General features: G+C 43.1%; 3 protein-coding genes and 1 long non-coding RNA gene across 4 annotated transcripts; all 4 read right to left on the bottom strand.

Moving 5' to 3' along the window:
* Positions 1-12,327: 12,327 nt before the first annotated feature.
* On the bottom strand, positions 12,328-12,572 carry LOC122125207 (thymosin beta-15A-like). Its single transcript, XM_042699786.1, has one exon. The coding sequence runs from the start codon at positions 12,504-12,506 to the stop codon at positions 12,369-12,371; it is 138 nt and encodes a 45-aa protein (XP_042555720.1). The 5' UTR covers positions 12,507-12,572; the 3' UTR covers positions 12,328-12,368.
* Positions 12,573-19,598: 7,026 nt separating this feature from the next.
* Positions 19,599-25,125, bottom strand: Pole4 (DNA polymerase epsilon 4, accessory subunit). The gene is made up of 4 exons (XM_042699726.1): positions 24,873-25,125; positions 24,339-24,423; positions 23,564-23,605; positions 19,599-19,907 (listed from the first exon to the last, which is right to left on the bottom strand). Exons 1-4 carry the CDS (start codon positions 25,080-25,082, stop codon positions 19,894-19,896), a joined length of 351 nt encoding a protein of 116 aa, XP_042555660.1. The 5' UTR covers positions 25,083-25,125; the 3' UTR covers positions 19,599-19,893.
* A 15,133-nt stretch (positions 25,126-40,258) lies between these two features.
* On the bottom strand, positions 40,259-42,270 carry LOC122125187. Its single transcript, XR_006150732.1, has 3 exons — positions 42,260-42,270; positions 40,754-40,757; positions 40,259-40,427 (listed from the first exon to the last, which is right to left on the bottom strand). It is a non-coding gene; the product is annotated as an uncharacterized LOC122125187 (long non-coding RNA).
* Positions 42,271-63,797: 21,527 nt separating this feature from the next.
* On the bottom strand, positions 63,798-126,618 carry Hk2 (hexokinase 2). Its single transcript, XM_042699715.1, has 18 exons — positions 126,073-126,618; positions 105,831-105,993; positions 89,317-89,465; positions 84,324-84,443; positions 83,687-83,782; positions 82,883-82,982; positions 82,544-82,727; positions 78,865-79,020; positions 77,523-77,756; positions 75,871-76,175; positions 74,352-74,500; positions 74,054-74,173; positions 70,967-71,062; positions 70,381-70,480; positions 70,102-70,285; positions 68,440-68,595; positions 66,500-66,733; positions 63,798-64,356 (listed from the first exon to the last, which is right to left on the bottom strand). The coding sequence occupies exons 1-18, from the start codon at positions 126,133-126,135 to the stop codon at positions 64,212-64,214; spliced, it is 2,754 nt and encodes a 917-aa protein (XP_042555649.1). The 5' UTR covers positions 126,136-126,618; the 3' UTR covers positions 63,798-64,211.
* Between the last annotated feature and the right edge of the window lie 17,561 nt (positions 126,619-144,179).

The following is a 144,179-nucleotide window of genomic DNA, read 5'->3' as shown; positions in this document are numbered from 1 at the left end:
TTATTTTTCATATATTGTCTCTTTGTATTTTGCTAGCAGGAGTACTTGTTTCTATTCATATTATTGTCATTATCCCAACTGATATTTCTGCTTTATGAAATGCCAAGGTCAAGGCCAGGAAAGCCTGGGCAATCAAAGGTATACTTCAGGGCAAGTGACTTTGTCTTGAGACACTCTTCTGTTTGACGTTTTTATTTTACATGTTGCATTTGTCCAATAATCAAATACCTGAGACTTGCAATGAATAAAGAAAAGAGGTGTGTTTAGCCTACAGTTGTGGAAGTTCAAGGCTACAGAGTCATCATCTCTTTGGCTCTGGAGAAGGCCTTATGGTAGATGGCATCACAATGGTGGAGCGCATGCAAGAAGATCAACTGTAAGAAGGTCAACTGTATGGTGAGACAGAAAGTCAGAAAGAAGGAAGAGACAAGTCTTGTCCTTTTCATTATAACTCACACTCATGAAAATTGAGATCCTAATAAAAACTACTTAACTCCTAAGCTGGGCACTAGTGACTTATACCTGAAATCCTAGCTACTCAGGAAGCTAAAATCCAAGGACTATAGTTCAAAGCCAGCTTGGAAAGGAAAGTCTATGAGACTCTTATTTCCAATTAATTCCCCAAAAGCCAGAAGTGGTGGCTAGTAGTGTGCTAGCCTTGAACAAAAAAGCACCTAGGCTCTATTTTCAAGCCCCAGGACCAAAACACACACACACACACACACATACACACACACCCTACTTAGTTCCTCCAAAGGCAGTGCCCTTAATGACCCACCACCACATTTCTCCTCTTAAAAGTTCCCACCACTAGTGGCGCTGTGGCTCAAGTGGTAGAGCGCTCGCCTTGAGTTGAAGAGCTGAGGGACAACACCTAGGCCCAGAGTTCAAGCCCACGACCGACAAAAAAAAAAAAAAAAGTTCCCACCACTTTAACACCACACTGAGGGATGAATCCAACACATGAGCCCTTAGGGAAATCAAATCCAACCTATAGCATTCATTATAAAGCCCAATCTTAGGAACTGTGGAACGTCAGAGCCCTCACTACTGTCACTCCTGAGATTCCACACTGAGTGCAAGGATCACAATGACAGCACTGTCATTGTCTCCAGCAGGCCCAAGGCCACCCCTGCTGGCCTAGAGCTCCTCCTGCACAGTCCTCTGCTCTGTGAGTTACCACAGCACACCCGGGTGTTCTTACCATTAGTGTTCCTGACTGGGGGGGGGGGGGGGGGGGTGGCACTGAAGGCTCCTGCACCACTTTATGTCACCTCTTTTGGCCTACATCGTAGGGTTGTAGCACCAGTTATAGGTGCCTTGTAGGTCACTGTTGTTCCTAGGAAGACCTATGGGCTGTAGCTAGGCACAAAACACATTAGTCAGGATGCCAAAATACTAAAGTGAGATGCACACACAACTTGGGAGAATTTAAGGGCAGTTTATTTTCAAAGCTACTCACAAGTGTGAACACGGAACAGTGCAGCATCCCAGTCAGAAATGGTCTCCTTATCCCCTTAGGCAAGAAAGATTGAAGGAGTGTATAGTGAAAAGGACCCAAAGAAGGGAAAGCTAAATTCAAGATGGGGTCTCCCATGAGCCAAGATTTTAAGACAAAAGGCAGAACAGCCTATAGCTATCGCACTTCCTCAGGGAGAGAACACTGGCTTCACTCCTTCTGTCCCTCCCATCTCCTGGGGGAGGAGGGACGTCTCCAATGGCTTCACCCAGGCAGCACCTGGAGGCAGACCCTGATTTAAGGCACAGAAGGCAGATTTTCAGGCACAGAACACAGGGAAGGGGTGGAATGTGAGCAATAATCACATGGTGCCATGCCCAGCCCCATCCAGCTGAGGATCATTCACCCACTTGGTACTGGCCAAGGTTTGTCACAGTGTTGGTCATACACCCTGTCTAGAGGAGCAGAGAAACCCAAAGTAACGTGTGTCCTACAGAGTTTCAGATCCAAACAACATGACACAAATCCCAAGAAAGAAAGGAAGGGAAGAAGATTAAAAATAGAGCAAAGAAGATTTCCTGGTCATAGTCTCATACCCCAGAACTGAGTAAGGCTCCTTTCTCTCCTTCCTGCTTCATAGGTTAATGGACTGACTCCCTACTCAAAACAAAACAAAACAAAACGAGCTTACTAAACAATACATAAAGGCATAAATAGGAATTTAATAATTAAAAAAGAAATGAAAATGACTCAAAAACCTATGTAAAAAATGTTGTCTCATTTGCCAAGGTATTCTTCTTTTTAACTTTCCATACTGATAAAAGTTAAAACATTTGACAAGCTGGGTACTAGAGGCTCATGACTCTAATCTTAGATAATCAGGAAGCTGAGATCCAGATGCTTGTAGCTCAAAGTCAGCCTGGGCAGAAAAGTCAGTGAGAGTACATCTCCAAAATAACCAGTAAAAAGCAAAGCTGGAGACATGGCTCAAGTGGTAGTCCCAGCTCAGCAAGCAAGCTAAGCAAGCCCACCCTGAGTTTAAACCTTTAAACTTTGACAACATATAGGGTTTGCATGGTTGTGGGGAAAATGTTGGAGTGATTTCTTTAGTGGCTGAGCTAATTTATAAAATTAAATTTTTACACATTTGATAATTTAGCAATCTTGCCTCCAGACATTCATTTCATTTGTTGTGTTTCTGGGTCTTTCTTAAGAAATTTTCGGCCTGTGCCAAGGAGTCCTAGAGTTTCTCCTATTCTTTTCTGCAGTGTTTTCAGGGTATCTGCTTTTACTTCGAGGTCTTTGATCCATTTGGAGTTGATTCTGGTGCAGCATGATATATAAGGATCTAACTTTAGTTTTCTATAGGTGGTTAGCCAATTTTGCCAGCACCATTTACTGAAGAGGCTGTCTTTCTTCCATCCTATTTTTGGCTTCCTTATTGAAGATTAGGTGGCCATAATCCTGTGGGTTCATTTCTGGGTCTCCAGTTCTATTTGTTTATGGAGTTCTTTAAATACAAGATCACTTCATCTGTAAAGAGGCAGAATTTTATTTCATCTTTCCCTATTTGGACCCTTTCATGCTTGCATCTTGCCTTATTGCTCGAGGTAGGTATTCTAATACTATATTGAAAAGGAATGGAAAGAGCAGACATCCTTGTCTCATGTTTGAATTTAGAGGAAATAGCTTTAGCTTTTCACCTTAAGTATAATGCTAGCTGTAGGCCTGTCATACACAGCCTTTATTATATTGGGAATGTTCTATGGATTCTTAGTTGCTCCAGAGCTTTCATCATAAAGGGGTGTTAGATCTTGTCAAATGCTTTTTCCTGCATTTATTGAGATGATCATGTGGTTCTTGTCCTTGCTTCTGTTGATATGAATTAATTTACTTGCATATATGGAACCAGCTTTGCATCCCTGGAATGAAACCTGTTTGATCATAGTGATTTTTTTTTATGAATTGTTGAAGTCAATTGGCCAGAATTTTGTTGAGAAGTTTTGCAATGATGTTCATCAAAGAAATGAGTCTAGAGTTCCTGATGAGGGTCATGCTTGTTTCATAGAAAGAGTTTGGTAGTGGGCTTTCACTTTCAATTTCTTTGAAGAGTTTGAGGAGTATTGGTGTGAGATATGCTTTGAAGCCCTTGTAGACTCAGCGGTGAATCCATCAGGTCCTGGGCTTTTCTTGAATGGGAGGTCTCTTATTGCTGTTTCTATTTCAATGCTCAATATGGGTCTATTTAGTTGGTTTAAATCTTCTTGGTTTAGTTTGGGCATATCAATATTTGCTAGAAATTCTTCCATTTCTTCTAGATTCTCAAATTTGTTAGTATAAAGGTTTGAGAAGTATTCCTTTATAATGTTCTGAATCTTGGTTGTTTCTGTGATGATGTTTCTATTCTCATCTTTGATTTCATTTATTTGGGTGTATTCTCTTTTTGGTAAGATTTGCTAAAGGTCTGTCAATTTTGTTAATTTGTTTGAAGAACCAATTCTTTGTTTTATTGATTCTTTCAATGGTTTTTTACTCTAATTCATTTAATTCTGATTTGATTTTAATTATTTGTTTCCATCTATTGGATTGGAATTTGGCTTATTGCTCAAGAAACTTCAAGTGTATCATTAAATTGTTGGTTTGGAATCTCTCCAATTTGTTGAAAATTTATTTTTCATCATACAACTTCTAAAATTATTTCTATGTCATGTCTAAATGAAACTTTAGCTCTCTTCCAGCTCTCGCTCTTTCCCAGCTCTCTCTTTCCCACCTCTCTTTCCCAGGTCTTTCCCAGGCCTTTCCCAACCACGTGGAGGGCCAAGATAGCCTGGTGCCAGCCAGAACGATGAATAAACCTACTCCTTACCTGAATACCATGTGTATGGTGCTGTTCTTACTTGGCTACTTCTTTTTAAAAAACCTAACATAAATGCTGCCATGGCTCAGATAAAGGGCTTAAAGTCAGGATAGGTGGGATTCCTCTCCAGTTTTTTTTCCTCTTTTATCTTTTTTTGTTTGTTTTTTCCTTTTTGCTCTGAAGAATACCCACAGTTCTGACGGCCTTTTGCAAACCCGTCTGTCTGCTGTGGACACAGTGCATCAATACCATTGCTGCCTTCACATCCACGTCCACACCGCTTCTCTACTATGGTGAGTGAAACTACTCTCTATGGTTCTCTATTGCTCAGTCTCTGTCCAGACTTGGTGCCACACCAGAGAGTTCCTATGGCCTTTAGCTGAAAGGCTGGTCACCTCTGAAGCCAAGGATGCTTGGTTTTGGGGGCTTGGCCATTTCTCTCTAGAGGGCTCTGGAGGAAGTTGGGATGCTGCTTCTGCCTGGTCAGCTCTCCTTCACTCACCAGACTGACTCTCCTACACATTTAACAGGGTGCTGCGAATCATGCCCGAGCGGAGAAACCCCTTTGAATTGCCTCCTGCACTCCCTGGAAAGGCAGAGTGCCTCATTTTTATGCCATTCTCAGATGTAGACAGTTTTTGCCACTGCAATGGTAAATGGTCAGAAGTCTGTTTACTTTCAGGCTCTCTTTGCTCTCTCTGCCATTCATGTCCTACTTTCCCTATCTCTCCCTTTCTCTTTTCTACAACTTTTTGGCTTGTGCCCTGAAGAGTGCGACGCAGGCTGGGTCCCAGGGACCCCCCTCTAGGTTCCCTCTCAAAGGCTAGCCAATGTAGGCTTGATCTATTTGTTCAAGGTTTCTTTGCTTTTTTTTTTTCAGAAATTTGCCATCTTGAGTTCGCCATCTTGGCCACATGGTGGTTAAGGATTTGGCCCCATCTGGCCCTTAACCTTCTACCAAGCTTACCATTCCATCCATCTATTCTAAGGTGCCTTGCTAACAAGCTGCTCTTTTCACAGGCCCTGGTAAGTGAGGCCCAACCATCTGATGTGCTTTGTTAGCAAAGATGTCTACACATTGTTGTCAAAAATTTTAGGTTTTGAGTTTTGCCTTTTTTGTTTTGTATTCTACTACTGACTATGTGGTTCTAAAATACTGGACCTATCTGTGATAAAATTCTCATCACATCTAACAAGTTTTGTTATTGCAGAATATTTGTTGGTCAATTCTTGATAAGGAGCAGGTTAGCTCTACTTATTCTACTTGATCTCCTTGTTGCTTTAATTGGAAACAATAAAGGGTTTTTTGTGGCAAAGACTGCAGTTCAAAGCCAGCCCGGGCTGAAAAGTCCCTAAGATTCCAAAGAGCCAGGCTGGAAGCATGGCTCAAACCAGCAAACACTGCAAGTGGTACTATAACTCAAAGTGGTTCAGTGCTGGCCTTGAGCAGAAGTGTTCAGGGACAGTGCCCAGGTCTTGAGTTCAAACTTCCTTGAATACCAACTGGTACAAGCCATCCCAGCAACGAGCACCTAGACTCAGCCAGTCTGGGGAACAAGGGAACATGGAGAAGAGTAAGAGGAGATGATGTCACATCAGCTACTTTGTGCCTGCCCTTTCAAAATTAACCAGAGCCGGGAGATCAGGAGAAGTAAGAAGCCTGCCCATCCAATGTCTATACCTGTCTACCTATTAACTGAACAGGAATTTATATTCTTGCCTTTGTCACCTGACTTCTCTACCTAGTCGCCAGATGTCAGAAGTAGCTAGGGACATTTCTACCAACATTTTTTCAGCCCCAAGTCTTTCCTATTGCCATTTATTTGCTCTCTAGTATTTTTTTTTCCAGCTCCTCAATGCCTCATGAGACTTCTCCAGACTTCATCTGAAGACTCATGCCACCAAGGGACAGCTGCTGCTCGCTGCCTTCTCTGGGAGGGGACCAAATTCCAGCCTTTTACCCCTATTGTCGACGCCCCTTGTCAGCAGGAAGTAGCCAGCGAGAATACGCGCCCTATTTCATGATTTTTAAAGGCTGGAATGTAAGGTCCACTCCTGGATGGCGAGCAGACTCCACCCTCCTCGCAGCAAAGTGTGCACCCAGTACCTGTGTTACCTAGGCAACTGGCACGCCTGGAAGAGGTCACATCTGCGTCCGCTGAAGTCATGTCTGAATTTGATGTGGCCACACCTTTCTCCACCCATACCCTAGATAAGGCCTAGCCCAGGCCCAGACGCCCTCTTTTCTAGCTCTATCTCTTTCCCAGCTCTCTCTTTCCCAGCTCTCTCTTTCCCAGCTCTCTTTCCCAGCTCTTTCCCAGCTCTTTCCCAGGCCTTTCCCAACCGTGTGGAGGGCCAAGATAGCCTGGTGCCAGCCAGGACGATGAATAAACCTACCCCTTACCTGAACAAAAAATAAAAAATAAAAATATAAATGAAACTTCAGTTAAAACATTTTAAGATCTGAGATGGATTTGTAAACATAAAGATCAAAAGACTTCAGGGATACAATGGTAAGTGAAATGCCAAAAAGTTACAAGGTATATTAGAAAAAAATAATCTTATTTCCAATAACAGCCAAAGTAAAATCAAGACATGGGCAAAATCTACAAGATGTAAACTTTAAAATTCTACTGAGGAACATAAAAGAATATTTGAATAAATGAAAAAGCATATCTTGTTCTTGAAAGACCTGATAACTTAAGTTGTCACTTCTCTCCAAATTAAACTATAAATTTAATATGATCACAGTAATAACGCCAACAGATAGGAGGTTAGGTAAGGTGATTATAATAAATTCCATGTGAAAAACTAAAAATGAAACTTGGAAAACTCTTAGTTCCACCACAGAGCAGAATATTTCATAGTGTACTGGTAATTAAAATACAACAGCTGGAACAATGTAAAGTAATAAAAGTATAAACCAAGCTGGGTGTCAGGGGCTCACACTTATCATTCTAGCTCCTCAGGAGGCTGAGATCTGAGGATCACAGTTTGAAGCCAGCCCTTGGCTGGAAGTGGATCTATGGCTCAAGTAGAGAGTGCCAAGTTTGTACTAAAATGCTCAGAGACAGTGCCCAGGCTCTGAGTTCAAGCTCCAGTACTGGCACCAAGGGAAAAAAGTATAAACCAAAATTCCAAATAGAAGGAATAGAAGAAGCATAAACACATGCCTCAGGAAGTAGAAGTGGCTTTGTGTAGTGGTGAGGAGTGATTTTGTCACAGACCCAGAGAAACCTCTAGATACAGAGAAACAATCTGGGGAAGGTAGATTTTCCTATACATCCAACTAGCATGATCATCAAAAGAAGTCTGAGCATCTACATGTCCTCTAGTAAGTCAGATATTAAAGAGATTTGTAAACACATAAAAACTGTGTTTTCCACAAAAGATGTTGCTTAGGTTAATATTTGATAATATTTTATTGTTGTAATTTTGAAGTGAATCAATTAATATGGATAGATGTAATGATATCAATAAAAGTTCTTTGGAATCCTCAGTAATTTATAAGGGTATCATTATCCTGACACAATGTATTTGAGAACCACTATAGAAGATGCTCCAGTAAGACATTAAAGGGTCTAGAAAACAGGGACTCCAACATGTAACGGAGAATGAAACCTGTAACCACAGCAATGCTAGCTTTCTCTTGAGGCAATGGATTGCCAGAAATGTAATGACTTAAAACAACTGAAGTTTGTCAGCCCAGTTACTTCAGGTCTCAAGTAGAGCCATTACCTGCCTGTTCCTGCTTAGAATCATACAAGGATAAATAGAGATATTGGCTATATGCTTCCTTTCTGGATACTGTGGAGATGATCTGCTTCCAAAGCTCAAATTCAGGTTATTGGCAAAATTCATTAATGTGCCTGGCAGTACTTGAATTCTTCTAGCAGTAAAGCAAGAGAAATAAATAAAAGGATAAAAGGAAGAAATAAAGCCAAACCATCCCTATTTGCAGATGAAATGATCCTATATTTAAACAATCCCAAATATTCCACCAAAAAAACTCTTAGAGCTGAGAAACGCATTAGGCATAGGCCCACCCATAGTCCAATTTCTGAATAGGACTGCAACTGCTCAGGAAATAAGAACATAATTGACAAGTGTGATTGTATCAAATTAAAAAGCTTCTACATGAAACATTTCCTATAATAGTCAATCTATAAGGATATCTTTGTCAGCTATTCATGAAACAAGGGGCTAACTCCCAGAATAAGCAAATGGATCAAGATTTAAACAATTAACAGGTGAATAAGTTGAAGTTATCAAAATGAAAAGAATAAATGTCAAATAAATTTGTGAAGAAATATTCATCACCATTTGCTACAAAAGAAATACAAATCAAAACTATCTCATTCTGGTCAGAATTATTATCATCAAGAAAACAAGAAATGTTGATAAGGATGTGTAGGAAACAGGAACTCATTCACTATTAGTAGTTATGCAAACTGGTTCAGCCACGGTGGAAATCAGTATGGAGAGTCCTTTAAAAAATAAACAAATACACCCAAAAAATCTAAGAATAGAACTACCATATGACTGTACTATACCACTTTTAGGCATACACATATCTTAAGAAGTCTAAGTCATCATAACATCTGTGTATATATATATATGTACACATGTATATGCATATATATATACATATGCATGTATATATATATATATATACCCATGTTTATTAAGCTACTAATCACAAGAGCCAAACTACAGAATCACCCTAAGTATCCATCAATCAATGAACTGATAAAGAAAATATGGCATATATACACAATGGTGTTTTACTCAGCCATAAAGAATTAAATTATGATGTTTATAGCGGGAACAGTAGATCATCATAGTAAGTAATAAGCCAGTAACACGTAAGAAAAAGTAATAAGTAAGAAATAAGCCAGACTATAAAAGACAAACATCACATGTTCTCTGTTCATATATGGAATATAGACCTTAAAAACAAATGACATCAGTGTAAAAGAGGGAATGTTTGTGGCGGGGGGGGGGGGGGGGGGGGGGGGGAAGAGGAGGGGGAGGGGAGAGGGAGAATCACCAGAAGGTGGGAAGAAAGGGTTATTGTTGCCTGAATATAATTGTAGTACTTTATATGAATGTATGAAAGAAATAGAAGTTCATGTAAAAATATTAAAGGGTTGAGGAGGGATAAGAAAATAAAGAGGGGGTAAGTTTAATCAAAGTACATTATATACCTGTGTGGAAATACCCCCAAGGAAACCTCTTTATACAATTAATATATACTAAAAAAAAGATATATTGAGTCTTTTGAGAATTCACTGCTTTTACTTTATTTAAATTAAATGAGTAATTTAATTAAAAGCTTGTAGATTTAATTAAGCTGAATGTTCATCTCTGCTTCATGACACTTGGATGTGACATCCCAGAGATGAGGACAACTGTGGCTGCGCTTCAGCTTTCTCTTCAGTCTCTATTTATCTACCCTAACAAGGTAGAGATGTGTTCATTATCAGCTTGTCTGGAAAACAGCATGAGCCAACCAGCACAGATGTCTTTGTAAAAGCATGTCGCTCTTTATTGGTGATATTTGCTCTATAAGGAAATGGGGAGCACATGGGACATGATTTCTGTCTTTGGTAAAGACCTCTCCAGCTGTTTCCAAAGAAGCTCTTCATGGTAGCTTGAATAATCTTAGCAAATACGTTTCAGGCTAAGAAACCTGGAATTGTTAGCATATCAAAATGAACCTTTTTCTCAGAAATGAATGCTCATTAGCCAAGCTCAATGTCTGATGTGCAGACATATTTTCACTTAAAGTATTCCCTTATGGGTGTTCGAAATAGCCCTCATTTTCTTATTTGAAGTTTTTAATACCATAGATGACCCACATTCAGAACAAGAATCCATAGTGCTCAGTAAGCATTGCTGAAGGCCACAGAAGAGAAAAGAAAAAGAAAAAGAGGGCTGGGAATGTGGCTTAGTGGTAGAGTGCTTGCCTAGCATGCATGAAGCCCTGGGTTCAATTCCTTAGTACCACATAGACAGAAAAAGCCAGAAGTGGTACTGTGGCTCAAGTGGTAGAGTGCTAGCCTTGAGCAAAGAGAGGCTAAAATCCCTGAATTCAAGCCCCAGGACTGGCAAAAAAAGAAGAGAGGAAGGAAGGGAGGGAGGGAGAAAGGGAGGGGGAGAGAGAAAAGGAAAGGAAGGAAGGAAGGAAGGAAGGAAGGAAGGAAGAAAGAAAGAAAGGAAGGAAGGAAGGAAGGAAGAAAGAGTAACGTGTGATTAACTTTCTGTTACAATACAAATATTTGAGAAGCCACTTTCAATTGTTCTGCTATTCCTTATTCACCACTTCGTGAAGTTGATGACATTGCAATCTGCCCTATTACTTATTTCATTACTGAAGTAATATACTTTGCTCATTGACGTAACTTAGTAGGAAGGAACTGGTCATATTTTAAGTCAGGCATTAGAGAGAAGAGACTTATTAAAAGTCCTTCTAAACAATAGTATGCATTCTCACTGTCTACCAGGCATTGAGTTTTGTTTTGTTCTCTTTGATTAGCATATATTAGTTATATAAGGGACTTCATTATGGTATTTCCATATGTGCATAAAATGTATCCTGTTCAACTTCACCACCTCTGCCACTCTCCCTTATCTCTACTTCTCCCCTCATATAACAATTTCAACAGGTCTCATTGGTCTCTGTTCATATATGTATATAAAGTACTTCAATCATAGGTCCTTCACCCTCTCCTTTTGTCCATCACCAAAGAAAACCTGTAATATTTCTGTAAAATTTCTGTCATTCATTTTTTTAGTTCGTTAGTTGTGTGAAGGGGTTTCACTATGGATATATATATATATATACACTGTACATATTGTACTCTATTGCACTTTTCTCCAATCCTCCCCTTCCAGCTATTATTCAGAAGTTTCAGACCTGGAGGCAGGTCAGCTGTCTAGGAATGGCTGACCACAAAGGAAGTCCTGCTTTTCCACAGACTTAAAAGGAAATGTAAAAAAGTAAGGAATCCTCTGGAAGTTCCCTCATTTGAGTCAGCCCACTAACAGAGCTAAATGCAGCTAAAAATTATTCACAGGATTTAAATGTGTGTGTGTGTGTGTGTGTGTGTTGTAGGACTAGAAGAAAGTATATGCATATAATCACACCAAGATGCCATTAGCCATACACTGGCTCATTTGTTTAATTTTCAAAGTTAATACTAAGTGCTGATAAAGAAGAAATAACTGGCATTCTCAAATAGTGAAATATAGTACTGCTATTTTGAAAAACAATAGGGTATGTCCTTTATAAATTAAGTATATATATATATATATATATATGTGTGTATGTATGTGTGTGTATATATATATATATATATGTGTGTATGTATGTGTGTGTGTATATATATATATATATATATATATATATATATATATATATATTACTATTTTTGTCAGTCGTGGGGCCTGAACTCTGGGTCTGGGCACTGTCCCTCAGCTCTTCAGCTCAAGGCTAGTACTCTACCACTTGAGCCACAGCAACACTTCTGTTTTTCTGCTTATGTGGTACTCAGGAATCGAACCCAGGGCCTCATGCATGCAAGACAAGCACTCTACCACTGAGTCACCTTACCAGCCTTAAGTATATTTTTAACAGTAAGATTCAACTAACATCTATGTTTACCTAAGAGAAACAATGTTCACACAAAAATTGTAATGTTTTTATTTATAGATTTTATATGTATTATTTTAATGTTATAATTGAAATGAAAATCAAGAAGCTGCAAAGGCATTCAACTTTTTAATGAGTATGAAGCAATGAAGACACCTACTAGATTAAAGCGGTCTTGCTCTGTTATACACAAGGGTCATCAATGGTGAGATTACTGTGATGTGCATCTGCTGTCTGGAATTTTTTCAGTTTCAAAACAAATTTAAGGGAACTTGCTATTGCTGACTCTTAGTCAGGAAACTGGGGTAAACCATCTGCAGGTGCCTTAAATCGCTACACATAGGTTTATAGAAACAAGCCTCCCAGGTGGTGTTGCCGCTTGCTCAAACATCCCCATTTTAGGATGTTTGGATACACTCCTTCTCCTGCTGGATAGTTTCCTTTGAGGGAAGGGTTTTTTTTTCCTCAGTATTCGTTTTCTTCAATTTTGATTGGTCAAATTTCTCCACTTCGGACATGTCTGGTTTACCACTCATCTTGAGTAAGAGGCTGGAGGCCTGGTGGCTCCTGCAAGGACGCTGGCAGGGGTATAACGCTGGCTGGCTCGGAGCCGGTTGGGTCAGATTTTTATATATTTTATATATTCATATATATATAGTTAACATTTATAGTCACCAAAATCCAGAAATAAATATCCATTGTTTAAGGATGGATGGATTATTGTACATACATCCCATATAATAAAATAATGAAATTCAAATGTATTATTCTAAATTAAAGAAGTCATATTCAAAATTTTACATGACATTCTGGAGGAAAGTACTGGGACAAATAGATGAGTGGTTTCTGGGCTAGGGCTGTGGCAAGGGTTGACTACAAAAACATGCATGAGGGAATTTTTGTAGCTATCAATGATTGCAAAGATGATTACATGCATTTAATAAAACTCAGAGCTAGCCAAATGCTGGTGACTCATACCTGTAATACTAGCTATTCGGGAGGCTGAGATCTGAGATAGTGGTTCACAGCTACTCGAGGCAGGAAAACCCATGAAACCCAATTAATCTCCAATTAACCACCAAAAAGCTACAAGTAGAGCTGTGGATCAAATGGTTGAGTACTAGACTAGCACAAAAGCTCAGGATCAGTGCCCAAACTCTGAGTTCAAGCCCCAGGACCAGCACAAAAACAAAGCCTCAAGAACTACACACTGAAAGGGGTGAATTTTCCAGAAAAAAAAAATCTCATTGAAAGAATATGCTATATGGAAGAAACTTTAACTCACTCAACTCTAAAAGAAAGCTTAGGACAAATGATGCATGTGTCCTCAGAGGTAATTGGAGTAACAGGATAAGAGTTGATGCCTCCTCGCCCCTATCTAGGATTTTACAATGATTTTCCCTTAACACTCAGTAAAAAATATACCATCTAAGTTTTCTATTGTGGCCATAATAAATTACTACATTTGCATTTGAACATTCGTTTACTGTCTCACAGTTCTGTGAATCCAAAGTCTGGTATATAAAATTTAGATTTTTCTCTTTAGAGACACATGAGACCAAAGTGAAGAGGTTAGCTGACCTGGGCTCTTTCTCATCTGAAAGCTCTACAGGAAAATCATTTCCAAGACCAACTGACTAGCAGAATCAAGTTTGGAGCAATTGTGAGGCTAAGGATATTTATTTTCTTTTCTTTTCTTTTCTTGTCAGTTGTGGGGGCTGAACTCTGGGCCTGGGCGCTGTCCCTCAGCTCTTCAGCTCAAGGCTAACACTCTTACCACTTGAGCCACAGCACCACTTCCAGCTTTTTCTGCTTATGTGGTGCTGAGGAATCAAACCCAGGGCCTCATGCATGCAAGGCAAGCACTCTACCACTGAGCCACCTTCCCAGCCCGAGGCTAAGGAAATTTCTAAAGTGGCTTCTAAAGTCTGTTTTTAGTTCATGGCCTCCTACATCATCAAAGCCAGTAACAGAAAAAAAATACTTTTTTTGTTGTTGGTGGTGGTTATGGGGCTTGAACTCTGGATTTGGGTACTGTTCCTGAGCTCTTCAGCTCAAGGCTAGCACTCTACCACTTGAACCACAACACCACTTCCAGTTTTCTGGTGGTTTATTGGAGATAAGAGTCTCACAGACATTCCTGCTTGGGCTGGCTTCAAACCACAATCCTGAGATCTCAGCCTCCTGAGTAGGATTACAGGCATGAGCGATGGGCGTCGGGCTAAAAAATACTTTTTATATCCAGAATGAATTTTAAAAATCTGACCAAGTAGGCTTCATCCCACAGATGCAAGGTTGGTTTAACATACACAAATCAATAAATGTAATTCACCACCTCAACAGAGCCAAAGACAAAGAACCATGATCATCTCAACAGATGCAGAAAAAGCCTTCAATAAAATACAACATCCATTCATGTTAAAAGCTTTGGAGAAGTTAGGAATAGAAGGAACATTACTTAAAATAATAAAGGTTATATATGACAGACTAACAACCAATATCATACTGAAGGGAAAAACAAATCATTTTAAAATCAGGAGCAAGGATGCCCACTTTCTCTACTCCTCCTCAATATAGTCCTGGAATTCCTAGCTAGAGCAATCAGGCAAAAATAGGACATAAAAGGGATTAACATAGAAAAAGAAGAAATCAAACAATCCCTGTTTGCAGAGGACATGATCTTATACCTAAAGACCCAAAAGACTCCATCCCCAAAATCCTAGAGGTGATAAATTGCTTTGGCAAAGTAGCAGAACATAAAATTAACCCACAAAAAAGATTAGCCTTTCTGAATGCCAACAATGTACAAGCAGAAAGGGAAATCAGGAAAACAACTCTATTTGCAGGAGCCTAAAAAAAAAAAAAAAAAAAAGAATAAAATACTATGAATAAACCTAACCAAATATGTAAAAGATCTTTATAGTGAAAACTATAAAATCTAAAGAAATCAAAGAGGCCAGATAATGGAAAGACCTTCTATGTTCATGGATAGGTGGAATCAATATTATAAAAATGGGGCTGGGAAGGTGGCTCAAGTGGTAGAGCGCTAGCCTTGAGCTGAAAAGCTGAGGGACAGCGCCTAGGCCCAGAGTTCAGGTCCCACGACTGGACCTAAAAAAAATAAATTAATTAATTAAATAAAATAAAAATAGCTATACAGCCAAAACTAATATGCAAATTCATTGCAATCCCCATCAAAATCCCAATAATTTTTACCGAGATAAAGCAATCCAAAATTTCATATGGGACAACAAAAGAAATAGAATAGCCAAAGCAATTCTAGGCAAAAAAAGTAATGTGAGTTGTATCACACTACCAAACCTCCAGCTCTACTACAGAGCTATAATAACAAAAACATCTTTGTATTGGCACAAAAAATGGACCCAAAGATCAATGGAATAGATTAGAAGACCCAGTTATCTAATATTTGTAAGGGAGCAAAGACATAGAGTGGGAGGAGGAGGAGAAATCGTCTCTTCAATAATTGGTGTTGGGAAAACTAGGCATCCAAATGCAGAGAAAGTGAATCTGTTTGTCACCATGCACTAATCTCACTTCAAAGTGGATCAAAGACCCAAAACTTTGAAACTACTGCAAGAAAGAGGGGGAGAAACATTAGAACTTACAGATATAGGTAGAAACCTCTTGAAAAAAGTCCCAGGGGCACAACAAATAGGAGAAAGACTTGACAAGTGGGACTACCTCAAAATAAAAAATTTCTGCACAGCTAAGGACATAGTTACTAAACTAGAAAGACAGCCAATAAACTAGGAAAAGATCTTTACCAGAAGTATATCAGACAAAGGCCTAATATCCAATATCTACAAGGAGCTCAAGAAACTAACCCCTTCCAACCCTAATAAACCAATCACTAAATGGGCAAAGGAGCTAAGGAAAGACTTCTCAGAAGAGATAAGAATGGCAAAGGAACACATGAGGAAATGCTCATCATCCCTGGCCAGAAAGGAAATGCAAATCAAAACAACTGAGATTCCATCTCACCCTTGTTAGATTGGTCAACATTGTAAATTAGAACAACAAATGTTAGTGGAGGTGTGGGGAAAAAGGAACCCTACTGCACTGTTGGTGGAAACATAAACTAGTACAATTATGGACAGCAGTCATGAGGTGCCTCAAAAAACTAAATATAGATCTTCCCTATAAAACAGCCATACCACTCCTGGGCAAGCATCATGAGCCCAGATATAATAAACACATCCCCACACATCCCCCCATCCATGTACATTGCCATGCTAGTCACAATAGCCAAGAAATGGAAACAACCCAGATGCCCCACAATAGATGAATCCAAAAAATGTGGTATCTATACACAATGGAATTTTACACAGCCATTAGAAAGAATAAAATAATGTCATTTTAGGGAAAATGGATAGAATTGGAATAAATCCTTTTAAGTGAGGTAAGCCAAATTAAGAGAGACAAATGGCTCATGTTCTCTCTGATACGCAGAAAGGAAATCTAAAATATACTGATATGATAAATTATACAGGATTCTAGATACACACAGTGAGTCCAAGAGGATACTCTTAGGAAAGAAATACAAAAGTGCAATGCCTCATTGTATTTACCTAAAATCATATATATTGAAACAAACTCCAAGAAAAGAAAACAAGGTATCTTTTAGTTTTTAATTTTTTTAGTTTTTGATAGTTCTGCCTTTTCTTTATGTATGGTGTATTCAAGTACGTATCTTCGGGAGGGCAAAGGGGAAGGTACAGAATCTGAAGGAAAAAGGCTGAAGTGCAGCAGTGGAGCTCACAGGGCACTGATAAAAGTGAATTATGCAGCTTGTGGGTGGAGACAGGACCGGGAGTGAGGGAACAGAAGACACTGTACAAAAGGAAATGTACTCATTACCTGACTCATGTAATTGAAATCCCTCTGTATATGACTTTTATAACAATAAACTTTAAAAAAATAAAATAAAACTCTTTCTGTGCTCACATTCTCTTCAACCTCCAGCTAGGAGAAACTTCCGGTTTAGGGGACCATATCATTACTTGGAGACTGCCTAGCTATTCTAGGATAATTCTGTGTATGTGTTTGTGTGTGCTGGTAAGGGATCTTGGACTCAGGACCTCGGTGCTGCCCTTGAACTCTTTGCTCAAGGCTAGCCCTCTACTCTTGAGCCACAGTTTCACTTATGACATTTTGTGGCTAATTGGAGATAAAGAGTCTCACAGGGAGATGAAGAGTCTCACAGAGTTTTCCTGCCCAGGCTGGCTTTGAACCACAATCCTCAGATCTCAGCCTCCTCAGTAGCTAGGATTAAAGGCATAAGCCACTACCATCCAGCTCAGGATAATCTATTTTAAAGTCAACTGATTAGAAACCTTAATTATATTGGCAACACCTTTTTTTGCCCTAGGAATGACATCAGGTAAGAGGCACATTAGACAATGACTTAGCACACATGCAAATGAAACAAAATTTAAAATTTTACTGGAAATATATATGTGTGTGTGTGTGTGTGTGTGTGTGTGTGTGCGCACACACACACATATCATGAGATAGTTAAAGCCAGATAATTTTCAAATGCATTACCTTACATATTTCTTGGCAAGAGCAAGAGCATCTAACATCCTACATTTCATGAATACAACAGACAATAGTCTGTTGGTTATTAACAATAGTCACTTGGTTATCTTTTTAAATGCTAATGGAAACACACTACATCAATTTATGTCCCACTATTGGTCTGCAATCTATAATTTCAGTTTATCTCAAAAAAGGCCAGCCTGCCCTTTCAAATCTCCATTTTCAGTAATATGAAAGAGTTCTAGGAAAGAATTCTCAGGGTCTGTGTAACACTTATTATATGCAAAGTTAAGGAGCTAACTAATCACAAGAAAAACAGACAAACCAGTCTACACAATAGGTGGCCAGTATTAGTCAAGGCTATCAAGATAATAAATCAAAGAAAAGAAACTGTCAAAATCCAGAAACTAGGGAAACATGAAAAGTAAATGCAGTTAATAATCTTGGACTGGATCTTGGCACATAAAAATTAACAATGGGAAAATCAGTAAAATCAAAGGAAGCTAGAGCTGTTAATAGTAACCTATAAAGGTCAGTTTCTAAGTCTTGACAAATGTACCTGGGAATGTTAAGATGTCAGCAATGTTGCTACTAAGGAGTATACAGAAGACCTGAGAACCATGTGTATGACACACATCTATAATCCCAGCTAGACTAGAAGCAGAGGTAGAAATTGAGGTCTGAGGTTAACCCAGACAAAAGCACAAGACCCTATCCAAAAAATAAACTACAAGGCAAAAGAGAATGGAATATGGCTCAAGTGGTAGAGCACTCGCCTACTAGTGTATGGTCCTCAGTTCAAATCCTATTACAGCAAAGAAACAAAAAGACCTCTTTATAAATTTCCATTAATATGGTACTACACTGAAATGTTACAAGACACAGTGTCACTGCATTATTCTAGACAGTAGAGCCTGTGGAGTCTCAACAGTGATTCACAATCCAAAAATAATGAAGAACTACTCTCTAAGGCTTCCTGTGTCACTGCATTATTCTAGACAGTAGATCCTGTGGAGTATCAACAGTGATTCACAATCCAAAAATAATGAAGAACTACTAAGGTTTCCTGCTGCAAAACTTCCCAGTGCTTCCTTAACCATCACTTCCTGTTATCCACACTTCCAAATAAACAAACAAAAAAAAATAGCCTAGACTAGGAAGAGAAATTACTGTTTAGGGTATATCAAACTCCAGTATGAGAAGGTTAAAAACATTCTGGAGTCAGACCGTATACATGTAAATATACTTACTGCCAGTTATACACTTAAAATTAGCTAAAATAGTGGGAGATAACCCATTTAGAAAGCACAAAGCCTTGAGTTTAAACCTTAGTGCTGAAGAAAAGAAGTTAAAACAGAAAATTTTATATTTATGCATTTAAATGATAATTTTAATTTAAAAAGTTAAATTATAAAAAGGGTACTAGTATATGCTATAGAATGGATAAACAAAGGTTATTAAAAGCCAGACACAAAAGGCAGCATATTATATATGTCATTCTTATTCCATTGTAAAATGTTACTCATTATGACAATAGTTACACATATCTGTGATACACACTACACACATATACACAAACTAAATTGCACACTTCATTTGTTCTGACTTTTGTTTCCAAGATAGGATTACACTAGGTAGCCTAGCCTAATCTAGAACTTCATATGCAGCCAAAGCTGGAGTTAAACTTACTATCCTCCTGCCTCGGCTACCTGAGTGGTGAGATTACAGGCTTGCACCACCATGCAAACTGTACACCTGAAATTAGTGGGTCATGTGACTTTTGAGTTATACCTCAATAAAACTGTTAGAATAAAATTGTAACTGCTTTTCAACCTAAGAGTACAATTATTTGAATTCCTAAGAATAATATCCCATAAATTGTAGACCACATTCTAGTGACATGCTAGAAAAGAGAACAAAATTAATGTAATAACTGATAAGAATGGCTGACAAGCCTGGTCTAGAGGCATGGCACTGAATTTACCATAATTAGTAAAAGTCTATGCCTGGGAATAATGGCTCTCTGATCACAGTGCAAGAACAAAAGCAAAATATCAAACACAGCAGAATGAATTTGATCAAAGACCTTTATTCTGGTCTTCATCATTCATTAGGACACTTAACAAAACAGTTTCTTCATCTCTACCCCATGCTGCATCCAGGCCTGAAGTGGAAGACAGACACAAGTACTGGAAGACCTTGTGGAGAAAGCTATCCGCTGAGATCTCTGCTTATCCCAGGTTAGATAAACATAGAACAGAACACTGTATAGCTATGCAGACTCTGTTCTTCAGAGCTGAGGCCTGCAGAAAGGGATGAGCTGAAGAATGAAGTGAAGGCTCAAAAAACTGCCCAGCTCAGCAATCAATCCAAAGTACCTACAAATACAAAGTGCAATGTGTAAATCAGGTGCTCTGAGAGCTACATTACTGTAACAAACTGGGCAAAGTTAACAAAGCAGAAGTGTTGGTACTGGCAGCACTTTAGTCTTCAGAATATCTATCCAAAAGATCCCAGAGAAAAACATGTTATTACAAAAGATGGGGAGTAACAAATTAGGTAAAATAACCAAGGGTATACGAATCAGAGGCAGGAGAGAAGTTATTGTGTTAACTACTTAACATTCATGGTGAACAAACAAGAGTTGAGTAAAACAAAATAAATAAGAAATGTGCTCAAAGAAAAGGGCTTTTAATCAATCTTTTTAGAAAGTCCCAGTTTAAGATGGGACTGAGACCAGAAATTTGCATGTCCTCAAACTCAAGATTTCAATCCTCATTGTTCAAGAAGCTGAGACCTGGAATATCAAGTTTTGCCAACCAGAGCAGAAGAGTCCATGAGATTCTACCTCGAAAATAATTGGCAAAAAACTAGACTGGTGGCATAACTCAAGCTGTACAGCACCAAGCAAGCAAGCAAGGCAAGCAAAAGTAAGGTTCTGAGTTCAAACCCTGGTACTGACAAGAAAGAAAGAAGGAAAGAAAGAAAGAAAAAGAAAGAAAGAAAGAAAGAAAGAAAGATAGATAGATAGATAGATAGATGGGTATGGTCATACATGCCAGAAATTCCAGCTATCTAAGGTCAACTTGGGCAAAATTTTGACCCTCTGTATTTTTTTTAATTGAAGCAAAAAAAGCTAGGGGCATAGTTCAAGTGGTAGAGAATTTGCCAAGCAAGCATATAGCTGACTTCCTAACCCAGCACTGCCAAAAGAGTCAAATAAAATTCACAGTTCATAGAATTTCACTGGAAAATATAAAAACTAAAACTAAAAATTAACAAAAAAGGTGTAAAGAAATGAAAGAAATGGGAGCTGGGAACATGACAATGCTAGAGTGCTTGCCGAGCATGCATGAAGCCCTGGGTTCAATTCCTCAGTACCACATAATTAGAAAAAGCTGGGAGTGGCACTATGGCTCAAGTGGTAGAGTGCTAGCCTTGAGCAAAAAGAAGCTAAGGGGCAGCCCAAGCCCTGAATTCAAGCGCCAGGACTGGCAAAAAAAAAAAAAAGAAAGAAAGAAATGAAAAGAGAATAAACTAAGGTCAGAAAAAATGATATAGAATATATCATGGAGAGGCAAAATTAAGGTTGACATTTTAGATACTTCAACAGGAACCTTCGAGAGAAAGGAGAACAAAATACAGCAGTATCTGAATATATCTTCAGGTATTCTGAAGAAGCTCAAGTGCTAACTACATAAAAAGAAATCCACACTTTTATATATTAGAATGAGACCTATAGAAAATTGAACACAGGGGCTGGGAAGAGCGCTTGCCTTGCATGCCTGAGGCCCTGGGTTCAATTCCTCAGCACCACATAAGCAAAAAGAAAAAAGCTGGAAGTGGCACTGTGGCTCAAGTGGTAGAGCGCTAGCCTTGAGCTGAAGAGCTGAGGGACAGCGCCCAGGCCCAGAGTTCAGGCCCCACGACTGGACCAAAAAAAAAAAAAATTAAAAAAAAAAAGAAAATTGAACACAAAGAGAAAAAAACTGGTTTTGAGGGAGAGGGGTGCAGTTTGTTTGGATTCTGTTTTTGATAAGAGTTTTACTATGTAATCCAACTGGATTCAAACTCAACCCAGGCTGACCTCATACTTTGGGTCTTCTGCTTCAGCTTCTATTTACACTATAGGCATGTACCATTTAGCTAAAGACAAAATCTTAAAAGGGAATAAATAAGGTTCAAAATACAGAAAAAAGTTCTATCATTAAGCTTTGATAAATTACAGTAGCATGTTATAACCAATAGGTTAGCCACTAAAGGGACAGAAAAAGAATATAACTAGTAGAAGGGGGTAAAGGAATGTTAATTCAAAAGAAGGCAGAAAGTAGAGATTAAAAAAAAATAACAGGTAGAATGATTAGCAAGGATAAAATAAGGAGGGTGATGCAAACCCATGGATGCCCCAAAGACATTTAACATTAATAAATTAAATGCTCCAGTTAAAAGCACTGAGTATCTGAATTGAAAAAAAAGTTATATTCCATTTTCAAAAGATATGAAAACATAAAAACAAAACAATGAAAACAGGTACCACAAAAACACTAAAGCTAGAAAAAGAAAGGAGGGGGTAACAATGCTTGACAAGAAATGTACTCAAGACCTTATTCATGTAACTGTAACCCCTCTGTACAGCACCTTTACAATAAAATAAAATAAAAAAAAAAAAAAGAAACACTAAAGCTGGTAAACTCTGGCAACATTAGAGAAAATAGACGTTAAGGCATTTTGCCTTGGAGACACTTAACACTACTAGAAATAATAGTTAACTTATAAATATAGAGACTGAATCCCAAATAATGCATAAGAGTATCAAATTTGTATATAACTAACAAAACTTGATACTGTATCTATCTACAAAATAGCCTTTGTCTTAAAGTATACACAAAACACTGCTAAGACTTACACTGGGCTAATAAAACAAAGTAGACAATTAACTCAGATTATGAATAGGTGTAAAGAGAAGCTAACCACATAGCTAAAAATTGAAAGAATACTCAATAATCTGAGTTTGAAAACCATGGGAATGCATCTTCAAAGACGTTTAAAAAGGGCTGGAAAGTGGCTCAGTGGTAGAGTGCTTGCCTCACATGCATGAGGCCCTGGGTTCAATTCCTCAGCACCACATAAACAGAAAAAGCCAGAAGTGGCACTGTGGCGCAAGTGGTAGAGCACTAGCCGAGCTGAAGAGCTGAGAGACAGCGCCCAGAGTTCAAGCCCCACAACCAACAACAACAAAAAAAGACATTTAAAAACTAAAAGTACCACAGGTCTAGGTGGATTTGAAGATGCAGAGCAGAGGAATGTACTGAATGAAATAAATCAAGAAAGGACTTTAAAAGGCAATGAAGTTTAGAGCGGTAATGAGAAATCCTGTAGGTGGAAAAGTGAGAATGAATTGAAGACACATGATTTTCAGAAAGGTATTCAATCAGAACATATGTCTTCAACAGGAAGATTAAGGAATTAAGCAGCAGAAATTGCTTTGAGAGAAGGTAGTTAAAATGTGGTATTTCAAATATTTGCTATTTATTTCTATGACCAGATTTAGTTAGTGATCAAGTTAATTCAAACTTCTGAAGAACCAAGAGAAACTTGTTAGTACAGAATTTCCCTGCAGCATAATAATCACTTTACATACACTACTGAAGGAAAAAAAGAGAAAACCTTTAAAGGTTTTTAATTGTTTCTGATTTCTAACATTGTATTGGGGGAGGGGGGAGTTTTTATATTTAGAGATATCAACCTACACAGGTGTAAGTTGAATCTCTGTAACTCCACTAATGTTTTTCAAATCCTCTCTCTCCTCTTGATGGTTACTTTCCAACTTTCCGGTAGAAGTTCTAATTCTCCAGGTGTGAAAAATGAATTACACTAGATTTAGTAATAAGGTTTTTCTCCTCTCCTAATAGGAAGAAGAGAGAAGGAATTATTTCTCTACAAAGGGAAACAGGCATCTATTTCATAAAGACAACTCCTTTCCTTAGCATCAAAAAGACAGGTGTAAATGATTATCCACTAATAGAAAACTCACCTTCCAAAAAGGCAAATTCATCCACAGCTTCTATAGCATTATCTGAAACATACAAACAAAGGGGCATTTGAACCAGGCTGGTCATTTGCTCTTCAGCCTCTCCACACCCAAAAACACAATCCAGGTAAGAGCTGAGGATTTATGCAAATTAGGTCATTTCTGAAAATATGTCTCCTTTATATCCACTTTTTATTCCATGACTAACTTACATATGAGCTAGCTACCTCTACAAAAGAAAAGCCCAAATAACTGTTCAATGGGGAGTAGAGAAGTGGGGAGAGGAAGCCCTCCTACAATCCAGTTTTACACTTAAATTCATTTATTCTCTTTGCTCTGACAGATATCAGAAAAGTTTGGCAACAAAAAGGGAATGTGAACCAGGAACGGGTGGCTCACTCCTGTAATTCTAACTACTCAGGAGGCTGAGATCTGAGGATGGCGGTTCAAAGCCAGCCAGGGCAGGAAAAGTCCCGGAGACTCTGTCTCCAAGTAATCACCAGAAAATTGGAAGTGGAGCTGTGGCTCAAAATGTTAAGAGTTCTGCCCTTGAGCAACAGTTCAAGCCACCACTAACAAAATAAAAAGGCGGGAGGTGGGGGGAAGGGAGAGAAGTGGGGAGAGTGAGATACACAGTATGTAGGCTTACACATGTACAAGGGGTTACCGGCCACCCAAAAGTCAGACATCAAATCCTCAGTGATGCATTCTCAAAGAACAAATGCAGAACCCTTGGTGTCCCTTTTGTCTATTCCCAGTTGCCACAATGCCACTCTACCCAAATCTCTCCTCTGGAGGGTTTTCCTCTTTCCCTGTTGAGCACAGCAATAGGCATCTTTCGCGATGGTCTCCACAAACAGCTCCTGTGAAGCAAACAAGCAGGGGCAAGATCAAGGTGGAGTTCCGGCTCACTGAGTTGGGGTAAGATCCCCTTCGAGGGGTGGGGTGGTGAAGGTCGAAGGGAGGGTCGGGCACAGAGAGAGGTTTTGAAAGCTAAGGTTGCTCAGGATTTCCTGAAGGTCCTCCAGCTGTCCCTTCCCCGGAGGTCAGATCTGACACATCCCTCCCCAATTAGTTGCAAATCACTTATTCACTAGATCCCCAAATCCAGATCCCCCCAAGATCTTGACCACTCAGGATCTAGACCTCCCAGGCCGTCCGAAATCCTTCTTCCCGCCTTTCCCTCCTGGCCTCGCCCCCCGACGCTCTGGGTCCCGCCCCTGCGCACGCCCCGCCCCCTGCGCAGGCCCCACCCCCTGAGCACGCCCCTCCCACCCGCGCGACCCCGAGTGCCCTCGCGTTCCCGCCGCACCGCAGCTCGCGCCAGAATGAAGATGGCTTCCTGGCCCGCTAGCGTCACGTCGGGGTCCGCCTTCACCAAGGCCTTCACTCGCGCCAGGGGCAGCCTGGAAAGACGAGCCCCGGGCGCATTCGCTGGGGGTTGGGGCTGTGAGGCCGCTGACTCCCCTCCGGATCCCTCCTCCTCCCGGGGCGTCCCGCTCCCAGCTGCCGCCGCCGCCATGCCGCCCCGGAGCGGACTGTGTGCACACGCCTCCCAACTGAGCTCGCGCAGGCGTCGCCGGCCCCTTTCCCGCGCGGAATGGAAGCCACGCCCTCTTTGCGCGCACGCCTCCGCCCTCGCGCGGCAGGGCGCGCCGGAAGTCGGGCGGGGGCCCTGGGCCCCTCCCCCTGGCTCAGGTCCTGGTCTCCGGAGACCTTTCCCTTCCGGTCGCGCGTGGCCCACCGGGTGGCCGCCTCTAAAGCAAAACCTACCCGGGTTGTTCCCGGCTGGTGGTGCTGGTTCCGCCCGGGGCCCACAGGGGTCTCAGCACCGGGGCCTCCCCACGTCGCTGTGGGGAGGAGAGGGAGCACCTGGGGCAGGCAGAAATGGAAGACGCATGGTCCCGGCGGGGGACACCGCACGAACAAGACGAGGCTGGACACCGTGGAGCGTGGGGACCACGAGGCCCCGGTGCGCGGCAGATCAGTGGGTCTCTTACACGCCCAAACACCCTGGAGACAGGAGATCTGTTGATTCCACGGCCTAGAGCAATCTTGTATTGGGATTAAAACTCTGAACTCGTAGGTCACACACGAGTGTACATATTTTTTTTGGCAAGTCACTTTTCTTTTTTAACGTTCATCACAGGGCTTGGACTCCGTCCCTGAGCTTTTGTGCTCAAAGCTAGTGCTCTACCACCTGAGCCACACCTCCACTTCTGGCTTTGTGCCGGTTAATTGGATATAAGAGTTTCTGGGATTTACCTGGACTGGCTTTGAACGGCAACCCTAAAACCTCAGTTTGCTGAGTAGGATTATAGGAATGAACCACAGGCTCCCTGCCTGAAAAATTTTTTTAAAAAAGCAATGCAGTTCTTGCTTTTCCCTGCTATTGAACATGAGTCTAAATTGGTGCCTTTCCCAAGAACTCTGCTCTCAAACACAGTATGCCCCCCCTGTGACAGACAATCATTTGAATTGAAGATACTTGTGGTACCTTTGAAACTTAACCAATGTCTTCATCATCTTTCTCTGCTCAAGCTTACTGTAAAATCTATTCCCACAGCATGCATGCCATAACATTATTTGTTCTTTAATTGGCACCAGATGTCTTTTAGCCCTGAGGTAGAACATTTCGATTTTATTTCTTTAAAATTATCTTGAAAACTAAAAGACAAAATTTGAAGATTCTCATGGAACACTCATTCCCCAAGAATATATCTACAGACTTACTTAGAAACACAGCTTCAATAGCACACCTAAATCACAGCCAATGCATTTAAGTGGTATGTTACTTTACTAAGGTCTTGGGAGAACTCAAGGGAAACAACAACCAAAACTGTCAGCAACCTGGTTAATCTGGTTTACAGAAGCCCTGTTCATCCATCTTCAGCTTCAATCAACTTCTAGGCTGTTTTACAGCTTCTCTTCACATCAAACCTCACAAGCATGTGAAGACCCAGCAACAAAAAATTTCCTCTGGCCAGGCACCAGTGGCTCACACCTGTAATCCTAACTACTCAGGATGCTGAGAGCTGAGGTTCCCAGTTCAAAGTCAGCATGGGCAGGACAGTCCTTGAGACTCTTATCTCCAATTAACCACTAGAAAATCGGAAGTGGCATTGTGGCTCAAGTAGTAGAGCTCTCACCTTGAGCTGAAGAGCTCAGGGACAACGCCCAGGCCCAAAGTTCAAGCCCCACGACGACCAACAACCAAAACAAACAAACTTCCTCTGCTGGCTGAGGACCATTTCCTATCCCTTTATCCACAAGAGGGAATCTGATTTCCACTCAAGTATCTGGGCACGTCAAAGGACTATGTTGCCCAGGATACAGATAACCAGGATTACCCAAAGGCCTCACCTAGATGGTCTTGATAATTCTACATATAGTGGTGCAGGACTCTTACTCCATACAATCCCTTATGCTGGCTAACCCCTTTGGTTTTCATTGTTTGATTAAGAATTCACTTGCCAGCCTTAATGATAAATACATAGCTTTGCATGTACATCCACTAAATGCCGGATGTGACTGTAGGAGTCCCCCAAACTGGCCTCCCAAGACCCTGTGAATTCCCTTCTCAGCCTCCTCCCCATTACTTCCCACCACACCCCTCCCAGCCAGCAGACGAGATGCTGCAGAAAGTTCTAGTAGTTCAGATATGTCATTGGTCATTATAGATGTTATTTTCCTAGGTTCTACTTATTAGTAAAGATTTCAGTGAAAGGAAATCCAGCTTTGAACAAGTGAATCATTTAGGTTAATTAAAATGCCCTTTCAAGGAAAACATTATCTTTCTGTAGTTGGCCAAAGGCCTAATCACAATCCTCCAATTTGTGGTACCACTGACTCCTAATATCACCATGATCAAAGCCAAATGAAGTATTATGTAGAAATAAAGTTAGCCAAGGGAGCAAACCAAAAACACAAGTACACTATTGTCAAGGTAGTAGGATAAAATAGAATAAATACTAAGAATAAATCATATAAAATATGAAAGACTAAATCTCATAAGTTTAAAAGACAAAACAAGAAAATACTAACTAGATAAATACACTAGAAAGAAAAAAAGGCCCATGTACTTAAAGAATGAAAAGTTAAATGTAGTCAAAAATAGAGTGCAAATTCTAACATCCTCTATTAGGTAAACTGGGACAAAAGGTGGAGCTTCAGGGTCCTTTGGCCTATGTATCCTGTAGCTTTTCCCACTACCGTTGAGAACCACCAAAAGCATTCTGTTCTCTGAGGAGCTCTCCCCAAGTCAGCAAAATGCACAACAAAGGGCATCAGGCAACAAGGATCTCTCTATGCAGCTCCAGCTGCAAGGCATTTTTATGTCACTGTTAGTTCATAACTAAGACATTTAGCCCCTAGACACTAAAGTGCTCTAGTTGGCTTTCCAACCAATGGGAATGCAAAGCCAAAACCAAATTAGTCACTTTCCCCATAAGCAGAGAGCATACCTGCCAGTGCCTGTCTACCATGTATTTTAGCCTGGAGGCCACCTTCAGGGATTTTCTCATGACCCTTGCTTATTGCTTCTACCTCTCACAGGGCACTGGGCTGATTCAGGTTGGACTGGCACTGCTTAGCTAATTCAACATAGCAATTTCCAGGCCTCTGGTCACAAATACAAGTTCTTAATATTTTCCTATGTCTCTAACAATAGAATGGGTTATTTTGTTTAGTGCTTAAGTGCTAATTCCTGGTGAGTTGGTATAGCCTGCCAGCCCAAGTCTAGTGAGAACCTCTGGGACTGAGGCCTCAGGAAGCAGCCTTCCTTGCTCTATTTTTGTATCTTTAAAGTAATATGCCCTCAGGACTGGAGAAGCTCAGAAAAAAAAACATCAATGCAAGAGCCTGAAATCCCTGGAAGCAGGAAAAAAGTAACAGGGTTTGCTTATCATACTCTCACCCTAATAATGAAGACTCACTCCATCCTGGCAGTCAATTCTGACTCCTAGACCTGTGTGTGTATCTGTGTATGAGAGAGACAAAGACAGAGATAGAGAGATGGTAAAAAGATATACAAAGTTACTGTTATCCATGAAGTTTTAACACTTGCTACAATATCAGAGATGGACAGAGAAGGGTGGAGGTGATAGGAATTATTAAACTTTCCTCTGGAGATCTTAGCAATTGTATCTCTGATTATAATATATGTATATGTATATATTTTTGTAAATTAAAAATTATCATAAAATTAAATTGAAAAAAGAATAGACTAGACCTGCAGAGAAAGAAGAAATAGTTCATAAAAAGTGCCTGGAATCGAATTCCAGGAAATGGATTATTTATGGTGGTGGTAGTGGTGTATGCTTTTTTTTCTTTTCTGTCTTTTTTGGGTGGAGAGGAAGGGTGACAATCATGGTATTCAATATACACTCTATGGAAAATTAACTATGCAACTTGTGGGTAAGGATGGGAGGAGGGACAGGAGAAAAACCAAGGAAGGGGTAACATTGTCCAAAAGAGAAATGTACTCATTGCCTGAATTATAAAATGGTAACCCCTCTGTACAACATAATAATAACAATAAAATTGTATGTTTTTTAAAAACTGACTGGTAGCATGAATTTGCATTTACATGCGAGAAGCCATGCCCAGTGAGAAATTATGCCAGCATAGATCAAAACCATGGAGATACAAATCTCCTTCCCTCCCAGACCAGCCCAGGTCCTACAGGATATTGACACTTCCAATCATCACTCTATGGGTGAACAAAGCCATCTTTGACAGGCATGAATGAGGAGATAATTACCTTTGCAGGCAGGAGTCTGTGCAAACTCATTTTAACTGGGGACCCTGAGAAAAGAATATCTGGGGAAACAAAAATCCTCTACTACTCTTGAAGATGCTACCTTGTACTTCTCTACTAAATGGAAAAGCCCACACTGAATGGATTAGTCACCATGAATCTCTCTGCAGGTGGGTGGAGAGAGCAGAAGACAGAGAGAGTGGAATATATATATATAGTAAAAGTATTGTGATGAGCATTAATCATACTCTAAGTACCTTCTTAGGGTATCTTACTAAGATATCTCATAACTCTTAAGAAGATCGTAGTTGCTTTTTAGATATCCCTTTAAAGATCTAAACATATATGAAAGACTATATAGGACCATATTCAGATATACACAAATAAATTTACCAAAATATGGTATACACAGGGGAGGAATCCTGGTATATACAGGGTAAGAGTCCAATTGCATAACTCCTATGAACAATGAACTTGCAGTTTAACTAAAAGAATACCAGGAAGCTGGAACACATGTTATTGATGGGAGAGGACTAGGGCAGGAGGGGTGGGTAAAACCATCATCTTCAATGTACATATATGTACATGTGTAAAAATGAACTAGGCAACTTGAAGGGGATGAGTGAAGTCAAGGACTATGAAGGAGAATGATGGAAGAGATGACACTGGTTAAGATACATTGTACTTCTAAACTGACCTATTCCAGTGAAATCCCTTTGTACAACTACTTAAGGATAATAATAAAGATGTCCCAACAGAAGTGACTTTTATGCCCTATGACTTATTCATGATGAATCAATTTGAATAAAAATTGGCCCTAGTTTTCTTGCATCATAACTACTACTTTTATCAAAATCATCTGCCAACAATGTCTAAGTCTATTCCACAGACCCAGCCCCAAACCCAGTCTTCTGAGAGTGGGTGATTTTCTAAAATTTTTTATTGGAAAGGTACTGTGCAGAGAGGTTACAGTTACATGAGTAAGGTAATGAGTACATTTCCTCTTGAGCATGTTGGGTGGAGATTTTGATGGTGCTGGTATATGAGGCAGAAAATGAAGCTGCTGAGCTGTGAATGTCAGAAACACAGATGTCTTCACGTTGTGTAGAGTTGGAGAGATGAAGACCATTCCTGACCAGACTGGATTTTGCCTAAAAGGCCTTGTCATTTAACAGGAAAGATTCCATTTTAGGAACACTTGGCTTTCCTAGGATTTACCCTTGGTGCTTAGCTCAATGTTGGTCTTCAGTGGACCTCGCCAGCTAAATCTCCCTGCTATAGCTCCTTATTACACCTATCTTAACTACTGCTAACAGTTCAGCCATAGCTCCAGCCTGGTCATCCCACTGCTCCTGACCTTCTCCTGTGGCACTTGTTCAAATTCTAGTTCTGCTGACTTCTTTCCGAACTTTCATCCTCTACTTTTATACTCTACCTGTCTCACTGTCCTGCTTTTTCAGGATATCTAGGCTTGGAGAAAGGAAGCCAAACAAATACAATTTAAACATATTAGGCCTAAATCAAATACAGGCAGACAAGAATAAATTGTTCTTTGTTCTTCATACCAGCTTCTCACAGTCTTCTCCTAGCTAAGTGATTTTTAATTTTTTTCCTATTTTCAGTAAACCCTAGCAGACTACAATGTCCTAGACTGGGCCTTGGTTGCTTTTGTATTTCCTCCTGGGTCTTCCTCAAAACATGAAGCCCCTTGAGGCAGGGATGACATTCTACTTTTTTTTTATTACACCTAACAGATAATGTCAAAGTAGATGCTTAATAAGTATTTACTTGTTGGTCAGTTGCTTGATTAACTTACAGTTTAATTATATTTGTCATTATGCATGCCCATGAAAGACTTAAGTGCAGTATTTAAATATAAATGAGAAGTTATATACAAAAAAAGCAGAGTATTAATAGATCATTTACCAAGTTGATGGGGATTTTTGTCATCACTGGATTATTTTGTAGAATGACTTACATTTAGGTCATATTATAAATTTTTTAATTGCATTGGGACCTACTACACATAATTTCATGCTTGTACAAAATACGGTTCACAACTACTCTTCTTCTTCGAAAGATGTAAGATATACATCAAGCAAAGTACATAAATCATACACATGTGTGCTTATTGAATATCAATAAATAATTACAAATCAGCACACTCATGGAATCAACACCCTCTGCTCAGAAGCTTCAAGAACCCCCTGCTTCTTTCACAGAACTTCCATATAGCATAAAAAGAACACATGCAAAAGAGGGGTGTTCACCCTACAATAGCTGACAGGCACAATGAGAGGGAAAGGGAGAGGGAGAAGGAGAGGGTATTTTGCTAAGATCAGGTTCACAATCTCTAATTAAAGGAAGCTATATACAAGGAAGCAAAACTTGGGATACAGGTGACAGGTTATCCTGGGTGTACACATATGGTGTAGGAGCTGGGGGGAGGCTTTTATTTATTATTTTTAATTTCTAATTTTTTAATTTAAGATAGGAACTCTAAAACTTCCCCCAGACTGACCTGGAACTTTAATTCCCATTCCACCATGGTGAAAATAGAAGCACTGAAAAGAGAGCTTCTGATATGATGGCTGAAATAGGGTGTCAAAGAAATTGCAGGATGGAGGACCAGACCACAGACAATGGCTTTGATTGGGCTAGGAAAGTGTCCAGAGATTGAGAGTATAATCAACTGGGGAAAGGGCCTTTTCAAACCACCAAGCAACACGCTAACCTTTCATTGCTGAAAAACAGCCAAATGATCAGGTGGGACAGGTCTGTGTGGCTATCTATAAACTAACAGTGGCTTTGTCAGAATTCACCACTGTGCAAAAACAAAACACTGTACTCATGAGCGTCTTTGTTGCCATTTGCATTAGCCTCATGGAATCATGTGCATCTGGGCAAATCGATCAATGAGACAATTAAAAACTCAATAAGCAGTTGTTGAGTAAGTTATTTGGGCATAGTGCAATGATAGGATATAGGATCTTTGGTGTCCTCAAGTATGAATTTTGTGTGAATTTTTTATTGTTATTATAAAGGTGATGTACAAAGTTATGAAACTTATGTACAGTTACATAAGTCAGATAAAGAATACATTTCTTTTTGGAAAATGTCATCCCTTTCCTTGTTCTCTTCCCAGTTTTTCCTTCCCATCCCCACCTATAAATTGTGTAGTTCATTTTCAACGTAGTGTCAGTGAGTACCACTGTTGCATCTGTTCATTTTTTGCCCCTCTATTTCTGTGCCTCCATTTACCCTCCCAAAGACAGATAAACAAACAAGACAAAAAGAAAAGAAAACACCAAAGGAAAAAAACCTCTTGTTTCAATTTCCTCTTAAATGTCTCATTTAAATAAAGATGAGGACTACAAGAAAGAATCATCTACCTATTGGGTAGAATTTAATGAGTATGCATGAATTTAAACAGATAAGACTATCCTCCAAGAATTAAGTTCAACAACTACACAAAACAGATCAGAGAAGAAATACAGTTGTCATACAGGCTTACATACTTGCTAGTGCTGGTGGCTCACTCCTATAATTCTAGCTATTCAGGAGGCTGCGATCTGAGGATTGTGGTCCAAAGCCAGCCTGTGCAGAAAAGTCCCCAAGAAACTCTTATCTCCAATTAACCACTCAAAAACTAGAAGTGTAACTATAGTTCAAAGTGGTAGAGCGCTAGCCTTGAGCAAAACAGCTCAGGGACAGTGGCCAGGCCCTGAGTTCAAACCCATGACAAAAAAAAAAAAAAAGACTTACATTCTTTAGAACATCTTCCTATCCAAATACACAAATATATTTTAACCACACATGCTTTTCCATCTTCTGTCTCATTTATTTGCTCAAATATATTCTTCAGAATGTAAGTCTGGCAGCCTAGCAAGAAAAAAATAATAATAATTAAAAGAATGGTCAAGATCCTTATATATCACCCTGCACCAGAATCAACTCCAAATGGATCAAAGACCTCGGAGTCAAAGCAGACACTCAGAAAACATTACAGGATGGAATAGGAGAAAACCTAGGTTTCCTTGGCACAGGCTGAAATTTTCTTAATAGAGACCCAGAAACACAACAAATCAAAGAAAGGTTGGACAAATGAGATTGCATGAAATTGCAGAGCTTCTGCATGGCAGAGAACATAGCTAGCAAGATCAATAGAAAGCCCATAGATTGGGAGAAGATTTTCACTAGCCATACAACGGACAAGGGTCTCATATCTAAAATATACCCGGAACTCAAAAAATTAAATCCTCCCCAAAAAAATCTTCAAAGAAACAACTGTCCAATAAATAAGTGGGCTAAAGACTTAAAGAGAAACTTCTCAGAAGAGGAAAGAAGAATGGCCAATAGACACATAAAGAAATGCTCAACCTCCCTAGCCATAAAAGAAATGCAAATCAAAACAACATTGAGATACCACCTCACCCCAGTTAGAATGGCTATAATCAAGAACTCTAATAACAACAGATGCTGGAGGGGATGTAGACAGAAGGGAACCTTACTACATTGTTGGTGGGAGTGTAAACTGTTCAACCACTTTGGAAAGCAGTATGAAGTTTCCTCAAAAGACTCCACATAGAGCTCCCCTATGACCCAGCAATCCCACTTTTGGGCATTTACCCAAATGATCACCAACAAGCCATACTAAAGCTACCAGCACAACTATGTTTATTGCAGCATTATTTACCATAGCTAAGATATGGAACCAACCCAGATGCCCTTCAGTAGATGAATGGATCAAGAAAATGTGGTATATATACACAATGGAATTCTATGCCTCCATCAGAAAGAATGACATTGCCCCATTTGTTAGGAAATGGAAAGACTTGGAAAAAATTATATTAAGTGAAGTAAGCCAGGCCCAAAGAAACATAGGTCCCATGGTTTCCCTTATTTGCAATATCTAGTATATGTCTGAGTCAAGCAGAAAAGGTCAGATAAGTTGATGTTAGGGGAATGAACCCCAAGATACGTATTCAAATGTTTTTTTTCTTTCATGCAATTGTTTCTAACATATTTATAAGATGATTTCTATGTTGCTTTGTATGTCCTTCCCCCACGGTATAACCCCTGCTTTCACTGTATTTGATGTTGGTATAATTTGTGGAGGGGAAGGGCAAAAACAAATCGTTTAACTAGGGATACAGGTAGACCCATTGCAACAATGAGATGTACAAGTCATTATGTCGAAAAATGAACTTTACAACTTTGGTGGGGCGGGGCGGGGGGGAGGATTGCGTGGGGGAGGGGGGGGGGAGTAAGGGATGGGAAGGGGAAACAAAGAAGAGGCAACAATGCTTGATAAGAAATGGACTCGTTATCTTGCCCATGTAATTGTAACTCCTCTGTACAGTATTCTCACAATAAAAGTAAATAAATAAATAAATAAGAATGGTCAAAGCAGGATTCGTCAGAATGAAAGAACAGAGAAAGGAAAACGGTGGCAGGAACTTAAGTGCAGCGCTTATGGATATGGTGCTTTCACTAATGGCTGCAGGGAATACTCTCATGACATTTAAAAAGACTGTTCTTACAGTAAGAATGCCAATATCAGGGTATCCCAGTTCAATACCATTAAACATTTAAATCATCTAGCACCCATCATTTGGCTCCATGCTCACTAAGCAACTTTCTGCTATTTGCCTTCTTTGGAGTGAAAGAATGTGTAAGCAGAGACAGTATTCCAGTTACAGAAGCCATTCCAGACCCCTTGTGAATCAATAAATTGACAGTGTGGTTTCATGTATCCACTTTCTGAGAGATTTCCTTAATTAATTAGCGTTAAAGCTGAGAGATGGAGCTGCGCTCCACGTGCTGACAGAACCAGTTTCTAAATCTTCAGGGTAGAGAACAGACCCAAGGCCAAGGATCCTCACCCTGTGAAGCCTCTCAAAGCCATCCAAATGCTCAGTCTCTGATCCCTCCCATTGCCTATGGCATTGAAATTCTTCAAAGCTCTGTCTCCTGACTCTGAATGTATTGAATTACAAGGAAAGGAAATCAGACATTGGTAGATAACAGAAAGAAGACACTAGTTTCAAGACTCAAACCCTGCTGGAGAGGACATCGATGTGAAGTTCCTGAGGTGCCTGCTGGCAGGACTTAAGGTGCATGGGGAAGACATACTGCTGGTTGCTATGCATTACAAAATCCTGCCTAGAAAAAGAAAAATCACATAGAACTAGGAAATTCTTCTTGCTCCAGTGTCCTTCTAACAAGGTCTAACATGCCAGCTAACCAAAAAGAAATGTTCCATTGTCACAAGCAAAAAAATGAGGTAGGCTTGAAACTAAGAGGTAATATATTGATAACCAACTTATCCACCCTGGTTAAACTGAATTCTGTCATTAGAGATGCTGCATTTGAGGAGGAAAAAAAATGACACCAACAACAAAAACTGGCTCGTCTGACTGGTCTTGGCATTCTTCTTAACTGGGCATTAGGATGGTCAGCAAGCCTGTGGTCTTCTCACTCAACTTCTTGCTATGATGACTATTTAACACCTTCCTTTCATTCATCAATCAATCATAGAACACCATCTCCCCACTCCATTTGCTATTTCTGCTGATGACTTGAATTCCCATTCTACCATGGAGAAAATAGAAGCATCAAAGAGAAAGCTCCTGTTAACTCTGACCATCACACCTACACCCCTACCAGCTGCAGCATCCACATACTCTCCATCTCTTTCCTCTACAGCATCAGTTTCTTTGACCTCCCTGATGGACCATTCCTATCAGAACACACAAATACATATTAACCACACATACTTTCTCAACTTCTGTCTCATTTCTGTGCTGTAATGTATAGAAACTCACCTACATTTGTAATTTCTCATTTCTCTCTCCTTACACTTCTCTTCTCCAATGAGGTGTTGATGCCACCTGACCACTGAGATAGTATTTCAAGACTACCAATGGCCAAGACCACCCTGCTGTTATAAGGCACTGAAAAAAGTATTTTTGCAATAACCTTGTCTATATAAACAATTGAATAGTTCAAAATGCAAGGGCCCATACAATGTACTGACACTTAACAAAGTAGATTTAGATTAATCAAGAAAAAAAGTAGCACTTACATATCTCTGTATTATTCTATCACAGCATGCCAGATTCTTTGTAAAGTCCAGATGTCAACTCTCTGTGCAATGCAGAAACATCTGCTCATGTTATTGTAGCTGATATTTTCTCTGTCACCCCAGGAAGAGGATGGCAGTAATCACCATTCACAATGTCATGGTTCCTTGGAAATTGTTTGTGTTAAACTGATGTAGTTTGGGGTTTGGTCTTGGTCTTGGATTTTTGCTTCTGCCATTCTCTGGTGTCATTCATTTAATGGTACTTGCATTCTCCACCATGGTACATGTGAATATTAGCTTCCAATCATTTCTCACAGATGGTTTCTAAGCTTCACTGATGACAACCAAAAATTTTATAAAGACCCCCCCCCCAAGAAATGCACTAATTCCACTTGGAATTAGTGTTAATAAAGAGCAACATATCTTTCAACTTTGCTTGCTCTTACATCTCTGCATTCCTCGAATACAATCTCTTTTAATATACGTCCTTCACATTGCCCCTACCAAGGGAAAAAGGCAAAGAGATATGGGCTTGGTAAGATGAAACAGTCTCATTCACACAATTGAGCATGACATATTAGAAGAGGACCTTGGGTAGGAGAGAGCATGGTATTATAATAATGGAATGGAATGTTGATGATAATGTAACACCCGGGTCTCTTCTAACCAGATAGGTACAGCCCTCCATGGACTACTTGTTGATGTGTGCCATGGACTACTTGTTGATGTGTGCTGCATAGACTGAGGAAGAGATGGGTGATAACTCTAAGAACCAGTGACACGGAGACAAATCAGCCAAGAGGTTAGATCTGAGGGTCACAATTTAAAACCAGTCCAGGACATCCTGGAGGACGGTGCTGGTGGCGTGGGTGCGCAGACAGGGCTTAGGTCCCGCTTAGTCGTGAGCACCCACGGGGTGGAGACCCGCAGACGGGCACTTCCTTTGCGCAAGGGGCTGTGGGCCCAGGGACGCCTTGGGGACGCGGAGTCGGGGAGGGGTATGGACTGTGAGGTCAGAGCCTTTGCTGGTAGAGGGGAAACAGACGATCACGGTGTTTGACACCCCTACCACCTTCCCAGCACCCAGACCCCCTCTTGGCGCTCCTCTCTCGCTGGGCAAGAAGGGCTTCTGGAAATCCTCACTGTATTTTAGACTCCAGAACACAGACTCCAACAGCCTCCGATCGAATTCTAGCTGCAGAGAGGGACTTTGGGAGATGTATCTACCTTCTCAAACTCTGGTTTTTGGAGAATGGAGGGGATAAGACCGGTAGACCATTTTGTATATGGGACAGGTTCCTCATCAACTCGAAGCCTGACCCCAGAAAGACCTCTACTCTTCAGACAGTTCAGATAGAGAGAAGCCCACGATGAGACCGAGCACAGACCTGTCGCCCACCGATGACCCAGGCAAGTGAAAAGTTACAGAAGGAAATGGCATCTGCTCCACCTGGCCGACTCTACACTGAAAATATGGATGGGACTCTTGTTACACGAATGGATGTGGCCTCGTTTGATATCAACCAATCCAAATCAAAAGAAGAGAGTTCTCAGGACACTTGTGAAAACAGTTCCCAGTCCAAGGACGAGGATAGCAGTGGCCCCTCTGAAGTCACCACAGATACCATAAAGCTTCCGAATTCAGGAGGAGGGAAAGGCAAGGTTGACATTTTGGACAGTCTGGTAAGAGAAGAAAAGGAATTATGTGGAAATCAGGCCTACCTTCCCGTTTGTTCCATGAAAAAGGCAGTGCTTTGCTGGCAGTTTTGCATTTTATGCCCCTGTGGGCTTCTGTGTTCAAGAAAGCTTTAGACAAACTGAGTTTAACAGAGTCTATCTGAGCAAAAATACTCATGGATCTAGCAAGACCCTTGCTTTATTTGGACAGACTTGATCAGTTGTAGTCAGTTTCTGCTGTACTTCAGCTATTTGTGTTGGCTTCAAACACAGCTATTTGTTACAAAACCCAGGCATTTGTTTTATATGTGTGTGTATACACACTCTTAAGTTTCAAGTTTGTCTATGTACTGAGGTAGGTTGAAGAGTTTATTACATAGGAACCAAAAGTACTGGAGACAACTTCGGAATAATAGACACTTGCTAATTTAACTTAACATGTAAGACTGGATATGTTTTATATCTCAGAATACCAAAGGTAGTGTGGTATGGGCTTCCCTTCCCCTCCTCTTTCCTTCCCTTTTCTCGTACCCTCTCTTTCTCTCTCTCTCCTTCCTCTCTTCTTTTTTTTTCTTTTTTCTTTCTTTTTATTTTGTTTTGTTTTGTTGGTGTGAGACAGTTTCACTATATGGCCCAGGCTGGCCTTGAACACATGATCCTCCTGCCTCCGGCTTCCGCTGTACTAGGATTATAGGAATGTACTATCATGCCCAAACTTTTTAAAAGAAAAATACTTTCTGTAAAGAACAGTTGATCAGGCTTTGCAGATGCCGCTGTCGCTTGTGGTTACCAGCTGTGTTCTTGGACATTGCCACGGACCACAAACCCTTGGGCTGCGTCTGCTTTGAGTTATTTGCAGACAAAGTTCCAAAGGCATCAGAAAACTTTCATGCTCTGAGCACGAGAGAGAAAGGATCTGGTTATAAGGGCTCCTGCTCTCACAGGATTATCCCAGGCTTCATGTGCCAGGGTGGTGACTTCACATGCCATAAGGGCACTGGTGGCAAGTTCATCTAAGGAGAGAAATTTGAGGATGAAAATGTCATCCTGAAGCATACAGGTACTGGCATCTTGTTCATGGCAAATGCTGGACCAAACACACATGGTTGCCTGTTTTTCATCTGCACTGTCAAGCCTGATTGGTTGGATGGCAAGCATGTGGTCTTTGGGAAGGTGAAAGAGGGTGTGGTGGGAAGCCATGCAGGGCTTTGGGTCTGGGAATGACAAGACCATTACCAACTGCAGACAACTCTAATACGTTTGACTTGGTTTACCATAACCACCAGACCATTCCTTCTGTAGCTCAGGAGAGCACCCTTCCACCCCATCTGCTTGCAATAGCCTGTCATCTTTGTGTTCTAACTGCAGTTCTTTGGGTTCCGTGTTTTCCTAATCTCCCCTCCAAATCTAGCTGGATTGCAGAGTTAAGCTTATGATTATGAATAAAAACTAAACAACAAAAACAGGAGAGTTGATCACTAGACACTATGTTGGACATGAACTTTACAACTTAGGGAGGAGGGGAGCGAGGAGGGGGGGAAAGTGGAAGAAAATGAGGGAGAGGTAACACTGTTCAAAAAGAAATCTACTCATTACCTGACTTATGAAACTCTCACCCCTCGGTATATCACCTTTAAAGTAAAATTCAAATTAAAAAATAAAGAGTTGATTACTATATACTATATGCATTATATAAATCATATCATATATATAACATATACCCTTGTCGTCTGAGCTGGAAAAATGATGCTCTGTGGTGAATTCACATTGCCATTGGCAGCAGCTATATAACGCATGAGCATGGGCTGGATAGAAAAATGAGTTTTTCCTTATTTATTTTTGGAGGTACTGGAGAGTGAACTCAGAGCCTCACTCACATTCTAAGCAAGTACCCTACCATTTGCTTTTAGATTGCTTTTAAAATTAGGTCTCAAATACTTGCCCAGGTTGGCCTCAAATAGATCCTTCTATCTGTGCTTTTACCTGCTTTTCACCTCCATTCCACTCCAGTTCAAACCTTTTTGACTCTGTTACTACTTTTTGACTCAAGTTGCCTACTATATGAATGAAGCCTATCAAATGTTGAAAATAGGACTATTGTTAATAACTGAGTCTGTTATTAGACTGATCTTCCTGCCTCAGACTCTTAAGTGCTGGGATTATAAGTTTGTATCACCATTCCCAGAATACATTTTGTAAATTTATTGTGACATTTAGAATAGCAAACAAATGTGAATGTCCAACAATAGAAAAGTAGTTGAATTGAAGTCATGGAAATATGCAGAGCTGTGTTTATTGACAAAGATGCTCATGATATAATGTTATCTTAAAAGGCATATAATAAGCTGAGCCCTGTTGGCTCATGCCTGTAATCCTAGCTACTCAAGAGTCTGAGATATCAGGATCTCAATTTGAAGTCAGCCCAGGCAGAAAGGGCAGACTCTTATTTCTAGTTAACATCAGAAAATTAAAAGATCTGTGGCTCAAAGTGGCAAATCACCAGCCTTTAGGGGGGAAAAAAACCCTCAGGAATATATATCTCCCAGTCCCTAAGTTCAAGCTCCAAGGAGGCACTCAGGAGGGCCAAAGGAGGGAGGCACAGAATAGAGAGAGGAAGGGTAAGCGAATGCAGCCATTGTATTCAGTGTACATTATATAAAAACTGAACTACATAACTTGAGGATGAGAATGGGAGGGGGAAATAGGGAAGAATGATGGAAGAGTGACATTGATCAAGATGCACTTACCAATAACCTGATTTATCCCTTTGTACAGCTATTTAATAATAAAAAAAGAATGAGAAAAATAATGAAACTAGTCCAGGTGACAACGTAAAGAGACTTTTATCTCCAATCAACCAACATAAAATGGGAAGTGGAAATATGGCTCAAGTAGTAGAATGCCAACCCTGAGCAAAAAAGCTAACAGACAGTGCCCTGGTCCTGTGTTCAAGCCCAGTACCAGAAAAAAGAAAGAAAGAAAAAAGCAGAGAGTCAAAAGGGTATACAGAATAAAGGAAGCCTACCACTATTCTACACTTTCAAGTGCTGCCAATCAGAGATAGCACCATAGTAGAACAAGAGCATCTGAGAGCTTAGGCATGGTCCATAGATTCAGCTGTGGGCAATGGACTGTAGCTACCATATGGCTCCATTGGTAATGATCTTCTAGTTTCTCAGAGCACTAGGTCAAATTCACACAAGCAGTGGCGTTTTTGAGAGTGCCTTAAACTTCATCCTGTGTCTGATGTAGGAGTCACCCCCAAATCTGCGCCTCAGCACGATTCAAAACACCGATTCCCATATTTTCCCACACCAGCCATCAGAAACAACCTCTGACGCAGCAAGTGCCCTCCTGTACCAGCGCCCAGCCATATCATCAAGAGATAATCGCATTGGTTCAAATCTTAGAATTCCTTTAGAAAAAAATAAGCCAATTCCACACACAGAGTAGAGGTTCTGAGCATGCCTTCTAGGAATGATGAGGCCCTTAGTTCACAGTACTGCCAATAAATAAAATAAATGAATGAATGAATGACCTGCGTGCTCCTCTAGGCTCTCTATCAACAGAAATGGCTTTGCTTCCTACACAAATGCACCTTCCCAAAGCCTGAGAATCATCATTATCTCCTTTCTTTCCTTCATTGTTACATCCAATCTGTCAGCAAATTCTTTCAGCTACTACTGTTGCTTCCCAAGCCTCCCTACTTTTCTTCACCATTAGTGCCAATATTCACCTTCAGTTCCCGACCCATCGTGATTTTTCCTTTGAGCCACAATGATAGTGTGTTTTATTCTCCTCTCACCCCAGTCCACTCACTCTATGCACCACAACGGGAGAGATCCTTTCACTCAATCCTTCTTAGGTGACTACATATCTTCAATCTTTCAAAGCTCCCCACTGCATCCAAAATAAAACCCAAACTTCTGTCATTGCTTGGTATGGCTTCTATCTACCTTTAAGCTCATCTCAGACATTCCTCCATTGTCTTCAGTGGTCTAACCTCCTTGGCATACTTGTTTCCAGTGAACAAAAATGTTACAAAGGTGATTCTGCAATTTCTAAGATACAACAGTGTCTTCCTGGTTCTCTCTCTGCCTCCTGGGAGTCTCACCTTTAGACCCAGCTGTCATGCTGAGACAAAGCCAAACAGACCCATTATGGGTGTGTCAGTCACCAACCCCAGCTAAGGTCTTGACCACCATCCACCATCAGCCACCAGACATGTGAGGAAGCTCTCATGGGGTTCCCTTATGAGGTAGAGCAGACACACTGCCCCTGCCCAGACCTACTGAAATTATAGCTGTGTGAACAATGTAATCACTGTCATTTGTTAAGCCACTAGCAAAACTGGTATATGCCAATAAAAAACACAACTAAAGCCAGGAGCTATGGCTCACATCTGTAATGCTAGCTACTCAGGAGGCTGAGATCTAAGGATTGCCATTCAAAGCCTATGCAGGAAAGTTTGTGAGATTTTTATCTCTACTAAACTACAAAAGCAAACAAATCAGAAGCAGAGATGTGGCTCAAATGGTTCAAAGAAGTTCAGTGATAGAGTTCAAACCCCAGGACTGGCCCCCCCCCCAAAAAAAAAACAGCAGAACCAAACAACAAACAAACCCACAGCTGATGTCTCCCCACTCCTGGCCCACCCTAGAACCCATTGACTCTATCCACTACCAGTGAATTTCTTTATTATTACTGTTGTTGTTGTTGTTATCTTCAGTCTCAGTCTAGTGCCTAGTATGCAAGACATATTCAATACATACTTGTGGGATTTTCTAATACCACATTTTATTATCTTTAATTAATTGTACAAAGAAGTTTCAATTCAACAAATTGGTTTATTTGTACAATACATCTTGACCAATGCCACCCCAAGTGGAATGTTTTAATAAATAGTTGATGGAGTTGTAATAGGATTGGGGGTTTGAGTAAACATTTGCATGGTGAATACATTACACATCAATTCAGAGTGCAGGAAGGGCCTTATGGAGCATGCTTGCTGGCATTGCTACACAGATAGGGCAGACAGATGAAATGACTATGGGCCAGAGGCCTAGATGACCAGAAGACATTGAGACCTGCAAAGAGATGGAAGTGCCCCCAATGGAGTGGGCAGCTTGCTTTATTTGTTGCTAAGTAAACAAGTACCTCCTCTCATTGTGTGTCATGCCTGCCAGCACATGTCTTTCTTTGAGGTAGGAATATTCTCAACTTGGGAAACAGAAGACAGCAAGAGGTTGGGGCAGGAGACTTTTCAGAGAATTGTTGTAGCCACACTTTCGCAGAGCTGATAATGACAAACACGTCAGGCATCTGAATTCCAGGTTGATTCCTTGGGGCCCTGTTCACTGATGTGTGTGTGGTTTCCTTGGTGACAGGATGGCTACTAGGCAGGCAGCATCTTTGGGGACATTTGACTGGCTCTGATGCTAAGTGGCTCTGACAACTTTGATTGGGATGAAAAGATTTAGGGTCTCTATTGGCTTTCTCAAATTAAACCCTCTCTGTGCTTATAAACTTTACTTAGATTTGGGAGAGGAAAGGGCTCTTCCTCTGATGAGTGAGTTTCCTTGCCATAGAGGTTGACTTGAGGGTTCTGGCGGAGTTTCTGAAACTGAGCGCCTGAAGTAATCCCACCGAGGTGAGGCTGCAACTTGATATGTTTCTCAGCCTCTGTCTCCAAGGGGCATGGGTCAGTTATGCTCAGCTAGGAAAGCAGAAGCCACACCGGTTATTTTAATTAAGAGAATTTAATCTAGGCAGTTTAATCTAGACAGATACTGGAGACAGAAAAGGCAAAAGGAGAATATCAAAATAAACAAAGTAACAGTGAAAAGCAGCCACATCTCTAGGGATAGAGAACAAAGGTTCCTCAATCTGTGAAGAGGGGCCCTTCAGAGCTGGGGCCTAAACCTCCAAGGGGGTGAGTGCACAGTAGTTCTAAGACTAAAGCTGAGCAGAATAAACAAAAACAAAAAACAAACAAAAAACTGGAAACTGGCCACGACTGTTGGCAGACTAAACTGCAGGGGAAAGGTACAGAGCTATTATCTAAAGCAGAAATGTGATACTATTTTATCTTCTTGCATTTACCAGTTATATGCTTCCTCCGAGCTCTACTCAACCCACCCTGCTCTCTCATACATAGAACTCTTGAGTTTACTGTCCTTTATTTTAGTATCTATTTTATTTGCTTACAATGAAGAAAGTCAGGTAAATTCAAAGTAGGTAGACTATTATACTGAGCTCACAAAGACCTATCCTCAGGGCTCAAGCAATCACCAACTCACAAGCAATCTCTTTTGTCAAAACTCCCACCTTTTCCTCAGCACCACATAAACAAAAAGAAAAAAGCCAGAAGTGGCGCTGTGGCTCAAGTGGTAGAGCACTAGCCTTGAGCTGAAGAGCTGAGGGACAGCACCCAGGCCCAAAGTTCAGGCCCTACGACCAGCCCCCCCCAAAAAAAAAACAAAACTCCCACCTTTTTCTTCCCTCTCATTTTATTTGGAGATGAGTCCTAAATATTGCTTAGTATTTCATAGCATAATTCTAAAACAAAAATAAATGTTTTCAGGCATAGTGACTCATTTCTAAAACAAAAATAAATGTTTTCAGACTCACGTCTATAATCCCACTTAAGAGGTAGAGATTGGGAGGACCATAGTTCAAGGCCATCCCAGGCAAAAACTAATGAGATTCTCCAACTCAATCATGAAATGTGGTGTGGTTTACTTGTCTGTGATCTCATCCAGGTGAAAGGCCATAGGTAAAAAGACCATAGTTCAGATTGGCCTGGGTAAAAATGTGACACCTGAAAAAAATAACTAAAGCAAAACAAAAAACAACAACAAAAAGCTCACCAGATTGTACTTAGGCTCAAATGGTAGAATGCTTGCCTAGCAAGCTCACGACCCTGATTTCAAACCCCAGTATCATCAAAAGAAAAAATTTCTTTAAAAATGTGTGACCTTAAAAAAAAATGTGTGACCTTAGTAATAGATTATAGGCATGGTGGTGCATGTCTAATAATTTCATCATTCAGAAAGCTTATACAAGAGAATCCAGAGTTCAAGACCAGCCTGGGCTACATATAAAGATGCTGTCTAAAAGACTAAGTACGTATGTGGGCATATGTATACATATATGTATGCATGTGCAAAGATAGCCCTATCTTCTTGATACCTTTACCACACCTAGGTAAAAGTTCCTCAATATCACTATTGATGTCATCATCTCCAAATGTCTTTCTTAAATAGCACCCTCATCAGTGTTGGGAGGGGCTCTGGGGAGAAGCACAAACCCCATGGGTTAAAAATGAGACTGGATACTGTAGGAGCCCCACGGTAGCGAGGACCCAGGGGGTTCCTGAAAGCATACAGGACATAGGCAAGTGCAAAGCAAAAGGATGGAGTCCCTCCCTCTTCTGCCGACAGAATTGGAAAGGTGCGGTTAGAGTAAGAAGGGACTGTCAGACAACAGCCAAGTGATACTTTTGCTTCTTGAAAAACCAAGTCGTCAAAGGGGCTGGGAAGGTGGCTCAGTGGTAGAACGCTTGCCTTGCATGCCGGAGGCCCTGGGTTCGATTCCTCAGCACCACATAAGCAAAAAGAAAAAAGGGGGAAGTGGCTCTGTGGCTCAAGTGGTAGAGCGCTAAGCCTTGAGCTGAAGAGCTGAGAGACAGTGCCCAGGCCCAGAGTTCAGACCCCATGACTGGAAACCCGCCCCCCCCCCCCCCACTGGCAAAAAAAAAAAGAAAAGAAAAACCAGGTCGTTTCTAGTCATCAGCAAACAGGAGTGTCAACTTGGCAGGTTCTTAGGATGGGATTCAATTTTCTCAGGAGGTAATCAATGTCATTTGGCAGGCCAAGAGGAAGGGAGAAAGGATTGGAATTAGCTAGTCAGACCTATTAGACTGTCAAATCTAGCTGTGCTTCTTTGGCAAAGAAAAAAACGATGAATTTCATCCTCACATCATCCAGCCTTAAACTTGCTGCCACAAGTACCAGCTATGTGACCAGCTATGTTCTTGAACACACAGCTTAAAGTCCCTCAGTCCTTCCTTCTTCTCTAATATTATAAAATGAGAAGAAAAGTCTCCTGAATATTAGATCCAAGAACACATGTGCTATGCCACCCAAAATTTACATATTGAAACTTAATCACCAATGTGAGAATATTGAAATGAGACCTTTGGGAGGTGATTCAACATGAAGACAGGCAGTCACCAGTGGCTCACGCCTATAATCCTAGCTACTCGGGAGGCTGAGATCTGAGGATCACAATTTGAAGCCAGCCCAGTAGTAAAACCCATGAGGCTTTTATCTCCAATTAAATATTAAAAATAAACAAAAGTAGGACTGTGGCTCAAGTGGTAGAGCACTAGCTTGAGCAGAAAAAGCTCAGAGACAGTGCCTAAGCCCTGAGTTCAATCCCCAGGACCAGCACACACACACACACACACACACCATGGAGGCAATGCTCTCATGAATGAAATTAATTTCCGAGGGCCATTCATCAGTTTTGCCTATTTACTCCTGCCATTGAGGTACAGGATGAGGCGTCATCTTGGAAGCAGAAAGCAGTCTTCACCAGGCACCAAATCTTGGATTTTAACCTTGGACTTGCCAGCCTCCAGAACTGTGGGAAACTAAATTTCTGCTCTTTGTAAAGTAGCATATCTCAGGTAGTTGTTATAGCATCAGGAACAGAAGGAAACAGCATGCAACATGACTAAGCAGTCAGAACCAGAAAGGAGTCTTCTGGTTCCTTCCTCATCCAGTCTTTTCCATTGACATTCAGATTTAGTACCAAGTACAGCTGAAGACACCTGACTCACAGAGGCAGAGTCTCGTCTTTTCCTGTCATACCATCTACTCTAGATAGCTTCCACAGGGTAGGAACGCTGATCTTTCTCTTCCACTTGAGAAAAGCCCATGAAACTGTAAGAGAGGTTGGAGGGAGTGACAAGGGATGTCTGTGAACATCTGTAGTATGGCAGCTATGGCTCATGTGATAGAGCACTACTATCCTTAAGCGGGGAGGGGGAGAAAACACCTCAGGAGCAACACTCAGGCCCTGAGTTCAAGCCCCAGGACTGGCAGGCATCAAAATGAAAAGACATTTTCCATGTGCACATGCTGTGGCTGTGACAGCCACCAACAAAGAGATGACTCCTTCACCAACTAGCACTAGAGGTTTAGGTCTATACATGAGGTAGGAAGAATGACAGCTCTCCGCCTCCCTCCCCACCCACCCCTTGCTCACCTCAGAGAACACTCAAAGCACAGCATGGAGTCTCAAATACAACAATAGGAAATGCATTCATGGTACAAACTGAGCTTTGGAGAGACAATGCATCAGTCCAACCGGTCCCACCACTTCTTTCCGGGGATCCACCCCCTGGCCAGGGACAGGTGCAGCCAAAGGAGCCTCCAGACTCAGGGAAGCTGCGTTCACCTTCCAGCACCACCTAGGGGCCACCTTGAGATCTGCACATAGTAAGGTGGAGGAGTCAGTTGTTTGTTAGGTCCTGGTGAGATGGGGAGAAATGAAAACAAAATCTAGGCTCCCACAGCATTGTGGTGTGATAGCGAAGGTAGATCATCAACAGAAAAATGCAATGCTAAGGGCAAGGAAAGAGTTGGATACCAAGGAGACACAATGAATGAAGCCATTCATCAAGGTGTCTGTCTGTTGGGGTCTCATGTTATTCCAAACACCAAAAATAAAGACATGAAGTAAACAGAGACTCTGAGCCCAAAGACTTTACAGTGCAAGGGCAGACGGGCAAACTTGACAGTAAGGGGCTCCTTCGAGTCAATCAGGCTGCCAGTGAGGGGCTAATAGTTCGCACCTATAATCTTAGCTACTCAAAAGGCTGAGATATGAGGATCAAGATTCAAAGCCAACCTTATAGAGATGATCATCTCCACTTAACCACCCCCACAAAAGCCAGAAGTAGAGCTGTGGCTCAAGGAATAGAATACTAGTCTTGAGTGAAAAAGCTAAGAGACAATGCCCTGAGTTTAAACCTTAGTACCTACACAAATAAAGTAATATAAAACAGAATAAAATAACATATAAGCCTCTGGGTGCTGGTGGCTCACGCCTGTAATCCTAGCTACTCAGGAGGCTGAGACCTGAGAATCGTGGTTCGAAGCCAGCCCAGCCAAAAAAGTGTCCATGAGACTCTTATCTCCAATTAACCACTCAAAAAACAGTGTGGCTCAAGTTGGTAGAATGCTAGCCTTGAGCACAAAAAGGCTCAGGGACAGTGCCCAGTCCCTGAGTTCAAGCGAACACTGTTCAACGAACGGTATATGTTTCTCCCATATGCAGCAGCTAGATCTAAATTACATGGACGTGATAAATTATACAGGACTGTAGGCATTCACAGACAGTGAGGCCAAAGGAGGATAGTCTTTGGGGAACACAGAGGTGTAATGCCTATATGCCTCTGATCATATAAAATAATATCCAGTGACATGAACTCCAGGAAATGCAAACATGTAGGGTTTTTTTTCTTTATCCTTGTTGTTGCTTCTTTTCTTTTTGTCTTGTTTGTTCATTTATCTGTCTTTGGGAGGTAAAGGGGGCACAAAAATGGAGGGCCAAAGGGTGAACAAATGCATCAATGGCACTCACTAGACACTATGTTGAAAATGAACTATACAACTCGTAGGTAGGGATGGAAGGGGAAAACTGGGAGAGAGTGAGGGATGGGGTGACATTGTCCATAAAGAAATGCACTCTAACCCCTCTGTATATTACCTTTATAATAACAATCAAAAATTAAACTTAAAGTAACCTCAATACCAAACACTGGTGCCTCATGTCTGAAATTCGGGCTACCCAGGAAACAGAGAGCTGAGGATCATGGTTTGAAATCAGTCCCAGGACAAAAACTGCATGAGACTTCTTATCTCGTTAACCTGCAAAATGCCAGAAGTAGAGGTATGACTTAAGTAGTAGAGTGTCATCCTTAAATAGAAAAAGCTAAACAAGAGTGCCAGGCCCTGAGTTCATGCCACAGTAACTTCATTCGTTATTAGCTTCATACTCCCGCTCATAGGTTTATGTCATTTCTGCTCTTCCTTTTTTTCTTTCTTTTTTCTTTTGGTCTTTTGTGGGGCTTGAACTCTAGGCCTGAGCCCTGTCCCTGAGCTCTTCAGCTCAAGACTCTGCCAACTTGAGCCACAGCCCCTTTCGGATTTCTGATGGTTTATTGGAGATAGGAGTCTCACAAAGTTTCCTGCCCGGGCTGACTTTGAACCACCATCCTCAGATCTGAGCCTCCTGAGATTACAGGCGTGAGCCACCGCCACCCATCCCATTTCTGCTCTTTTTTACAAAACTTCCTTAACATCTCAATTGTGCCCCAAATACACACTACTTGGGCTCCTCCTTTCTACTTCAAACTCTTCTGGTCCAAGACACCAATGACCTCCACTCTGCCTCTGACAGCCCTCAGCCGTCCATGCCCCATCCCACAAACCTACAGTTCCTCTCAAATCCCAGAATGCCCTCTTCCCCTTTCTCCCTTCCTGGCTATGTTGACACAGTTCTTCCTGCCTCCTCTTTCCATCCTTCCTGCCTCCTCTTTCCGTCCTCTCAATCTTGGGGATCTGTGATGTCTGTTTGATTTACACTGGTTTTATTTGGCGGAGAGGTTGCAGTGCTGAGGATTGAACAGGGGGCCTTGTATGTGCTAGGCAAATGCTCTACCACTTTTTTTTTGCCAGTCCTGGGGCTTGAACTCAGGGCTTGGGAACTGTCCCTGAGCCTCTCTGTGCTCAAGGCTAGTGCTCTACTACTTGAGCCACAGTGATACTTTCAGCTTTTTTTCTTTCTGTGTATGTGGTACTGAGGAATCGAACCCAGGGCTTCATGCATGCTAGGCAAGCACACTACAAGCTAAGGCACGTTTCCAGCCCTCCAGCACTTTTATACTTGTTTTTTAAGGTAGTTTCATCCAGTCTCGGGATGGTAATGCAGTTATACATTTGTAATGCCTTAGTTTTTGTCTCTAACCTTAACATCTTCAGTCTCACAGACCCAACTACTTCTGCACCACTGCTGTCTGAGCAGCTCAAGCTTTTTTCCTTTGTCCCTTCCTTCCTTTCCTTCTCTCTTTCCTTATTTATTCCCTTTATTTTTTTCCTTTTTATGTCTCCTTGTTTTTCTTTTTCTTTTATTTGTTTGTTTGTTTGTTTTCAGTCCCTGGGCTTGAACTCAGGGCCTGGGCACTGTCCCTGAGCTTCTTTTTTGCTCAAGGCTAGTACTCTGCCACTTGAGCCATGGTACCACTTCTGGATTTTTCTATATATATAGTACTGAGGAATTGAACCCAGGGCTTCATACATGCTAGGTAAGCACTCTACCACTAAGCCACCTTCCCAGCCCTATTTTACTTGTTATAAGAAGGACTTTTAAACACTCACAAAAGTAAATGAGCTGGCCAGGTGCTGGTGACTCCCACCTGCAGTCCTAGCTGCCCAGGAGGCTAAGATCTCAGGATCATGGTTAGAAGCCAGCTTAGGCAGGAAAGTCCATGAAACTCTTATCCCCAATTAAAAATGCCAAAAAGCCAGAAGTGGAGATGTGGCTTAAGTGATAGAGCATTAGACTGAGCACAAAATCTCAGGGACAGTGCCCAGGCCCTGAGTGCAAGTCTCAGGACTTGACATACACACACAAAAGTAGAGGGACTGATTCACTGCCTTCTCACACATCATCATGCAGACTCAATGATTACTAGGCTGGCCTCAAACTTAGGATCCTCCTGCATCAGCCTCCTAAGTGCTGAGTTTATCCATGTGTACCACTACTGTCTGATTTAGGCTCAATTATTACTAACGAAAGGCCAGTCTCATTTCTATTTTGCCCTTGCCTTTGGATCCAAGCCCTAATATCCATATTGGGTCATTCTAGCTATAGGGGTACCAATTTGCATCTCTAAAAGATAACTGCTCTGTTTTAAAACAACATCATGCCTTCATTGTACTCATGAAAAATAGCAATTCTTTCCCATTATCTAACAGCCAATCAATGTTCAGATTTCCAGTTGCCTCATAATATTTGTTGACTTTAAGTGAAATTTCAATAAGGTCCACATAGAGTGATGGACCTTTTAATCTACACCTTTCCCTTCCTTTTCTCTTTTCTGTTTATTTGCTGAAATACTAAGTTTCCCTTGCTTTGAATTTTTCCAGATATACTCCCATGGTATCTATAGCATGTCCTGCCCTCCTCTAAATTATCTGCAAATTAGTATTTGGATGCTAGAGGTGGGGGTGGAGCCTGCCATCGGAGTGCAAATAATGACTGTTTCTCTCTGTTATATTCCTAACAGTTTATATATGTTGCCTGGGATCATTATATCAGTAAAATTACCAAATGGTAGTGATAGTCATATTCTATCATCCTTCTTTATTCATTAGCCCAAACACTGCTATAAAAAGAAATGCACCCTGGTCTACTATTTGATTACCCTTACATATAGTTTGCATAGGAAACACAGAGTGAATGTTTGTTATTTCCCTCCATTATTAACCAATTTTCTGAATAATGCATTGGCTCTCTATCATTCTCCAACAGAGGCCAATTAAGAGATCAAGTTTAGTATCATCATAAATGCATGGGTTTAAACACAGTTGATGATGTTGCAGTTTATCCTTATATGTGCTCACATTACCCCATCTTCCGCAAGTGGGCTGGCAAGCCTGGAGAGAATGCCAATCCTCTTTGCTAATACCCTTGCCAGCTGGTATTTCAAGATGCTCCTAGGTGCTCATCCAGTTCATCTCCAGCCCCAGGTCTCAGGCCAGAAAATTCGCATGTGTTGGTCAGTGTTTTACCACTTTGACAAAATACCTGGGGGAAAAAAGCAACTTAGAAGAGAGAAAATTAATTCTGGGGTGCTTTCGGGAGGGAGGGAAGAAGGGAAGAAGGAAAGGAGGAAAGAAGGGAGGAAGGGAGAAAGGAAGTGGGGGAGAAAGGAAGGGGGAGGGGAGGAGAGAAGGGGGGAAGGAAGGAAGAGGGAGGGAGGGAGAATGAGAGAGGAATGAGAAAGAGATATTCTTTATTTATTTATTTATTTATTTTGGTCCAGTCGTGGGGCCTGAACTCTGGGCCTGGGCACTGTCCCTCAGCTCTTCAGCTCCAGGCTAGCGCTCTACCACTTGAGCCACAGAGCCACTTCCGGCTTTTTTCTTTTTGCTTAGGTGGTGCTGGGGAATTGAACCCAGAGCCTCAGGCATGCAAGGCAAGCGCTCTACCACTGAGCCACCTTCCCAGCCCTGAGAAAGAGATATTCTTTAAAGGTACATCTTAATAAATTGTTTTTTCCAACTAGCCCCACTCCCTTAATAGCCCATTCAGCTATGAACTCATTAGTGGATCCATTGGTGAGGTTAACAACCTAATGATCCAATCACCAATCAATAGCACTACCAGCAACTGGGTGCCAAATCTCCAACACATAGCCTCTGGGGCTATTATATCCGAACTTTAATGCCTGGAAGCTTCCAGGCCACACCTTAGTACTGGGAGGACTAGAGCTCCTGCATTGGTTGAAAACCAATATCTTTTTTTTTTCTTGGTCATGGGGCTTGAACTCTGGGCCTGGGCGCTGTCCCTCAGCTCCTCAGCTCAAGGCGAGTGCTCTACCATTTGAGCCACAGCGCCACCTCTAGTTTTCTAGTGGTTTATTGGAGATAAGAGTCTCACGGACTTTCCTGCCTGGGCTGGCTTTGAACCGTGATCCTCAGATCTCAGAATCCTGAGTAGCTAGGATGACAGGCGTGAGCCACTGGTGCGCAGCTTCCAATATCTTTTTTAAAAATCCTATTATAAAGGCAGTGTACAGAGAAATAATGGTCACATAAGTCAGGTAAAGAGTACATTTCCTTTTGGACAATGTCACCCCTTCCCTCACTCTCTCCCAGTTTTTCCCTCCCATCCCCACCTACAAGTTGTATAGTTCATTTTCAACATAGTGTCTAGTGAGTACCACTGTTACATTTGTTTATTCTTTCTTTGGCCCTCCATTATTGGGCCTCCCCTTTCGCTCCCAAAGACAGATAAATGAACAAACAGGACAAAAGTAAAAGAAAGCAAAAAAGAGAAACTCTCCTCTTTCTATTTCCTGGAGATCATTTCAAAAACTATTCTTTGGTATGATCAGATGCACATAGGCATTGTACCTTTGTGTTCCTCCCCTAAGAATATCCTCCTTTGGTCTCACTGTGTGTGAATGCCTGGAGATCTACACACTTTATCATGTTCCTGTGTATTTTAGATCCAGATGTCCTCACATGAGAGAAACATGTGCCAGAAAACCATTTCTTGGTCTGTCCTGACAACTGGCTCCTCCCTCAGTTTCCCACATGTCCATGGAGGACAACGCTCTTCTTCTAGATACTCAGGCCAAACACCTGGGAGTCTGCTTTTGTCTCTGTTTTGCTCACTTCCACATCTGTACCATCAGAATCCACTGCCACAATCTTCACTACATACCAGGCCATGGGGCAGGCATCTCTCTGGACTGTCACTGCTCACCTGGTTCAGCACAGAAGCCTCACCACGTGGTTTTCTTGTGTCTGTATTTGCTGCATTTCCATGAATATTCCCTTTGCTAGGCCTCCCTCTGAACGTGGCCCTCCTTTGCTCAAACTTTCTTGATTGGAGAGGAATCCAAACACTTTCCAACTGTGTGCATTGCCTGGCACAATCTGGCTTCTGACGCTTTCCTGTCCATGATCCTCCAGGCCCCCTCTGCTCACTCACTCCAGCCACACCAATCCTTGGAACCATCCTAGTAGGAAGTGGGGCTGTCCAGATGCAAACTTCAGTACTGGAGATTGGATTCCAGACCTGGTGCTTGCCAGAGGTGTGGCTACTACTTGAGCCACAGCTCAGTCTTTTCGCTTTTAGTTTGTTTTTGAACTATTGTGCCTCATACCATGAGCCTCCTATGTCTGCCTTCAGAATGACTGGAATTATAGGTATGCCCTACCCCACCTGGTTAATGTGTATGTCTTCACAGACAGCCTAATCACTGCTTCACCACGATGTCCAAGCAGGGAATTTAAGTGACTAGCTTACAATAAATCTCAACAAGTGTGTCTTTCTCATTAACTGACTGTTGCCAGGGGGGAAGTCTGGCCATCTCTTTAGAACAACCAGCTCTCTCTGGTGGTAGACTGGAGTTTTTGAGGTTAATCTGTACAAGATCAGGATGCTAAGGTCCTGGAAGTGTCAGAGGCGTGATGAACATGTGGACAAGTGTTCTGGACACACCTGCCTGTTTTCCCTGCCTCTCACCTCCTCACCCTGTCTCCCCTTTGCCTTCCTCTGGAGAAGACAGCCTTCTTAACTCATCCCTCCTTCTCCTTTTCCTCTTCTGCTTCTAGTCTTTTCAACACCCACCACCCCTTTTTCCTTCTCCCTTGAAATCTTGTTTGTATTTTAGGAAACAAAGTAAGCACTTATGGCTTTAAACTAATATGCTTATTTTGGGAAATCTAAGTTTAAAAAAAAAAATCCCCTGACTTCAGGTCACTCAGATGCCAGATTGGAATTGAAGAAGGCCAAGGACAGATAAAATGTCAACTCCCAGCAGAGGAAGCATTTCCCATAAGTAGCCATAAGAGGGCGCGTCTGACACAGAGCTACTAATGATCAATAGGGATGGGTAATTGCCACATGCAGTTCCCAGTGCCACCTCCAGGAGCGCCATCTCTCCGTATCACTAAACTAGCTTAGGCTGCAGATCAGGGTAGGCTGGGCTGATTCTAGGGGGCTCTCCCATAAGTTCTGCAAGTAGTGGGACCACAGTGGGCTGGAGGCCAGAAGCTCTTTCTCAGGTGTCTGTTGCTTGTGTTGTCACTCAGCAACTTCCCCTCCATGCTGGGGAATACATGTTATTGGATGTCTCTCACCCCTGGTGAGGCAGGGCTCCAAATGAGAGTTAATTTGATTTCTTCACTATATCCTATATAGTGACATCTCCTATATCCAAGTGTTTGTGCAGCAAATTTATACTCACTTCTTACATAATGTGTATAATATACTGACGGATACAAATGTACAGACGCCATTTTCCCAGTATTTCCATTACACAGGGCCTAAGGAAATGGCCTTAGGGAAACATCTAGGGAAGCGATGGGCTGATTTGGTCTTACCAGAAATAGGAAACTGCATGGATGAGGACAGGCCTGGCCTCCAGGGGCCATTCTGGGGACCCCAAGGTAGGACATTCCAGAGCTATGCAGCAGCTCAGTGCTGCCAGCTCCCTATCCCAGGATCCACAGACTGCTGAAGATGTCCCTGGCACTTCTTACTGCTTTTATTAAGATGAAAACATTTAATAAGACAGACCACATGTTTGTCCCTCAGAGGGCCTGAGGTCCAAGAGCTGCCAAGGATACTAATTTCTGTTTATTTCAATGCTCCGGTGGGCGTGTTTCTTGTCTGCTTTCCCTGGAAATGGGCTTGCAGCCTGGAAAGCAGAGAGCAATGATGTGAGACAGAGCTGTGTTTATTGCTAAATGAAAAGCAGGAAGAAGGTCACCTCATCTCTTGATAATGTAGTGAGAAGGTCTGCTCTCCCACCTACTCATGCTGAGTAGGATCACGCATGTCCTCCAGTTTAGATTTCCTGCCTGCCGGCACCTGATATCTGGACCACATTTCAGGACCCCACGATCTACAGCCCACCACACTAGCACCAGATGGAGTTTATAAATAATGGAACAGAAACGTTTAAGCTGGGTGAGAGCTTAGACCTCCCCCCTTCCCCCATTTTATAGAGCACTATGGCAGGCCCAGAGCATTCATGCTATGAGTTGAATACAATTCTCTCAGCCCAAAGGTTCAGGTGCTAGAAGCTTGTCCCCAGTGTAAGAGCATTAAGAGATGGTAGGTCTGTTGGAGGTGTGGTGGAAAGTCGTTAGGGCATTGGGGAAGCCACTCTCACAAAGGACTAATGTCCTCTGAAGGGAATGGAATAGTACTTGTGAGAATGTGTTGTTGCATCCCCTTCCCTGCTCCATTTGCTTCGTCTCTCTCCATCTCTTGCACATACTCCAACTATGTGATACTGTCCTCTAGGCTGTGATACGTAAGAGGTTCTCACAGAATGTGGTCCCTCCGGCCAAGCCCCGGGAACTGTGAGCCAAATAAAACCCTTGTCTTGATCAAGTATCCAGCCTCAGGTGTTTTGTTACAGCCATACAAAATGAGAGTGAGTTGCCCAAATGATCTGCAATGGCAAATGTTATTCCTTGTCCAGCCCATTGCTCTCTCCTACCTCGCAAAGCTGGGGGCACATGAAGCCTCTGAAGTTGGTTTCAAGAAACAGATTGAAGACTACTGCTACATAGAAGGAAAATAAAGAAACCCAGAAACCACTTCTATTAGTCCACATGCACTCACCTGTGTGCTGCGTCTTCCTGTTTCTTAACGTGAACCTCCACACAGAGCAGTTTTCAAGCACACAGAGGAGGATTTAAATGGTCCATACAGCTCGCCACAAAAAGACTACTTGGTAAATTCCAGAGAATCAGTATCACACAGATCATTTCTCAGAACATAATGCCAAAACTTCAGAAATGCATAATGAAGCCAGGGTGGTGGCCCATGCCACTGTATGGAGTCCTTCACTGAGAGGGGCAGGGGCAGGAGGACAAAGGGCTTGAAGTCAGACTGAACGTACCTAAAGGACAAAATAAAATCTAAAGAGCTATAGGCATCTCTCAAGTGTGAGGCCCAGTTTTCAATTCCCAGTATGTTCAAACACACACACACACACACACACACATACACACACACACACACACACACACACACACACACACACACATATACATATGGAACTACAAGTCAGGAGGGAAAAATGAAAAGACCCTGGTTGAAATGTCAGCAATAAAAATTCAATCAGCTGTAAGGTCCCGCTTTACCTCTGACAGATTGGGATCAAGGTGAGAGTCAGCTGTCAAGAGGGTACTTTATCAGAACAGGGGTTAAATGCAGCAAATACACAACCTGTCATCCCACTATCCTTCTTCTGGGTGGATTATCACAAAGATGACTCAGGGAACACGTGGGAAGATGCAGTTACCAGTGTTGCCACGATGTTTGCGTAGCCAGGGTTGAGTCAGTACACGTGTTTACCCTTAAGAAAAATGGACGGTAGCACATAGTGCATACACTCAGTGAGGTCTTTGTAGCAACAGGAAGTAATGAATTTGGTGTAAATATACATCATGTGTGGGCTTTTGTTTGTGCCTGTAAGGAAGCGTGGACTCGGGACCTGGCTGCTGTCCCTGTTTTGTTTGTTTGTTGTTGTTATTGTGCTCAAGGTCTATACTTCTTGAACCATAGCTCCACTTCTGGCTTTGTGCTGCTTAGCTGGAGATAAGACTTTTCTGTCTGGGTCTGCAGGCTTTTAAAAAACACAGACCTAACCGCTGCCAGTGGCTCCTACTTCTAATCCTAGCTTCTCAGAAGGCTGAGATCCAGAGAATCATCACTCAAAAGCCAGCCCAGGCAGAAAAGCCCATGAGTTCCCATCTCCAAAAATAATCAGTAGCCACATGCTGGTGGCTCATGCCTGTAATCCTAGCTACTCAAGAGTTTGAGATCTGAAAATCATGGTTCAAAGCCAGTCTGGGCAAGAAAGTGTTTGTGACTCTTATCTCCAATTAAGCAACCTAAATCTAGAAGTGGCGCTGTGGCTCAAGTAGTAGAGTACTAGCCTTGAGCACAAAAGCTCAGGCCCTGAGTTCAAGCCTGGCCCCAGGAGCAACACAAAAACAAACAAAAATAACCAGCAAAATACTAGGCAGGAGTTGACAGAGCATCACCCAAGCTGAAAAAGTGAGGCCCTGAAGAAAACAAAAAACAAACTTTTAATCAATAGTATTTGATAATTGTTTATAAATGCATATAGGGCTAGGAATGTACCCCAGTGGCAAAGAACTTCCTAGCATGTGTAAAGCCCTCAGTTCTTCTTTCAGTACTGAAAAAGGGAAAAAAAACCTCACAAATAGTATGTGCTTCATCAAGACACACCGAAAAATAATATGGACATCAAGCACAATGCCATGGTTGTCAAGTAGGAGTAGAGAACAAGAAAGGAGAATGACAATAAAAGGGAATCACAGAAAAAAAGGAGGAAAGTTTGCTAGAAAATGCCTTGAATGAAAGACTATGAGTAATTTAGCCTTCTGCACCTGGGGCCCAAACTAAAGGAAAAACAAGGCAATGAAGGCAAAGGTTGATGGGCTTGTTGGAAGCTGGAAAAATGACTTCCAAGCTGTGAACAGCTTGAGTGCAGAACATCACCCTCCTTGAAGCCACATTTTCTTCCCCATGGAGAGGGATGGAGCAGGGAGTTGGCAAGGAGGGGAGTAACTGTAAGCACCCAGGGCCCGGGGCTTTGAGGGCCTGGCTGTAGTAATCCACCTTAGATTACACAGAGATTCTCAGCAGAGCACTATCAGGGTCTGCAGGGAATTAAGCTCCTATGTTCATCCCTGGGCCCCCACTGGGAAATGACAGAGCAGCTCTTCCCTAAGGCTGCAAGAGGTCTGAAGTGGCCCAGGACAGGTGGTACCAACATAAGACCAAGCACATAAGACCAAGCCAGCCAGGGTGCCAGGACTCCTAGCATAGTGGGTGATCTCAGGGAAGCTGCTGGGAACAGAAATGGTAGCCCCTACCATTTGAAGCCAACACAGGGTCATTACATAGTCATCCCGAGGTGTGTGTAGAAGATGGCTTTCCGGACCCCAAGAGAATGTTCAAGTATCTTGGGGGGCGGGGAGAAGCACCGTACTTGCATATAACCTACATGCAAATACACCCTGAACATTTTTTTTTTTTGGGTCCGGTTGTGGGGCCTGAACTCTGGGCCTGGGCGCTGTCCCTCAGCTCTTCAGCTCAAGGCTAGCGCTCTACCACTTGAGCCACAGCACCACTTCTGGCTTTTTTCTTTTTGCTTATGTGGTGCTGAGGAATCGAACCCAGGGCCTCAGGCATGCAAGGCGAGCGCTCTACCACTGAGCCAACTTCCCAGCCCACCCTGAACATTTTAAACTGACTCTCCATTAGTTCTAATATCTCACACAAAGTATACATAGTAGCTATCCTGCATTGTTTAGGGAATAATGCTAAGAAACAAAATATGTATCCAATTCATAGGCCTCAGCACATTCTCAATTCTTGACTGGTTGAATTCAAGGATGTGATTCCCCAGAGGCAGACAGGCAGCACATTATCCACACCTTCTATGTTGTTGTTGCTGTTATTATTATTATTAGCCAGTCCTGGGGCTTGAACTCAAGGCCTGAGTACTGACCCGGAGCCACTGTGCTCAAGGCTAGCACTCTACCACTTAAGCCACAGCACCACTTCTGGCTTTTTCTGTGGTACTGAGCAATCAAGTCTAGGGTTTCATGCATGCTAAGCAAGCACTCTACCACTAAGCCACATTCCCCACCCCACCTTCTATATTATTAAACATTCTCCTCTAACACTGTACAGTGGTCTAATAGGCCACATGCCAGTTGCTTTGCTGACTGCGCAGATCCATGCCATCTCTACCCTGTATCACCTTCACCAACTTGCTTCTTGCTGTGTTCAGCCACTAAGAAACAAAGGTAAGAGGAAGATGATACACATCAGCACCCACCACACAGCTCTGTGGTTCCTACCTCCACCCCCAGCTCTCACACACTGACCTAACACAGCGGAATAGAAAACAGCAGCAAGCAGCTAGTGTGTGTGTGTGTGTGTGTGTGTGTGTGTGTGTGTATGTGTGGTGTCCTGCAGCTAGTGTGTGTGTGTGTGTGTGTGGTGTCCTGCAGCGTGTGTGTGTGTGTGTGTGTGTGTGTGTGTGTGTGTGTGTGGTGTCCTGGGCACTGAGCTAGCACTTTACCCCCTGAACCATAGCTCCACTTCCAGCTTTTCTGATGATTAGTTGAAGGTAAGAGTCACAGACTCTCCCAAACAGGCTGGCTTTGAAGCACAGTCCTCAGATCTCAGCTTCCGCAGTAGCTAGGGTCATAGGCATGAACCAGTGGCGTCCAGCAGGGCAGCAGTTGCTCTTGATTATGTAGTTTGGGTCTGCTACTCTGACCTGTTTCCTTTCTTCAGTTCTCCCATCACCTACATAATCAACTCACTGTAATAAAATGTTTGTAGTAACTAGAGGTAATTATTTTCCTAGCTGGAACCTGAAATAAGATGGATACACCCATTATATGGGCAGTTTCTCTTTCTAGTTCTCATAAGCTCTATCATAGTAGATATCCTTAGCGCTAAATATATTTCCTCACAAATTTCTACAGTAAATGTGCTATACTGGTTGGGATTTCTACTAACAAGAATGTTCCCATTATCTCACCAATTTATCATAAATACAAGACCTAATTTTCATTTATCTCCCATCACTGCTAATCCCCACTCCCCTCTCTTTTGGCCAGTCCTAGGGCTTGAACTCAGGGTCTAAGCAATGTCCCTGAGCCTCTCTGTGCTCAAGACTAGCACTCTACCACTGGAGCCTCGGTACCACTTCTGGCTTTTTCTGTGTATATGGTACTAAGGAAAACCCAGGGTTTCAGGCATGCTAGGCAAGCACTCTACCACTAAGCCACATTCCCAGCCCCACTGTTCATTTCTTAACCTTGCCTGTCTAACTCAGTTATTATCAAGCAACATTGTCAATGTCAATGGGAATCACTAAGGTCCTCTGGGAAATTCACTTCCCGGTTGTACATTTTATTGAGGAGGGAAAAAGGCTGGTGGGGAGAGAACAGAGGAAGGTGCTTTATGGATGGTCACAGGAGGGCTATGTGTCCTGAAAGTGAGACCAGCTGGAGGCCCTGGAGGAGGCTAAACTCAAGTCCTGCTACTTGAGCAGCAGATGCTGGCTAGCCATGGTTTCTAATAGTGACAATGTAGGGCTTGAGGATAGCCCAGGAAGTCACCATCCAGTTCCATTTGGACTGGGTTTCTGAGAAGGGAAATATCTAGGATCAAACCACGTTTTATCCACAAGACTGTAAAACACATGCAGGTTGGCCTTCATTAACACAGGGTCCATATTCACAGATTCAATCAATCAACTTCAGAAGTATTTGGGAAAATCTACTGCATCTGAGAGAAGGAAGAGACTACAGTCAAGAATCCAAAGTGTATCCTACAAAATTAAGATGAGTGAGGGCAGGGGTGGGTAGTGAAAGGAATGGGTAATATTGAAAGGGGTGACATTGATCGAGATATATTCTATTCATAAACTGGTTTTTTTTTAATGGCAACTCCTTTGTACAACTACTTAAATAAAAAAAAAATACTTAAACATGGAAAACCGCTCCAAGATATCGCATCTGTATTAAACACACACAAATGGTATTCTTGTTCTCCTAAATTATAAAGAATGACTACATTGTTTTAGGCATTATAAGTCATTCCAAACAATTTCAATACTGGAGTTATGTTCATAGGCTGTATTTTATGTAAGGGGCTTAAACATTCATGGATATTGGTTCAGGCCGATCCTACAAGCAATTCTACTTGCATCCCATGATGCATCTAATCAGCATCTAATCAGCATCAGGGCACCCCTGATTCATTCATTCATTAGACTAGCCAAGGAAGGCACCCACACTTCATTCTATACTCTTAAATGCACACGTTTTGTTCGGATAACACACTGAAGACTTCAGAAAATGTTAAAATTTATTAATCATAGGTAACACCACATAGTTAATTCAACTAGTTCTCTATTGTACACAGTGACATCATCTTCACAAGACTGAAAGCTCAAGGATTTGAGATGCAGTGTCCGGCACATCCCGGTCAGACTGAGATCCACTGGATGTACACTGAGCAGAGCAGCATCAGCTAGGGGCTATCCGAGTAGTGCTAGGAACACAGTCAACATGCGTGGTCCGGATTGGACCTGATTGGAAGCCAACAGCACAATACTTCTTTGACAGCCACCCACCCCAACATCTCTACCTCTCAAAATAAGTGTAATACTTATAGATGGTACCTAATTTTAAAAAAGTAAAATTTATTTAAAAACTTAAGAATAAATTAAGTTAAAATTTATCTGTATTTCATGTGTATCCTTTAGGGAGCCATAAATGTGCACATGACTTGTGGCCTTCATTGTAGCTGGAGGCACCAATGTTTTAGGTCAATAATTACAGATGAGGGCAAAGGAACTACATCAGACAAGCAAAGCAAGCCTGGAATAAAGGAGCATGTGTTAGTTCTCTTTCCTCTATGCTTCCTAGAACCCGGGTAACTTTCACCTTGTTCAAAAACCAGCCAATAACATTATTTCAACTTAGCCGAAAGTTAAAATACTGTGCAAAAACATAGGTGCAAATTAAGTGAGTTTCTATCTTCTTTCCTTTTTGATCCTTGTATCCTATCTCATAGTGTTACAAGGTTATTACTTCGCAATCAGGCTGCATCCAGGCTTCATGTCTGTGGATAGCTGAGGGCAGATGTGGGCAAATGAAGTCAGAATTAACTGTGCTCTTGGAAAGTAGAGTATGGGTGCTTTTATGCCACTCCCATCTCTGCCAACAGTGTGAAATAAATAACGTGTATAAAAAAAAATAAAAACAGGTCAGCAGATCGATACCAGCACAGTCCAGGGAAGCAGAGACACAACAGTTGTTGTACAACACTTACAAAACAAACCCTAGGTGAACTTTGCTAGGAGGACACAAATGCCTCCTCCCAAAATGTCATCCCTGAGGTTTCATTTGGTTTGGCTGTTTAATTGCTCCATTTTGGTTTGTCGGCGATGAACACATACATTTTTAATATAAATTTTTGGTGGGCTTTTCTTTATCTCATCAGCTTTAAAAATACTACTTACTGATTGCCCTAAGGATAAAGAATAAAAGCTGCTAAGCATTGAGTATTTTTGAAATGATTCCTTTGGTTTCCTTTGGGTAACATGTGACACGTAATATACCCAGGAAAATCTCTTGACAGAGCAGCCAGTTTGCTGTGGTTTCTTCAATCCATTGCCAGCCTCTGTCTCCATCCCGAGCTCCCAAGCATTCCCCACACTGTAAAGGAAGGAGCAACCAGAAAGCTGACCTTTGCTAGTCACTCACCCGGAAGAAGTTTCTTTCTCTTCCTGTGGGCAAATGAGGTATTTCTAGTCAGTACCTTTGCCTCACATCTTTAACTACACTGATCTACTAATGAGGCCAAGGGTGAGGAGATCATGCTTACCTATATACACAACAAATGAACATAAATATACAATACATATGAATTAACCATTACACAACAAAGGAGTACACCTACTTCATGAGCTAAATAAATTTCAAACATAAATTAAAATGAAAATACAGTATTTCTCCACTTTTGTAGGGAGGAAAAAATTAAACAAACAAAACTCAAAAGCTCCCCCTCTCCCAAGGGTCCAAGGCTCATGGGTAATACAGGAGGTCACGATGTGGTATGAGGAAAAACTCTCTTGTGGGATGTGGCAACTCTTGGCTTTGGTTTCACTATCCAGCTGTGGGGTGGCCGATTCCAGCAGCACAAGCTGGAACCCGCCGAGCAGTACTTTTACAGGCAAGTTGTGAAGAGCTGAAGCCACTCATCCATGGCTCCCCCTCCCTTCCACCCCCCTCCCCCCATCCCTCCTGACATCTGCCTGCAGAAGATCAGGCTCGAGTCATTAGTGGAGATCTCCCAAATCTCTGATGAGACTAGCAGCACCAGAGCTTTCCACCTAGAAATGTCCCCTTCAGCTCCAAGGTGGAGCAGCCAGGATCTTCCCCAGTCTCCACTCTGTAGGAACTCTGCCAGGGGGAATGGCTAAAACCTTTCCAACTACTTTGAAGGTTTAAGAGAACCAATGGGAATGGTTGTGACCAGTGTGAACAAATCCTTTCTTCTGTGTCTCAGGAAGGCCCAAGGCGTGGGTACCGAACTACGGTGAGAATACAGAGACAAAACCCAGTGCAGTGGAGTCCTGTCTGCCAAGGAAAAGCTGGGGGACTGTCTCTGACACAAGAGGACGACACCTTTTAATTTAAAACAGGGAAGAGGGGAAGGAGAGAAGTCCCTTCCGGTTTCTATCGCTGTCCGGCCTCCCGGATGCGGCAGGCCACAGCAGTGATGAGAGCCGCCCCCTTTCCGCTGCCATCCTCAGACTCCAAGAAAGACACGTCACACTTGGGAGCCAGGTCCTTGACTGTCTCGTGCATGACTTTGGCAAAGCTGGAAAAAGGGGAAGACACACACAAGAAAAAGAAAAATGCACCTTAGTCATGACTGGGTTGTGTCCTCAGAGGTGAGACCCTCAGAAACAGATGCTGGAAACTCAGGGATAAGTCAGATGATAAACAGGTCAAATGCTACAAAGTAGCAAATCTTCAAAGGTATTGTGTGTCAGGACACTGAGGCTTAGAATAATACCCCCAACTTCTAACAAGACAGTGGGCAATCCTGGTGAGCTATGCTCTTAAAGGAAATCAGTGAAAGAGAGATTCAACCAAGGGTGGCGAGACACTCCTATCAGCCCAGCATTAGGAAGTGGAGGCAGGAGAATCAAACTCAGCGCTACCCTGCAGTACATAGTAAGGCCCTGTCACAAGGGAAAAAAAAGGGGGGGGGGGGTGGAAGATGAGAGAAGCAAAACAGTAATAAGGGGAAAAAGAATAAGAAAGATGGAGAGAATGTACTCATCTTACTGTATCCCCCTCTGTAAGGTATCTTCACAATAAAAAAAATATTTAAAAAACAAAGAAAAAAAGATGGAGAAAAGACATTTGGGTACTTCTACTCTGAGGAGGTGGGCCAGCGTTGCGGGCCAGGGGCTCTGTCATGACCACGCTTCTGTAGAAGCATGAGCACAATCTCTGACAATACATAAACATGTGGAATGGTGGCATTCCAACGAAACTTCATTTACAAAAGCAGTCAGTATTTGCCCCAAACTCTGCCCCAAACTACAAAAAATAAAATAAAAAAAATAATAATCCTGCTTGAGTTCAAGCATATATTCCAAAATATGTTTACCACACCATTCACAGCAGCATTGTTTCTAATAGTCAAAATCTTTTTTTTTTTGGGTCCAGTCGTGGGGCCTGAACTCTGGGCCTGGGCACTGTCCCTCAGCTCTTCAGCTCAAGGCTAGCGCTCTACCACTTGAGCCACAGCGCCACTTCCGGCTTTTTTCTTTTTGCTTATGTGGTGCTGAGGAATCGAACCCAGGGCCTCAGGCATGCAAGGCAAGCGCTCTACCACTGAGCCAACTTCCCAGCCCTAGTCAAAATCTAAAAATGAGCCAGGTGCCAGTGGCTCAGGCCTGTAATCCCAGAAACTCAGGAGATCTGAGGATCAGGATTCAAAGCGAGCCAGGCCAGAAAAGTCTCCGTGAGACTCTTATCTCCAATTAACCAATCCAAAACCAGAAGTGGAGCTGTAGCTCAAAGTGATAGAAGGTGAACCCTGAGCAAAAACAGCTCAAGGACAGAGCCCAGGCTCTGAGTTCCAAACCCCACACAAACAACAACAACCACAAATCTTACAATGAAAGAAGCATCACATGAACAGTAAAAGCAAGGGTAATTCACTTATTTGAAAGTCTGAGATTCAGTCACCCAACCACATACTTCAGTGAGTGTGTCTCAAAAACAGTGAACTAGTAAACACCTACGTGAGATGCTGAGGCAGGATGCAACGCTGGAGTTCTGGGAGTTTAAAACCAGCCTGAGCAACATGGTGAGATCTTGTCTCAAGATAAACAAGTAAAACTAAATAAGCTGGTGCCCGCGGCTCATGCTTGTAATTCCTAGCTACTCAGGCGGCTGAAGATCACAGTTTGAAGCTAGCCTCGGCAGGAAATTCCATGAGACTCTTCCAAAAAGCTGGAAGTGGAGCTGTGACTCAAGTGGCAGCGTGTCTGCCTTGAGCAAAAAGGCTCAGGGACAGCACCCAGTCCTTGAGTTCAAGCCTCAAGACTGGCCAAAAATATATAAATAAAATTAATTAATAACAAACGCTGTGTGAGAAAAGCCAACCACAGAAGAGATGTCACATAATTCCATCATGACAAGTTCCACAATAAATAAGCAAAACTATAACAATATAGATGTATACATAGGTACATGGGAAAAACAGATACACCCAATATAGCACTTCTTCCTGGAAGTGCAGAGTGAGGGTGCAGCTGGGCGGGGTCAGAAGGAGCTCCAAATGCCCGTGAAACACGGGCCTGCTTCTGATTGATTCGTCTTCAGACTGTAAACATGAAAAGAACCACAGTAGCTTGTGATCTGCTATGGAGAGAGAAGGGAAAGAACGGAGCTGCAGAAGAATACAAGACAGATGAGACAGGGCGGCCGGGTCCGGTACTCACTGAGGATGGAGCTTGTAGAGGGTCCCGTCCACACCCACTGTGACTTTGAGGGTGTCCAGCCCCCGGTTTTCTCGTATCTTATCCACCACGGCAGCCATGCCTGCGCCACAGAGCTGGGCCGCCCGCCTGGCCACCACGGTGCACACCTCCTTGACGATGATGCTGTCATCGCAAGTGCTCTCGAGGCCCAAGTGGCGGAGGATGGCGCGCACCTGCAGCAGGGCCAGGCAGTCGCTGAGGTCGGAGAGAATGTAGGTCAGTCATGCAGATAAGACTCTGTAGCCCCCCTGTCCAGAGTCCACCCAGAGTTCTGGAAAGCTGAGCCCCAGTGGCTCACACTTGTAATCCTAGCTCCTCAGGAGGCTGGGATCTGAGGATTGTGGTGCAAGGCCAGTCCAGGCAGGTGCCTGGGATCAAGTAGTAGAGTACCAAGCCTGAACAAAAAAGGTAAGGGGACAGCAGCCAGGCCCTGCATTACGGCCCAGGACCAGCACCAAAAACAAACAAATGAATAATTGGTGGGAGAGAGCTGGTCCTGAACACAGCACTGTTCATCCCACTGAAGCACATCGACTCTTCCTCAGGGTAACAGGTGAGTGAAGAGATGGCTCCTCATTCTACTTTACCTACCCAGGGAGAGCACTGCTACTACAAAACGGATTACTGAAAGCAGAAAGCAATTCACTGCGGATTCAACTCATTTAGAAATATCAAAGACAGAGGCAATGGCAGCAAGTGGCCATTTTCCAGTTGCGAAGCTGTTTTCACATGCTTTCTCTTGTTGCTGTCAGTGGGTCCACAGGACAGGCATTAATTAACCAGCATTGGACTCCTGCTTACTGTCTGCATCTGTTTGGGCATTACTTATGAAACAGGTGTAAATAAACATCACAGGAAGAAAATAAAAACTCTGACATAAAAGGAACTACTTTAGAAAACGAATCATATTCTCGCTTATCCACAGACAGGCAAGCTATAACATTTTCTCTCTAGTCACTGGAACAGACACCCTAGAGGTGCATTTGTGTCAGCCGTCTGTTTCCTGGTATATGACCTGAGAGTAATGACAGCATTAATCTTTAAAGGGCTCTGAAATGCACATTCTAATTTGGAGCAGAATTTTCTGCCTTGGACTGGGGTGGGGGAAAGGAGGTTGCTCTAATGAGCTGCCTCACTACACGCTTCTGTATTGTCTGACAATCCCATCTGGACTTGATCCTTATCACCCAATTACTGGAAGCCAGCAGGTAGGAAAGCCCTCCAAGCTGAATACAGATGCTTTACTTGATACCATCCTCTGTGCTTTTCCAGTTACATCCTAGGAGCAAGTAGCTCTCTAGCTTTGATACATGATGGAAGCAACAACAGTTTTCATGACCTCACATCATGTCCAGTCTTTTGTACAAATGTCATGTGAAAATGGGGGAGCCATCTGTGCTTTAGCTGAGTGTAGTGGCTCACGCCTATAATCCTTACTACTTGGCAGACTGAGAGAGGGGTGTGGTCTGAGGCCAACACAGGCAAATTTGTAAGACTCCATATCTCAATCAATTGTTGGGTGTGGTAATGAGCACCTGTTATCCCAACTACTGGGAAAACACAATGGCTGGGTGTAGTGACACACTCCTGTCATCCCCAGCAACATAGGAAAGCACAAATATGAGGATCATAGCCCAGGACAGCCCAGCTTAAAATGCAAGACCCTACCTTGAAAATAACCAATGCTAGAAGGAGCTAGAGGCATGTCTCAAGTGGTAGAGGCCCTGAGTTCAATTCTCAATACCACTAACTACCACTACCAACAACAACAACAAAAGTGAGCTTTGTTTGTGAAAGCCACTTGGGTCTTGAGCTGTGGAAATCCTTTTATCTTTTCTCTCTGTGAGGAAAAAAAAGGAGGATATACATGGTCCTACCTTACCCAGTCCTTGCATTCTCACCTTTCAATCTGAGACAGGAACTTGGTTTCAAAGATTCCCCGAGTCTTGAGCCGCTCTGAGATGCGGCCACGGAAGAGCAGCCCACGCTTAGTAAAGTCGATGAGGATGTTACGGACAATCTCACCCAAGTACATGCCGCTGATCATTTTCTCAAACCTGCCAGGGGGGACAATGTTCAAGCAGTTTAGCAGGAAAGGTGTTGGATGTGCTGAGAAAGAACAGAAAAATAGGACAGAAGATGCCCCTTGATGGAAAGGAACTGGTTCCCTTGGGCAAAATTCTCAAGAGTCCTCTCATGCTGACCCACCACTTTCAGCAAAATAGATCACAGGGGGTCTGAGGTCCACAGGGCTTCCTGAGATTGGGCCCCACCTGGGCTCATTTCCTTTGCAAGGCTTATTGCCTTGAGAAGAAAACAAACCCCACCATGCTTCCAGGTACAGCAGGGGGGGGGGGTGCGAGGGGGGGGGCAGGAGAAGTTTGTCCTTGATCTCACTAGGAAGTTAGCATGCTTTCTCCTAGACCTAGTTGTTTTTAAGCAACTACTGTCAACAGCAGCCCACTGCCCTGATCCCTAGAAGTGAGCATGGACATGCTTGAGCATCTTTGAACCCTGCATAGGATCTCTTCAAAAAAAAAAAAACAAAACACAAGGGCCGGAAAGGTGGCTCAGTGGTAGAGTACCTGCCTTGCATGCATGAGGCCCTGGGTTTGATTCCTTATCACCACATAAGCAGAAAACTCCAGAAGTGACACTGTGGCTCAAGTGGTAGAGTGCTAGCCTTGAGCTGAAGAACTGAGGAACAGCACCTGGGCCCAGAGTTCAGGCCCCACAACCAACCCCCCCTCCCCCCCCCCAAAAAAAACCAAGGCTACCAGTTTCAAATACACCCACCACAACTGATTATTGATTGATTGATTGATTGATGGTCCTGGGGCTTTACCTTGGGGCCTGGGTTCTCTGTCCCTGAGCCTCTTTGTGCTCAAGGCTTATGCTCTACTACTTGACCTACAGCGCCACTTCTGGCTTTTTCCGAGTAGTTTGTTTGGGATCAAAGTCTCATGGCCTTTACTAATTGAACTGGCTTCGAACCACAATCCTTAGATCTCAAACCTCCTAAGTAGCTAGGATTATAGGCATGAGCATGGTCTTGGATAATGCAGTTATGACACTATAGATATATCATTCTAATGGGAAATGAGTTCAATCTAGGCCTGCCTCTTAGTTCAGAGACTCCACTACCTCCTCTGGGCTTGGTGATGCTGGAGGCCACTTTTCCCATTCTATCAGTAGAGGGTACTATATGCAGAATGGAGAAACAGGAGAAAAAGAAAGGCTTGACTCTTCCTGGTGCCTCCCAGCACTACTTATTTATCCTTAATCCAGGGTTAAGCAGATGGTTCTACCTTTATCTGTTTCCTTGTAGTTCAGACTTAAGGCTCTTAACACTCCCCTGCCTGTTCTCCCAGGCTTCTGGGTAAGAACTGCTTACACTTATTCACTCAAACTTTCCACATGAATTTGACAAGAAAACTTTTCAAAGAAGTCCTTAGCACCTAAAGAGAACAAGCATCCTGGGAAATGCTGCAGTGGCAACTCAGATCACCAGCTGGGGTCCCCTTCTGGGATGCGAGTCCCACCACACACAGTTGGGTGCCTACCTCTGTTTGCCTGCGTTGAGAGAGAGCTCATCCACAGCCACATCAAACTCTGTGCGGAAGTCATCCAGGCATCCATTGTCCCCAAAAGCCCCCCACTCCATGTTGACGCACATCCGTCCCTCCTCTCCATCCACCAGCTCCACGTTGCGCATCTCCTCCATGTAGCAGGCATTGCTGCCTGTGCCTGCCCATCACAGAGCACCGGGCTTCAATCAGCATCACCCTCCCATCCACCTAAGGGTGTTCATCCCCACATGGGAAGGCCAGGAGTGTCCTTACCAACGATAAGACCAACTTCACAGTGAGGGTCCTCATAGCCACAGGTCATCATGGTTCCGACTGTATCATTCACCACAGCAACCACATCTAAGTCAAACTCCTGAGGTGGAAACAGACGTTTAATCCACAAGGGAGCCACAGCATTCTCCTTTCAGACATGTCTAACCAAGATTTCTATGTGTGTAAAGCCTATTTCATATGGCATGGCTTATTCTCTCATTCACTCAGGCATCTACTCAAATGTGCCCACTTCAGAGACACCTCCCTGGATAGCAGCCTTCAGGTGCATCTGCTCTCCGCTTTCCTCGTCCAACTTTACTTTTCTTTATAGCCCCTAACAGTAACCCCACTACCACTACCACATCATGGGCACAGAATAAAACTTCCTTGGAGTCCTTCCTGACTCTTGATGTCCAGAGCAGGGCTTGATGGACAGCAAATACTTAACCATTTATGAGTGATAAGTTAATGTTCCCCCAACCAAAGCAACCACACTCAAATGTTGCCCCCAACTTCTGAACACGTGGGTCATTTCAGACATCAGGGAATGGATGCACAGGGCCTTACCATACCACGGCTCTCTTACCTCTCGCCGGTGAATTGCTTCCTTCAGCAAGGTGACCACATCCTCGCCCTCACAGCCAGACGCCTTGAAACCCTTTGTCCACTTGAGCAGGATGCTCTAAAATTCACACATGCACATGGAGGAGACATCAGAAATGGACACCCAACCATTCCTGAAGCCCATTCTCCTCCCAGCTCAGACAGATTCCCGGGAATAGCCGATCATCTCATCCACAAATAATCCTAAACTTGCTTCTAAGATACTGATGACTTAGATTTACTGACTACTGCCTGGACTACTGACTATGCTGTGCACCTAGGCTAAGCACATCACCTGTGTTACATCATTTAATCCTCGCAGCCACCTTGTGGAACATTGCCCAGGATCACACCCACCATACAGGTAACTAAGCCACTGGGATACCTCATCTAAGACCTACAGTTTGAAGAGAGGAACAGGGCTCTAACCAAGGCCTGCTGGGTCCATCTGCACTATGCAGAAGCCCCTATACACTTGTTTTCTTGCTACACTAACTAGTGTACCTTGTTCTCATCTTGTATTCACATCACAAAGGCCAATTGTGGATCTCTGAATTTCTAAACTGCAGTATGAAACAAACCAATGCCTTGTCCATAGCTATCAGGAAGCACATCCTACCCCCATCCCCTCCATTTGTCAGTCAGGAGTCCCTCCAGGCTCCTCAGAATCCATTAAAGATGCAGGCTCATCTTTAATGCGCCTTTTGCGGTGTCACGGGGTCATCACACAGGTCATCTGCCCATCAGCTCTGCACATGGAACAGGTGTTTATTCCCCAGAGCCTTCTGTACTGTGCAGCCATCAGCAACGAGTACATCAAGATCCCTTTCTCAAATTTCTAGGACAGTGGGTGGTGTGCCCAGAGTGGGCTCATACCACCAACTTGCATGGTTGTCTCAGGTTTGTTCATGGTTCATGCCCCGCTGCCTGAGCATTTCTTTCATCAACCTGGATGTGTCTCACGGTGGCTAGATCCCAAGAGATCCAGAAGAACAAAGCGTATCCCTGTGGAACCCTGCCTTACACACCCATGTCCACACAAGAGTGTGCTTGTCTTTGCCTTTCTTGTATGCAAATCAGTCCTATCTCTGGCAAAAGTTTGCATTTGGCACTTTAAAGTTTATAGAATATCCAAATAACACCAACATCATTAAAAGTGATCCTTATAATAAGACAACACCAGGCTCCAACAGCTGTGAGGCTTGCCCAAGGTGAGTGATGAGTAAATACAGCCAAAGGGCCCCCAGGTTGGTTTGTGTGCCTCCATCAGCAAGATGAGCTCACCAGAGCCAACGAGAGCCTTCTGCTTTGTTGGCTCTTAACTTTTATAGCTCTACACTTAACATCTGCTCCTTATAGGAACTCAGAACATACAGAACTCAGAACATATAGCACAGTGATCTGAAATCTTAGCAATTCAGACAGAAACCGTTAATGTAACCTCCAGCTTGCCTGATGCGTTGGATAGCATCTGCTTAAAATTTTTAGGGCAAGGTACCCGTGGCTCACACCTATAATCCTAGCCATTTGGGGCACTGAGATCAGGAGGATTGTAGTTCAAGGCCAGCACAGGCAACAAATTCATGAGAACCCCACTTCAACCAATAGCTGGACTTAGCTGTGTGTACCTATTATCCTGTCTACATTGGGAAGCATAAAACAGGCAGATCACTGTCCAGGTGTGGGCCTAGGTGAAAAAGCAAGATCCTACCTCCAAATAACAGGCATAAAAAATAGGGTTGGATGATGGAATGTGGCTTAGTGGTAGAGTGCTTAAATAGCATGCATAAAACCCTGGGTTCAATTCCTCGAAAAAGCCAGAAGTGGTGCTGTGGCTCAAGTGGTGGAGCACAGAGAGGCTCAGGGACAGAGCCCAAGCCCGGAGTTCAAGCCCAAGGACAGGCAGGGAAAAAACAGGGCTGGAGGCATGGCTTAGTAGTACAGCATCTCCCTGGCAAGCTCCAAGGCCTACGTTTAAAACCAATCACACTATCACCCCTACACACATAGGAAAAAGCCTGGAAGGATATATGCTGGCAAGTTTCAACCTGCAGCTTGCATATATGCTGGCTGTGACATGAAAGGATCAAGTACTCTTGACAATGAAGTCATCAGCTCAGATCCAAGCACTGCCTGTTCAGTTCTCTTCCATTTTTCAACTAACTCATGTCCTGAACATCTAGCGCACCGGACTTTCACCCACCTGTTCATCCATCCAAGGCAAATCAAAGGGAATGAAACCACAGAATAACCAGTGCATCGATACAATAAACAGATAATAAACCAGTACATCGATACAATAAACAGATGCACAGAATAAACAGTGCATCGAGACAGAAGGAAAACTTCCTGGGCCCCTATCAAGGGCCTACAGAGTAGGAGGGCAAAATCTGAGCACTGGTGTTTAGATGTGAAGAAACTAGAATTCAAATCATGGCTTGGCCATTGCTAGACTAGGTGGAGCAATCAGCACCACTGCAAATCATCTTTCTCTCTGTCGAATGGATATACAAATACTTATTATATAGTCACTGTGTGGATTAAATGAGATAATGCACAGAGGAAGACCAGCATAGTATGTGCCAGAGTACTCTAAATATGTGGCTTAATATTTTGATGAACCAGTCCCAAAGACTGGTGAACCCAAGCTAACCCACTTAATGAGCCTTGACTAAGGTAGGGGCTCCCTTCCTACCTTCCAATGGCTATTCATGACCTTGTTTCCTTCCTCTCAGTTCATCTTTGTGTGTGCTGATACTGGGCCTTGAACTCAGGGTCAGGGCCTGAACACTGTCCCTGAGCTTCTTTAAGACACCTAAGCTAGCATCCTACCACTTGAGCCACAGCTCCACTTCTGGTTTTTTTGTTAGTTAATTGGAGATAAGAGTCTTCATGGACTTTCTTGACTTCAAACTGTGATCCTCAGATCTCAGCCTCCTTGAGTAGCTAGGATTACAGAGGGAGAGCCACTGGCACCTGGCTTCAGCTCAACTTTTGCTCCTGCTCCAAACTCGGGCTAGCTGATGGTCAGTAAAGCCCCCAAAAGAGTCCTCTAGGAAGGAACTGTTACCTCATCCAGGCTGTTCTGCTGGCAGGGGAAGGAGAAGGTGAAACCCAGAGGCAGGGACACACCCTTCATGCCCATGTACTCCAGGAAGTCGGCGATGCATTGGACGATGTGGTCAAAGAGCTGCAGGGAGAAGATGGGACGCTGAGGAAGGGGCTGCGGCCAGGGAAGGCTGCCTCCAGCAGGGCCTTCCACCCAGAAGGAAGACAGACTATCATGAGCCTGAGACAACACTGGCTCTCCAGGGCCCTGCGTGAGCAGAGAAGGTGCTATCTTTGAGGACAGGAAGCACGGGCCTCACCTCCTCCCCTGTGCCGTGCATGACCTCCTGCGGAATGGCGTAGATCTTGTTGTGCATCTCCACTCCTCTCCGCTTCCCATTCCGCACACGAACCAGAAGGACCCGGAAATTGGTTCCTCCGAGGTCCAAAGCCAAGAAATCTCCTTTCTCTGAAGAGAAGAAAAAAGATGCTGGTTTATGCACCTTCCTGATAGCTGTTCATCCACAGAGGCCCACACTTCAGAAGGTGACGGAGTGGACAGAGCTCCAGCTAACAGCAAAGAATGTCCTTCTGGCTCCTTGGTGGTTTTTCAATGAGTTCCTATATTGGGCCACAACAGTCAGAATGCACACAGGAAATGGGGATATAGCATCAAACTAAATGCGCCATTTGTGCCAAATCAAATGTCACCCCGGGTTAGATTCTAGAATAAAACAGAAAAGTGCGATTCTTTAAGGGAACTTGAAAGGAAAATTTTTAAAAATGAACAGACTTTTGCTGGGCAATTCCAATGAGCTATAAGCTTCACACTTAGTCTTCCTCCCACCCTTAGGTAACTTCTTATGGAAAGGTAAGCACAGACCGAACTCCAGTTCTACCTGTAGAGCCTATACCATCCATGCTACACTGATCTCACGGATCATTTTCTCTGATCTGGAGAAAAACTGTTCGTAAGTTCTTAAGACTTTCACCAGAGGCAGAGGGAACTGTTCTTCTGTGGGCCATAGAGCCTGGAGCAACCACTCCATTTTGCCAGGGAAGAAGAAAGCCATCATAAACAATTTGTATTATAGATGAATGGGGATAGCTGCATGCTGATAAAACTATTTACAAAAGTAAATCTAGGCCAAGTGCCAGTGCCTCACACCTGTAATCCTAGCTAGGTAGGAGGCTGAGATCCGAGGATCACAGTTCAAAGTCAGCCAGGTAAAATACCAGAGACATTTACCTCCCATTAGCCAGCAATAAATGGATGTTGAGCTGTGGCTCAAGTGGTAGAGTATTATAGCCTTGAGCAAAAAAAGCTAAGGAAGAGTACCCTGAGTTCAAGCCCCTCACTAAATAAATAAATAAGCAAGCAAGCAAACCAGGGCCAAACTAAATCATGGAATACAGTTTATGGCCTGACACAGAATAATGTGGTAATCATGAGAGCTTATTCTGGGACCTGAACTGATGAATGTGAATTTCAGCTCTGACACTGTCTAGTTATAAAAAACTTAGGAGTGTTTCAAAACTTCTCTGACTCTGTTTTCTACCATATACACCAATTTGTTAATAAAATTAACTGCCAATCTTTAATAGTTAACAAATAATAAATGGATTAACAAAAGTGAGAGAGAGAGTAGGTTGATTATTACTGTTTGCCTTTTTCAGAGGAAGCCCTTGTTGACTTTATGGACCACTAGAATTCTCTTACAATAATGCAGCTGCAGAGACATGTCCTGGTTTAAACAGCTAAGACTAATACTAAGGAAGCCCTCCCTGAACATCAACACCATGGTAAAAAGCCTTCCTTGTGGCATCCCTGGTTTGTACCTGAGCCATCAGGGGTGGCACAAACATAGGTGGGCAGCATCTTCACAGGGGCAATGGCGTGAGTCTCCTTGCTCAGACCTCGCTCCATTTCCACCTTCATCCTCCTCTTCACCTCCAGAAGCTGCTCACGGCTCAGCTTGAGAGGTTCCAGGGTTTTCTGGCGGGCTCGGTGTTGGTCAGCCAGCCGGTAGGCCACCGCTGTCACCATAGCTGCTCCTTTGCCACTGCCGTCCTCAGAGCGGAGGAAGCGAACATCACAGTCAGGCACCAGCCGCCGCACAGTCTTATGAAGACGCTTGGCAAAACTACAGCCACCCAGGTGGGTAAGAGACAGGCATCCACAGTTAAAGTCAGTGGTATAACATGATGGCACTGAAGCCCACTGCCTCCCCCTAGCTGCTCTGTACTTCCTCTCTCCACTCTTTCCCACCTCGTAGGCCACTATCTGATAACTCAAGCTAGTCAACTATGACCACCCTGGCTGGGTTTATCCTCCACTGAAAGCAAAGAGTCCTTCTAACAAGTCACTGTCTCATACATGCAGTCACATGAAACCACCTGGTCCTCACTGATAGGGCCAGTAGGCCAGGCCACAGCTTGTGCACCCAATCAGGTGCAGCAAGCCACCACTAGGGAGCCTGACAGAATGGTAGCTATCCACCTGCTTTTCACATTCCATCCCCTACTGTATTTGATGCTGCCCTGGAAAGATCCCAGGAGAAAAGTTTGAAATGCCTTTTGTCTGACGTTTTGGTCTCTTTTCTCAGTTCCTGCCATGGATCCCAAAAATGTCTGAATAGTGCTGAAGACAATAGATTTGTTTATCAAGAAACTCTCAGGATGGTAGCAGCTTTGAGCCAGGGGCTTGCCACTACTCCATGTATGATCTACAGGGCAGCAACTTCATTGGCCATTGTTCAAGATATGTTATCTCAGCTGAACATCAGTGGTGGTTCATGCCTGTAATCTTTACTCAGGAGGCTGAGATCTGAGGATCCAGGTTTGAATCACCCAGGAAGGAAAGTCCATTAGGTCCGAGCTCCAAGTAACCAGCAAAAAGCCAGAATTAGGATTGTAGCTCAAGTAGCCTTGAGTGTGAAAGTTGAGGGATAGTGCCCTAGGCCCTGAATTCAAGCCCTAGTACTGGCACACACACACACACACACACACACACACACACACAAGTGGGATCTCAAGGCCATCCTCATCCCTTCAGGTTCAGAATCTGCCTGTAGACAAGGTCTCTAGGTGCTTTGCCTACACATTAAAGATTTGGAAGCACTGGGCTGAACAGCTAGGAATCTCAGGTCCTAAGACTTCTGCCGTAACCAGCTCAGTTAATGAAGGCACATTGACCTGGGCCTCATTGGGAGAAAATAATGAGAAATAAGTGAGCACAGAGAAAGACCACTAAGGCCCAATGGGTCTATGAATATTTGGGTAGATATGAACCAAAGGATCAAAACATGGACAGGACAGGATTCATTAAATACCACAGTCAGACAGAAAAACTAGAAATGCCTTTCATCTGACTTTTCTTTTGCAAAGGCTTTCCATTCTAAGGAATATGAAATGCAGCTGCTTCATGGAGTCACCAGGTCCCAAGAGCTCTGGGGGCTCCATGACTCTGGGCACTAGGACACTTGACTCACTGGGGGTGTTTCTTGTAGACGGAGCCATCCACGCCAATGGTGGAGCGCAGGCGTTCCTCCCCCTTGTTCTCCTTGATGCGCCACAGCACAGCAGCCAGAGTAGCCGCACAGAGGCTGGCTGAGCGCGTGGACACGATCTGGCAGATCCGGTGAGTAGCCACGCAGTCCTCCTGCAGTGGATCTATGCCCAGCCGCACCAGGACCTGGTAGGCCTTCTGGAGACCATCTTTTTCCCTGCAAAATGAAAAGATTACGTGTGCACGTCTGTTTTGCTGTGGCCAGTGGAAGGAGCTGTGGGCTGGCAAGGAAGCCCCCCAGCTATAGAAAACTCCTGCCAGGGTGGGGGTGGGATGTGGGGAATGTGTAAACCAGTCCACTCCTGGAACATCATACAGACACAAACGTACATCGAGTGCTATTCTGCACTGTCCTTCTAGGTGTCCTTTTCTCCCCACAAGAGGATAACCAGAAATTCTTTTGTGCAAACTATAGGAGGAGAAGCTCTGTTCATGGTGCTTCGCACACTGAGTATGAACTTGTGCTATTTGCCTGGCTTAGATAGAAGGGAGTCTCAGCCATCAGTGGCTTCTGAACATGAGTCTGGCTGTAGGAGCCACTCCTACCCTCTGTCTATCTGTGCCTGAAGATAGTGGGAAAGGCCCCAAACTGTGACCTAAGTGCCCTTCTGGGGAAATAAAAGCACTCTGTAAGAGCACTCATGTCCCTTCTGGGCTTAGCAAATAGTAGGTACAGTTCTTCCAAGGGGTTTTCACATCTTTCTTTGACATTGAAGTTCCTCTTCATATCTGGATCCTTAAACCACAGGACCTCCTCGATGTCCAAATGGAAATCTCAAAAACAGAACTCTGGGCCCAATTCTTAGGATATTGTTTGTTGAAAAATATCCCAACCATCTTTACTGAGCTGTGGGAATAAGTGCCTGCATCTCTGAGCATCCCAGAACCTAATTCTTGGTTATGAAACAGGGATCAGAGTAATTTTTTTTTCTTTTTGGAGAAACTGCCAATGTGGAATGGAATGTCAGAGGTTCAGGAGAAGGAAAAGGAAACAGACGAACATGAGTTATTAAGTGTTTTAATGCCTCCTGCTCTAAGCCCAAGGAAATGGACAAGTCTCAGTACATGGAAGCCAATGAGTCCCACAACCACTTAGAGATGAGTAAGTGACGTCACAGACCTAGCACTGGACATCTGAGACCCTCTTGTGGCCCTTCCTAATAGGTAGGAAATAAAAATAAAAAACAAAATACCTCTTACTTGTTTTCCAACTGCCTGCCCCACAATTCTAGAGACTCAGTGAATTGGTGGGACTAGAAACTTACTCTTCAATATCTGAAACATCTTTGGTCTCAAAGGAGCCTGTGGTGAGGAGTTCTGGGCTGAGCTTCCCCTGAAAGAGTAGCTCCTCCTTGGCCATCTTCACCAGGATGAGCCTCACCAGCTCCCCCATGTACATCCCACTGATCATCTTCTCGAATCTGCGGGGAGAAGCAAACCAGAACAATGATGTCCCCACCATTCATGGACATGCAACTTTCATAGGAAGGTGAAACATCCACACACTTTAGAAGTCAGGGTATGTACAATTAAGAATTAACGCAGGTGTCACTACCTACGGATCAGATGTCCAGAGCTGTGACAGCTCGGGTGGCTGTGAGTACTGTGCTGGGACAGTCCTGCAGGCTAGCTGACCTTAGACTATATGGAAAAGGATAGATAGGCCAAACTTGAGATAAAGTATGTTTCATATGTAGGGGAGTTCTGATTAGACATGGAGGACGGATGTAGCCACTCATCCACTCACAATGCCCTGCCCTTGCGGCCCATTGTTCATTCCTGAGAAAATGGGCTAAAAAAAAGAAACAACCTGGGACAGACACGGAGTGACAGAGCAAGGGTAGAAAGCCCAGGACAGATCTTGAGAGTCTGGGGATGAAGACAACAAAAGCTGGGTAGGTAGGTAAAGGTAAGAGGTGTATTTCAGAAAGATGGCCTTCAAACTATAAAACCAGTTGGCTAATTTAATTTCTCAACACTAGGTGACACTGTTTGCTTTAGAATTTTAGTCTTTCTAGCCAGGACCATGGGAAACTAAGCCCTGGCAATTTTCTTTTTTAAGACCACTTGTGTCTCAGAAAAAATGTGGATCTGGGAAACAGGAGGCAACAGAGACTATGGTACTAACTAGAATGAGCTACAGAGACAAGGAGGCTGCAGAGCAGGAAGATGACAGGGGCTTAGAATTGCCTACCAGAGAGAAAACCCAGGCCCTTAGGAGGTAACTTGCCCCAAACCCAAGGTCAGCGACTCACACTTGGAATCCTAGCTATTTGGGAGGCTGACACAGGGAGAGCCTTAGTTTGAGGCCCGCCTGAGCACACACCATAGACTCCTTTCTCAATTGGTGGCTGGACACAATTATAGATGCCTATCATTTGTGCTACATAGTGGGCCGAGACTGGGAGGATCACTGTTCCAGGATAGCTCGGGCAGAAAAGTTGAAAGAGGGGCTATGAATGTGGTTTCGTGGTAGAGTGCTTGCCTAGGATGCATAAAGTCCTGCGTTCAATTCCTCAGTACCACATAAACAGAAAAAGCCAGAAGTGGCATTATGGCTCAAGTGGTAAAGTGCTAGCCTTGAGCAAAAGAAGCACAAGGACAGTGTCCAGCCCTGAGTTCAAGCTCCAAGACTGGCAAAAAAAAAAACAAAAAACAAAAAAAAAAACAAAAAAACCCACACACAAGAAAAGTTAGAGATCTCAGCGTGCACATGTCATCCCAACTATAATAGAAAGCATACACTAACTAGGTAATCTCATTCCACGTGTGTGCCCATGAAGGGAGACCATATCTCAAAATAATAATAATAATAGGCAGCATAATAAAAGGCTGGAGGCATGGTACAGCAGTAGAGAGCCTGCCTAACAATCCATGGCCCTGAGTTCAAACCCTAGAACTGCCAAAACCAAAAAACAAACAAAAAACAATACCAGATAAGGTAGGGAAGGATGAGGGCAAAGGGTGAGCCGGAAGCATTGCTCTAAGCATAAGATGCTTTGAAATTACTGAAGCAAAGCCAGGCATGGTGATAAGCACATGTAACCCCAGCACTTGGGAGGCTGAGGCAGGAGGATAGTGAGCTTCAGGCTAACCTGGGCTCTATAGTAAGACCCTGTCTTAAAAAAAAAGGCGAGGGGGGGGGGGAAAGGCACCAATATAGGTCCCCACCTCAGTGGTAGCCTGGCTTTAACAGGAGGGAATTCAGCTGGGTGCTGGTGGCTCACCCCTATAATCCTAGCTAATCAGGAAGCTGCAATCTGAAGACTGCAGTTTGAAGCCAGCCCAAGCAGAAATGTCTGAGACTCTTATCTCCAATTAATCAGCAACGAGAGAAAAAAAAAAAAGAAAAAAGAAAGAAAAGAAAAGAAAAAAGAAGGTGGATGTATGGCTTGAGAGGTCAAATATCAGCCCAAGAGAGAGTATGAGGCTCTGAGTTCAAGCCTCCCTACAAACACCAAAAAACAAAATGTACATATCTGCTGCGTCACATTTTCTCCCACAAAGCTGGCTCTACTGGAGCAGAGGCGAGGAGGAGGAGAGGGCATTTCCTGAGAGGCAGTAACACTGTCTATCATGACTTCAGGACAACCACACAGCTCACAATTTGCAAGACGTCTTCCCCTCTCCGGTCTTGTCTGAGGATAAGCGGGGTGTGTTGCCAAGGCCTGGCTGGTCATTTTGTCTTTGGACATGTCAGAGGGCACACAGCTCCTCAGAAATGACATGGGTGTGTGCCTCATTAATGGGGTCAGACATTGAGAGGCGACTTCTCAGCTCATAAACTCTCTCATCACCCAAGGCAGACACAAGTAGTTATGTTCCGAAAAAAGTTCAAGTACATGGGCTCACATTTCAACATGGGAGAGAAGCTTGTGACTTAAAGAAAGTAGGCTTGGGAGGGAAGCAGAAACTCTCTGATAAAGAAAAAGGCTATCCACCACGGTCGTGGTTCACAGAACTGGTTTGTTTCTCCCTAGAGATCGGAGTGGAAAGGTTTCCTAAAACAGTTACAGTGCCAAGGAGACCACAGAGGTGCTGCATTGCTCAAAAATGTTTTTGCAACTGTCGTCAGTGCTTGCAACAATCCTGTCTCAAGATCTTCAACAGAGGCATTGGGTAAATGGGAAATGGAAATAATGTTTTGTAAGAGTCAAAAGTAACAAGAAATCAAGTCTGGCCATGGTAAAGTACATAGCATTCAGGGTTCGAAAATGCTAGGTTCCTTCCTCCAATCCACCCTAGAACGTGACAAGGCCAAAAATGCTCTTAAGCCCGATTTTCCCCCGGCTCTGTCTGTCTGCAGCAGGACAGGATACCACAGGATTGTGTGGGCGAGCAATGAGAAACCACTCATAGCTTCAAAACCTGGGCAATGATGGCGTGAGACAGACCAAAGGGGCTTTCTGAGACCCTCATCTTGATCAGACAATGTGGCTTTTTTTTTAATGTGACTCACACTTTCTATGGAAAATTTCCATAGAAGATGGAAAGAGAAGCCTGGTACTGGGGGCTCACACCTGTACTCCTAGCTACTCAGGAGAATGAGATCTGAGGAGCATGGTTCAAAGTCAGCCCAGGCAAGAAAGTCCACGAGACTTATCTCTAACCACCAGGAAACTGGAAATGGAGCTGCGGCCCAAAGTGGTAGAGTGCTAGCCTTGAGTGAAAAGGCTCAGGGATAGTGCCCAGGCCCTGAGTTTAAAAATTAAAAATTAAAATAAGGTAGAAAGAAAGGGAAGAGCTAATATACTTAGAATAAGACTTTCCAAAGTGACTGCTAATTCTGTCAGGCCCTCTCACATTCTCCTCATCAGTGTGTGTCTTGGCAACCTTTCAGGAATGACGGAAGAATGTTTAAACAAAGAAGATGAAAGCAACCCCAGCAGCCCAACCTCAGCCCCCCTGTTTCACCCCATCCACCCACAGAAAAGACCCACTTACAGTTGCTTCCCAGGGTTCAGCGAGCCCATGTCGATCTCCCGGTCAAACTCAGTGCGGATGTCATTGAGTGTGCCATCATCCCCAAAGGCCCCCCACTCCATGTTGATGCACATCCGCCCCTCATCGCCCTCCACCATGTCAATATGGCGCATCTCCTCCATGTAGCAGGCGTTGCTGCCAGTGCCTAGACAAAGCAAGGGACCACTCAGCACCCACCTGTGCTGATGGATGCCCCACCCATCTCTAGCCTGGGCAGAGACAGATCCTTCTTCCCTCTCTAGCCCACATTCCTGTGCTGCGTGGGACAGCACCCAGCGCTCGCAGCAGGTGTTCACTCACCCACAATGAGACCAATCTCACAGTTCTGGTCATCATAACCACAGGTCATCATGGTCCCAACTGTGTCATTCACCACAGCCACAATGTCAATATCAAAGTCCTGTGGAGATCAAAGAAGGGCTCTGACCTTCACCACCACAGAAGGGAAACAAGTGTGAAGATAGAGGAAGGGCGCCAAGAAGCCGAGCTCAAGTGCAACTCAAGGCTGCCTGCCCCCCTATAAACCCAACTCAACACCAAAGGTTAGAGCTAGAAATCTAGGTCCAGACCCAGCCAAACACACCTCACTCTTACCCTGATCCCCCATATCATGGCGGACCATTTTCCTGATGCCACCCTGTGGTCTGGTTTATAGTCAGAGCTGCACTAAGAACAGCCCATCTTGTCTTTTCCAGCTTTACCTCTCCTCTTCTTCCTCCTCCTTCTCCTCCTCTTCCATCTCCTCCGCTCTCTCTTTCCATCTCACCCTCCTCAAATCTCCTTAGCTTCTCTTCTGCTAGACCTAACTTTTCCTCTCTCTGACCCATTCCATCCTCTTATCTAAGTCACATAGACTTTCTTACTTGACAGTGACACTCAAGTCTTCAGGAGTTTTCCTGTATCATATTAACCTCAAAACCCCAAAGGCATCTGATCATACACAAAATTATGGGGTAAATATACAGCAGGAAAGAAAAAGGCCAAATCTTTCCTTAAGTTCTATAGAAAGTTCTCGTGCTGAGTTGGAAGACAGGGATAGATTTCAGAGTGGACACAAAACAGCCTATAAACTCCAAGCTCTTGCTTACCCCCACTAACACTCACCCCTCTCCGCTGGATAGCCTTTCGGATCAGAGCCACCACATCTCTGCCTTCCACTCCACTGGATTTGAACCCCTTGGTCCATGAGACAAGGAAACTCTAGAAAAGGATCAAAGAATAAACATTGACTGCTCACAAGTAAAATGCAGACCACATTCCTCCAACAGTCATCATCAGCACAGTCACGACTGAATTTGTCGATTATTTCCTGTCTGGCCAGGAAAGAAGAAACTTGGGCCACTAGAAACCAGGAAAGCAGATTAAATGAATGATTCCTTCATGATTTGTTGCCCCTACAGGTAGAAAAGGCAGGACATAGAACTATCAAAATAAGACATATATCCCTAGAAATCATTCATTCTTTCAAGAGTCTCACTCGTAATACTTCAAAGGATTTCCTGATGTTTCATTCTGTTATCTTCAGTGAAATAGAAACACTGTGGAATGTCCAGGGGGAGAAGTGACAGAGCATCTCCCCCTGGAACTTCTTCACCTTGCTCTCACAACTACACACAGTCACCCAGGACTCTCAACTGAAACTTCATCTGCATCACAGGTCAAGGCCACCACCCACCCAAAGGTAGCAGGTGGCCTAGGAATTGTTCCTAGTCCTTCCAACCCCAAGGGTGAAGCATCTTACCTCATCTAGTTTAGTCTGGTGGCAGGGGAAGGAGAAGGTAAAGCCCAGTGGGAGCTTCTTGTCTTTGATTTGTAGCTTATCCATGAAGTTGGCCAGGCATTCAGCAATATGGTCAAACAACTAAGGACACATGACACAGGAAAAGATAATCAAGGAGGTAGAAAGCATAGAGATGAAGAACCTGGGCTATTGGCTTAGAAAAAAAAAAAAACTAAAGCTCGGCGCCAGTGGCTCACATCTGTAATCCTAGCTACTCAGGAGGCTGAGATCCAAGATCGTGGTTCAAAGCCAGCCAGAGCAAGAAAGACTCTTATCTCCAATGAACCACCAAAAAAATAGAAGTGGTACTGTGGCTCAAGTGGTAGAGTGCTCACCTTGAGCAGAAGAGCTCAGGGACAGCACCCAGGCCCAGGGTACAAGCCCCATGGCTGACAAAAAAAAAAAGCTAGTTAAAGTTGTGCCAGATCCTTACAACTCTGAAGTCTTCATTTGCTCATCTATACACATAGACTTCTCCTCAGAGTTACCAATGCATGTAAGGGCTTTGCTCTAGGGCTTATTATATAATATCCTCCATTTAAACTTGTGTGTCAAAATAAATTGTACAGAGGGAGAAATTATGGCCAACATTATCAGAAATTTAACGCATGCCCAAAGAACAGAACGTACTTTGGTGGCCCCATCCAAGATACCCAACTTATTACCTTACCAGAAAGGAAAAGCTCAAGTCACTGCCAAGAAGTATTTTTAGCATCCCTGTTTCTTGTGACTGGGGGAAGGGTAGGCCACTGGCAATCTATGAATCCACTCAACAAAATAAGCAACTTTTATATTTTTTGTCCATTCTGAAAAAATTAATCCCCTGGAGGCAATTTGAAGAGGTTATCTTTGTGTTCTAATTTCAAAACAGAAGATTCAGTGCTCCATGAAGAGCACTGAAGAATAAAAAGGGTTTTGTGGAGGAAGAACCTAATAACTGTGACCATACTGAGCAGGACCCATAGCTCCTAAGCCTTAGAGAAAGCTGTATTCACAAAAGCGGGGCTTTTTAATCAGCTCCAAAGCCCACAACTTTATGGCTCCCTTCTTGCTACTCAGCATCCTCAAAGGTGACCCTCCAGATGCTGAGAGGCTGTGACCAGACACACAAGAGGCCAGCAAGGCTGAGCAGATTGCAAGGACCAGGTTAACCAAGAGGCAAAATCTAAAGACCAAGGCAGGGACAGAGAAGAGAGAGAGAGAGAGAGTGTGTGTGTGTGTGTGTTTGTGTGTGTGTGAACACCCATCATTCCCTTTCCAGATAGAAGCAAAGATGAAGATTTCACAGAAGATTGCCAAACGGTTGTCTTGGACAAGTAGTACTACCATCCTCACCTGGAAACATGTTAAAAATGCCAATTTTAGGCCAATAATGGTACCTCACACCTATAATCTTAGCTATTCAGGAGGCTGAGATCTGAAGGTCACAGATCAAAGGCAGCCCAGGCAGGAAAGTCCATGAAATGCATCTCCAATGAACCATTAAAAAGCTGGAAATGGAGCTACCATTCAAGTGATAGAACACTGGCCTTGAGCATAAAAGCTAAGGAAAACTGGAAGATAGCAAAGGAAGGGGTGACATTGTCCAAAAAGATATGTATTCATTACCTGACTCATGAGACAGTACCCACTCTATACATCACCAATTTTTTAAGTGAAAAAAAAAAAAGCTAAGGTACAGTGTCCAGGTCCTGAGTTCAAGCCCCAGCACAAAGAAAAGAGAAGAGGCTGGGAATGTGGCTTAGTGGTAGAGTGCTTGCCAACATGCATGAACTCTGGGTTTAGTTCCTCAGTACCATATTAACAAAAAAGCTGGAAGTAGTACTGTGGCTCAAGTGGTAGAGTGCTAGCCTTGAACACAGTGCCTAGGTTTGGGAAGGAAGGAAGGAAGGAAGGAAGGAAGGAAGGAAGGGAGGGAGGGAGGGAGGGAGGGAGGGAGGGAGGGAGGGAGGAAGGGAGGGAAAGAAAACTGAAGGGAAGGGAAGGGAAGGGAAGGGAAGGAGGGAGGGAGGGAGGGAGAGAGGAAGGGAGGGAGAGAGAGAGGGAGGGAAATTTTAGCATTCTCTCAACATCTTACAAATACTGTAGCAGAAAGTCTGAGGGCAACACCAGCAACGTATTAGAGGTGATCTTCAGGTAGTGCAGTTTAAAGGACGAGAAAGTATTATTTGCATATACAAAAGATCTGAGAGATAGAGGGGGAGGGAGGCTGACAAGCCTATAGGTTTCTGTAAAACCTGGGGAAGGTCAACAGGAGAAACCTAGAAAGATAAGGCCAGTCTAATCTGGGAGGCAACCAGCTCTAAGGGACGCCCCATGTAGTTTCTGTCCCTCTACCTTGATCCCAGAAAAGTTAGCCCACCTGATGCTGGGCCTTCAACTTCCAAACCAAAACATTCTCAAAGACAGGCAAGTGCAGAGCCAGGACCAAAGGAATCAGTAGCAGACCTAACTCACTTGAACAGGTGCCAAATATATAATTATGTAAGGGTTTCCAGATAGATTTTTTTTGAGCAAGTTCTGGTCTGTTCAGAGATTATATAGGTTATATTACGTATATTCCCAGTGCCACCTTCTTGATGGGCTAGTCAAAATGATCTCTAGTTCACTAGGCACTGGTGGCTCATGCCTGTAATCCTAGCTACTCAGGAGGTTGGGATCTGAGCATCTCGGTTCAAAGCCAACCTAGGCAGGAAAGTTTGTGAGACCCTTATCTCCAATAAACTACTCAGAAAAAGCTGGAATTTGAGCTTTGGTTCAAGTAAGAGTGCACTAGTCTTGAACACAAAAAGGCTCAAGGATAGTGCCCAGCACCTGAGTTCAAGCCCCAGAAATGGGAAAAAAAAAAAAAAAAAAAGACATCTAGTACAAATAACTGTATCCAAAGAAAGGAAGCTGTGCAAAGAGATAAAGCAATCATCAGAGATGCCAAGGCTCGCACCTAGACCTAACCACTGTTCCCTTTCCAACAGCCCTCCCAATGAAAGGCAGAGAAAACAAGCAGTAAGGAGGCTTTAAATACTGCCCTCATCCAGACAGTAGCCACAAGCTATCTCTGGTCATTTCCATTAATTAGAATTTAGGCAGGCACCAGTGGCTCACGCTTTTCATCCTAACTGTTCAGGAGGTAGAGATCTGAAGATCTCAGTTCAAAAAGTAGCCTGGACAGTCAAACAGGAGACTCTTATCTCCAATTAACTGGAAGTGGAAATATGAGAGCACAAGCCTTGAGTGAAAAAGCATGAAGCCCTGAGCTCATGCTCCAGTACTGGCACTATAGGTTTGCAGGTATACACATATATACATATACAATTAAAATTACACATTTTAGGTGCTCAGCGCCCCAACTGACTGGTAGTCTTACACAGGACAAAAAAGTTATTTGGGCTAGTTTTGGGCTCAAAAATCCTATACCTTTTTAAAGGGAAGAAGAGAAGACCATTTGCTTCCTGGTCTGTTAGTTGAGGATTTAAGGATAAGATGCTAGGGGAAAGCACTAACACCCCCTTGCCATAAAAAGGCTCAAAGGGCATCATTCTATGAAGTTTCCTGTTTTGTTTTGTTTTTTTCCTTATTGGTTGGAGGCTCTGTTCCTTCTTCTGCCTATAAGATATACTTTTTAAAAACCTTAGCAGGGCATTCCTGCAATCCTAGCACACAGGATGCTAAGACAGAAGGATTGAGTTAGGGGTCTACACAAACATCTTGCCTCAAAAAAAAAAAAAAAGTGTAACATTAGAGTCATGTGTGAATATAAGGTAATTAGCCCAATGAGATATTGTACTTCATTTGAACAAGTGATCTTTGTTACAACAAAAGATGGCCATGAAAATGGCCATACTAAAGTAAGAACCATTTGCTGGTATAATTTCAGATAGAGTCCAGTGTTACAAGGCCTGGAGTCAGGAAGGAGATTATTTCCTGAGCCGCCGAGGATGTTGCATTAAGAGACCACTGTTGGAAATGATATACATATTGCAAAGACTGATTTATTTGTACGGTACCTGGGCCCTACCTATTGTAGGAGATGAGACTCCACCTAACACATTATCATGACATTGCAAGTCTTCACAATACTAGACTAACTTTAGGTGTTCTTTTGGGGTTGTGTCTTATTTATCAAGTCTCAAATATATGTAATTTGGAGTGGGGAATTCAGGATAAGAGACAGGCAACAGGAAGAAGAAAAGGTGGCCACATGACCATATCTCCCATGAAGGGGAACAATGCAATTGCTGACTACAGAGACTGAGAGTACAGGAGGAAGAACAGCTAGATGAACACGCAAAACCTCCCATGGAAAGACAGTAGGCATTGTCTCGAAGCTACCCACAATCTATAGGTCCTATCATCTCTCTTTACAGATAAATTAAGTGGAGGCTCTGCCAGGTGGCATTGCTAACCCAGAATCAGCTAGATTGCTCAAATATAGGTCTCAACCTTTCAGTATTCCAGTATGATGCATGCATGGGAAAGCAGTGGAAGAAGCCTTTCCCTTCTGTGGTTCCTTCCCAACACTGTATTGGAGATAGGTGGGTGATACCCCTACATAATTCCTTCTCTAACCTCAGCCTTCAAACAAGGCAAACAACTTTACCCTTTGAGCCACCACCAAAGACAAATAAAGGACCTAAAAATATCTCACTCACTCGGTTCATAATCAGTAATTCTTTTCCCAGCAGTGGCCTGCTTAGGGGAAGGAACAGGAACTAAAGGAGACCTCAGACTCCGCCCTTTCCAAGATGTGTCATTGCCATCCTACATAGTTATCCCTCATTCATTCCTTTTACTACTGACTACCCTCTGGGCAGAAAATGTGGCAGGAATAGCCAGATCTCCTGCTGTGGGGAAACAGTACTGCTGTGCCAGTGTCCAAGGGTATCTTGATTGTCTCTCTGTGGCAAGGGAAGATGAAGAAAAGACCATCCCAAGGGAGGTGTTTGTAGAGCCACACCTGTGTGCCAGAGCCTCGCATGATGTCCTCAGGGATAGCATAGATCTGGTTCTCCATCTCCACCTTCTGGAGTCCATTGTCTGTCACTCTTACCCGGAGCACGCGGAAGTTTGTCCCTCCAAGGTCCAGAGCCAAAAACTCACCGTGTTCTATAAACAAAGGTGGAGCCACAGTTAGTTTAGAGAAAGGATCCAACTGCCTGACAGAGATCAACTATAACTTAAAATCCTAGCCAGTGCTCGTGTCTCAAGCCTGTAATCCTAGCTACCCAGGAGGCTAAGATCTAAGGAGCTCAGTTCAAAACCAGACAAATCTGAGAAACACTTATCTATCTACAATTAATCATGAAAAAGCCTTGAATGAAAAAGCTAAGGTACATGGCTCAGGCACTGAGTTCAAGCCCTAATACCAGCACAAAATAAACAACCAAACAAAAACTTTTTTAAATACTGAAAACTCTGAGTCCCTCAGTGAACACTCCTTGTCTATGAGTGCTATAATGACCGATGGATCTTACACTTCTTAATTTAAATTTTATTGTAAAGGTGATGTACAGGGGAGTTGTAGTTAATAAGTCAGGTAATGAATACATTTCTTTTTGAACAGTACCACTCCCTCATTTTCTCCCAATTTTTCCCCTTCTGACCCCACTCCCCCAGGTTGTAAAGTTCATTTTCAACATAGTATCTAGTGATTCTCATTGCTGAGTTGGTTCACATTTCTGTGATTGCCTCCCCAAATCAGATAAACTTATATACAAGACAAAGGGTACAGAAATAAAAAAGTGACAAAGGGTAAAAAAAAAACAAAGGGAAAGAAAGAAGGAAAAAAGAACTGCAAACAGTATAATAAAAAAAAAAATCTCGTTTCCATTTCATTTCATTTCCATTTCATTTCCATAAGCCCCATTCATAAGGACATGGAAAGACTTAGAAAAAATTATATCAAGTGAAATAAGCCAGACCCAAAGAAACATAGGCTGCATGGTTTCCCTCATTTGTAAAACTAGAATGTCTATAAATCTACAAGTTAATCCGATGGATAGTAAAAGACAAATAATTACATTTGAGCATGATTAATTAAACAGCACTCTAAGCATTCACACAGTGAGAACAAAGGAGGAAGTTCTTAGGAGAGGATCACAATGGATCTTACTACTTAATGCTTAGCACTCTTATAATTCATATCAACAATGTGACAGTTTCACATCCAACAGTGGGGCCCTCACCCTCTCACAAGATTGACTGTTCACTACATGTTTAGCAAGTCCCTATGGAGCTCTAGGGCCCCACAAGGCCTATGCCAGAATTCTATATTTTAATTCTATTCTTCATATCCAAAACTTGACCTTTAATATTTATACTGCAATGCCAATGTCCTACACAGGATAAGGCCACATTGTTATAAACTCAATGGCTTAGTAAGTTGCTAAGCAGGTGTCCCTGAAGAAACTCAGGCTTAGTAGAATTTGAGAGGATGCTGAGCCTCAGAGTATGTAAAGCAAGAGTTGGTCCACTTAGTTGGACGTAGTGGCTCATACTTGTAATCCTAGCTACTCAGTAAACTAAGATCTGAGGATCACAGTTCAAAGCCAGACCAGGCACACAAATCTGAAAGACTCTTATCTCCAATTAACCAACAAAAAGCTGGGAGTAGAGCTATGACTCAAGTGATAGAGCACCAGCCTTGATTTAAAGGCTAAGGAACCACCAGTATCCAGGCTCTGAATTCAAATCCCAGTACCAAGTAATAATAACAACAACAAAATTGTTCCACTCAGTTCCTCCACTCAAGCCATGGGTTTTGAAGGAATAACAAAGAGGATAGAAGGAATCTGGGAAAGTCTGGGGTCAAATCTTCCTGTGTCACCAGAAAGATGGAGTTCCTTCCCCCCAGAAAATAAGCAGTGCAGACAGGAAACATCTAGATTCTGGACAATAATACAGCTAACTACAGGGACGTGGTGCTCCATTGTAGATCACAGAATGAAAATGCTGAAGAGGCACCGCTGAGCCCATAGCAGGGCTGGGTGGCTAGTAGGCAAGGGCCAGCGGGGAGGGGAGGCGGCTCACCCACACTGCACTGCGTCCTCCTGATGGGCAAAGGCTCCACAAGTCTCCCACTGCCCCACCCCACATCTTCTCAAAGAGCACAGTAGCTTACTAAGAAACACACTTATTGGCTTCTTCCTCAATACAGAGTCCCTCTCCTAACGGAAACTGAAGTACAACAGAATGGACAGTAGGGTCAGACTAAATGAAACAACAGGTTTATTCCATCCATCCCCAACAAAGGTGTTAAGATCCATCCCCTCAACACCTTTAAGACTTACGCTGGTTCACTGATAGCACCACCACAGCCCCTAGAGTACAAAGGGGAAACAGAGAATAGACATATCCCATGGACTTTCCCCAGGACTCTGAATGCACAGCACTAGGTGGTATTAGAGTGAATCCACTGGGCCTCAATTATTCCATTTCTAAAATGGAAACATCATCCAGGCATCAATGTTTCATGCCTATAACCCTAACTACTAAAGAGTCTGAGATCTAAAGATAAAGGTTCAAAGACAGCCCTTGAGACTCTTATCTCCAAAGAACCAAAAAACAAACAAAAAAAAAAAACAAACCAAGTGTAGCTGTGGTTCAAGTGGTACAAAACTAGCCTTGAGTAACAAAAGCTAAGGGTCAGTTCCCAGGCCCGAAGTTCAATTCCCACTATGGGCACAGAAAATTTATAAATAAATATATAAATAAAAACAAAATATAATAGGAACAACATATTTAATAAGATGGTTGTGAGGAGGAAATATGCTTCAAGCACCTAATAACTGTGCCAAGAACTTAAGACACACTCTGTAAGTGCTAAGTACTTCCTTCACGGGTTCTGGGCAAACAGTACCCCACACCTTCCCTGAGAGTCTCCCTGGCCAGAGCCAGTAGGGGACACTATAACAATCTGTCTAAGAAAAGCCATTGGAATCTGCACTAATGTTCCATCTTAGGTCCTGGAGACAGCCTCATGATTCACGACAGTTGTTGGCTCACTAAAGCAATGCCAACCTTGTCTGGGAGAATTCTGTCTGCTTCATGGTCATGAGCAACTTTTCCAGACACTGATTCTGAGCCTTCCCTGGTCGTGGGATCTCAGCCAGATTATAGGAAATGCAATGTAGTAGTTGTCATGAGGGATGAAAAGGAACATCAGGAATGAACTGCCTTATCAGCACTCTGAGATCCAGGACGCACGCGATCCGCTGAATCAGTTACCATGGGGGACGGAGGTGACCAGGGCTGCCCTAGTTGGTGATCACCCAAGGCCTGCCCTGCTGGATTCAGCCCAGCCCAGCTCCATTAGGAATGTGGCTTTGCTCTATTTTCTGGTGAACTGGAGGGAAACTACAAATAAGAAAATAATTGCTGAAAATTCTGTTCCCAGGAAAGAATGTCCCCTGTTTTCTTTAGATTCTTCAGGACCAGCTATCCAAGTCCAGAATCTGAGGCAGGTCTGGCCTTGAGATTCTAGAAATCCTAAGGTGACTCCTTCAGAGCACACATAGAGCTGTGGTTCAGGGCTGTAGATTAGAGATAGATGGGTAGGCCTCAGGAATCCCAAGTAACTATAGTTGATATTTGAGTCCACTTATTAAGGAACTATCTCACCCTAAATTTTCTTGTTGATGGCTCATTTACTAAATGAGAGATTTAGTAGATAGGTAGCCTACCATGTCGATGTCTTTTAACAGAAGACAATCTTGATTTGTTAAGCAATGAGCATTCATTTACTTATAAATGTCAACTTACTGATACTCAGCTCAGATAAACATTATAATTCAAATTCATAAATGAAAAAATTCAAGGCTCAGATCAAGCAATGCCAACCAGGATGCAGATCCAGGCTGGTTCTCTGGCAACCCTGCTCCACCTCACAAGGAGACTACTCACAGGAAAGTTGTAAACTTTCAAATGATCTCTTGTCTGACAATGTCAAGAGCACTGGACCTTGAGGTCACGGTGGCCCCTAGATTGGCCTGGGTAATGGAGGAAGTGATGCTGTGTCTCAAAAGTTGAGTCACTTGGTTAAGGTCATGCAGGAGCAAATGAGAGCCAGTGTTAGAAGCCAAATCCATCTGACTCCAAAGCCTGTCCCTGGCCAGCACTGCCACGCCCTCAGCTTTCCCAGCTCTGGTTCCTGGAAGCTATAAAGTAGTGAAAAAGAAATCAAAGATACCTTTCACCTTGATCAGTCTGCCCAATAAGCCCCTTATGGCCTTATTAGATGACTAAGTCCTCTCAGATTTAATCTTTCACATTGAGTGGAGGGATAAGTGTGAGGTGACAGTTACACAGTCACTGACAAAGGTGACATGCTCTAGAGTGCAACCTGGAACCTCATAAAGCTGGCTGACGCAGGATCCTCTCCCCCTCCAACCAGAGAAGGGGCATCATCTGCCTACTAAGACAAGGGAAGAAAAAGAAAGAAAAAAGCCTTAAATAAATGATACCGGCCCCTGCGGAGAGGAAATGGCGATGGGAGGACCAGGTGCCACCCCTGACACATTGCCCAACAGTGAAGACCCAAGTAGCTTCCACTGGCAGCTGACTCATTTCCCAACCTAGACTACCAGCCAACCTACTTTCACTTCCGCTCTTATCAGACACCTAAAGTCAGTAAGATAAAGGAGTTCCAAGTTCTCCTGGGAACTCACCTGTCACCAGCAAAGACCAAGAACCAAAATGGCATCTGACTAACCACCTGTAATGAAAGTCGATGTAACCTTAGCTGATATGACTTCAGTCATTTATTTGGATAAGTCTTCACTCCAACACTGTTGAAGCTGAGACGTGTGCTGGGGGGAAGAGGGGTGCAATAATGGAAGGGTACAGGGAAGGAGGGAGGGAGGGTGAGCAGATACAGTCATTATATTCAATGTACACTATGTAAAACATAAACTTCATAACTTGAGGGTAGGAATGAGATAGGGAAAGATGGAGGAGATAGATGAAAAGTATGATGATCAAGATGCACTGTACTCATAACCTGACTTCTGGAATTGAAACCCCTTAGTGCATATATTAGTAAGTGGGCCTGATACCTTCCTGATGCCAGTGTTTTTCTGAAGGATAAGGGACAGGGGACAGTGAATTTCCAACCAAGTTTATTTCTAATAGACAGATACTTATCACCAATTAAAATAGATCACCATCTGTTTCCCTCATCAGGCACTCAGGGCAGTGTGCCAGCCAGTGTCTAAGAATGATTTGCAAACACTTTTGGTTTAGTTTTACACTTTCAAGCAGTAGTGCTGCTTCATGCAAAACCAACTGTGAGCTGAACCAGAAACCCAGCCTCAGACTCCAGAAGTCCCCTTTGCACAAGTGGTTTGTATAATGTTCCCAGAATGTGGGTCATTCATGAAGCTGGCAAGGTATGTCCACAGCAAGGGAAGGCACTGGGGTTCAGTTCAGCTCACCTCTTGTACCCTCACATCCAGTTTTATTTATTTGTCTCTACTTTTGTATTTTATGAGGTTCTACATCAGAATTTCGTATGGTTAAATTTGGAACTGAAGTCCACTACCTCAAAAAAAAAAAAAAAATGGAAAAAGTCATTCCAAGAAATGCTTGAAAAACACTATTTTGCAAGTCAAAAACTGAACCCATTCAAAGACTTCCTAACACAATACTTCACATCTATCACTAGTTGTTTTAACATTGAATGTGGATGAGTAACCAAAACCTTCTTAACTACCTGATGCTGCACAGTCACTGACTTGGCAGGAAGAGATTGGAATTAGAAAGAACAATTAGAATAGATTAGAAAGGTTGTTCGGGGGCCAACATGAGACAATCGGACTGAGGAGTTGTCAAAGAAAAGGGAAGATATGGAGGAAGAGGACATATGTGGACATAGTTGGTATCCAGTAAGAGAGGTTTGTTTTAATTATATGGGATGGTACCAGTTGGTAACTGCAAAAAATAAAAATGACATCCACAAACTATAACACCAGGCTTACATGACATGGCTACAGCACATGTCCAAAGACTATGGTTTCTCAAGCAGGCCAGATGCATTCTAAAAAAGACTCCAGTAGCACTCTGGGGGATACGTTAGTGCCAGGGAGGCTGGTTGCTGTGACAGTCCAGCAGAGCAGCAATGAACGCCAAAGATCCAGGATCAACCATCTTGGTTTGCCCAGAATGGAGGGATTTCCAGTGACATAGGACCTTCAGTAGTGAAGGTATCTTTGACCAAATGGTATTTGGTCACACCTTAGAGCTTGAAGCCCTTCTTGCTTACCCAATGCATGAGGCATGCAGCTGTCAATGTTTTCTTAATCATTTTCATTATCTTTAAATACTTGCACAAAGGTGCTTCAATTCAACAAATATCAATCTATCCGTACATAAATATATCTGTTATTCCTCTCCCCAGCCATCTATCCCAACCCCATCTGTCTTTTGAATTAGGGCAAAGGCACACATCGAGAACACAGGGACACACACACACACACACACACACACACACACACACACACACACACACACACACACACACACACAGGCACACATCGAGAACACAGGGACACACACACACACACACACACAGGCACACATCGAGAACACAGGGACAGACACACACACACACACACACACACACACAAAGGCACACATCGAGAACACAGGGACACACACACACACACACACACACACACAAAGGCACACATCGAGAACACAGGGACAGACACACACACACACACACAAAGGCACACATCGAGAACACAGGGACAGACACACACACACACACACACACACACACACACACACAAAGGCACACATCGAGAACACAGGGACACACACACACACACACACACACACACACACAGGCACACATCGAGAACACAGGGACAGACACACACACACACACACACACACACACAAAGGCACACATCGAGAACACAGGGACAGACACACACACACACACACAAAGGCACACATCGAGAACACAGGGACAGACACACACACACACACACACAAAGGCACACATCGAGAACACAGGGACACACACACACACACACACAAAGGCACACATCGAGAACACAGGGACACACACACACACACACACACACACACACACACACACACACACACACACACTCACATCTAGAAGCATGGTTTGTCAAAATTTAATATAACAGCAGAGGGGGCATGGCTCTAGTGACAAAGCGTTTGCTCAACAAATGTGAGACCCGGAGATCAAATTCCAGTACTTGGGGACAAGGGGACTTTTTTTTTTTTTTAATATTTTTGTCAGTAATGGGACTTGGGCACTGTCCCTCAGCTCTTCAGCTCAAGGCAAGCGCTCTACCACAGCACTACTTCCGGTTTTATGGTGGTTAATTGGAGATAAGAGTCTCACAGACTGTCCTGTGCAGGCTGGCTTTGAACTGCAATCCTCAGATCTCAGCCTCCTGAGTGGTTAGGATTACAGGCGTGAGCCACCAGCGCCCGACTGGGGAACGATTTTTTTAATTCATTGAAAGGCAAGGTGATTGGCACAATGCCTGTCATACATAAAGGCCATCTACCATATGCAACCTATTAGTACAATCATCATTTGTATTTCTGGCACCACACAAATACACTTAACTATTTGCTTTGTCTCTATTGCCAGACTGTTGATTCAATGCACAGCAACCAAGATAAGGGCTTCGCTCAGGGTTTCACTAGCTCCTATAAAACCTATCACTAGCCCAGTCTCCCTTTATCATATTATATGCTTGAATTATATGGCTGAATATTGCTCTCTAATTGTCTATATAAGCTTTATCTCTCAGAGGACCAGTTTTCAGTATTCAAAGGCAGGGCACAGGTAGCTTGGCACACCATGGCCTTATAGAGGAAAGGAACCTCAGATAGGACTTTGTTATCAAACTCAACAGCTAGACTGGAGTTCTCAAAAAAAGAACTGGTGAATTGTGTTGCTCATGTGGGAGGCTCATAAGCATAAACGTGGCACAACTGGTGTTCTTTTTCTTTCTTATTTCCATGTTTTATTTTAATAACATCAATCTTAGTTGAAAAACAAGTTTTCATACAGTACATTAAAAACAATGGAAAAAACACCTCTTTTAATGTACTGTGTAAGTTATTTCTTTTTCTCTCAGATTTTCCCCCCTTTGCTTCATCACCCGTCATGACTGTTTTTGATTCTGGTACGCTGTGTCTTGTATATACCTTTATCTTATTTGAGGTAAGGGAAGGCAGAATAACAAAATGGTGAAACAAAGAACAAAGGGTGAACCAATCCAACAGTGATTCTCACAAGACACTATGTTGAAAATGAACTTTACAACTTGGGGCAGGGGGATGAAGAGAATCAGAGGGAGGGAAAGTGGGAGAAAAATGAGAGAGGGAGAACAATGCTCGATAATAAATGTACTCAAACTTATTTATGTACAACTGATGTTCATAAGGGCCCAGGGTTGGTCTGCAGCTGGTTAAGTTGAAATCTCAACGCTGCCATCTGTTTGCTGTGACTTGGGCAGGTTGCTTGCTCTCTCTAAATCAGGTTTCTTTTCCTATAAAATTAGGTTACAAGTACCTACCACTGGATCAGTAAGAACTGTTGAGGCTTTAACATAGTACCTGGCATTTACTAAGTCACCACCACCACCAGCACCATGATCACCAGCACCAGTACCCTTCCCTGCAACCTAGGGAGTGAAATCGGTCTCGAGGATGAAGATAGATTCACCTGTGAAAGCAATTCACGATATAGAGTAGTAGACACATGTCAAACAATTAAGGTGACACTACTTTCCCCTCATTCTGCAGCCAAGATAAGGAGTTAATTAGCATATCAGAAAAATACTTCTGAATTGCAAGCCCCTGGAACACATATATTTTCCCTCAGGTTGTATCTAAACTTTGTTTTAATGAAACAGAGCCAACTCATATTTATGATTCATTTGAATGGATCATCTGATTTGCTCTAGAAACCTTAGTTCAGTCACATGAGACAATATTAAGTGTAAATTTTCTAGCCATTGAGCCAGGGCTGACCATACAAAATCCCCACTTTGCTACCAACTGGCTGCGGGTGACCTTGGCAATCATCAATCCTCTCAGCCTCAGTTGCATAATTTTGCATAATTTTTAAAGTGAGAATATCTTACAAAGTTTCTGTAGAAATAACTATAGGTATATTTAAACAGCAGAGTATGTGCATGCATTAAATGGTATCAATTATTTCTACATGTCCTCTTAAGATGGAACTTTCTCTAAAAGCCAGACCCTTATGTCATGAGAGGAAGTGGCAGAACCCCTGACAGTACTGTGTCATGACCATGACATTGATTAGGGCTGCCTACAGAGTCAAGAATGTGTCATAGTTGCCAGCGCCTCATATCTGTAATCCTAGTTACTCAAGAGGCTGAGAGCTGAAGGACTGAAGTCTAAGGACAGCCCAGGCAGAAAAATCCATGAGACTCTATTTCCAAAAACATAACAACAAAAAGCTAAGCTGGAGGTGTGGCTCAAGTGATACAGCATCAGTCATGAAAGCAAGCCAAAAAGCATAAGGCTCTGAGTTCAGACAGTATTGACAAAATTAACAAGGGTCTTGCTTGGCAGACAGAAAATATAACTGCTTCCTTTCTCCAATTCTTGCAAAAGCCAAGAGGGTACACACAATAAATAATGGTGGGAATAGAAGAATATGCAGAAGCCTCATACATTGTTGGTGACCATATAAAATGGTTTGACAATTTTAGGGTGAGGTCTGGCAGTTTTTCTTTATCTAAGTATGTACCAAACTATGGCCCAGTAATACCATTCACAGATGTTTACCCAAGAAACTGAAAATGCACGCTTACAAAAAGGCTTATGTAACAATGTTCACAGCAACTTCACCCCTAATAGCCAAAAACTGGAGACTGACTGTTCAGTATCCGTCAATTTTATGTCATGTGACTTAAATCAGATCTTAGAATCAATAATCAAAGGCAACAAACTATTGATAAACCCAAGATAGATAAATCCCATTGAGGATGAGTAAAACACTTGCATTGAAAACAACTACTGAGCAAAGCACCAGTGGCTCACACCTGTAATCCTAGCTACTCAGGAGGCTGAGATCTGAGGATTGCAGTTCAACGCCAGCCCAGGCAGGAAAGTCCCTGAGACTCTTATATGCAATTAACCACCAGAAAGCTGAAAGTGGAATTGTGGCTCAAGTAGTCAGAATGCTAGCCTTAAAACAAAAAGCTCAGCAACAGTGCCCAGTTCCTGAGTTCAAGCCCCAGCATTAACACAAAACAAAACAAAACAAACCACTACTGAGCTGGGATGCCACTGTTTCCTGCTTTTAAGCCTAGCTACCCAGGGAGCTGAGATCTGAAGACCAAAATTCAAAGCCACCCCAGACAGAAAAGTCTGCAAGACTCCATCTCCAATTAACCAGCAAAATGCTGGGTTTGAAGGTGGAGTTCAAGAAGTAGAGCCAGGCGCCAGTGGCAAATGCTTGCAATCCTAGCTACTCAGGAGGCTAAGATGTAAAGATGGCAGTTCAAAGCCTGCTCAGGCAGAAACATCCATGAGACTCTTACCTCCAATAAACCACCAGAAAACCAGAAGTGGCGCTGTGGCCTCTTGAGCTGAAGAGTGCAGGGACAGTGTCCAGGCCCAGAGTTCAAGACCCACAATAAAGAAGAAAGAAGAAAGAAGAGGAAGAAGAAGAGAAGGAAGAAGAGAAGGAGGAGGAAGAACAAGGAAAAGAAAAAGAACAAGAACAAGAAGAACCAGAACAACAAAAAGAACAAGGAGGAGGAGGAGGGAAAAGGAGGAGGAGGAGGGCCACAATAAGCAAGCAAGCTGAGCAGTGCAAGGTACACTTAGTTCAAGCCCCGGCACTGTCACAAAATGCTGCAACTACTGTGTGAAACTATTTTATGTACAGTGCTAGAAGAGATAAAATTACTACAGGTACAGGTGGAAAAAACTAGAGCATGATATCCAGGGGGTCCACTGACTGGGAAAGACAGAGAATTTTCATGGGATATGCTAATGAGAATCATATAAAAAGATGTATATATTTTTGTCAGCTTATCAAATAATGGGCTTAAGGTTTATCATTTCATTATATGTACATTTTCTATCAAGAGAAGAATCCTAACATTTAACTCTAGGTAGTAATATACATGCTCAAGCTGCAGGGTTGAAATGAACAAATTTTTGTGATTTATTTCACAATGTATCAAATAATAGGATGAACTGATGGTTGGAAGGATGGAAGGGGTATGATATGGTAAGTCTAGTTAAAAAAATGCATGTTCACTCTGGAACATTTAACCTTTTTTAAAGGTTAAAAAAAGTAAAATAAAAAACAGAGAACATCTTTTGATTATTTTAATTGTACAAATTTATCATGTATCATGCTATAATTCAGCATATATATATATATATATATATATATATATATATATACTGTACAATAATCAAATTGTGGTGGGGGGTTGGGGAGGAGATGGAAGGGATGGTAAGGGGGAAAAAGGAGGAGACAACAATGCTTGATAAAAAATGTACTCATTACCTTGCTCATGTAATTGTAACCCCTCTGTACCATATTTTCACAATAAAAAAAAAAAAGAAAGTAGAAGCAAAATAATAATCAAATCGTGGTAGTTAATTAACATTTTCATCCCCTTAAAAACAATTAATGTTTAATTAACACAGTAATTGCACACACCCTGGCAGACAGTTCAGTCATCTGAGAAAAGTATTTCTTGACGATCCTATGCAGTTCCTGGGGCATGAACTTAGGGCCTGGGCACCATCCCTGAGTTTTCATGCTCAAGACTAATGCTCAACCTCTCAAGCCTCAGCTCCATTTCTGATTTTTTGGTGGTTAATTAGAAATAAGAGTCTCACAAGACTTTCCTGCCCAGGGTCAACCTTGAACCACAATCCTTAGATCTCAGCCTCCTGAGCAGCTTGGAATACAGGCATGAAAGTGATCAGCATTATAGGTTATTGTCCTGATGCATGCTCTTATGACTCACAAATGGTCTCACAGATAGGCCTTTCCTATCTGGTCTTCAAATGTCCCAGCTGTTATTGAGCAAAGTCTACCCTGAGCATACCTTTTGCAGCGGTGGGTCATAGCTCCATAGGTATATTCCTATCACAGGTGAAAAAGTCCCTAGCTGGTTCTCCCCTAACAACTTAAGAATTTTACATCTCATCTTTTCTCAAAAGAGAAAACAGAGGATTACACTGTCAATGAACAGCTTGAATTCAAACCCATTTAAAGCTAGAATTTGAATCTTCCTTTCACCCCACACTGACCTGAAACCACACACTGTATGTGTAACAAGAAGTGGCTAATTATGCAATGCCAGTTTAGAATAAAAACTGGTCTGAAGACCATTTATGGCTTTCACACTGTGAACTGAAAAACACTTAACTGGGCACTGGTAGTGTACCTGCAATCCTAGCTACTCGGGAAGCTGAGATCTGAGAATCAAGGTTCAAAGCCAGCTCACACAGAAAAGTTAGACTCCAAGTACCCAGCAAAAAAGCTGGAAATGAAGAGATGGCTCAAGTGTAGAACACTAACCTGAAGCTAGAGAGAGCTCCCTGCATGAGTTCAAACCCCAGTACACACACACACACACACACACACACACACACACACACACACACACACACACACACACACACACACACACACACACACACACACACAATTGCTCCTGAATCTTATGTCACATTTTATATGAGAATGTGTGTATGTAAATGTTTAAGTGTAGGAATATATCCTTTTGTTGTGAGGGTATACTCCAGAAAAGTTAGAAAGCTACAGATCTGAGGATTAGGTCCTTCCTGGTCAGAGGTATGAATCTGAAGTTTAATTCCTCAGATTTGAAAAGCAGTGCTGGAAATGAACAGGCTGATCTGACTTTGATAAAATCCAAGTTGAACAGGCATCACTGGAGCAAAGGTCTGGAGACTTCTGAGGGTGAGGGTCATTTCCAGCAGCATGAACAGAAGCCCAGACTCCCCGCCCATGGCCTTGGCGAGGAAACAGGTGCACCAGCAAGGTCCATGCATGTGTGTGACCACATCTAGGGTCTGTCTGTGTGCCCACAGCTGCATTCCCAGTCCGTCCCCTTCAGCGCGTCATAGGAGAGCCAACCCTGAAAGAGAATCTTCCTTCCTGGTAGTCTTTGGGAGTCCCCAACCCTTGTTGCCACATGCCATAACTCATACCTCCCTCCAAGTAACAACATAAACTTGAAAACCCTGATGTCAACCATGTTAATTACATATCCTCCAGCTCTTTTCCTCAGTTGCAGCTCCAGAAATGTTGCTATCAGTTATCTACTGTGCATGTCCCAATTTTTAACATATATAGCTGCTGAGGGATTTTTAACTTTTTAAATGTCACATTCAATGACTAAATTTCACATTCAATTCATGTCCTTCTCCAGTTTACACATGTATTTTTCAGGAGAGGGGCAGTGCTGAGGATAAAACTCAGGACATTATACTTGCTAGGCAAGTGGTCTACAATGTAAGCCATGACGCCTGCCCCCAGTCCTTTTTTGGTTTCTGTACTTGTACTCTTGTACTCTTATTCTTCTACCTTTACCTGAGTAGCTGGAGTGTGCCACCATGCTCAGCCTTCAACTTGTTGTCTTTTGAGATGCATCTATAATTACACATGCTCCTTTATGTACTATACATTTCAGTATTCTACCATATGACTATACCACAGTGTCCAACATGCAGTCACTGCAAGTAGTTCTGCTAGAAACATTACTGGACCTGTCTCCATTAATTCATATGGCAGTTGTTCAGGGCATATACAGTTAGAAATGGAATTGTGGAATAGTGGTTATACATACAATTTGTCCCATAATTTTTCCTTCCCAACATTTTATTAAGTAAATCCAACCTTACTTTGAAAACTGCTAGTCATAGCATTTACTGTGTACACCAGTGCTGTGCATAGGTCTACACATGTGCACAGCCTTGTACATGTACATACTCATCTCAAGTGGGGTCTTGATGCCTTTGGCTTTGGTATCTATAAGTGACTCCTGGTTCATCCCAAGATCATCAGCTGTATGATCTCAGGAAAATTATTTGGCGATCCAAACTTCCAGTTCCTCATTCAAAAAAAAAAGTAGCCAGGTGCCAGTGGCCCATGCTTGTAATCCTAGCTACTAAGGAGGCTGAGATCTGAGGATCATAGTTCAAAGCCAGCCCAAGCAGGAAAATCCAAGAAACCACCAGAAAACCGGAAGTGGTGCTGTGGCTCAAATGGTAGAGTGCTCACCTTGAGCTAAAGAGCTGAGGGACAGCACCCAGGCCCAGAGTTCAAGCCCCACAACCAACAACAACAAAAAAGCTCACACCTACAATCCTAGCTACTCAGGGGGCCAAGATTTGAGGATCAAGGTTCAAAACCACCCCTAAAAGGAAGGTCCAGGAGACTCCAATTAACCAGCAAAGTCAGAAGTAGAGTTGATGGAGCCATGGCTCAAGTGATAGAACATCAGCCTTGAGCAGAAAAAAAAGCTCTGGGACAGCACCCTGACCCTGAGTTCAAGGCCCAGGACCTGCACAAACACAAATAAAATACAAAGGATTAAAATACATACCAACTTTATAACATTTTATGAAAAGTAAACGAATAAAAGAATACATGTAGGTGCTTAGAATAGTTCTTTCACTAGAATGCCTATTTCAACAATGACTAAACTTCAAGAGCTAATGAATTTATCCGAATATCAAAGAAAACATAGAAATCGGTATGGTTTCAAATCAGGGAAAGGTTGGTACAGTAAATGTGCCAATCTAGAGGTCATAGGAGGGAGAATTTCCAGAGCCCCCACCCTCCCCCTACATACCTCAAGAGGCTTTTTATATGGCTGAGGCACACAAGAGAATGACCTTGAATAAGGTCAATCTCAGTGATGGAACCAGGCTGCTCTCCAAGACCTCAGCAAACATGCTTATTTTAGGAGCTCTATAAAGTCTTGTTAGACAAACCAGGTTCTTAGAGACTCCAGTGAGCCTCAACAACACAAGTGTGATAGAAATAGGCACAAGTTATATTAAAGGCCCTAACTTCCTTTCTGCAGCCCCAATTCCCACTTCCTCTGCAGACGTTTCACCAACTAAGGCTAGCTTCTTTGAGTCCACTCCTTACACAGCTTCTTGGACTCTGCGCCTCCTTGTTCTTCCCTTGCCCTGGCAGCTGCTCTGGGGCTCCTTCTCCTGTCCTGTAGATGTAGGAGCTGCCTAATGTCAACCACCCCTCATGGGCCTCCCACATGCTTTTCCACATGACAACTCTGCACAGTTCAGTTTCATCTCCTTCCCCAGGGATGCTGCCATCCAAGCTTGCTGTGCTCCACCTCCTGGCATCCCTTCAAATCTCCTCTCTTCCCTATCCATCACAACACACAGGAGTCGTGGCTGTCCTCTCCCAACCCACAGATACACCAGCTTCCAGTCCATAGTTACAACTGCTCACACCTGTCAGAAACTTCCACTACCCTTCCACCCTCCCAATGCCTAATGAAGGAAAATGGCCCAAATGCCAGCCCTTCTAGGATCCAACCTTTCTTTGTCCAGCTTTCCAACACCAATCTTTATCCATAAGATAAAATCACTCCCTGAGTGACACAGCATGAAACAGAAGGTCTGTATCTAAACAGGATTAAACAAACCAGTTGTTACTGCAAGACTTCGGAGCCTTCAATACCTAAGTGTACACTGTGGCTCTTCACATGTTCTCCATATTGCATTTATTTTTATTTGATGTCTTTTTTTTTTTTTTTAATCTTACTAGGTAGCTCAGTCTGACCTCAAACTCACCATACTTTTGCCTCACTCTTCAAGTGCTAAGATTATGGTTAAGGCCATGCATCTGGCTCTTCTGTATGTTTATTTAGACGTCTAGGCCTTTCTCAAGGAGGAACAATCAAGGACAATCTGAACTACCCTGTTTTTCCAGCTTGCCTACAGAATGTATCCCTAAAGATACTAAGGTGTGGGTAGACCAGAGAGTGACCACCCTTGTCCATAGTTGTGAGCATCAAAGCCTGTGTTGTTGGCCTATCACCACTATCAATTTCTGTGGAATTACAAAATTTCAAACTGAGCCAAGAAGCTTTTGTCAACACAGGGGTAGAAAGCAAGTTGCTGTTAGCAGTATCCTGGGAGGGTTGACAAAGAGGAGCTTTGACCTTGAGTACTAAGGCTGTCTTGGTGTTGACTGCCAAGGATGCCAGCTTTCCTTATCTTCCTAATCACCCACAACCCCCATCCTTCAATTCCCTGTGTGGCCTAAATCAGCCTGTATTGGCTTCCATAGCTTGATGCCAAGGAAACTTTCATTGACATATAGCTCCTTGGGTCCCTGAACCAAAACCACCAATCAAGTGCCCACCATGGGGCCCTCAGAGCTCCTCCACAATCCCCCCTTCCCAGGTACAGTACCTGTGCCATCTGGAGTAGACCTCACAAAGGTGGGCAGCATTTTCACAGAAGCAGTCGGGTGGGTGGTGGCTCCAAGCCCTTTCTCCATCTCCTTGCGGAACCGCTTAGAAATCTCCAGAAGAGTCTCGTCAGATAGACGCATGTGATAGAGATACTGGTCAACCTGAAAGAGCAAGAAAACAAGAATAGACCTATGAGTTAATAAATTAGAATACAGTCTATCACATGAAAATGTCATCTAGCCCTTCAAAAGAATAAAATCTGTCAAGGACAGTGGTAATTATCAGGGCTGATAATTCTGGAGAATGGTGAACCAGGGGAAAGGGCAGTTGGGAAGAGAAGTGTTCTCAGACAGGTTGAGGCATGAAGGATTGGCAGCAAAGTGAGGCCAATAGGCAGGGCAGATGTCTCTGGACATCACCTTATATACAGGCCTAGATTCTCACTGATGCCCCCTACATGCTTCTCCATAGATATTCTTTGTGTATCTGCAATGGCGATGGGCAAATTCATGGATGGAAGAGCAGTCTGTTCTGCCTCGTTAAGCCATCTTATTGCCACTTCCTAAATGGCAAATTCTAAAGCAGTCATTGTCCATATATCCCTGATGCTTAAACTGCTACAAAGCTTGCTGGAAACCGAGTCCAATAGGTCTCATTTTCAGCTCTGAAGAATCAAATTAAAGTGTCACCCTTTACTCAAGTCATGCTGACTTTTACCCAATAGATTATAATCATCTTTCAAGTGTGTGATATATGAAAACAATAATATGACAATTATGACTGGTAATGGTAGGTAAACAAGCTTTCCTGTGTGGGTACTGGATGGAGTTTTGGGGAATTTTTTTTGTTTGTTTTTCTTACAATACAGGGTTTTTTGTACTTACTTCCAAGTATTCACTAAGCAAGCACTCTCAGGCCTTTACCCAGGACTCTTGCTCTTTCTACCTCCACCTCCTACCTAGCTGGCATTACAGGTGTGCATTACTATGCTCAGCTTGTTTTGGCGACAATATCTCCCAAACTTTTGCCCAGGCTGGCCTTGAACTATGATCCTCTCATCTCCTATCAAACATTTCTTATCTGCTGAGTGCCTATCTAAGGCTCTGATTTGATTTCCACTGTCTTTTTTTCTTATTTTCTGCAGGGCTTGGAGGGGGGGTGGGGGTACAGCGGGGGTGGCGGTCCTAAGGCTTCAACTCAGAGCATAGGTGCTATCCCTGAACTTTTTTGCTCTATCACTTGAGCCACAGTGCTACTTCCGGCTTACTGGTGGTTAATGGGAGATGGGTTTCTTAGATTTTCCTGCCCAAGCTGGCTTAAAATTGCTATCCACAAATCTCAGTCTCCTGAGTAGCTAGGATTACCAGTGCCTGATTTTATTATCTTTTTTTTTTTTTTTTTTGTAGAATGTCTGCATTCTTGTTTTACAGATCCCTTGGGTGATGAAATTCAGAGGTCTATGTGGCCCATAGGATCACTATCCTTGTGGGCCGCTGGGCCTTCCTCATGAGTTGGGCACTCCCTGTCCTGTGATTTCTGGATGATACCAGCATTGGGTTTCTCTGAATCATACAAAAAGAAAGACCAAGAGGAAGCATGTGGACAGATGTGAAAAATACAGGTCCCAGCATCTTGAACCAAACTACTCCTTCACCTGGAAGCCCTTTGAATTCTCAAACTCAGGAGTAGCTGGAATCTGAGAAGGATGATATTATCTACCAGCTTATTAAGGTCACCTCATGCCACAGCCTACTAAACATCCTACTGTAGGCCAAACAGCCTTGGCAGTCACTGCTGTACTGAATGAACAGTGACAAAGAGAATTGGAAGTCGGGGACAAAATGCAACCTCATGTGAAGAAAGTTTTCCTGAATCAGGAGGTAAATGAAGGAAGTTTCCAGAATCTCACCAACTTCCACCAAAATACAGGCTCAAATAAATGGGAGAAAGTCACAGAGGAGGTGCCACATGTACACAAAGCAGTAGGATCACAGACAAAACATAGCGACTCCTGGTAAGGGAAGGCCTGCAAGGAAACCAGTTCAAAATCCAGTGAGGATAGCATCTGAGTCTCATTCACCCCCACCCCCACCCCAAAGAGTCATCTGGCCTAGGTTTGAATGCTTCCAAGCATTCAAACGTTTCCCTACTTCTCTAAGTTCCATTGTGGATCAAAGTTACAAAGCTGTTTCTCAACCAGTGATAAACCTGTTTTCTGATCACTTCTGCCAGATCTCCATTCTGACACCTGTGTTGGAGTTCCCAGACGTGGCAGAACATCAGAATTACATGAGGAATAAAATACATACATACATAAACAAAAGCAGGCGAGGTGTGCATACCTGTAACCCGGCTGAGACAAGATGATGATCCTGAGTTAGAAGGCCAGCCTGAGCTACATACCTGAGTCTGTTTCAAAACAAAAGTGAAAGAAAAATGGCCAAGTGAAGCGACACATACTTGCATTCCCAGCTATATGGGAAGCAGATACAATTACAGTCCAAGGTGAAATCATTTGAGCCCCTATCAGAAAAACGAAAGCAAAAAGGACTGGGAACTTGGCTCGAGGGATAGAGTATCTTGCTAGCAAACTTGAGACCCTGAATTAAACTCCAATAACTTCTTCCCCCATGGGCTGGGAAGGTGGCTCAGTGGTAGAGCACTTGCCCTGAATACATGAGGCCCTGGGTTCGATTCCTCAGCACCACATAAGCAAAAAGAAAAAAGCCAGAAGTGGTACTGTGGCTCAAGTGGTAGAGCGCTAGCCTTGAGCTGAAGAGCTGAGGGACAGCGCCCAGGCCCAGAATTCAGGCCCCACGACCAGACCAAAAAAAACAAAAAACAAAAAACCTTCTTCCCCCACCTAAAAAAAGAAACAAGAAAGCATTAAAACCATCCAAAGGGAAGGGATAGTAGGGGAAAAACAAAGGAGGAGGTAACAATGCTCGATAGGAAATGGACTAATTACCTTACTCGTGTAACTGTAATCTCTCTGTACGGTATCTCTACAATAAAAAAAGAAAGAAAGAAGATCCAACTGAGCACTGATGCTTCATGGCTATAATGCCAGTTACTCTGGAGGCTGGTTCTGAGGATCATGGTTTGAAGCGGACCTGGGTAGAAAGTCCATGAGACTTCAAGTTCCTGCCTCGAGTGAAAAAGCCAAGCAAGTGTGGAAGGCCCTGAGTTCAAGATCTAGTACCAGCAAAAGAAAAAAAAAAGAATTTCAAACATCTGTTCCAGACTGATGAAATAGACACCTGTAACAGCTCAAACATCCTTGGATGTTTACATCCTTCCTGGTTCTGGGCAGGTTTGACCTCTGTCAATATGATTGTGAGTGGCATGTTCTAGTCAACACTACTTAAGGTCATTTCTACTACCACTTTTCTATTTGGGGTCTCTGAAAGTCAGTAGTTATGACTTAAGCCAAGAATGTCTCTGTAAAATAATCCTGTGTTGATCCAGGGTCCTGTCGGTTGGAAGGTCAAACCATCAAAGCAGAACAACCATTCAGGCAAGCCTCACTTTGTAGCTGGTAGTAGTGACCTAAGTAGTAATCTGGTAGTAGTGATCTTTGGCACTAGAAAAACCAGTCTGCATATCCTAGCTGAGAGGTACTTGAGCAGGTGTGCAACATTGAAAAGTCAGTTTTTCTGAGCCCAGTTTTCTTACTATAAAACAGAGGAAAAGCCAGACATCATGGCTTGCACAGTCCTAGCTACTCAGGAGGCTGAGATCTGAGGGTGGGGCTCAAAGCCAGCCTTGGGAGTCTGAAAGACTCTTATCTTCAATTAACTACAAAAAAGCCGGAAGTGGAGGTATGGCTCACATGGTAGAATGCCAGCCTTGAGTAGACAAAGCTTAGGGATATGGAGAGTTCAAACCCCAGTACCAAAGTGTGCATGCACGTATGTGCACACAAGCGTGTGCACACGCGCGCGCACACACACACACACACACACACACACACACACACACACACACGAAGTAGTAAGCAAAATACTCTATACCACCTCCTTCCTCTCCACCCTTTCTCATCTTCCAGATTTCTCTCTGCCAAACCAAAGACATTTCTCAACTCTACTTGATCACACCCAGGATTAACAAGGCAAAGACCATTTCCCCAAATAGTTCCTCTCTTTCCGTGGTATGTGGCCTCTCCCCAGGACTGCACTGCTTCACTGTAAGTCCCTGTTTGGACAAGAGGTGGAAAGAAGACGGGCTTCCCGACCATGGAGCCACAGGCAAGCCAGAGCAAAGCCTGGCTGGGCCTTTCCCAGATAAAGGTGTGTATTACAAAGGAGGAGATAGCAGATTCTATAGGTAACTACTCAGCAATGCTAAGATTAGAATGTCCTCATTAGGCAATCACTTTCATTTTTACCATAATGCCATCTGTTATGTCTTTTCCTCTTCAGAATTTGGAGGTAGGAAGTGTCAGAGAAATGAACCCTATACTGTTTATGAAATAAGATAATGCCCCTAAACAAGACCTTTCAGTGCCTAAATTTCCCTCCAGACCAAACCCTAAAGTGTATTTTAGAAATAACGTTGAAGAGTGGAGAAGACATTCTCTTTCTTTTGAGAGGCCCCACATCAGAATATGAAGCGCACAGGCTCAAGTCAGGGCCCTGCCATTGCCAGATGTGAAGACCCAAAAAGGAAGAGCCTAGAAAGGGATTAAAGCCAGAAAGGGATTCTCAGAGTAACTTAGTCACATCAGGTAGCAGCCTTGGGGACGGGTGGGGGAATACAGACAACTGGAACTAAAATCTGGATCACCCAGACCATCAACAACCCTGCTGGCCCATGGGAGATTCCAACTAAATAGTTGATGGCAATGCCTGGATCCTGAAGCTATTCTACTGGTCTCAGTAAGAATTTGGCTGCAACACAATTGCGTATTGCTAGGAGAGCACCTTAATTCCAACTTCAACAACAAAGACTCGCCTAAATATCATAAGAAATATAAAAACAGAGAAAGAAAGCTTAAATTCCCAAATCTGTAAGATTCATTACCATTCAATCCCTGAATCCCTGAAACTTATTAATTTTTTTTTTTGGGTCCGGTCATGGGGCCTGAACTCTGGGCCTGGGCGCTGTCCCTCAGGTCTTCAGCTTAAGGCTAGCACTCTACCACTTGAACCACAGCGCCACTTCTGGCTTTTTTCTTATGTGGTGCTGAGGAATCGAACCCAGGGCCTTGAGCATGCAAGGCTAGTGCTCTACCACTGAGCCACCTTCCCAGCAATCCCTGAATCCCTGACATGGCTACATCTCCCAGTTTATAGAATTTATCAAATACCAATTACATACAAACATTACAGTGGCCAGAAATACAATGTTAAAGGAACTCTTTTTCTGGAGATGGGTAGCTATAGTGGTTAACAACAATGTATGTGTACCTACTACTTTCAGTGAATCGTATACTTAAAATGGTAAAAATGGGGTGAAGGCATGGTTCAATTGGTAGAGCACCAGCCAATGAGGAAAAGCATCAGGTATCTATCTCAGGCCAAAAAAAAATAATAATAATAATAATAATAAACAAACAAAAGGTAAAAGCATTTTATGTTGTATATATTTTTTACCACAATAAGATTTTTCTTAAAAAAAAAAACCTCTGCTCTCCAAGGTTTACAAGACAGCAAAGAACCTTAACCAAATTATAAACCATAAGCAAATGCTTCTGGGATTCATAGAGGTCTGAGCCTTAGCAGATTGGCTTAAAAAGGCATGTGCAATGCAAGGTCACAGGAGATAGCTTCCAAAATAAGCCATATCAGTAGATGAATTTAACCTGGAGGTCAGAAAAGGCTCAGAAGGCCTGGGCAAGCCCAAGATCCTAAGATTATGAATTCCAGTGCCAGAAAAGTTATTCAAATCACTACATTACCCAAGCTCCCTACTGAAATTGTACTCTACTTTAGTATGATTGAATTCTATCATTTTTGTTGCTCTTTGAAGTCTCCATCAGAAATTTTGAATTAAACCATACCAGATGGGAAAAAAAAAGAAAAAATGCTAAACTGTTTAGATGCTTTTAGCATGAACATAACTGTACAGATTTTTCCATCTACGAAGAAACTGTTGAGCCACACTAGCTGGCCACGTGTGATTCTAACCTTTCTAACCAAGGATTCACTGTACCAGGTAGAGTAGTATACATTTATAATCTCAGTACTCAAGAAGAATCATGTAAGTTAGGCTGACCTGAACACCACCCTCAAAATTTAAAAAAAAAAAAAAAGGACTTGTGGGAAACAAAGACCCTTAAGACCCAACCATGCTAGTTGCTGTGTAGTTCATGAATCCTTCCTTGGCCAGTCAATTCTCTGTCAGGGTTAGCGTCAAGAGCTTGATGGCCCAGATACACTATACTCCACATTACAGGTCAATTAAGCTGCTGATATTCAAAGGCTTGTCCTTTTTATTAGGAAGCTCAGAACTCTGTCCTCACCTCCAACCAGCAAGCTAGTCTAAGGTTTTTTAATAACCATCCCTGCCCATTTGATGACTCTAGAAATCCTCTTACCGAAAGCTGACCCAAATGGCCAAATCCTCTCGTAAGCAGGCAGAAAATAAACAATACATGCATGCACAAATGCTCACCAGTCATCTCTACAGGTCACACCTGTCTGAGAGAAGGGTAAACTCAAGTGATCCAATAGGATAAGAAAATTACAAGTTTAGAAGCATCAGAACAAAGGATGTCGTGATATGGATGTCTAGGTGACTTCCTTTCCCCATTCCCTGGATATTTGTTATATTTAAAACCTATCCAGGTGAACTGAACTGAAGGAGGCAGTAGCTAATCCTACATTTTATTTTCTAGACTCCAAGCAGACCACCTAACTGAACGTCAGTTTTTATATCACTCAGGTTTTTCTTGAAAAAAATCAATCAAGTCATTCATATAGATATATATCTATATATAGATAGATAGATATCTGTGTATATGTATATCTGTATATATATAAATCTATAAATATATGTAGAGAGAGAGAGAAAGAGAGAGAGAGAGAGAGAGAGAGAGACTCATCATCATCTCAATCAATGCTCCAACTTGGCTTCCTCCAAAGAAATTTAGCAAGCGCTGTGTCCTCGGGAAATGGAGGGCCTTATTCTGCTTTCGGTCAAGCACCAAAGCAAAATAAAGCAGCATGAGAACATACCACCTACCACCACCTTCAAAGACATAGATGAGTCTCATGATATGGTGCTGGGTACAAGAACCAAACAAACACAGCATGGGTCCGTCCGTAACAACAAAGACACATCTATGGGCTGGGAATGTGGTTTAGTGGTAGAGTGCTCACCTAGCACTCATAAAACCCTGGGTTTGATTCCTCAGTACCCTATAAACAGAAAAGGCTGGAAGTGGCACTATGGCTGAAGTGGTAGAGCAAAAAGAAGCTCAGGGACAGTCCCCAGGCCCTGAGTTCGAGCCCCAGGACTGGAGGGAAAAAAAAATCTATGCAGTCAATGCCACTGATGGATGACACTTAATGGTGAGGAGAGTGGAATGTAAAGAACCAGTAGATCTGGTCTGAGTGGTAGTTACTCCATATTGTAGTTAAATATATATAAGTATATATATTTATTTATATTTCATGTATGTATATTATATATATTACTTGAACCACAGTGCCACTTCTGGGTTTGTTTGTTGAGTGGTTAATTGGAAATTAGAGTCTCTTTGGGACTTTTCTGCCCAGTCTGGCTTCGAACTGCGATCCTCAGATCTCAGCCTCCTGAGTAGCTAGGATTACTGGGTGCCACTGGCACCCAGCTTATACTTCCATTTTTAAAACATAGAAGACTGGGTTTGATGGAGTATGCCTATAATCCCAGCACTTCTGAAGCAAAATTGAGTTCAAGACTAGCTTGGGCTATATAGTGAGATAGAGCCTTAGGCAATCCAGACGGGAGCTCTATTTAAATACAGCCACAAAGAGCCTTCCAGTAACTATACGCTGACACATCCTTGCAACTTAGGTCTCAAAAGAATTTTTTTCCCATTATTCCTTTGCCAGTATTTTGACACAAATGTTTAACCAACCAACTGAGGTCTGGAGGAGCATCCCCAAACCACAAGCCTTTGTCGCTAGCAGCACCTACAACATCCGGTAGCCAGCCCCAAGCAATCCAACTTTAGCACAGGTGTGCCCATCCCAGAAATGCCAGGCCACTGCTATCAATGACCTCATTAGTAATAATGCCCTCACAGACTCTTCCCAGGAGGGCCAAGACTGTGCAAAGAGCAGCAAGTTTAGCCTGTCAAGTTGCCAAGTCAAAGCCAGATGTTTCTGATACATAGATAGTAGGAAGGAAGACACATGGCAGCAGAATATGAGAACTGAGAACCACCACCGGGCCACTGGAACCCAGTTGGCCAGGAGTATCAGATCTGCTTCTAGCTTTTCTTCAGATGGAAAAGGCCTCTGCCCAGGCCACCTTGGAGAGAATCCAGCTGGCACAGGGCACACTCAAAGCCTCCGGTGGCGGTGGAGGTGAGAGCAGAGCTTACCAGAGAGCCCATGGGCCACTCCTCCAGGATCCTGTTGCACCATCCTGAGTCACAGGGTTTCCTGTTCTGCCAGTTCTCACTCTCAATTGCATCAAATTACAGCCAGCTAGACAGAGCCCCCAGCAGCAGCACCAGTCAGGGGTCTAGAATATGGGCGTTTGGGACACGGGACACAGGTCCCTCCTGTCTTCAGACATTCTGTCCTGCCTGAAGGGTTGCAGGACAAAGGAATAATATATCCCAGATGGACATGAACATGGCCCATTTACCCACAGAAATCATGTGTACCAGAGCTGGGCACTGAGGATATCAGGGTTAAAGGAGACACAGCCTCTTTGCAGCAAGTCCATGCCAAGAGGCAAATATGCCAACAAGTAGTTACAAACTGAAGGGAAGGCAGACAGCAGGTGGTTTCTTTCACTGTAATAAAATATGGACTTACGAGCACTTAAAACACATGTGAGTATAGTTCAGAATGTCTGTCTTGAAAGGTTAGGAATATGTGCATGTCTTAATTTGCATGCCTAAAATGTACTCTCCCCCTCTGACCTGACAAACTTCCACTTGCCCTTCAGCACAAATGGTCTTAGCTGACGTGCCAACACACAACCTTTAACACCTTACTTCTCTTACTCTCACTGGTCCCAGGAGACTAAAAGTACCAACTAAATCTACTTCTAAATCTTTGTAATGCCAACAGCTCTCTCAAGTCTTTGTTGCCAGGCACCAGTGGCTCATGACTGTTAATTCTAGCTACTCAGGAGGCTGAGATATGAAGATTGTGGTTAGAAGCCAGCCCAGGCAGAAAAGTCTCTGTGAAGCTCTTATCTCCAATTAACCACTCAAAAACTGCAAGTGACACTGCAGGTCATGTAGCAATGCTAGCTTTAAGCACAAAGAGGCTCAGGGACAGCGCCCAGACCCCAAGTTCAAGCCCCATGACTGACAAAAAAAAAAAATTCCTTGTTGCCTGGCACCAATGGCTCATACCTGTAATCCTAGCTACTCAGGAAGCTGACATGCCTGCCAGCCTGGGCAGGAAAGTTCTTGAGACTCCTATCTCCAGTTAACCACCAAAAAGCCAGAAGTGGAACAGTGAGAGAATGCCAGCCTTGAGCCAAACAGCTAAGGGACAGTGTCCAAGCCCTGAACTCAAAAAACAGTACTTTCACATTCACATACACACACACACACACACACACACACACACACACACACACACACGTTTTGTTGTAGATACCTACAAAGGGGTATGGGAATGCCTCAGAGAAGAGATGGAAGAGGAACTTGGTAAAGGAGAAAAGCTGGCTACTCTGGACTTACAGGTGCTCTCCTCCTGACTCTGCTCCTCAGGCCTGATCCCTCACTGTGTGAGACAAGGACACAATTTTCTCCCCATCCATCTGCCTCTGTCCTACTAGAGGCTCTAGAAATCATATTCCACCTACCCCTGGATGGCCCTATGCTAGAGACCAGAGTCTGCCTCTAAGCCTCTTGCCCCAAAATGACAACTTCTCTTTGCATCTGGGCTGTCTACATACTGGACCAAATCCCTCTGGATCTCTCTCTCTGATCCATGTCATCTGTCACACTGACCCCATGATCACACCTGTCATAGGCAAATGTGCCACATCCCTTTCCCAAGACTGTCTCAGGGAAGCAGAGGGGTGGCTCAACTGGTAGAACTCCAACCTTGAAAGAAAAAGCCAAACAAAGTGTGAAACCCTGAGTTCAAGACCCAGGACTGCCACACACACAAAAAAAACCTGTCTCAGTTTGCTTCTATGGTACTGGAGTGGCCATAAATAGTACCTCCTTTTACTCAAAAAAATGGCTGTTTGCCAAGCACTGGTGGCTCACACCTGTAATCCTAGCTATTCAGGAGGCTGAGATCTGACGATTGTGATTTAAAGCCAACCTGAGCAGGAAGGATTCTTATCTCCCATTCACTTCCAAAAATGAGGAAAGTAGAGCTGTGGCTCAAGTGGTAGAGCACCAACCTTGAGAGAAAAAAGCCAATGGGGAGAGCGAGCAGTCTTGAGAGTTCAAGCCCCAGTACCAACCTACAAACACACACACACACACACACACACACACACACACACACACACACACACACACACACACGCACAGGCCTGTGCTATGAAAGCCTGGGCTAGTCACTTAGTACCCATCAGCTGGCATGGTTTGCAACAAAGATCCCAAAGATCCTTTGCAACTGACACTCTTAAGCCCATGAAACTGAAACAGCTAGCTGTCCATCTCTAGTCGCCCTAAGTTGCTGTGTGCTGGGGTTAAGTGTATGGATTCTGAAGTCAGACCCCCGGGGTTTGAATTGTGCCTTAAGCACAGCCAAAGTACCCTCCTTTTTTGTGCCTACTGTCTTCATCTGCATGATAGGTAGAGTATCAGGGTGGACCGCTTGTGGGTGGCTTAGGTTACTATAAGAGTTAGCTCTTGGGCAAAGCTCTCACATCTGTAAGGGATGGACGTGGCTGGAAGGCTTTGTGGAGGGTACAGACAAAGGAACATCTGGGAGGAAGCAGGAAGTTTCAACTGGGAAAATGGCAGCTTCAAATGTCCTCTCTTAACCCTAATTAAAGCTGTCAGGTGTTTTGCCTGGCTTCATTCCTTCTTTATCAGATGATATACATGCCAAAAGGAAGAGGCTAGGAATAAGGCCTTTTAAGACTACAGACCATCTCCAGAGAGATGGATGCTGAACATCTAAGGCAAGGATGGTGAGGGAGGGTGGGAAGGCTGGATGGGGATCGAGGCAGGCAGGCAGTGAAGCAGGGACACAAGCATGCTGGGAGGCAGGGAATCTGGGAGACTGAGAGAGTCTCTACAGCCCCACTCAGCTTGACTCCGCTCTCCTCCCTAGTCCCTCAGAACTGAGAGATAAGATTAGACATCAAATCCCCCAGCAAAGGAATGTCAAGGAAAGCTTGGAGATTCCCAAACCAAAGCACTAAAAAAGCCTCTGGCCACCTGGGAAAAGAGATTCTTTTCGGGAGAATGAGATTCTTGGTTCACAGGGCCAGAATTCCAGACAGGGGTAAGACAAAAACTATTCAAAGTCTCTAAGGACAAGAGTATAGATTCAACATACTAAATCCCTTAGACCTTGTTAAGAACCTAGGGTTACCCCACACACACACCCCGCCCCAGTGTGGGTTAAGCAGGAACACACAGCTCAGGGTCTGAACACGAGGGACCAAAAGAATGTGGGAATGGCTGTGCCCTCCAGGCCCCAGTTCCCTTGGGAATCTCCTGGAGGTTCAAGGGTGGCCAAGCCTCCCTTGGCCTGGTCTCAGGGACTCAAGTACTGATACCTTAACCAGTTTCCCCAGTGGACACGAGAACTGGAAGCAAATATGAACAGGGAGAAGGTATCTGATTGGCAAACAGGGCAGCAGAAAACCTTCCAGGTGAGTAGTCCCGGCAACTGCCCCATCCCCACCCCCACCCAGAGCCTCAGTCCTGTGCTCTCTAGCAAAGTTACTCGAGGATTCTCCAGGGGAAACATATTGGAAATAACATGATTATTCCATGCAGTTGTGTCTCTCTTGGCATCACAAGGATGGTGCATCAACTCTGGAGTGTACCAATAGGCATGAACCCCCAGACATACCCACCAGAACGGGGGTACCACCTCCCCAAAGAACCAGAAGGAAAACAAGTTCAGAGGAAGAGATTGAGGGTAGGTGGCCTATGCCCAGGAAAGGGAAGGCTTTAGAAGTTAATCCTAGCTACTCAGAAAGCTGAGATCTGAGGATTGCAGTTCAAAGCTACTCAGGAGGCTGAGATCAAAGCTAGCCCAGGAAAGTCTGTGAGACTCTCCAATTAGCCAATTAACCACCAGAAAAAGGGAAATGGCCCTGTTGGTCAAGCAATAGAGCGCTAGCCTTGAGCTGAAGAGCTCAGGGACAGTGGCCCAGGCCCAGAGTTCAAGCCCCACAACTGACCAAAAAAAAAAAAAAATTGAAAATCCAATGAAGATGTTTCTCCTTCTCCAGCCTCAGGAAGTTTCCATTCTCTGTTCTCTGTTTTAATTCAACATTGGACAGAGCACAACAGAGCCTGAACCTACATTGTCTAAAAGAAGCCCTTGGGATTATCTAGGTGGCAGCAGGGCATCTTCATTTTCCAGTGCATATGGCCAGTATAGCAGGTTATCAGAGTGGTTTCTTTTTCCTCCATATTTAATACATAAAGCATTTGACAACAGGTCAAATACAGTTCTAAGAGTTTGACATATTATATTCACTCTCTTCTTTTTATGTTAGTAATGTGGCTGCACTCGGCCTAGGCACTGTCTCTTAGTTTATCTGCTCAAGACTGGCACTCTGCCACTTGAGCCCTAGCTCCATGTCCAGCTTTGTGGTGGTTAATTGGAGAGAAGAGTTTCATGGAACTTCAAAATGTAATCCTTAGATCTCAACCTACTGAGTACCTAGCATTTCAGGCATAAGCCCCCAGTGCCAGGCAATTCTTTCTCTTTAATCCTTACAACTTTTCCATTAAGGTATTATTCAATAATTTCTCCATCTTATGACAGGCTCCTCACACTGCTCATACTGCTTGTCCTGTGACAAACCAAGATTCAGCACAAGGGACCTAGTTCTAATTTGCCTACTGTCTTTCCCCAAACTGCTGGACAGTCCCTGTCCCTTGGTGGGTGTCATCAATCCTCTCCCTCTGCTCCCCAGATATGGCAGCTCCTGAGCTCACAACCTGCCAGTTCACACTCCTGCCATGGCTGGAAGCCTGACAAATGCCCAGCATCCAAGGAAACTCCAACATAGCTGGGGTAGATTCTCCCAAAGGACAAGAGGAGACTTCTTTCCTACTGGTTTTCTGAAGCACTAACTGGTACTGCTCAGCTTTCTAGTTGACAAACAGCAACTGACTCCTGCCAGGATGCCCACCCTTCAGTAAGAAATCATGGGCATCTGCTGACTGCTGGGAACTGGAGACCTCACTTAAAATTCATCTCTTATGGAAGCCTGTTTTTCTTGTCATGACTATCTCATGACGTGAGAACACTGTTAAAAGCCGAGAACTCCAGCCACAGCTGGGCCTACCAACCAGCATATATGACCACTAAGTGATGCACTTGAAAACCGAAGGGGTTGGGAGGTTAGTCCTTCTAAAGCAGTTTCCCAATCTCCTGTAGCTATTACAGCAGTTAATTCTAGAGGGCAGGAGGTTCCCTATGTACCACAGGATATTTATCATCCATGCTTGGCCTCTGCTTATAAGATGCTAGTAAAACTTACCTTGTTTTGGCTACTTGTTGCAACCAAAAATGTCTCCAGACATTGCAAAAGTCCACTGAGGGGCCAAAAAAAAAAGGCTTTCCTACGTGAAAATTAGGGGCTAAAGGAAATAAGAAGATACAGCCTTGTCTCCTACAAATTTGGATATAGTGCAAATTTGCTTTTCATGCTAGGATGAAATAGCCCCTAACAAACAACATATTTGAGCCCCAAATGTCAATCACACCAAGGCTGAGAAAATGATTATAGAAAGCAGCAGCAAGAGTCCCTCCCTCCCATGCAAGGCAGGGTGAGCCCCACAGAGTGCAGTACAGACGCAACCAATGAACTCTGGGGATTTGATTTGCCATACCCTACCCCTACTGCTTTGAAATGACAAAGACAGCCAACACACCGGGTTAGCAAACAAATCGAATTTGCTGACCTCCAAACTCCACAAGGGATAATGAGAAACTTCCTATCAAGAATAAGTCTTTTAAGTAGGGAATATCTGAATAAAGGATGCTGGGGAGGTTTTTGTTGTTGTTGTTGTTGTTGTTGGGGATGGGGAATGTTAACATCAAATTTGACTCCAGGGGCCACATTTTAACGTTGCTTTGTCTTTCTCCATTTCCCCACTAGACAACAGTCCCTCACTATACCCTCCCATCACATACACACACACCACGGTGCTAGAAAAGTTCAACTTTGAAAAGCTAATGTCAGGGGGAAAAAAAAGTTGACTTTGGCTGAGCAGCCTCAAGAGGGAAGTTTAATTCAAGAGTAAAGAAAAAAGTACCTCTCAGCTTTACTCTAGGATTTTGACAATATAAAACAAATAGATGGTGGGGAGGGAAGGGATGGTAGGGAAAAAACAAAAGAGGAGGTAACAATGCCCGATAGGAAATGTACTCATTACCTTACTCGTGTAACTGTAACCCCTCTATACACTATTTTTACAATAAAAAAGTATAAAAAATAGATAGATGATAGATAGATAAATAATCCATAGCAATAGGTGAATACTACAAAGTATTCACCTATTGCTATGTATTATCTATCTTCTGAGTAGAGGAAGGGGTAGTATTGGGACATTAACATCTTACCAATTGAAAAATGACATGCTGTCACTGCCAATGATTATTAATCCATCTAAAAATCAATCTGGTCAAAAATAATCTTTTTTTCCTGCTGGCCCTGGAGCTGGAGCTCAAAACCTTAGCACTGTCCTTGAGCCCTCTCTGTGTTCAAGGCTAGTGCTCCACTACTTGAGCTACAGCACCACTTCCAGCTTTTTCTGTTTATGTGGTACTGAGGAATCCAACCCAGGGCTTCACGCATGCTAGGCACTCCACCACTAAGCCACATTCCCAGTCCCAAAATAATCTTAAACCAAGTGCAGGTGGCTCATGCCTATAATCCTAGCTACCTTGAAGGCTGAGATCTAAAGATCTCAGGTTCAAAGCCAGCCAAGGCAGAAAATCTGAAAAAGCCAGAAGTGGAGGTATGGGTCACGTGGCAGCATACCAGCCTTGATCACAAAAGCCAAGTTCAAACTCTAGTACCCTAAGTTCAAACTCTAGTACCAGCACCAAAAAATAATAAATAAATAAATCTTAAGGTGCTAATCAGTAGCTTATTCTACTACTATAATTCCTTTTCTTGAGATTAATGGTACAGCAAGTGTTCAAAATGTATCTAAGGTGACATCTCTACCAAACCACAGGGACTCAGTATCATTACCTTAGCAGCCATAAATTCTCTTCTCCTGAAGCCTTTATGTCTCCTTACACAACAGAATGTATCTTCCTTTTTGTTTCTCACTTGGCACACAGAGAAATGAAAATATTCTTGTCTACTTTGTAGAATGTAAGCATTCTTGTCTATTTTGACTCTTGGAGGCCCTTTCTGCCAAGAGAGTCCCCTGCAGTTCAGAGCTGAAGGTTACCACTTGTTCAGTGCATGAACATGTGAGCTCTTATATGACAGGACTGAAGGTAATGTCACCAGTCTATGTGTATTACAAAAATTTGGTTAATGGCTAAAAGGGAAGGGTATATACCTCATTTCACTTCAAGAGTTAACTCTGATCTGAATCTGATCCCTTACAGGCAAAACTATTTTATCTTGCATATTAATTCACACCAATAAAATGAATCCTCTTAGACGTAGGAGAAGTTTTAATACCCAAGCACCTCTTCATATGTACATAAAATAAGATACATACTGAAACGAAGTCCAAAAATATGGAAACAAAGGACCTTTTTCTTAATGTTTATTCATTTTCTGAAGACTGTATTCATTTTCTGATGACTGCACATCTCAGGGAAGGTGGGGGGAGGGTACAGAATCAGTAGAACACAGGTGAAAAAGTGCAGCAGCGGAGCTCACTGGCTACACTGGATATTGATGAAAAGTGAACCCCCCAACTCGTGGATGGAGATGGGAGGGAGGGAATGGAAGAGAATAAGGGAACAAATGATACTATGCAAAAGGAAGGAAGGGTACTTATTATCTGATGTATGTAAAGGTAACCAAAGTGTACTTATTATCTGATGTATGTAAAGGTAACAACAATAAAGTAATAAAATAAAAATAAAATGAATCCTCTATCTCTCCACAGACAGGACAGGAAACTCCCCCCGCCCTTCCTCCATCAGTGAAGAAACAGCCATTCCCTCTAAAGGGTCATCTATCTACCCATTTCTCCCTCAGCTTCTTTCTCCACAGTGGCCCTTCTTCACTTTGCATTCACTGAGCATCTCAGCAGTGGCCAAAACACATAGTGACAAAACAGAACAGCTAGAATTCTCCCTGCCCTGAGGTAGGACTTCAACTGAAAACCCCCAAACTCTAATGTGTAGTGCAATAAAACAAATGCTGTGGAAGGATCAAGTGCAACAACATAGGCACTGGTCACCGATTGAAATCAGAAGGTGGAAGGCAGAAAGCAGAGTGAAAGTGCAAGCAGCAATTGGGCTGGACAGGGTTAAGAGGAGAAAGCCAGATTGTGTGTTCAGGCCCAGATAAAATGAGCAAGAGCAGAAGGACCTAGTGGGATCAGGAGGAACGCAGGTGACTCAAGTCTTTGAGCAATGAAAAGATGGAGAGGTGGATGAAGCTAAGATGAAGGCTAAGGGGCATGTAGCTTCCAATACAGAGTTGTAGAAGGCTTCTGAAACAATCTATCCTAGCTCCAGAAAGAGACTAAAAGGGGCTGGGAAGGTGGCTCAGTGGTAGAATGCTTGCCTTGCATGCATGAGGCCCTGGGTTTGAGTCCTCAGCACCACATAAGCAGAAAAAGTTGGAAGTGGTGCTGTGGCTCAAGTGGTAGAGCACTAGCCTTGAGCTGAAGAGCTGAGGGACAGCGCCCAGGCCCAGAGTTCAGGCCCCACGACCAGCAAAAAAAAAAAAAAAAAAAAATCGAGACTAGAAAAGGCCTAAAGCAATCTAATAATCAGATGGTCAAGGGGAAATGTAGATAAAAATAAATCAAGAACTCTGGGAAGTAAAGGCCATTGGCTACTGGTACCATTGATCAATCCAAAATGGGGTTTCATTCTATTTCTACACATCTAGGGTAGCAGTGCTGCCAGCATCAATGAGTAGACACGGCACAGGTCAGGAGCTCACATATCCCAGAATCAGGTGAGTATGTGGTCAAGAACATATTCTTTAAATTAAAAATAAATAAGATCATGGTGCTGTTATAAAAAAAAAAGCTAGTGACTTTAGGCAAGTGGGATTGCTCACAAAAGTCATGCCTAAATTGTACTTATGAAATTGTTTAAATGGTAAGGAGCTAACTTGCTGGTGGAGTTCCAAAGTTTCAATTAGCAAAAGTGAACAAATAACCACTGCTCTTATCCTAATGCCATAAAATACTAGGCTTATCAGGAGACAAGTATTCCTTCTGAGTCTAGTTCTGGACAGATGACTCTACACCCTTCATATTCTCAGACTAGCTATGAATCTGATGTCATCACAAGGGTATTCAAGGAGAGTCCAAATCGAGGGCTTTCCAAAAGACCAAAATTAAATTCAAGTTTCATCCTTCTCCTCTAATTGTTCTTGTCAGCAGCAGCTCATAAAGATGCTCCCAAGGTATTCTGTCTGATCCTCTTCTTCCTTTCTAATTGTAGCTACAATGAAGCAGCTTTGCTCACCAAAGCCAGATTTGCTCACCTCAACTGGGAGGCTAAATCCTAGTTCTGACACCTGTTGAGTTAAAGGCCTGATTCAGTTCTGCCCCCATTGGTAACCTGGAGGAAATACATCCATCCAAGTGTTCTCAGGGACACTTCTCAGCTGCATTTTTTTAAATGTAGAGAAACCTAAAGGATGGACATTTTCACACTGTTGTGGATAATCATCACAACTCTGAAAGAGAGCAAAGCTGCTATCATCTGCTTCTGTAAGAAGGCAAGGTTGCTTTCATCTGCTTTTTAAAGAAAGAAACAGGCCAGGCTCTGATGGCTCACACCTGTAATTCTAGCTACTGATGATGCTGAGATCTGAAAATCAAGAGTCAAAGCCAGCCCAGGCAGGGAAGTCCATGAGGCTCTCATCTCCAATTAACCACCAAAAAGCTAAAGTCAGCACCCAGGCTCTGAGTTCAAGCCCCAGTACTGGCACTGAAAGAAAAAAAAAAAAGTGGGTCATACAAAGAGTCCAAGACCCTTATGACTCAAACTATATGATAAAGATTATGACTCCCATTCCAGGCTCTAAGACTCAATTCTATAGCTTCAATCCTGGCCATTTTCCCTCCACTAGGAAGAGTAAGCTTGCAAAGGAATTTAGATGTCCTGGGGCCATACTCTCCCAACTGAGACCTCCCTGGAATTAATGAGCCTCTACTTTGTGTTTTAGGACTTGCCAAGAAATGAGTCTTCCCCCAAGAGTTAACTCACCTCTTGGACAGATAAGCCTAGAGAAATTGCCAAGATGCCTTTTTAAATGAACAATTAGAAGGAAGGGCCAAATTCAAGGAGTTAGACAGGAATAGCCCTTTACAGAGCAAAACTAAATCAGGCGCCTCTGGCTCCCTCCTACAGTCTGAGAGTCATCTGCCGTGGCTCTGTTAACACCTAGATGGTAACCTGTCATCCTTTTCTTGGCGTCAGAACCGCCAGATAGGGAATACAAGCAGGTAGCCCCCACGGAACAATATCATGACACTTAAAAAAATTAAATTAAAAAAAAATCCCCATACTCTGACATTGCAATTGAGCAATGCTCACTCGTAGCTTCACGGCTCTAAAATAACCCTCCTACTACAACCCCAAACCATCCCCTCCCTCAAATCCAAGCCACTGTCCAAGACCAGGAGCCAATCCCATAATCCCAAACATTTAGGACACTCAATTCCCCCCTCTGGAAGGCCCTCAGCGCTCCGCCCCATCCGTCCCGACCTCCAAACCCCGGAGAGTGAGGCTCCCTGCAGGGCCGAGGCTCTTTCTTATGTAAATAGCTGGATTTGCATCCCCCCCCCCCACACACACACACATCACCCTTTAAAAGACGGCGGGTTTGCTAGGCTGCCCCCAGCTAGGTGGGCACAGACAGGTCTGGGCCCGGGACAGTAAAAAGCTCGCTTTCAGAAGGGCCACAAAGCAAAAATAAATAAATCTCAGAGAGTCTGGGAGGATGGTTAGGGAATCGGTCCTTATCTGACTTTTAGGGGCACAGCAGAAAGTAACACCCAAAGTCCGCCCCCTACTCGGAGGCGGGCCCCGTGGACGCGAGGCGGGGCCGATCGCGTGCAGAGGCGGAGGGGGTGGGGGGGAGCGCCCCTAGCCGAGCTTCAGTTCCGGGCACCTCAGTTCCGGGGAGGGGGCGCCGCGAACCAGTTCTGTACCCTGTCCCAGCAACTTTACGGGTCGGCTCGTCCTCCAAGACCTCCTCCCCCGGGGGCGGTGAGGAGACGTAGGGGAGTCACACGCCTTCCAAAATCAGTTCTGTAGCGCGCGAGGCCCCCCGAAGCCCCACGCGGCCAAAGGAGCCTCCTCCCCGAGACACGATTTGTCCCCACGTGCTCTCGCCGGAACTCCGGCTGCCCAAGAGGGGCTCCTCCCACGTGGCCACACGGCAGTCCTGGAGTACGTGCCGCGCGACCTGCCCCCTCCAGAAACAAGAAAGAGAAAACGAATAAAGGTGGCAGGAGGCGTTCGGGGCGACCGCGACCACGCGCAGGAACGCGGGGAGGGAGCGAGTCCGGGAGCGCGCGAGTCCCCGCGCCGCGCAGGAGCCCACGCGTCCGCCGGAGCCCTAGCGGACGTGGCTTCTCCAGCCCAAGGAATTTCCCAACTACCCAGACTTTTTCCGCGTCCCAAGCCCCAACGGAGAGGAAGCGGGTTTCCCCACACACACACACACACCCTCAGGATCCGGAGATTCCCGGAGACAACGCAGCTAGCCAACCTCCCCCGCCGGCGCCGCCTTACCTTCTGCACTTGGTTACGGTTGAGTTCCGTGAACAAGCAGGCGATCATGTGCGAGGCAATCATCTTGCCGCGACTTACACCTGGCCAAGTAGGGGGGAAACTGAGGCGCGAGCGCTGGTGGAGAAAATAGGTTGGCGTGGTACAACCGCTTTGTACCGGGGCTCCGCTGCCTGGCAGGGAGCGAAGAGTCCAGAAGCCACACAAAAGAAAGCTAACGGCAATAGCTCGCCCGCTGGGGTTCTTCGGGTCTCCAGAAGGAGGTTTGTGGAGCCACCACAGCTAAAAGGCGCCCAAATATCACTCCGGGCGACGTGTCCGGCTTCCCCAGCGTCAGGGCGCTAACTTCAGCCACAGGGTCACTGAGGCTCAACTTAACAAGAATCGCAGCCCAGCTCCACTGGGACGATCGGACTTCTCAGGGTCGTTCGAACGATGCTCCAGCCGGTTTCTCTTCGCTAGGTAACGCGGGGCTGCTCGCGGTGGCCTAGAACTCCAGCGCCGGAGTTTAGCGCAACAATGTGGCTTATTGAGGGGCTGCCGGCTCGAGGGCCGCCCGGTCAGTGACGCGCTCGCGCCCATTGGCTGCGCAAAGAGGGTGTGTGTGCCGACGGACCGCCCACTGGAGCGGCACAGCCAATCAGCGCTCACGGCCCGCGGGCGCGGCCGCTTCGACACTGGAGCCAGACTTCGGAGAGGCAAGCCCGGGGCCGGGGGTGGGGCCGGGAGCCTGGGATGGGACGTGTGTTCCGTGGCAAAAGCTTCGGACTCAAAGGCGCATGAGCCACCGCTGCGTCAGAATCTGGACGGGTGGGGGGCGCGTGATCGGCGACCCAGGAGATGTGGAGCGACTGGAAAGACAAGTGACTGGACCGCCCCACGCCCTTGTGCGGTGAAAGACACGGTCTGGTGTGTGGGGATCTCGTGAAGGGGTTCCACTACGTGGGCACACTTCTAAAGCATCCGGGTTTGCACCTATTGTGACTTAACGCGTCAGTGCACTTACAAAAGCTAGCCCAACGAACCACCGGGTGGATTGTGTGTGTTATTAACCCCGTTGCACAGATGAAGAAACTGAGACACAGTGCTGTTAAGAGATTTGCAGATGAGGAAAGGATCACTTGTCTTACATTAAGACCCTATTCTCTTCCTCCTAATCTACCTCTCCGTGAAAGTAAAAGGCAGTAAAGGGGCTTCACCTGTAGCTGTAGGAGGGCTAGTTTGAAAGTCGTTAAACCGATGGGCTGGCTCATGAATTCGGAAAAGGAGGAGATCCCTAGGTTAATGCCTGGCACCAGCCTTCAAATAAACATAAAAAGAGCTGGCCAAAACTCATCTTAGCAGACATGAGATTGGTGCTGGTCAAGTTGGAGAGATCACAGTGGAGGGAAAATATGCTATGCTGGATGGTATCTGAAATGTGTATGGAGGATATTCTTGTAGAAATACTTAACACTTGGAAAATAACACAGGTTAACTATGAAAACATTTTTTTTAAAAAATCCATGATCCAACCTCTCAGCATACTTGAAAAGCTCTGAACCCTTGCCAAATACAAGTCCTCACCCCTCCTTTCCTGCATCCACTTAGGACTGGATCCAAACTACTTTAGTCCTAGTCACCATCTGACCTACATGTTGCATATCTCTCTGCCCTCATCTTACTCCACCCCTCAGGGATGCTGGGGACAGTTGGTCATATCCTCTGGACACGCCTTCCTTGCCCAGTTGCTTCATTTGGTCGGTTTCCTACTAACCTTGCTCCCTGGAGCCCATTTTCTCTACTGAAAAGTACTAGAGTAGTCCAGACCTGCCTTCTACCCTCTTCTCTGATCTGGTTACATCTTCTCCCTGGAGATCCCTCCCAGCCTCATGACTGTTATATCATGTGCACGCAGGTGACTCACAAAAGTACACCTACAAGAAAGGACCTCTCCCAGCACTCCAGACTTGCTCCTGACTGTCATATGTCACCTCCACATATGCAACAATGAACTCAACCTTTCTTTTCAGATCTTTTCCTTTCCCAATCATCTCAGCAGCTTTCATCACCAGGCACCTTAAGTCATCCATGCTTCCTTCCTGCCACTCACATTCACATTCAGTCAATCCATCCACAAAGCAGTCAATGTAATCTATCATACTCTGACCCTCTCCATGTCCCTAGACACTTCCTATCCAAGCCACCAGAGCCAATGCCGTATTATCTTGCTTCCATTCTTGCCTACTTCCCCTTTCAACCTTCACAATGTCTTCACTTGGGAGCTAAGATGAGACTTGTTTAAATGATAAACCAAACATAACCAGGCACAGTGGCTCATGCCTATAATCCCAGCTGGCATAGATCCAGAGGATTGTGGTTCTAGGCTAACATGCACAAAACGTTAGGGCCTTGAACTAGCTGAGTAGAAGGCACTCTGCCACCTAAGCCAACCCCAAGCCCCTTTTTCTTCTTAGATATTTTTTAGACAGAGCCTTGCAGTTTGGAGTTTGTTTGGAGTTTTATTATTGTAATCATCATTGTCACCAGTAGTAGTAGTAGTAGTAGTAGTAGTAGTATTGCTGACAGAGCTGGCCTAGATCTCCATCATCTGCAGCTTTCTGCATAGCCAGGTTCATAGGTACATACCACCACTTCTCATCTGTTGGTTGAAATGGCGCATAAGCTTTTCCCTAGGCTGGCCTCCAACCACTTTCTTCCTAATTTCCACGTCACTTAAAGCTGGGATTACATACCTGGTGGTTTTTAATCTTAAAATTCAAATATCTGATAACTACTACTAAAGCTTTGAGGTCTCTGCCTTCCTCTACTCCAGCTCATAAAGTTGATACTTTGAAGCCATATGCCAGTGGCTTATGCCTAGAACCCTAACTACTCAGAAGGCTGCAATCTGAAGACCATGGTTCAAAGCCAACCTGGGCAAGAAAGTTTATGAGACGCTTATCTCTTTTTTTGTTCAGTTGTGGGGCTTGAACTCTGGGCCTGGGTGCTGTCCCTGAGCTCTGCAGCTCAAGGAGAACACTCTACCACTTGAGCCACAGCACCACTTCCAGTTTTCTGATGGTTAATTGGAGATGAGAGTCTCTTGGGCTTTCCTGCTCCAGCTGGCTTTGAACTGCAATCCTCAGATCTCGGCCTCCTGAGTAGCTAGGATTACAGGCGTGAGCCACCAACACCCTACTCTTGTCTCTAATTCATTACCAAAAGCTGAGAGGGGAGCTATAGCTCAAATGGTATAGAGCTCCAGCCTTGAGCAAAAAAAAGCCTAGGGACAGCACCCAGGCTCCAAGTTCAAGCCTCAGTACACACACACACACACACACACACCAATCCTCATACTTCAAGTTTATTATTTACTGATTCTCAGCTCTCCCTCCTTTTCTCTCTTCCTTCTCTTCCCTAGTATACATTCATAAGCACAGATGTTGAAGTGTGACCAGACAACCACACAATTTTCACTCCACCACCCAAGAGAGAAATCAATCAGCAAATAATTATTAAACCTTTACAATGTTCAGAACAGTCCTTTGGTGCTGTGAGAAACACAGAAAGAAGCATATGGTTTTTGCCCCCTAAATGATTAACTGCTTAGTCAAAGATAAAACTCTAACATGTAAAATAAGTATTAAGAAAGGTCTACCCTTACAAAGCCAGCATCTGTGTCTTTATTTATGATAGAGTTTTGGAGAAGGAAGAGCGAGAGCCACAGGCCAGTGGCCATCCATGGTGTTTGGACTGATGGGATTGCCAGCTTTCCTATCTGACAATAGCTGGTACTAGCCAATACTCTGATCTAAATCCTGGCCTCTGGGTTCAGGAAACTGTCTTGAGAAAGCAATACTTTGCACAAAGACCTCTATTAGGATTTTTAGAAGTTAGGATTCATCCAGTTTGCAATATATTATAAATAGGTTATGTAGAGAATTTTAAGATTGAGGTTGGGCTGGAAAGAGTGGCCCTCACCTTTAATACTAGCTACAAAAAGTAATTCTAGAGGCATGGCTTGAGTGTTAGAGCATTAGCCTAGCAAGCATGAGGCCCTGATTCAAACCCCACTACCACCAAAGTGGGGTGGGGCGGGGGCAGGGAAAGACTCAGGTTGGACCTGGCCTGGATATACATACTCATAACTCCTTGCATCCTCGTTCTCTTTAATATTGTGCCCTAATGATCTAGTGTTTATAGTACAATTATTTATATATTTGAGGAAATGGGACAGAAATGCCTTTTAAAGCAGTTAAAAAAACATAACTAGAAACCATTACACACACACACACACACACAAATTCTGTCAAGTGCAAAAAACATTTTCAAGCTAGTTCAAGCAGAATAGGAATTTATCAAAAACAAGTCCAGGTGACATTGTCCAATAAACAAAATGTATTCATTACCTGACTTGAAATGGGAATCCTTCTGCACAACATCTTAAGAATAAAACTAAAATTATATTTTTAAAAATATTAAAGCCAGGGCTGGGAAGGTGGCTCAGTGGTAGAGCGCTTGCCTTGCATGCCTGAGGTCCTGGGTTCAATTCCTCAGCACCACATAAGCAAAAAGAAAAAAGCCGGAAGTGACCCCATGGCTCAAGTGGTAGCCTTGAGCTGAAGAGCTGAGGGACAGCGCCCAGGCCCAGAGTTCAGGCCCCACGACCGGACCCAAAAAAAAAAAAAAAAAATTAAAGCCAGGCTGGGAATGTGAAAGTGGTAGAGCGCTTGACTAGCATGCATGAAGCCCTGAGTTTGGTTCCTCAGTACTACATAAACAGAAAAAGGCAGGAAGTGGTGCTGTGGCTCAAATGGTAGAGTGGTAGCCTTGAGCACAGACAGGCTCAAAAACAGTGCCAAGGCCTGAGTTCAAGCTCCAGGACTGGCAAAAAAAAATTAAAGCCCAGTGACACTGGCGCATACCTGTAATCCTAGCTACTCAGGAGGATGAGATCTGAGGATCATGGTTTGAAACCAGCCAGGGCTGGCTTCTTGGGAGACTCATCTCCAATTCACCACCAGAAAACCAGAAGTAGAGCTGTAGTTCAAAGAGGTAGAGCTCTAACCTTAAGCAAAAACACTCACAGATAACACTCAGGCCCAGAGTTCAAACCGCACAGCCAACAATAACAACAACAACAAAAATTAGAGTCCCTTACTAGATCTTCAAGAGGGTCAGAGAAGCAGGCTTAGAACCAGCCAAGAGTAATGCCAGAGTTATACCATCCAACTCTCCCAGTGAAGAGGCTATTTCTATGACCCTTGGCCTAGCATCTCTGCCACATTCCTGATGCTACACATAGGACAGAGCCACCCTTGGGAGCTGAATGTCTGTCTCTTATTTTTCTTCTTCTTCTTTTTTATTTTGCCAGCTCAGGGACTTGAACTTGGGGCATGGACACTGTCACTGAGCTTCTTTTGCTCAAGGCTAGCACTCTACCACTTAAGCCACAGAGCCACTTCTGGTTTTTTCTGTTTATGTGGTACTGATTTGAACTCAAGGCTTCATGCATGCTAGGCAAACACTCTATCACTAAGCCAGATTTTTAGCCCTTCATAGCAGTCATGATAGAAGGAATTCTGTATAGCTCCTTCTCCTTTTTGGTACTTACTTCTAAACTGACATTTTGCAGCTGGTTAGTAGTGCTTAAGTTACATGACCATTCCCTAGATGCACGGGAAGCTGGAAAAATAGGCCAGGGAGTCAGGAGTCATAATGAAGTGTAGTTTTTTTGTTTTTTGTTTTGGTTTTGTTTTGGTTTTGTCAGTCATAGGGCTTGAACTCTGGGCCTGAGCGCTATCCCTCAGTTCTTCAGCTCAAGACTAGTGCTCTACCACTTGAGCCAAGTGCCACTTCTGTTTTTCTGGTGGTTTATTGGAGATAAGAGTTTCACAGCCTTTCCTGCCTCAGCCAGTTTTGAACCGTGAACCTCAGATCCCAGCCTCATGAGTAGCTAGGATTACAGGCTTTAAGTCTCCAGGGCCTGGCTGAAGTCAAGTTCTAAAACATAAGAAAGATGTTCAGAGGGACTAGGAACACCCAAAGCTTGACAAATAGCCACACATACCCACAACAGTCACTGAATATGCTACAATTGCAAAGTTTAAAATGACTTTTGCCCAATTGGCTTTCCGAAATACAAAACGTATCAAAAGGATTGGGAAATAGTTATCTGTGCTCAATGATAGTTAAATTAGGAGGAAAAAGTCAATGGACAAATTGAGCTTAGAGAAACTATAAATTAGTTGACATTGAGCTGGGTAGTTTGTGCTCTCCATATATAAGCTGTAACCCAGCACTGTCCATAGATGCATGCCATTTATGAAATAATGCCAGAGAGCCCTCTCCAAGGTCATCCCATGTTTGAGGACTACCTGTCTGACCCTCTCATTCTGATGGGCAGAGGGCTATAAGAAAAGCTTGGTGGCACAAGAGGTTAGCATAGGAACCTAAGTGATCTGGGACTTTTCTAGGCCCCAATTTCCTCATCTGCAAAATGGAGATCATAAGATGGAATGCACAAAGCCTTTAGGTGTTACATACCAGATTCTGAATGTCAGTTCCCTAGATGCATGATTCATAAGAATTCAGAGACTGAAAAAGAAAAAAAAAGGTCCAGATACAAAGACTAATAGATTTAAGGGCTCAGGGATGTGGAAAAGACAGAGTTGTCCCAAATGGAAGGACAATGATCTTCGAGGAATGGCAGGCTGAGCAGGGTGGGCTAGTAGAAGGACTCAACTGCAAGAGAGACAACAGAATCCCATCAGTCACTACAGACAGAACAGCTGAGCCAAAAGCAGTATGGACCACAGACTGGTAAGGGAATGGGACAAGATTTCTGAGAAAAGATGCCAACGGCTCCTATCAGAGTCATGGCAGAAGGACAGACAGGCACTGAAAGAAGTGAGACAAATAGAAGCGATGGCCTAACTAGGATTTAATAAGTGGGTGATCGTGAAGGGAGAGGAGAGACAGAACTCTCCAGACAGTGATTCTCAGCCTCAACTGCACTGTGGGACAGGGTGCACCAAGAAGTGGAAGCAGTTGGCACAGGGAATGGTGATGAGAATTTATAAGCAACAATAAAACTTTAGTCTTTTTTTTAATTGTAAAGATGCTGTACAAAGGGGTTACAGTTACATGAGTAAGGTAATGGTACATTTCTTGTTGAACATTGTTACCCACTCCTTTGTTTTTCTGCCACTATCCCTTCCCTCCCCCACCCCACCCCTATCTTTAGTCTTTTTTGTTATTATTATTACTGTTGCTGGACAAGTCTTAACAATATCAATGACATCATACTCCTTTTCATTTACGCCAACAGTTCCCAGGGTTCCTCTCCCTTCCTGTCCATAGACATCCATTATGCTAAGATCATTTGGAAAGCTAATGCCAAATTAACAACACACTCTAGTAGCTGCTTTTCTTCCATTCTAGTAATGAACAAAAAGACAGAATTCCTGGGAACTTGAACTATTCAAGGAAACCAGAAAAGTAGAGTAAGTAGGAAGGTCTCACAATATTTTATGGGTTTTTACTTCCTCTTAGTTTAATCTATAAAATTTAAATGCAAAATACCTAAAAGCAATGGACTTTTTAAGAATAAGCAGGTTAATGTAATATTCATGCGGAAAGAGAAAAAGACTACTGAAAACTTTTCTGCAGACCATGGAGGAACCTTATTCAATTGCTTTTTTATGTGAACAGAGGTGAAGGCATTTCTGAGCAAAACTGAAAATCTGAATGTCATAAAAGTTTCATAGAAAGCCCCTCTTATGCAAAATTGAAAGACAGCCTAGACAAAAACATGCCAGATACAAAACTCATTCTCCTCCTTTATAAAGAGCTTCTTTAAATGATTAAGATAAAACATATCCAAACCTTGGGAAGGACACAGAGAATTTAGAGGAAATAAACAAATAGCTAGTTGATGTATGAGATGATGATTAATATCACCTACAACAGTGACAATCTTTTTTTGAGACAAGGTATGGATATTAGGTGAGGTTGGCGTTGAACTCTGCAATCCTCCTGCCTCAGCCTCTGGAGTGTTAGGATTACAAATGTGTGCCACAATATACTTTAAAAATGCAAATTTAAATCATACTCACATACAATGAAGATTTTTGCCCATCACTTGGGCAAAAACCAAATACTGTTAATATAGTTCACCATGCCAAGAAGCACAATCCAGAGTGATCAGAGTACCCCCAAGAAAAAATGAAAATCCTGAACACTTTTTTTTTTTTTGTTAGTCGTAGGGCTTGAACTCTGGGTCTGGGAGCTGTCCCTCAGTTCTTCAGCTCAAGGCTAGCACTCTACCACTTGAGCCACAGCACCACTTCTGGTTTTCTGGTGGTTAATTGTAGATGCAAGTCTCACAGACTTCCCTACCTGGGCTGGCTTTGAACCACGATCCTCAGATCTCAGCCTCCTGAGTAGCTAGGATTACAGGTGTGAGCCACTGGCACCTGGCTCCTGAAACACTTTTAATGCTCTCTTCTTATTCTGGTCTCCTGAGTTCCATGCACAGGTAATGTCCCTAGGCATTTTGTTGTTGTTGTTCACTATTGTTGTCACTGTTGTTGGTTGGAGAACAGTTTCCTGAGATCAATTGAAAACTCTCCAGTAATGTATATATACTGCATATATATATATATACATGTTTTATATATATATATATACATGTCTTATATATATATATATATATATATATATATATATGTCTTACAGCTACAATACTCATACTGTATAAGGACCTTTACTGAAGGGTCATTTGCCATAGAACGATTGGAACCAACTAAAATTCTATCATGAGGAAACTGGCTCAATAGATGGGGACATTTCTCCACAATGAAATTACTAAGAAGCTCTTACTTAGAGTAAGATCATGAATGATCTTCATGATACAGTTTGTGAAAGAAGCAGATCTAGAACAGTAGAATGGAAAGCCATTGTTGATAAATAAAAATGAACTGAAGACAAAATTAATATAACTGTGTCTATTCATACACTGTGGTCTAGGTAGAGGAATTAGGTACCTGGGAGACAGGTGGGGATAGAGACTGTCTGATGCAGTCATGCAGTCTTCACCAGATGCAAGTGTATCTATTCACCCCAAACTGGAATTCAACTGAGAAAAGAAGCTACTGGTATAAAGGCAGAACAATAGACATGGAATTAGGATTAAAGACATTGAGTCCACCAAAAAATTGAATTTGAAAATTTAAAAAAACAATGCCTAGATAGCACCCCAGTCCAATTATATCAGGCTATTTGGAACTGGGGCCTCTGGTGGGACCAGTATGCTGTCAAGGTGAAAATCAGAGACCTAGCATGTTTCTGGGTGTTTGGGCTTCAGCTCAGAGGAATCTGTGTCAGTTCTAGCACCTAACTTGTCTCCTTCAGCTCCTCAGCATCAGTTTGCCCTGTTTGTCCATCTCTGATTCTTGTATCTCTGGTCCAGAAGCACCTGGTTCTTATCTCTGAAGTTGCCTCATCCCTATCCTCTGGCTAGTAAGAGCTTAGTTTTCCTTTTGTAAACTTTCTAAAAACCCAAGTAAACTTCCTAACCTCCTGTCACTTCAATGATGGGAAATGTGTTGCTTCTAATTAATAAAGCACTGTTCCAGCAGCCATGAGCCAGGACTCTGTTTGTGGCAGCTCAGGCAGACTGACAGAGCCTCTCTGTGTGCTATGCTCTCTTGATGACTTCAGTTAGGATGGTTTCAGATGCAAGTAACAGAATACCATGCTTCCAACAATAAGGATATTTGTTGTTTTAAATAAAAAGCTGCCCAGCAGTGGGCCAGGTGCCACTCTGGTGCGTCAGGACTCTGGCCCTACTTCTCTCTGAGAATCTCTTGGCTCTACCTCACTCCCTGAGATGCCTTTATCTTCAAACTGGTGGCAAGTGTCTGCAGAGCATCTAGATTTCATCCACAAACAATGAGATCCAGAGAAAAAGAAAGGAAATATCTCATCCTGGATGCTTTGTTTAGGAGTGGGGAGCTATTTCCTGAAGCCTCTCAGCAGCTCTCTTTCATCTTATTAGTCAAATGATCATTTACCATATTTAAATCGGTTACCTAGAAAGATTATATCTCTCCTTTCAAAGAGGAAAAATGAAAATGAATTTAACTAACCAGACATGGGTGACTCACAACTGTAATCTAAGCTACTCAGGAAGCTAAGATCTGAGATCATGGTTCAAAGCTAACCTGGGCAGACAAATCCAAAAGATGCTTACCTCCAATTAAGCAGCAAAAAGGAGTAGCTGGGTGCTGGTGGCTGCGACCTATAATACTAGCTACTCAGGAGGCTGAGATTTGAGGATAGCAGTTTGAAGCCAGCCCAGGCAGGAAAGTCCATGAGACTCTTAGTTCTAATTAACCCTCAGAAAACCAGAAGTAGTGCTGTAGCTCAAAGTGGTAGAGCACTAATCTTGAGTGATAAAGCTCAGGGATAGCACCCAGGCCTTGAGTTCAAGCCCCACGACCAACAAAAGAAAAGCCAGGAGTGGAGGTATGGCTCAAGTGGTAGAGAACCAACCTTTGGCAAAAAAAAAAAAAAAAAAAAAAGCCAGGGGAGAGCACAAGGTCCTGAGTTCAAGATCCAGTACGCACACACACACACACACACACACACACACATACAGAGAATAAGATAACCACAATTAGCTTATATCAAGGAGTCTCAATTAGATGATAGTTTTCCTTGCCAGGAAAAAATAGGATAATATCTAGAAATATTTTTGTTTGTTATCATTGGAGTGGAAGATGCTATTGGTAGAGAAGCTGCTAAATATTCTAAAATATAAACAAAAAGCTCTACAAGGAATTACCCAGCTCAGAAACTCAATCATGTGAAGGCTAGAACTGAGGACAAGTTCATCATCCCTTTAGTCAGTGGACAGAGCACAAACAAGATCAGGTTTTCAGGAAGAAGTAATGTGGTAGGGAGCCAACAATGCCTACTGTATGACTGCTGCGGGGGAACGCAGGAAGATAATTTAGAAATGTCTTGTGATAATAGATTATATGCAAAGTGCCCTGGAACCTAGTGAGGGTGCCATTCTCAATTTAATATGTATATTTCTGTAGAAAGAAAAGACTGGCACTCAAAATGACCGTGGAACACTTACAACATTGGTAAATCTGAGAATCTTTTTTTTTTTTTTTTTGGTAAATCTGAGAATCTTATAAAATTGGCTTTCTGAATATTGCCGGAGAGGATAGTGTGGCCCCACTACTGGTAAGGTTTGGGCCATCAGGGAAAATATGGGGTTTACTGCTTCCATTGGCAACAGTGACATCTCAAAGAGACATGGAGTTTAGGGAGTGAAGATTAAAGTATCCGCTAAAACATCCAGAACAATATATCCTTGTTCTTTTTTTTTCTCCCTTGAGATAACTATTTATCCAGTATCTATTCAGTCTAAAAAAATTAATTACAAGAGGCAGATTTCTAGGGCAAAGACAGAGTGTATAGCTGTGTTTATTTCTGACTGCACAGCTTTGAGGAAAGTCTTGGGAATATCCTCGTGTCTACAGAGCAAGTGTGGACTACTGATGTCATCAGGATGCAGCCACCCCCTCCCCCAGTGAACACTGGCTTATGTATGAGTTAATATGACCATACCAAAGTTAGGTTATAAAACTTGAAAGTTGGGCTGGGAATGTGGCCTAATGGTAGAGTGCTTGCCTAGCATGCATGAAGCCCTGGGTTCGATTCCTCAGTACTGCATAAACAGAAAAAGCCAGAAGTGGTGCTGTGGCTCAAGTGGTAGAGTGCTAGCCTTGAGCAAATGAAACTCAGGGAAAGTGCCCAGAACTGGCCAAAAAAAAAAGGGGGGGGGGCCTTGAAAGTTGGTTTAATTTCCCCTGGCACTGGTGGCTTAAACTACTACTCAGTAAGTTAAGATCTGAATATCACAGTTTAAAACCAGCTCAGGCAGGAAAATCCGTAAAAACACTCTAGTAGTGGTTCAAGTGGTAGAGCACTAGCTTTGAGCAAAAATGTTCAAGGACAGTACTCAGGACCTGAGCTCAAGCCCAGGCCCAGCACACACACAAAAATATTGGTTTAATTCATTCTGAGGCCTACATCCCTATAAGCTGTAGTCATTACCTATGGTAATCATTATTGGATTCATCAAATATTTCTACCTCTCCCTCTAAATTCATGGTATGATTGTGTAATTGTGTCCCATTAAAGTTAGATGTATACTATGACTTATTTGGTCAATCAAAAATTCAGCAAGTACACACAAAATAATGAGTTTGAACTTGAGCTAGGCACAAGTGGCTCATGCTTATAAACTTAACTACTCAGGAGCTGAGAATCTAAGGATCCTAGTTGGAAGCCAACCCTAACAGGAAATACTATGAGACTTTTATCTCCAATTACCACCAGAAATGCAGAAGTGGAGGTGTGACTCAAGTGGTAGAGCACCAGCCTTGAGTGAAAAAAAAGAACAGCAGCCAGGTCTTGAATTCAAGCCCAAAACTGAGAAGAAGAAGAGAAAGAGAACGAAGGAGAAGAAGGGGAGAGGAGGAGGAGGAGGAGGAGGAGGAGGAGGTGAAGAGCTTCGACTATTACAGAGGCACAGAGACAGAGCCTCTGTCAGTCTGAATTTATGACAATTTGGAGCAGAGTGTCCAACAACCTGTAAGGGACACAGAGTACAAATAAGACATCATCTTTTTGTTTTAATACACTGAACTGGGGATCATCTGTTATCACAGCAAAACCTATTTAATCCTGACTGAGACAATATTGGAATACTAAAAACGAGGTTTTCCTCTGGTCATCTGTTTTCTCCCACAGCTCTTCCCTCTATTGTCTTAGGCTTGCTCTCTCTCACCTAACTTCCCATTTCTCATTTCACATTCAACATCTACTGTCTCACTTTTTGACTTAATTTTTAAAACGCCATTGATGTAAGTCACTACTCCTTCTCACACAATACTTTCCCATCAGTCAACAGAAGACCCTTCTATTTGAACAATTATTCCTTTTTTGTTTTTTCCTATAACATTTTTGGTCCTGATACCTGTACCTGTTTTCCTTCCCAGTACTGTCATAGACTATCATCTGAATACATCTGATATAGGCCTTATATACATATAAATTCACGATTGTAAAATGAGTATTTTATTGTATACTTACATTTTTAAATTACACAAATGATGTGCAATCAAAAGAAAAAGAGCATAAGAGATCTTCCTGTGAGGTCTTGTTATATAGCTTCTCGTGGTGAAATTGTTGAGATTCTTATCTTCATATATAAAATACAAACAATACCCCTTATTATTTGAACCAGCTTCAGTGAATTACCCAGAGAACACTAAGTCTTACTGAGTGTGAGACTTAACTGAATGCAAGATATGGTTTCTAGACACCTCCAGCCCAGTGTTCCTTAAAAGTATCACAACCTGTTTGGAGTAGTTGACACTGGGAAAAATAAAGAATTATTTAGGGCACAGTTAAAGATTCAGTCTTCATATAGTCTTGGTACCTACCTAACACTAGCCTAAGAAATTGTTGTGAGCCCTTTTGAAATAATAATAATAATTATTATTATATAGTATATTATTTAAAGCATTTCAAACATGAAGCCAGAGAAGTAGATAGAGTAAAAAAATTCAGAAACAGACTCGGGGATATATATATAGGGGCTGGGCATTTGATGAAGTTTTGTTTATTCAAATTAGAAGAAATAAGATGAGTTAATCAATATATAGTTTTGGAACAGCAAAATGATCATTCGGGGGGGGGGAACCCTTACTTTTTTTTATCCCATTGCTTACAACAAAATAAATCACAAATGGAATAAAGATGTATGTTAAAAAATTAAATTAGAAAAAGAGCATAAGCAAACTATTGTAATATCCCCCAATTAAAGCTTTCCCAAGAATACCTTAACAAGAAAGGTGAACTTAGCTAAATTAAAATGTTTTTTAATTCCACAAGACAAATTTTTTATAAACTTCCTTAAAATAAAAAACTGTCATACATCTCTAAGGAAAGATGATAAAGCATGATGATACAAAACAATAAAAAAGGAAGGAAGGAAAGAAGGAAGGAAGAAGGAAGGAAGGAAGGAAGGAAGGAAGGAAGGGAGGGAGGGAGGGAGGGAGGGAAAAAAAGAAAGAAGGGAAGGGAAATGAGCAAAAGCAAGAAATGTTTATAAAAAGAAACAAATTTGGGGCTGGGAAGGTGGCTCAGTGGTAAAGCGCTTTCCTTGCATGCATGAGGCCCTGGGTTCAATTCCTCAGCACCACATAAGAAAAAAGAAAAAAGCCGGAAGTGGTGCTGTGGCTCAAGTAGTAGAGCGCTAGCCTTGAGCTGAAGAGCTGAGGGACAGCACCCTGGCCCAGAGTTCAGGCCCCACGACTGGGCCCCAAAAAAAGAAACAAATTCTTTAAGCAAACAAATATGATATGCTTGAGATCAAATAAAATGCAAACTAAAAATAAAATGACAATGTTTTTTAGTTTATAGACAGACAAAAATCATAAGTTATATTGATAGAGTATATTATAAGAAAGGACAAGGTGAGAATCTCCATCAACTTTAAAGTAAACATATTCTTTTGCTTCTAAGAAATCATTCACAAATATATGTGAATATGTAAGAGATGACAAATTCCATTTTTCAACGTAAATTACCACTCATCTAATATTACATGGCTAATAAAAGTTAGGAATGTTTTGAGTTAATGATATAGTACACTTTTTAGAGAAGAGAGCAATATGCAAAACAATGTGAAAGTTGGCAGAGGGGAAGAAGCACTAAGTTCTTCATGTTTATACACTCAAAGATGGTCAAAGACTGCAAAAAACCCACAGAGGGAAGTGTGAGCCTATGTGGAAGACTTACCACTTTGTTTTTACTTTTCATACCCATTGAGTTCTATAATATGTGTTTTGTAATAAGTTTTTAAATAATAATTAATGCATATATATATATGATATGTTACCAGTAGATTTTCCAAGTAAGTCTAAGTGTCCCCTGAGTTATGGTTTGGGTTTCTGATGATTACTTATACAAACCTAAAGAAAAAAGGAAGTTTATAAAGGAAGTAGAAAGAGACTACACAGAAAGAAGGTTGTTGTTATTCTGGAGAATGTTTTTCTAAGCATTTTGTGATGAAGTAATGCCTGTCTCTTAAAACCACAGAGGCTTAAGAAGTAGCTCCTGCTTGCTCTTGAGAGAGAGGGCTGACGTGGCTTACTGAATGGGCCTCTGGTCACAAAGGTGCCATGCTGATCAGTGGGAGCCCGTGCCATGCAGCAGGTCAGGCAGCCAGTGAGGGCCTTCCAGCTCCTCATCAAGGGACTAGATGTACAAGCAGTTGTGTCCTAAGTCAAGGATCAAAATGCCTGAGACCCCCATGGAACACAGAGGCCACAAAAGAGAGGGAGGGGTCAGCCTTCTGGGTATGGAAATGGAAGAACCCAAATCAGGAAACCATTGTGAAGATGGAACACAGAAGCTCAAAGGACAAAAGTCACCAGTAGGAGAGGACTTGGAAGAAGAAAGGAAAGAATACCTGTCTCTCATAGGTCTGGTGATCTTCTTAACAGATAAGCCATCCATCTACTACTTCTCTAATAGAGTCCACGTGCAGGGCAGTTGTGGTGTGTTAATGTTTATCCCACTTAAAGAACCATCTGATTGGGCTTAATGACCGTTCTAAGGGCTTTAACAGATGGGACTCTCAGAAAAATGCCAGTGTAGCCAATCCTCTCTTGAGTGCTCTCAGCATTGGTGTCAGGCTACCGCTTAATTCCTCCCTGGTAAAACCCAATTCCCCTTGTCATGTTGAGTACCTATTATGCCAAGCTCTGCATCCAGCTCACAGATGCAGAAGGTAACAAGTCACTATGATCCTTACCTTCATGGTGCTTATAGTCTACGAAGGAGACAGAGTCATGTAAAAACTCAAATAACTAAATACTACAAGTTATGACACATGCTCTAAGGGGGATGTGGTGCTCTGAGTATGGAAGGCTGGGAGCATATCTGAGATCATATGATTAGGAAAGAAGGCTGCTTCAAAACCTCAAAGGACATTGCTTATGGAAACCTCCCTAGATGCCAGCCAGGCAGAGTGAGGAACAAAAAAAAGCCTTCTAGAAGAGGGAACAGGATACTCAAAGACACCAGAGCAGGAAACATCTTGAGAAGGACAAAACACTGCAAGAAGTATGGAAAGAGTAAGGGCATGAAATGAGGCTCAGATTCATGGAGAATGAGGAACACACCAAAGGGAAGGAGAAACTTGTATTCTAAGTTCAATATGAAGACTTCAGAGATACTAAGCAGATGAATTTCCAGGTTTCTCGTGTGTGTGTGTGTGTGTGTGTGTGTGTGTGTGTGTGTGTGTGTAACAATTTTCTCATCATTGGTAGCCATCTGGAACATAGATTTTAAGAGAAGGGTAGATAGCTAACCAGTTAGGAGGTCTTTAAGCCCAATCAGAAAAAAGATGACAGAGAGTTAGCAAAAATGAAAGACAGAGAGAGAAAGAGAGCGAGATTGAGTCAAGAAATGTTTTAAAGATAGAATTGACATCTTCAGGTAGCAGATTAGAGGGGAAAAGTGATGATGACTTCAGAGCTCTGGTTTAAGCAGATTGAGACAGGGAAATAGGGAGAGACAGGGAAATAGAGGGAAGAATGGATCCATGCCTAGGTTCAGAATTGTATTTTGAAGTACCTAAGTTGAAATGCCTGTGACCATCTGAGTATAGATGACAAGTAGATAATAAGTTACATGAGTTTCTTCTAATATCTGAAATCTGAATGGAGATAAAATTTGAGAGTTGTCAGTCTAAGATCATGTTTAGAGACCAAAAAAAATGAAAGGGCAAATGATGAACTCCCCTATTGAGGGAGCCTGAACAAAAGAGCTATTGTTTATAACAGGTTTGAATGTTTTCAGTCTTTCATACACTGTGACCACAGGCATACTGCTACTCTGCAACAACTGGGAGCAAGTCTTCACCTCAGTCTGTGTTAGTACACACAGTAAAGCTCTCATCTCTCCTCACCAGCAGATGTTTGACCAACGGGTTATTTGTGGAGTCCTGGGTTACAGCATAATGCCTGTTCTCAGCTCTTCTGCAAAGGAATTTCTCTCTCTCTCTCTCTCTCTCTCTCTCTCTCTCTCTCTCTCTTTCTCTTCCCCCTTCCCCCTCTCTCTCTCTCTACCTCTAATTCTAGGTCTGTTCACACATTAATTAAAGGGCTTCTTTAGATGGACAGCTATGGTTCACACCTACAATCCTAGATATCATGTTTCCAAGCCAATGCACAGGAAATCCATAAGATTCCATCTCAAGAGAAGGTGGACATGGTAGCACAGGCCTACCATTCCAGCTACAGTGGGAAGTGAAAAATAGGAGGATCATGGGTCCAGGGCCTGGATAAGAAGAGAAAGCCTATCTAAAAAATAATCAATGCAAGAACAAAAAGGGCTGGAAGCATGTCTTAGAGATACAAAGTACTGAGTTCAAACCCCCAGTATCACAAAAAAGCCTTCATTTTAGTGTGGCATATATACACAATGGAATTCCATGCCTCCATCAGAAAGAATGACATTGCCCCATTTGTTAAGAAATGGAAAGAAATTATATTAAGTGAAGTAAGCCAGCCCAGAGAAACATAGGTCCCATGGTTTCCCTTATTTGCAATTACTAGTATATGTCTAAGACAAACAGAAACTGTCAGATAAGTTGATGTTAGGTGAAATGAACCCCAAGATAAGGATTCAAAATTTTTTTCTTTCTTTCGATTGTTTCTAACCATTTATAAGATTATTTCTTTGTTGCTTTGTATGTCCCTCCCCCACAGTATAACCCCTGCTTTCACTGTATTTGATGTTGGTATAATTTGTGGAGGGGAAGGGAAAAAACATCGTTTAAATAGGGTTACAGGTGGACCCATTACAACAATGAGATGTACAAATCATTATGTCGAAAAACGAACTTTACAACTTTGGTGGGGTGGGGGGAGGTGGTGGTAAGGGGGTGTGGGGGTGGGGGTGGAGAGGGGAAGGGAAGGTATGGGGAAACAAAGGAGGATGCAACAATGCTCGATAAGAAATGTACTCAC

Source organism: Dipodomys spectabilis, unplaced genomic scaffold (genome assembly GCF_019054845.1).
Source record: "Dipodomys spectabilis isolate Male_0828 unplaced genomic scaffold, ASM1905484v1 ptg000262l, whole genome shotgun sequence".
In the NCBI taxonomy this organism is placed as follows: Eukaryota; Metazoa; Chordata; class Mammalia; order Rodentia; family Heteromyidae; genus Dipodomys; species Dipodomys spectabilis.
Note: the sequence above shows the minus strand (reverse complement) of the source record. Positions and strands in the feature narration are given on the sequence as shown.

What these genes read in the sequence shown, in the direction of transcription:
- Pole4 (XM_042699726.1), bottom strand. Translation starts at nt 25,082, where the DNA reads ATGGCGGCGGCGGCAGCTGGGAGCGGGACGCCCCGGGAGGAGGAGGGA. An exon ending in TCATTCTGGCGCGAGCTGCG is followed by an intron (nt 24,424 to 24,872) that starts GTGCGGCGGGAA and finishes TTTGCTTCACAG; the next exon opens with GAGCTGTTTGTGGAGACCAT. An exon ending in CCTCCAGAGGAGAGATTTGG is followed by an intron (nt 23,606 to 24,338) that starts GTAGAGTGGCAT and finishes TGTATGTTTCAG; the next exon opens with ATAATGCTATAGAAGCTGTG.
- Hk2 (XM_042699715.1), bottom strand. Translation starts at nt 126,135, where the DNA reads ATGATTGCCTCGCACATGATCGCCTGCTTGTTCACGGAACTCAACCGT. An exon ending in AGGCTATCCAGCGGAGAGGG is followed by an intron (nt 82,983 to 83,686) that starts GTGAGTGTTAGT and finishes TGATCTCCACAG; the next exon opens with GACTTTGATATTGACATTGT. An exon ending in AAGCAATTCACCGGCGAGAG is followed by an intron (nt 70,481 to 70,966) that starts GTAAGAGAGCCG and finishes TTTCCACCTCAG; the next exon opens with GAGTTTGACTTAGATGTGGT.
- LOC122125207 (XM_042699786.1), bottom strand. Translation starts at nt 12,506, where the DNA reads ATGAGTGGTAAACCAGACATGTCCGAAGTGGAGAAATTTGACCAATCA.